This window comes from Drosophila arizonae, chromosome 2 (genome assembly GCF_054131065.1).
Source record: "Drosophila arizonae isolate 15081-1271.41 chromosome 2, UAZ_ARI_1.0, whole genome shotgun sequence".
NCBI lineage: Eukaryota > Metazoa > Arthropoda > Insecta > Diptera > Drosophilidae > Drosophila > Drosophila arizonae.
The window spans coordinates 31,607,789-31,734,443 of NC_142922.1; the positions used below are offsets into that span (position 1 = coordinate 31,607,789).

General features: G+C 37.7%; 12 protein-coding genes and 4 long non-coding RNA genes across 25 annotated transcripts; 6 read left to right on the forward strand and 10 right to left on the reverse strand.

The window, feature by feature from the left end:
- Positions 1-1,620: 1,620 nt before the first annotated feature.
- cry (circadian regulator cryptochrome) lies at positions 1,621-6,071 on the reverse strand. Of its 2 annotated transcripts, none has more exons than XM_018000904.2 (4): positions 5,756-6,071; positions 4,058-4,401; positions 3,079-3,998; positions 1,621-1,969 (listed from the first exon to the last, which is right to left on the reverse strand). In XM_018000904.2, the coding sequence occupies exons 1-4, from the start codon at positions 5,895-5,897 to the stop codon at positions 1,756-1,758; spliced, it is 1,620 nt and encodes a 539-aa protein (XP_017856393.1). In that variant the 5' UTR covers positions 5,898-6,071; the 3' UTR covers positions 1,621-1,755. The 2 variants fall into 2 exon arrangements, with proteins under 2 accessions (XP_017856393.1, XP_089318961.1); XM_089462835.1 differs by lacking the exon at positions 5,756-6,071 and adding an exon at positions 4,772-4,924.
- Positions 6,072-20,004: 13,933 nt separating this feature from the next.
- Positions 20,005-21,456, reverse strand: LOC149270900 (uncharacterized). Its single transcript, XR_016271676.1, has 2 exons — positions 21,369-21,456; positions 20,005-20,625 (listed from the first exon to the last, which is right to left on the reverse strand). It is a non-coding gene; the product is annotated as an uncharacterized LOC149270900 (long non-coding RNA).
- A 922-nt stretch (positions 21,457-22,378) lies between these two features.
- On the forward strand, positions 22,379-22,770 carry LOC108608727 (uncharacterized). Its single transcript, XM_018000251.2, has one exon. It carries the CDS (start codon positions 22,439-22,441, stop codon positions 22,691-22,693), a length of 255 nt encoding a protein of 84 aa, XP_017855740.1. The 5' UTR covers positions 22,379-22,438; the 3' UTR covers positions 22,694-22,770.
- Positions 22,771-24,856: 2,086 nt separating this feature from the next.
- Positions 24,857-47,688, reverse strand: myd (stromal cell derived factor mayday). Of its 3 annotated transcripts, none has more exons than XM_089466201.1 (4): positions 47,524-47,688; positions 33,939-35,074; positions 25,425-26,109; positions 24,857-25,364 (listed from the first exon to the last, which is right to left on the reverse strand). In XM_089466201.1, exons 2-4 carry the CDS (start codon positions 34,493-34,495, stop codon positions 25,290-25,292), a joined length of 1,317 nt encoding a protein of 438 aa, XP_089322327.1. In that variant the 5' UTR covers positions 34,496-35,074; positions 47,524-47,688; the 3' UTR covers positions 24,857-25,289. The 3 variants fall into 3 exon arrangements, with proteins under 3 accessions (XP_089322327.1, XP_089322333.1, XP_089322336.1); XM_089466207.1 differs by having other exon boundaries at positions 47,447-47,688; XM_089466210.1 differs by lacking the exon at positions 47,524-47,688 and adding an exon at positions 37,411-37,534.
- Positions 47,689-48,073: 385 nt separating this feature from the next.
- Positions 48,074-50,648, forward strand: LOC108608724 (BRCA1-associated protein). Its single transcript, XM_018000246.2, has 5 exons — positions 48,074-48,360; positions 48,447-48,798; positions 48,863-49,033; positions 49,097-49,888; positions 49,949-50,648. Exons 1-5 carry the CDS (start codon positions 48,300-48,302, stop codon positions 50,241-50,243), a joined length of 1,671 nt encoding a protein of 556 aa, XP_017855735.1. The 5' UTR covers positions 48,074-48,299; the 3' UTR covers positions 50,244-50,648.
- A 115-nt stretch (positions 50,649-50,763) lies between these two features.
- Positions 50,764-52,087, reverse strand: LOC108608726 (uncharacterized). 2 transcript variants are annotated; one of them, XM_089469634.1, is made up of 2 exons: positions 51,014-52,087; positions 50,764-50,954 (listed from the first exon to the last, which is right to left on the reverse strand). In XM_089469634.1, the coding sequence occupies exons 1-2, from the start codon at positions 51,907-51,909 to the stop codon at positions 50,939-50,941; spliced, it is 912 nt and encodes a 303-aa protein (XP_089325760.1). In that variant the 5' UTR covers positions 51,910-52,087; the 3' UTR covers positions 50,764-50,938. The 2 variants fall into 2 exon arrangements, with proteins under 2 accessions (XP_089325760.1, XP_017855738.1); XM_018000249.2 differs by having other exon boundaries at positions 50,764-52,086.
- A 9,787-nt stretch (positions 52,088-61,874) lies between these two features.
- sqz (squeeze) lies at positions 61,875-70,490 on the reverse strand. Of its 2 annotated transcripts, XM_089463062.1 has the most exons (5): positions 70,324-70,490; positions 70,146-70,252; positions 69,290-69,510; positions 64,866-65,498; positions 61,875-63,951 (listed from the first exon to the last, which is right to left on the reverse strand). In XM_089463062.1, the coding sequence occupies exons 4-5, from the start codon at positions 65,292-65,294 to the stop codon at positions 62,695-62,697; spliced, it is 1,686 nt and encodes a 561-aa protein (XP_089319188.1). In that variant the 5' UTR covers positions 65,295-65,498; positions 69,290-69,510; positions 70,146-70,252; positions 70,324-70,490; the 3' UTR covers positions 61,875-62,694. The 2 variants fall into 2 exon arrangements, with proteins under 2 accessions (XP_089319188.1, XP_017855733.2); XM_018000244.2 differs by lacking the exons at positions 70,146-70,252; positions 70,324-70,490 and having other exon boundaries at positions 69,290-69,990.
- Positions 70,491-70,630: 140 nt separating this feature from the next.
- pug (pug C-1-tetrahydrofolate synthase, cytoplasmic) lies at positions 70,631-81,159 on the forward strand. 3 transcript variants are annotated; one of them, XM_089463059.1, is made up of 7 exons: positions 71,115-71,410; positions 72,370-73,711; positions 75,787-75,849; positions 75,925-76,135; positions 77,349-77,820; positions 78,901-80,738; positions 80,797-81,159. In XM_089463059.1, the coding sequence occupies exons 2-7, from the start codon at positions 72,594-72,596 to the stop codon at positions 81,037-81,039; spliced, it is 3,945 nt and encodes a 1,314-aa protein (XP_089319185.1). In that variant the 5' UTR covers positions 71,115-71,410; positions 72,370-72,593; the 3' UTR covers positions 81,040-81,159. The 3 variants fall into 3 exon arrangements, with proteins under 3 accessions (XP_017855642.2, XP_089319185.1, XP_089319187.1); XM_018000153.2 differs by lacking the exons at positions 71,115-71,410; positions 72,370-73,711 and adding an exon at positions 70,631-70,808; XM_089463061.1 differs by lacking the exon at positions 72,370-73,711 and having other exon boundaries at positions 71,128-71,410.
- A 766-nt stretch (positions 81,160-81,925) lies between these two features.
- LOC108609202 (uncharacterized) lies at positions 81,926-82,583 on the forward strand. The gene has a single exon (XM_018000934.2). The coding sequence runs from the start codon at positions 82,093-82,095 to the stop codon at positions 82,513-82,515; it is 423 nt and encodes a 140-aa protein (XP_017856423.1). The 5' UTR covers positions 81,926-82,092; the 3' UTR covers positions 82,516-82,583.
- Positions 82,544-83,611, reverse strand: LOC108609200 (peptide deformylase, mitochondrial). 2 transcript variants are annotated; one of them, XM_089463063.1, is made up of 3 exons: positions 83,485-83,611; positions 82,980-83,402; positions 82,544-82,913 (listed from the first exon to the last, which is right to left on the reverse strand). In XM_089463063.1, exons 2-3 carry the CDS (start codon positions 83,370-83,372, stop codon positions 82,602-82,604), a joined length of 705 nt encoding a protein of 234 aa, XP_089319189.1. In that variant the 5' UTR covers positions 83,373-83,402; positions 83,485-83,611; the 3' UTR covers positions 82,544-82,601. The 2 variants fall into 2 exon arrangements, with proteins under 2 accessions (XP_089319189.1, XP_017856421.1); XM_018000932.2 differs by having other exon boundaries at positions 82,980-83,559.
- On the reverse strand, positions 83,540-84,477 carry LOC108609201 (peptide deformylase, mitochondrial). Its single transcript, XM_018000933.2, has 2 exons — positions 84,093-84,477; positions 83,540-84,041 (listed from the first exon to the last, which is right to left on the reverse strand). The coding sequence occupies exons 1-2, from the start codon at positions 84,390-84,392 to the stop codon at positions 83,730-83,732; spliced, it is 612 nt and encodes a 203-aa protein (XP_017856422.1). The 5' UTR covers positions 84,393-84,477; the 3' UTR covers positions 83,540-83,729.
- Positions 84,478-85,716: 1,239 nt separating this feature from the next.
- On the reverse strand, positions 85,717-87,570 carry LOC108609331 (protein phosphatase 1 regulatory subunit 36). The gene has a single exon (XM_018001101.2). It carries the CDS (start codon positions 87,309-87,311, stop codon positions 85,836-85,838), a length of 1,476 nt encoding a protein of 491 aa, XP_017856590.1. The 5' UTR covers positions 87,312-87,570; the 3' UTR covers positions 85,717-85,835.
- A 5,277-nt stretch (positions 87,571-92,847) lies between these two features.
- On the reverse strand, positions 92,848-93,750 carry LOC108609859 (uncharacterized). 2 transcript variants are annotated; one of them, XR_016271688.1, is made up of 3 exons: positions 93,736-93,750; positions 93,078-93,281; positions 92,848-93,011 (listed from the first exon to the last, which is right to left on the reverse strand). It is a non-coding gene; the product is annotated as an uncharacterized LOC108609859 (long non-coding RNA). The 2 variants fall into 2 exon arrangements; XR_001915603.2 differs by lacking the exon at positions 93,736-93,750 and having other exon boundaries at positions 93,078-93,578.
- A 9,118-nt stretch (positions 93,751-102,868) lies between these two features.
- Positions 102,869-103,876, forward strand: LOC108621200 (uncharacterized). Its single transcript, XM_018018422.2, has 2 exons — positions 102,869-102,987; positions 103,093-103,876. The coding sequence occupies exon 2, from the start codon at positions 103,103-103,105 to the stop codon at positions 103,853-103,855; it is 753 nt and encodes a 250-aa protein (XP_017873911.1). The 5' UTR covers positions 102,869-102,987; positions 103,093-103,102; the 3' UTR covers positions 103,856-103,876.
- A 4,616-nt stretch (positions 103,877-108,492) lies between these two features.
- LOC149270901 (uncharacterized) lies at positions 108,493-111,576 on the forward strand. Its single transcript, XR_016268498.1, has 3 exons — positions 108,493-108,513; positions 111,264-111,350; positions 111,417-111,576. It is a non-coding gene; the product is annotated as an uncharacterized LOC149270901 (long non-coding RNA).
- Positions 111,577-112,184: 608 nt separating this feature from the next.
- On the reverse strand, positions 112,185-112,910 carry LOC149270902 (uncharacterized). Its single transcript, XR_016268499.1, has 3 exons — positions 112,709-112,910; positions 112,533-112,646; positions 112,185-112,475 (listed from the first exon to the last, which is right to left on the reverse strand). It is a non-coding gene; the product is annotated as an uncharacterized LOC149270902 (long non-coding RNA).
- Between the last annotated feature and the right edge of the window lie 13,745 nt (positions 112,911-126,655).

The window sequence follows — 126,655 nt, forward strand, 5'->3', positions numbered from 1 at the left end:
ATATTATATATACTGCCAGAACTATATGTAATGTTAAAAAACGCGATTTAAAGCACACACTCATACATACTTAAGGCACCTCTTGACAACTCCGAATTGCGCTCTAGTCACACCGAATACTTCAAGTACTTGCCGCTACTTTCTGCTCAAAGTCCTAACATTATCTATATATAAAACGTCCATTTTAAAGTACACCTTCTAACGGCTTTTAACATAACTCTAGAATATCAGTCTAAAATGAAAAAACTAGAGGCACTCTAGATTCCAGAGCGCGCACCCTTGATAGAGTATGTATACCAAACATGCTGTATAAAGTATATTTAAAGAAAAGTGAAATTAATGGAACCTCATAAGCTTAAACTGCGTGGATAGCAACCGGAAAAAATATATTAAATTAATTATACTGGAAGTATTGCATATTTTATGGGGCTGCGTTTTTTCATAGGCGAAAGTGACTCGAAACGTAAACACTCACACACAGCGCCACACACACACATGCATACAAGTGGCCTAGCGTATGTATGCGTGTGAATGTACATAACACACTACACACACATTAGCGAAATAATAAATTACTTGAATATATGTTGAAGTGAAATGCGTTATGAGATGATATTCAACAAATAGTATTTGTATTTGTATTTGTATAAAGTGAAAAATTGTTATTTGTATGTGAGTTGCCGTTCAATTTCGTTGGATCGTTGGCTGAATAATACATTCAGCCGATTTTACCCATACACACATATATATATAGCTTATGTATAATACGTACAGATATACGATATACGCAATACATTTTTTCCAAAATGCGCTCTAAATGTTTCTTCGAATTTATTTGTATCTCAATCGGAAAAATTAAAGAAGGAAAAATTATACAAACACACTTATCTATGAGAGATGTATTCTTATAGGTAATATAATTTGTCAAGCGTTTCAATATTTGTGTATTTCACTCTTGATTGACTCTTTGTGAAGAATTTACTTGCTTCGGCATTGTCGAAGTTAGCTGCTCTTTCCCTTTGGTTTTTAGGTCTTGATTCGCAGCAACTGTCGAGGGACTCAAGTTTCAACAATAAATCCTTTTAGGTCCCACTATCCATAAGGCCAATACTACTCATGATATTGGCATGGGTAACCAAAAATTATTGCACACTTTCTACAACAAAATGCAAAAATTAGATTCCAAAAACAATTTAGGCATTCAAATGAAATATACACGACAAATTTAGAAAATATAAAAAGCTAAGAAGTAGGAAATAAATACGAAAATGACTTTTCCATATTTTCGAAGCCAACAACAAAGAATCTTTACAAATAAATTTAAATATTTTAAACGTTAATTCACGTTCAAATTTTCTTATATAAAGTCAAGTAAAAGTAATTCGTTTTTCTTAAAATAAACGTTAGTTGCATATGATTTAAAAATGTAATACGAATGATAATAATAATTATATATACATAATTAAACAAGTAAATATTTATACATAATAAATCACTTTAAATTAAGATGCATAAATATAATATGTACGAGTAAAAAGTTATAAGCTGTTAAACCATTGAAAAATACAAATTGTATTGTAGCAAATATTTTAATTAAAAAATTAAAAACAAAATAAAGCATTATTAATGATATACAAGCGACATTTTATTTTACATACACGATATATATAGATATGCATCATTATATTTTGTTGTTGTTGATATAGGAAATTAAAACACAGATACACTTGAAAGTATTATTGGCTTTGGAGCTCCTCAGTCGGCCAGCCAAAAGAATTGACGCACCTCCTCCTCATTAGAGGGCCGGCAATGGGGCGGCGGCTCTATCAGGGAATTGCGTAGTGCCTTCATTGCCAGCATATTCCGCTTCGAGGCCAGCGACAGATCAATAATGCGATCTGGATAATGGACTCCAATCAAGCACTCGTAGCGCTTCTGCTCCTCAGCTGACATCAGCCAAGGCTCGTGGCTAGAAATGAAAGAAAATTTATGAAATGGGTCAATAGTTAAAAAAGCAACAGAAACACTATGATTTATGAAATATTCATTACATTAAATATATGCAAACATGTCGTATCGGCATGATGTAAGAAACTAATTACACAGGGGCGTATAAACTGCAGCATGGCGTGTAGTAATGATGTGATATCAAGATGTTGTGTTAGTAATTGCTTACTGCAACGTTATTAGAGAGAAACCGAAAACTCGTACTATCCATTACTGATATATAGAGCATATACTTTTCCCAAGGGAGAAACAACTATAACCGTTGTAAGCTGTGGTCGGGAGTGTTGCTGAGTTCATCTGAGAGGGCTACTTATGTACTTCGCATATAGTCGGTATGATTTGACAAACGAGAGGAATGCGAACACATGTAGAAAGACTGACAGAAGTCTGAAGTAAACAAGTACTGTCATACGGACAGACGGACGAAGGGACAGACGGACAGGGCCAAATCGTACTCAGCTCGTCGCCCTGATCAAGAATATATATACTTTGTGGGGTCTGCCACGCCTCCTTCTACCAATTACATACATTTTAAGAAAACCATTATACCCTGATTTCCCATTTTCAAGGCGGTAATACAAAGACCGCTGCTACAAGCTATAATGGAAGTCTGGGATACCAATAAAGTTAAGATATATATTTTCGATATATGTACCATTATTTATATATGTATTATGGGATGTATACAATATACCATAATAATATTATAAGAATAATAAATATATATAATAAAGAATAGTAGAAATAAAGGTGATCTAAGTGGTGATATTTAAAATTGAATTTTGAGTATATTCTAAAAGCCCAAAGAGCATATTCAAAAACTCGAAGAATTTCTTCTCTTTTTTACTTTTTGGACCAAATTTTAAAGATTATTTGTGATCTCAAGTATTTACAACTTAGATTTCAGCTGGCATCTAGACACTTTTAAGGCATTAACTGATATAGCTGAAACATGCTTCATTTGATAATACTGCCGATTCTTAAGGACATTACATTTCCAGGATACTATCATTCAATGGCCTAGTTGCCTCTCTGAATGAGAGGCAATTTGTATAGCAAAACACAACTCACATGTACTCCTTGGGCACGTGCTGTAGCTCTGGCACGTACTGCTTGATGTACTGGCCGTTGGGGTCGAGGCGCTTGGCCAGCGCCACGGGACAGGTGACGAGGGAGGAGTCGAGAAGTCGCTCGAATGCCGAGCTGGATACCCACATCCAGTTGCCCGCGCAGACCGACCAATCGGCGTCCAGCAGATACTTGAGGAAGTGCTGCAGGCCGAACTCCCAGTTCTGCCAGAGGCCGCCACGTGTGAGGAAGGTGGCCACCGTGTTGCGGAGCGTGTGGTGCAGCCAGCCCTCGGCCAGCAGCTGCCGCATGGCGCTGTCGATCAGCGGGAAGCCCGTCTGGCCCAAGCGCCAGCGCTGCAGCTGCTCGGCATCGGGCTTCGCCCAGGGTATGCTGAGGCAGATCTCGTTGCCCTCCATGCGGTCGTACTGTGGGTTGTTCACCGACATCGTGTAGAAATACTCACGCCATATCAGCTGCCCGGTAATGTGGGCGCCGCCCGACATTTGGACGCCCCGGACGCAGGCGCGCAGCTGCACGTTCTTGAAGAGGTCGTGCATGCACCAGTAGAACCTGCGCACGGACAGGCAGCCAAAGCGCAAGTGGGCGCTCATCGACTTGGGCGTATCCAGAATGTTGGGCATGGCCTGGTTGGGCAGATAGTAGCCTCGCTCGAAGGCGTGCTGCTCCACCTTGAGCCGCTCCCCCAGCAGCAGCAGCGCCTGCGTCTCGCCGCCGACCCAGTTGATTTTGGCCAGGTAGCCCATGTTGTCGCTGTATACATTGAAGTGCTCCGGCGTGGGGGTCATCTCAAAGCAGCCGATGTCATGGCGCAGCTCCGGAGACAGCTGCACAAACTTGACGCCCTCAAAGTTCGGATCGCGCACCGGCCTTGGCGGCAGGCCAATAATCTGCACCGTGTGCTGCAGGTCGAGCAGTGATTAGCCGGTCAACAGTTGCTAGTGAAGCTGCAGTTACTTACTAGGAACATCTGATAGGTCAGTGGTGCGATGCCGCCGTTCGTATCGATCACCGTGCGTGGATCCCACAGCGTGTGCGACACCTTCTCCACGTACTCGATGCTCAGTTCGCGGCAGAGGCTTTTGACTGCTTCGTCCCGCTCGTTCCAGATGGGCTCGCAGTCCTGCTCCACGCAGATCTTGTGCAGGCCCACGTGCTCATGCAGACGCCGAAAGATGCGCACAGGCTGGCCCTCGCAAATGAGCAGACCACCGCGCCCTTCCGTCGCCTCCTGCAACTGCCGGTCGATGTCCTGCAGTGAGTCCAGCAAGAAGCGCATGCGATTGTAGCCGACATTTTTGGTGCCTAGAATATGAATGTCAAATAAATTAGTAATTACTCCAATGCAATGCATTAACTTATATGACAATATGGACAATATTTTAAGTAATAGAAATATTAATAAATATTTTAAAGTAATGGATATGTATCCTTCTATACTAGCTATGGAAGAAAAGTAGCAAGTGAGACTAAGTGAAAGTGAGAAATGAATTAAAATTGTTTAAAATCGGTTCCTAAATCCTAAAAATAAATGTTCAATTGTATGTTAAAATGTTACTAAAAATAAAATTATTTTAAAATAAAAGATGGATAAAATAAAAAGAAAATTAAAAAAAAAAAAATAATATTTACATATGAGTACAAAATTTGAAATACAAAATATTTTTATAAATACCTTAACATAAACGTTATTATTACAGTCGGGTCCCCATAATTTTAAATGGCAAGGGGATCAGTTCTATTCTTCTCTTTACGCGGAAATTCAAATTATCGAGAATTATCGCGAGCGAATTTGATCAAGGGGATGGAATTTTTTCGATTTAGCGCGGTTCTCGACTGTATTAATTAAATCGATACAAAAAATAACAAATATTAATAGTTAAAAAATTTAACAAAAAATTAAATTTTTTAAAATAAATTTTCTAACTATTTCTTTAATTTTATAATACATTAATTTTTTTTATGTTTTTTTTTTTTTTTTTTTTTTTTTATATGAACAGTGAAAAAAATAATAAGTGTCAAAGATGTAAAAGTAAAAAAGTGCAAGTAATAAAAACAAATAATTTAATTATATATTCTACATAAAAATCAGAGCTAAATAAAAATGAGTTTCTAAGTTAAATTTTTCAATAAGAAGCCCTGTTTTAGGCCCAACTGTACATATTCAATTTAAAAATATTTCTTATATCCCATTTACATTTGTTTGGCGATACACGCGCTGCATATATACAAATATATATGTGTGTGTGCATATGTTATATATAAATATATATATTACTATCAAAGTCTCTCTGAGAAGCTAATTGCCTGCAATTGCAATGGTTTCTCGCTTCTGCCTCTACATAGCTCTCTGCCTAGCTCTCCCTCTCTCTCTCTCTCTCTCTTTCTCTCTCTTTCTCGCCTATTAGAACGCATTGTTTTGTTTGGGTTGATTGTACCTAAGCACGAGTAGAGTCGCCTTGTGTCTCCCTCTTTGGCCATGGAAACATGATGTGCTTGCAACGCTCGCTCGAGCGATCCACTAAATATTTGGTAATACAAAGTCGCTGAGTCGCACTATTATCTCATAGTAGACATAGAGAGCCGGCGAACGTAATCGTAGAACTCAGTCCAATCAGATGGACGACAGCGTTAACTGCAACTAGCTGACTTGACTTACCCGCGCTCTCGCCATCGAATATGAAAATGGGTATCAGGGCGACGTCTTGATCTTTGTTGGACAGGGCGGCCAGCATCGCTGGATTGTCGTGGAGCCGGAGGCCATGGCGAAACCAAATCACATTCGCGCCGCACCGTGCCATGCTGCAGATCTCTGAGTGCGCTTCAGTCTCGACTGTTTATCAGTTTTCCAATTAGTTGCTGGCTTGCTCCGTCGACGAGATGCGCTCGCGTTGACGTTCGATTTGCGAATGGAGCAACTGCGACGACGTGGACAGCGTTTACGACTGACTGCAAGTTCAGTTGCTTAGGGGACCCGGCCGCCGCACTGAAGCTTTAGCTTTGACATTTCTCATCGCCGTCGAGTGCGTCAATACAAAGCTGAGCGCGTGTGCCCGTCTCTCTCTCAAGTGTGCGAATGCTTACAGACTGCATGTGTGTGTGAGTGTGTGTGTGTGTGTGTGTATTTGTGAGTGGCAATAGCAGCGGGAAGCACTTAACACACGGCTCGTTGCATTTTGAGCACTGCACTACGCTCAGCTAACCAGAGTCGCCCCCGCACACCCGCCGCAACGAGCGTCGACGTCCGACTACAACCCCAAAGCTCAACTGTTGCTGCTTATTACGTCGCTAGCGATTTTGTTATGACCTCAGCTAGGGTATAGCGACTATGTCATTGGGCTTGCTTGAATGATATATTCCTAGCGTACACTTAAGTAAACTAGAGAGATATGTAAGAGGGTTGGAAAAACTAAGCAAATACAAAGAAAGAAAAACTTGTTAAGATTAAGCTAAGCAACTAAAAGTAATTTATATAAATCTGATATATGTGGCAATATATTATAATCGAGCTATAACTGAAATCATAATAACAAAGGGATACATGTCATTAATCATTGTGAAAAATAGAGTTTACATCTTGTGTGGGTCATCTTTCCATAAAATATAGGAATTCAATTCAATTTTTATTAACAATATATTGTCAAACCAGTGACACGAAAAAAGATGGCCTATTTAATTAACATTGTTTCTCACAAAAAAAAAAAAAAAAAAAAAAAAAAAAAATGGCGTTTTGTCATTATCCATTCTAAAAGTGTTTTTATCCTACTGTTGAAGTACCCCTAATTAAAACTATTTTCTACAAAAAAGGATTTAAAAATTAGAGACTATGAGAAAACGCAATACATAATTATTTTCTTCAATTTGTAAAGGAGAATAATTTAAACGTAGCATACTTTTATGAAATTTATAGTTATAAAAATTATGAAAAAGCTAAATTCTTCTATATTCTTTTATTTTCGGCCTAACATGATATGATATAAAATCAAATCAACATGAAGAGTAATAAGATAGACCTAAACACCATTTTTCTTTAATTAAAACGATACTCAAAGGACCGTCGTTATAACCGCACAACTTTGCCTCGTATAACCCGATTCTACTTTAATTTAAAAAAAAAAAATTTAATTATTCATTATTGTTTCCAATTTTGTAGTATTGCTCAAGACACCTAAAAACAAGTGCTAATAAAGCAGAGCGATGAACTAGATTAATAGCGTTAAAGTCAAAAATGTAATATCTGTACGACAATTAATACATAAATTGTTTTCAATGTAATGTAATTTAATTTATTCAATTGTAGTTTTGCTAAAATTCAGTTCCTACTCATAGTAAAATTTACTTATGCTGCGAAAGGGTATTTTCCTGTCGCTTGGTAAGCAGCCTTCAATTTTTGCTTGTTTGTGGTTTTCAAATTGACAGTACAATGGTACGTCAATTCTAAACCTAAGCCCTCAGCTGGCTTACTACCTCGTCTGCTCCGCAAATGTTTTTGTGTTAGCTTCTGTGGCAGTGCATCGAAAACTGCAGCTTTGCATGTCACCCAAAAAGGGGGCAGAGAAGCGTTTGTCGCCCGCTTGGAGGGAGGAAAAGGCCATATTGGCGGTAACTATAATCTGGCACGCCCATTGCCAATACAATGGCCCCAGGCAGACCCACGCACGTGGCCCACGTGTCCGACGCAACATTTACTCTAACAACAACAACATCAACAACAGCCGACAAAGATTGCGACAACTAAGAACAAAGCTGTGCAATTTTAAGTTAATGAAGACGAGGGGCGAATGCAAGCAGACGTGCCACAGCGGATCTGATAAAAAATGAAAATCCGCACCATGGAGTAGTGGAAACCATATGAGACAAACTATGCGAGGAGCATTCACCTCGTTGCCATAGAGCCAGCCAAAAGCTAACTGCAAATCAACGCTGAGATTGCAACTAAAATTTGTTCAAATATGTGAAAAGAGAAATAATGAATGTATTGTAATAATTTATTGTAATATATTATTCGTTTATTGTAATATATATATATAAACATTATTTATATTAAAAAAATAATAATAATAAATTTATGAATAAATTCACATCAAGCACTTAAGCACTCATTTTATATTCTTTCTGATTTTTTTTTTAATTGGAGATTTGTAAAATAAAAACTTCACAGCAATTTTAAGCAGTGAAAAAAATCAAATTTCAGTATTTGTTGAAGTTTTTGAATCATTGATTAATGAATTCTCTTCTATTGATCATTATGCAGGAACAAAATATAGTATTATGTTTAAATAATTTTAAATAACCAGAAGCTTACATTATATATATTATATATAAATATGATATAGTATAAATTATATTTATAATAATAATAATAATTTCATCCTGAATTTATAATTTTTATATAAATTTTGTGAATGCAATATGTTCACTCAAAACACGTTTACAAAACTTTTTCTAAACATTTTTAGATTTATTTTTTTAGACTTAGGCTCTGCAGAACTTAAAAATGCAGATAATAATTTGCATTTGTCATTCGTTCCATCATTCATTATTTTATATTTTGAGTAGTTTATTGTGTTTGGCGACCACTGTTCGCCGTTGTTACGTTGGCCTACGTTCAGGTGCGCTGCTTTGAGTCCTTTGCGTTGTTTCCTTGGCTCAGCTGTCCTTGGTGCCCAGGCAGTTGCTTGTTTTTCTTTTGCTCAACACGTCACTAAGGAGTTGACGGGCTTGATGCCTTTGTGCAATCAGTACACACACACACACACATACACACATGTGAACACACATGGTCACACACACACACATAAAGAGGAAGGAAGAGAGAGAGAGAGAGAGAGAGAGAAAACAAAAGGATGCCGCCTTGTATGGCATCTCCTGGCAGCTGTTGCTGCTGTTCCTGTTGACGGTTCGTTACTTTACATCATGGCAAGTCCACGCTCATGACATTGCAACGGAATGCGAATGCGAATGCAGCTCGTTGCAGAGCTGATTGTTAAATAAATTTTATATAATTTTCAGTGTGTATTGTACTAGATTGTTTATTGTGAATGGCCAGTTATGTGTGCCCCAACTGCCATTTGATAACTGTGCGGAAGATGTTATGGCAGCACTCCCGAGGACTGCTCCTGCTGCTGCTGCTCCTGCTGCTGCTCCTGCTGCTTAGCGCTCTGGCAGTCCAGAAACAATTCCTTACGGAAATTCCTTCGAGCCACAGTGAAATGCTCAGACCATAAATCAAAGCAGCTGCAGCAAGCATTGAGCGTTGAGCGTTGAGTGGAAATAAGCACTTACACACGAATTGGAATTGGAATTTGATTGCTTGAAGGCCTGCTCCTGACAGAGAGCTTCAATTTTTTATTGCTTTATTTCGCGTAACTGCAACTTTCCATTGACGTCAGTCGCTGCAGACACTTGTGAGAGTTGACGCTAAAAATAAGTATATGTTTGCGGAAATAAACTCCAAAGGCTTGGAAAATTGCACGTGTATTAAGCGATTTTTATACCCATTGAGATTAGACATGCCTTCTGCAGGGTATAATGTTTTTGTGCATGCAGGTGAACTTTATATTAGTTTATTATATGTAATCTATAAACTATTCTGAATCATGATGACGACCAGAGTCCAAATGAACGCAGCCAAAAAATACAAAATCTTGAGCACAGGCAGGACCAGTTTATTACTTTCCATAACTATGCGCAGTTGGCAAAAACTACAAATTTACTCATGGCATAAAGGAAAACAGACAGGAGGAGCTTATCAGGTTGCATAGCTATGCGTAGCTAATGCATACTTTCCGTCAATAAAATCTAATGAATAATATATATATATATCAATAATATAATAATATAATATAATTCAGTCCAAAATGCAGACTAAACGTGGAATTCCTATGCACTAAAAAGTATTAAACACAAACACATGCATAAACATGAATACAATGAATGAAACAGCAGCTCAGCTTTCTGTACGGATATCTGCATTCTAGTCAGGCACTCCCGCCTAGAGAAGTCTTCTTTGTTTTTGCTACACAAATATGAATCTTGAATTGACGTCAATGGGGTTTCAAAAAGGACTTGAAATAAATTTATGCACATGGGAAAATACGAAACTGGCACATGATTTTGCATCGGATAAGGGATAAGGGAGAGCTACAAGCATTAGCCATAACATAAATATTTATTAACTATTTTTCAATCTCTCGCCAAAAACAAATTGATTTTCTGTGGGGTTTTTGTTAACTAAAGTTATCTATCATGAAATACAATTACTTTCTTTGATATATATTTTCTATTGTTGCGGCTGCTGTGGTCGACGAAATGCAAACTCATTTATGTTGTGGTTAGCTTTAAGCGTCAGCTTTGTAATATTTTTCGGCTCATTTCCAACAACAGGCATTGCAAACAGAAGGAATCATTCGAATCTCAATTTGTGTTTAGCTGGACCACAATCATTTCTGTTTGCAATGGCTGCTTCGGTATGCAACGTAAGACGATTATAACGAAGACAATAAACCAAAATAGCCATTTCCACATAGCAGCGGAGCAATCAAGCTAAGCCAGTAAGTTGCAAAAATGCCAAATCCTGTGACCTAATCGCCTCGGAGCTTTATTTATGTGTGCAAGCAGCTCATGAAAGTCCTAACTGCACGTACTCATATCGTGCACATACAGATTCAACTTTTCCTTTGCGTGTGTGTGTGTGTGTGTGTGTGTGTGTGTGTGTGTGTGAACCCAGAGGACCACTGTTGATTCAACAAATACAAGTCGAACAAGGAAACATGCATGCGTAGCATACGCATGCACAAATCAAGCATACGCACGTTTAAACTCTTGTTTGTGACATATTATTGTAAGCTAGTTACATCCTTTTCCCCTTTGCCTTTCACACACTCGCAGCTCGCATCACAAATTAATTACCCAGATGTATAACAATTAATTCGCCGACTCGTTATCATGGATTCGCCCACACAGCCGGCCTGCCCACAGAGACTTTCAATTCCCAGATGTCCATATTTGTCGGGAGTTAATTGAGTCTGCTTTTAATTATGAACTCTCATTGAAATTTCCGCAAGGTATTTCAATAATAATATTATTTCTACCAAAATATGTGAAGCTGTGCAGCAGACATAATTGCCAAGCAAAAGTATTTATGACCCAAATATTGAAAATAATAATTTTTCAAAAAATGTGTATAAAAATTGTGCCTTATGCATTCAGCTTTAATTAGCTAGCTCGCTTTGCAATGGGCAAACAAATCGGAATTTATTTGAGCAAACAGTTGTTAAATAATATTTGCAGTTGTGCTGTTGATGTTTACATTCGGCTTTCAATTCGAACAGATTGGCTAAGCGATTTATTGGAGCCCACAAATCATTGCATGCCACACCCACCCACATACACACATACACAAATACACTCATACGCATTGCGCATCCTTTGGGTTATTTAGATTTCATCTTATCTATGCCCGGATGCCACATTAGTTATTTTAGAGCCCATGTTATTCTTTGCTGCCGACTGTTGTTTATTTTAAGTCAAATGCCAGACTCGCAGGCGTCCACTCAACCATAATTGACAGCAGTGTGTGGTTGAGTGAGCGTCTGTTTGTGTTGGCCTGTCAGCGCCAGGCACCGCAGGACCTTGCCTCCAGGCATATGAGCCCAACATGCCTCTGGATAGACGCACTGCAGTCAGCTATTGTTGGGGCTGCCTGCAGGCCCATTGATGCGTCCGCTCAACAGACTGGGCTCTGGCCACTGGGCGCTGGGTACAGTGAGGACTGCTCGCATCGGCCGGCTGTTAACGTGCAGTTCATTCTCAACTTGTAAATATTGTTTTATGTGTGATTGATCGGGCCAGCTCTCGTTGCTATGCGTAGGCATGCGTGCCAACAAATTAACTCCCATAAATAATTATGTAAAGCAGCAGCTGTCCTTTGAAGTCGCATCAGCACACACACAGGCACACAGGCACGCAGACACAGGTGCCCACAGGACATGGTCCAGTCGACGCCTGGCAAGCGCAGGTAGTTCAGCCAGGTCTGAAAGTAGGTCGCCAAACCGTCCTGCGGCCCAGCTGCGAGAGCGTGGAGCATGGCGCATGGAGCGCGGACCGTGGCATATTATTGAATGGCTGCAGTGCCAGCTGTAAGCCAATTAGACTCTGATTGAATGCGCCAGCTGAAAGTCAATGAGGAGTGGGAGCAGTCGTGGGAGTAGTCGTGGGAGAGTGCTGTGTGTTACTTGGTTAATTGCTTGGGGACTGCGCGCCAATCGACGTGATAAGAACTTATTTGCCGCATATATTGACTGATTGGCGGACGGACTCGGCAGCTGACTGCTTGGGTGAAACGAAGCCGTAATAGAGAATTTCCAGATTGACTGACTCAGTGATTTATTGATGTGAATAATAATACACAATCAATAGCTCGATGCTGAAATGTCAGCATGCACAATTGATGAAATGACAGATTGACAGACTATTGGGCAATGAGAAAACGTTTTGAAACTAATAGGTTCCTTGACGGACAGGTGAATGATTGAAATATGAGGGCTTGAGTTATCCCACTAACATTTGTGAGATACAAATATAAATTCAATCTAATTAATGATGCCAACCGACCAGTACCATCAATATACAATTTAATAAATAATTGATTCAGTGTAAGCAATGAAAATGATCATTATATACGTAAATGAATCATTTTTTTTTAAATTTTTTTCATTTATAAGATTGCATTTTTAAGTTATTTCATAGACATTTGTGTATACATTATTGGATTAAGAATAAGCTGCTTCAAGCTCTTTAGGTAGCACAATAATTAATAAAGTTGATTTACCCTGGAAATGGGAATTCAGAAGCGGGCGCGGCAGAACCCATAAAATATATATATTCTTAACCAGGATAATAAGTTGAGTTTGTGAAACCCTGCACGATTTTTGTTTGCTTGCTTGTTTGTCCGTTCGTACTTCCGTACGTCCTCTAGATATATTCTCTAAATATTTTACCTCTACGTATCTCCTCAACGTCTTTACTCTACGTGATTTCTCTACGTATTTGCTTTACGTAATTCCGCAATATTTCCACCAAATCTTTTATACATTGCTGAACGATCACATACTTCACTTTACTACACTGCACGACCGGCCCCACTATGTCAGGGATGCTGACTGAAGAAATGCTGCAGCTGCTGCCTTTTATATAGGGCGACTCTCAATCTGACACTTAGTCGCTCTCAAATGTTGATCCCGCCAGGTAGACATCGTCAAGCTTTAAGTGTGGACACTCTCTGGAGCTCTCTCGACTAGGAGATACCCTGAACCCTCCAAGCTGACATTCTAATCATTCTGGACAACTTTTATGCACACATACATACACATGCACTTATAAGCACGCGTTCTGCTGACTACGCAGTTAGCAGCGACTGCGCTCTTATAGCTTTTGAGATCCTTTTGCTCATACGGACGGACGGACGGACAGACGGACAGGGCTATATCAACTCAGCTCCTCATCCTGATCAAGAATATATATACTTTATGGGGTCTGCGATGATTCCTTCTGCCTGTTACATACTTTTCACAAAACCATTATACCCTGATTTCCCATTTTCAATGGGTTCAGGGTATAAAAAAAACCCCAATGAGCACTTTATTGACTACTTTTCACTTTCTTTTCATTCTCTTTCATACTCAAGAAAATTCATTTGACTATTTGCTTATTAAACTCATACTCGAAGATTTCCACAAGATAAATGATTGACTAATGCTCGCTATTCGTCAGCAATTTTTTAAGTTCTGCGTCATCGTAATTATTATGCGATAGGGGCTATTCATATCGTGCGTAAGTGCAAGTCATCTATAAGAAAATAATTCGACTTAGGCTACTCATAGAGAAGCATCTGCCATGGGGGCATGTGTCGCCAAGACGAATGGGCCAAATTGTGTTTGATTTGATTATAGCCAGAGCCAGAGCCAGAACCAGAGCCAGAGCCAGAGCCAGAGCCAAAGCCATTCAAGCTCTCTATGAATGCGTATTTGTGCGTATGCGTATGAATCGCTTATGCGATATTTCCCTCAGCCATTTCGGCTGGGACTCTGCTGGCATTATTTCATTTATTTTCGTCCTCTTTATGTGGCCAATTTTGCTAATAGCTTTGATGTCAAGTACTCGTGCCTTTGTATTTGTATTTACTCATCTGGAAATGAGAGCCGAGACGAAAGTGGAACACCAAAAATTATCATTACTTGGCCCAGACCAAATTATAGATCTGCGACACGTTGCGGACCTATGAAATGCATAATAGGAAAATGGCTCCCGATTTATGGAGGTTGGAGGCTGCCTAAATTTAGAGTGGCTGGAAATGGGATCACAATCAACGCGTGGTATAAATAAAATGTAAAGAGTAATTTCGTCGGAATAGTTGAAAAGTTTTTCAAATAGCTTACCTATGGACAGAGCGCGACATAATAACGTTGCCATGAAATTCGAACTTTAGTCTGTGTGTTTGTGTCGTACAGAACATATACACATTATATATAATATACTCTAGTTAAGTTTTCTTCACGAAGAAACTGCGGCATAAACTTTGTTGCCCCAAGTTTCTTTTGTTATTTGTCAAGAAGTTCTGGCTGCCAAAATTCAATTGAACGAAGAAAAAGTTAAGGGCTTTCCAAAAAAGGATAGTAATGAACAACTTTTCAGCAATAAAAGGAGCATTTAGTACTCGTATCGCTGTTTGTATTTATGCTCTGGCTCTGTTTGTGCAACGAATTTTGTCGCATTGTGTGCCCCATGCTGGGCCCGTCCATTATTCAGGCTGTCGCTTATGGTTTTTGGTCAAACATTTGGCTTACATTTAATATTTGATCGGCTTATTTTCGACGTGTGTGCTGAGCCCAATTTGTTGTGGTTCTGCAACATCGCAGTCCTTCAAGCTTACTTAGTTAGGTGTGCGTGTGTGTGCGCATTGAGCGACAGCCATTAGAGCCAACACATATGAAACAAGAGAAGCTTTTCCAGACAGCTTATACTGCAAGGGGCTCAATAAGAAAATGTCAGCTTCTGGCAGCTTGAGCAGTATATAAGAATATTAATCACTCGAGGCAATGAGATAAGAACTTGTGGAACAGATTTGCGAGCCCGATGGCCATTTTAATAAATGCGACAGGAAAAATAGCAGCAGCAGCAGCAGCAGCAGCAAGAGCAACAACAAACAAAAATTAATCACTCTTAATGAATTTGATACCAGGCGTGAATATTATCATCCAGCTTTTCGCTATGAGCGCTGACAGGCAGCTCAGGTACTCCGCTGATTAAAAATGCCTGCAGACAAATAAAGTATATATATTTGTGTGCATGTAAATAAATAATATAAATACCCGAATCGAGCTAGCAGACATTTGATTTTCCCTGGGCATTCATAAAAATAATTTATATGAAGCTGAACTTTTGTTTTAGCAAAAGCGAAAAATACTCGAAAAAGTTGAGTTTTCATTATTCAAATTTCATTTTCATCAAACGTCGAGCTTCATTTCCGTTTTCCCCCTGAGTGCCCATGCAATACAAAGTTCACATAATTGTTTTGAGCCGACACACAAGCTGAACTAATTTTCTTTTGAGTAACGTAGAAATTTTATTTTTTTCTTTATTTTCTTTGCATTCAGTAAATCTTTGTAGTAATCGCCCGTTCGTTCTGCACTTTTTTACCTTTCCCAGTGACAGGTCAAAACTGTGGGCACTATATTTTTACGGAAAGCGGCATTAGCTGTGAAGGAAATGAAATCAATAGAGAAGCTAATTCAATTACTTTCTTATTTTATTTAATTTACTGCGGATCTTTGGGTTGAATTATTATATACAAATTTAAAGTTCTTCTCCCTTTCAATTTATAGCATTTTAATTTATTTTGTATATGGGTAATTTGACTTAAAGGTTTGACACTATTATGAATATATATATAAAATGTGTATATAGTGAGAGTCTCAATCTCAATTATACATTTTAGTTTGATAATGTTTTTTTTTTTCAGTTGTACCAAATTGTTTTATTCCTAAAAATTATTAGGTTTCGATCAATTTAAGGTTTAAATAGACTTTAGACATTCCATTATTTCTCGAGAATAAATTACAATACAGTAAAAGTTAGGTATTTAAGCTTGAAGCACAAAGATGAATCTCACTTTTGTATAATTTTAAATATCTGTGCATCACAATTTAATATTTCTGTGGATTACTCAAAGTACAAAAACAGATTTCTTATTGTCATTACGAAATTATGAAATTTCTGTAACTTAATTATGCTGAAGCCTTAAGTTTAATATTTCAGAGCTCAGTCTCTCCCATTTTATTCGATTTGGATGCTCCCATTTATAAAAAACTCAAAATTTTTGTTAAACGTTTTTAATTCCTCTTAGATGTTTCAAGTAAATGCTTACCTACACATATGTATAATATGCAGGTGTTTCTCTCTTGACAGCTCCTGTGGGCCACAGCAATTGGCGGCACGTCGGCAAAGAGCTGGAGCCCCGGCTTCAGGCGACTTAAAGACAACTTAATCTTAACGCTCGGATCTGGATTGAAAAATGGCTTGATGTGGCGTTAAAAAGATTTGGACGCATTAAATGCTACCGTTTATCTCGCAAAAAGCCAACACACACACTCACACACACTCACACACACTCGCACACACTTGAGTCGACGCGTCGACTGCTAGGTATTTGGGGGCACATACACATATACACATACACACACGTGTGCTGCATGCGGCTACAAAGGGCGCCGTTGTTGCCTGTGGCAGTGTTTGCTTAATACGCTTCAACTTCTTTACCCATAAGCCAAAACGCAGGATCATTCACGCACAGGGGCTTTATAGAGGCCACGTGGGCATGTCAAAGGCACGTGCAATGCAGTATAAACAATATCAGACACACACACACATACACTCACACGCACACAGCAACACACACATCTGTTTTATGTATGGATGCTGGACTAGCCGGCGGCATTTCATTTTCCACACACACATTGTTCTGCCCATTGGCCCTGCTGCCTGCCAGTGCAAAATATTTTCCTATTTTCCTCTCTCTCTCTCTCTCTCTCTCTCTCGCCTCTCTCTTTCTGCGTTGTCGTTTTTTTGTCTTGCCAAACGCCGTCACAAGCGGCACCACTAATGCACACATAAGCGCACACCACACGACCACCACGAGGCGTATACACAATGTCAAAAACTATCGATGGCGAATTTACGCCTTGTTGTTGGCATCGATTCTCGTTTCAAGTTTCTTGTTGTTCCTGTTGCTGTTGTTTGTCTTGTTGTTGGCGCATTAGTTCTTGCACTCACGCCCTGGCTTATTGGTTGTAAATATACCCTGTAATGGAGCACGAGATCTGCTTGGCAATCATAAACTAAACTAATATTGATTAGCTTTTGCTTTTTATTCACTGTATGAAGTATGAATATGAATCAGTCAGATAGAATTATATAGAACAAATATTTTTATAATCTAAATATTAGAATAAACAAGAAGTGATTAGAGGGAACAGCTATGTACATCTAACGATACTTATACATATTTTATTGGCTAAGAGCCTGTCGATAGTTGGCGGGCTTGCGATGATCGTGTATATCTTAAGCAGGAGAAGAAGATCGAGACAATAATTTTAAGTAGAAAGCGATGAAGTTCAGAAGCAGAACTACACAATTTTAAAATATCCAGAGTCTTATCTTGTAAGTCGTAAAAGTAAAATAAATAGATTTCACAATATAAAAACAAATAGAGGAAATAAAATAATTTTGAAAGCTGGTTAAAATTTTTCATGTATTATGAGAAAATATTTAAATTGATATGATAAAAAAAAAAAAAAAAAAAAAAAAAAAACATGATATAATATGATTCGTATTATATTGTTTACGTATGTATATCGTAAATTCCTAATACCTCAAAAGTTATTCATAAACCTAGTCAAATATATATTGATGTTGCATATTTACCCACCCACCTAGTATACCCATTTTTATATGGAGGGCAAATTTGAGGTCGTGTATATGTAACATATTTGTGCTTACATATTTTTTCGTTGGCCCCTTCTATCGCATATTTCACTACATTTTCATTTTAGCGCGTACTAAATACATATATACTCGAGCACACACACACACAGTCGCATTCGGAAACACACACGTGCATGCGAGAGCACGCACACAATGGCGCATTTCCTGTTTCCGCTTGTTGCAGAGTCGCAATCGCCATCGCCGTTCTCGTCGCATGAGCCATGGGTCAGGGGCAGTTCGGGGAAATTTGCATAAATTTTACGTACTTTTCGCACAGAAGGCAAATTGCATTTTCAGCACAACACGTACTCCATTCAACTTACAGACACACACACATACATCCACACTCTCCCATACAAACACACCCACATACATAATCGTAGTTTTTGCTACTCCAACAAAGGTAGGCCGCGTGTCGTCGCTTGCTTTTCCCTGTCTCCCACGGCTGCTCTCTATGTACATATAAATATACCCACATATACATACATATATACATCTATATATGTATATATTTATGTGTGTGCGTGTTGGTTTAAGGCATGCAAATGTTACGAAAATTGCTTTTTACTTTCCATGTATGTGAATGAGTTTACCCACACCCACGCACACACACTCATACACACTCATACACACACATACTTATGGACAAAGTTCGAGGACTGGCCCCCATAGCATAAATCGAGCCGGAGTACCTGGACAGAGACACACACAAACACACATGCACACACAAACACATAAAGCTAGTTAAGTGTTTACCTTCAAGTTGTTACTACCGAATTACCTTTTATTGTCATTTTGTTGCCCACTCCTTTCCACACACAATGGCAAACAACTTGACAAAACGAAATCAAATTTTGAATAAATAAATAAATCATATTCTAAAACTTTTGGATTTGTACGCGCAAAAGTCATAATTTATTGCTTTATGGGCTATTATTGATTTTATTATTTATTTTTTGTGTCCCACTTTGGGATTTGAATTTTTCAATTAAACTGCGAAAAATGTAAAATAAAAATATAATAAAATATGTGTAAAATGTCCACGGAAACCCCATGAAAATCCAATGAAATATTTGTAGTTAAACTTCGGCAAATTCGATCGAATTTAAATGAAAATCCGTAGATTTGGAAAATTAAAAACAAAATATATATGTAAATATTTATATTTTTAATTTAATGTTTTTGTATGGCACTTGATATTAATATGTTGCTTATATTAAATATATAGAACAATAAATGAGTAACATATATATTATTAAACATATTAATATTATATTATTATTCATTATATTATTAATATGTTATATATTTTATTAAATATATGTATATTTTAAATAAATAAGAAGAGAAGAAGAAATTTGAAAAGCAAAAACTGAATAATTGATCCGATGGATTTCTGATCTGAAGAAAGCTATTGTTTGCTAGTGAGCCAAAATATCGCAAGTCACGTTCATAGTGACTGATAAAAAGAGGTCATATGGAGTAGAAATGAATAGATCATTTCAATTGTGGTATTATAAGATTCAATTAAATCTGTTTGTTCCAGAAAAAAAAAGATAATAATAATAATACCAATAATATTTATTTTGTTTGAATAGTCCAATCTAATCCAGAAAATTTAAACTTAGTTTTATTTTATATAGTTTAATGAATTTAAACACATTAATATATATTACACTGCACAAAATTATGTCAGATGGTATTTAACGACGATTTTAAATCATAAAAACTGGAATTTTGTATCAGCTCTAGATTGAAAAATATACCACATGTGAAAAACTGCATCACATTTAATTATTATTTATTTTTATACATTTTATACATTTTTATACATTTTTTTTTTTAGACAAAGGGTTAGAGTTGAACTAATTTTAAATCATTTAATTTTAATTATATCATATGATATTTCAGTACGTTATTAAATAAGAAAAAAGTCTCAATTATTACAGTTATAAATTGTGACGAAGAATAGTCACAACATTCTCCTAAGACGCATCTTGTTCATTTGCTATTGATATATACATATGTATGTATATGTCGCAAGAAGCAGTTGACTTGTGTTCTTTGGTTATTCTTATAAGCCGCAAACATTTCAATTGCTGCCACTGTAGCTAATCTTACACGCGTTCGCCCGTTTGCCCGCCTCACGCCTGCTTCTTGATGTGCTGGCAGCCTGTTAAATGATGTGTTGTTAGCCAATTTGGGGGAAATCCTTTTTTGTTAGACTTGTGAAACAACACGAGTTTAAATGATTTATTTTATTACAACCTTAAAGCGTTTAATTACTCCAAAGCAGAGTCTGAGCGCTGAGACACCAGTCGAGAGTCGAGACTCGAGAGTTGAGCCAACTGCTGGCAGTTTATTTTTAAGTGTTTTTTCTTCATTCTCGTTTTTGGTTTTTGGGCATGTGTCCTGGCTGGCTTCTCTGTTATGCATGCAAAATGTTAAATGCAATGTCAGGCGCCAAAAACGTGCTCAAATAATATTCTGCATATACCGAAAATAAAAACAAAGTGCTCTAATGGCTGAATTTTAAAATGTATGAGCCTCGCCCCCCTCTTGCCATCCTCCTGCCTCTCCTTGTATGTATGTGTGTGTGTGTGTGTTTGCATTTGATCCAGTACATTTATATTTGTGTTTTCGTTTCTATTTTGTGGGCTGCTGAAGTTCGTTTCTCTGAGATTTTAATATGTATGAGTTAGAAGATGAAACAGTTATGGCAAACACACACACACACGCACACAGGCAGAGTCACAGATAGTCATATATGTGTATGTGTGTAGCATATTCATGCAGAGCGCTTCGAGCTCGCATTCGTTTTTCTTTACTTTTTGGCCAGAGCCCTTCAATAATTTCCTTGACTTACCCAGCTTTGGCCAGGGTGTCTGTCGCGTTGTCGTATCGTTTGGCGTGCTCTGCAAATTCGTAAGGACTCTGCCAGGGACCAGTTTGACTAATGTAACTTACGTGTAGAACATATTCAACTACCAAGCTCGGCGACGCGTGCCCGTTGGCCCGGCTTGTCTCCTAATAATGCAAAACATTTGTATGGCAAAAATGTTGCGAGCACCAGACAGGGACTTCATTTTATATAGCACTCACACACACACACAGAGAGTGAGAGAGAGAGAGACAGGGCAGAAAGAGAAAGAGATGCTGTGCTATCAAATGTAGCATCTTTTTTGCGGCTCGTTGAGTTGGCTCGCTGCCATTTGTTTTATGTAGCTTACTCAATTTATGAATACCCCGATCCACACTCAAAACTTGTGGCTGCATTTAATGAGTGACTCCAAATTTAAAGACAACAAATTTTATAAAAATTTGAACAAGTGACATTTCCGGCTAATGCTGAATGCATAGCTCACACTCTAATGTGAAATTTATAGTGTCACGATTTTAAGTGTGCCCACAGTCTTGGCCATATACGTAGCTTATCCGTAAATCAATTAAGTGTATATTAATATTCAAATTGTCAATCATAGAAACTAGCCCTTTTAATTACACGTAAAATCATCTCTGACTATTTATATGTAAATAAATAAACATAAATCATATATGGAAAAATCTTTACGAATTATATAATTTATATATTTTTGCTTATATAGCATAGCCTTCATTTTATGACCACTTCGAATACTGTAAATCAGTGCAGAGTTATTCAGCTACTAACCCAAAATATTGGTACTCAAGTGTATGGCAGTGTTTAAACGTCAGGGTTTTATTTATTCATAACAATTTATTTATTTATAGACTAGTATAAGGGTCTATCAACGATTTGTAAAAAACTCGAGCAGCAAAGCCATTTGACTAAGAGAATACAAATATTCCTTATTTATGTCTTGAATATTGGCAAATTGCCACTAGATTATGTATAGGCATATGTATATGGAGATATTTACGTTTAATGTGAAACCTTCAAACCCGCTTTACAATCGCTCATTTTATGCGCAAGGCTAATGAGAGACGTCAACAATGCCAAACTTTAAGCCGGTTGATTATTATTTCCTGATGACTGAATGAAAAATGAGAATCTATGCGATCTGCTGCCGGTCCGCCATTTAAGCCACAGCCGACAATTGACATCCGCATCGCTGGAGCATTGCTGAGCAGAGATTGAAAACATTGCCATTGTGTTCTAATTTCGACGGGTGTCTGTTTGTTCTGGCACTTAAGCCGCAAACGGGTTGACGCCCGTGCTATAAAAGCCCGGCGTTGATTGCCAAACAGCAACAGTCGCTCACAAGCGGACAAGTCAACAAACACCAGCGAGAAGCCCAAACAAAAAACAAATCAAATCAATATGAAATTCCTCATCTGTTTGGCTCTGTGCATCGCCAGCGCCCAGGCTGGCTTACTGGCCGCACCCGTGACCAGATATGCGGCCGTGGCTCCCATCGCCACCTACTCGGCTGTGGCTCCCATTGCCACCTACTCGGCTGTGGCGCCCATTCGATTCTCCACCTATGCTGCCGTCGCGCCTCTCTACAGGACACCTGTGACCACCTACGGCGTCGCACCTGCCGCAGTCTATGCCAGTCCGCTCTGGAAAAAGTAGTCACTGCTTGATGGTAATATACGGCCTGATCCTTGGATTACTTGAGAAATAAAATACATAAATAAAAATACCATAAATCGTGTCTTGGTCCTTGCTTTCGAGCATTTGGGTTAGCGTGTCTATTCCCGCTTCTTAACTCAATTGATGCTAGCTTACTGTAGTTGAGCTCTACTGAGAATATTTACAAAGTGGTATATTAGCTTTTTGCTCTCCAATCGACCTCAATTTGAAATAATATTAATCGGGATTTCCGTTATGGAAATTGAATGCTCCATAATTCTAATAAAATTTAGTATTTTTTCATAGATTTTCGATAATAATTAGAAGCGTTTCTGGTATAGTATTGTAATATATTAATACTTGGAAAATTTATATAATAAAAATTTTTTAAGATTCAGGAAGAATTTAGGATATTTTCTAGTCGAGAATTCCTGACAGATACGCTCTTGCGCTTATATTCTCTATGTATCCTAACGTTTCTCTTGTTGTTTCCGTTTCCGTACATAAGTTAACAACCCTACACACACACACTCACACTCACACACGTGGACACAGACAAACACACATGCACGTGGATGCCTTAATAACTGTGTGGGATATACCAGCCATGTTATTCCTTGCGTTTTACGTGCTCATTATCTGCGCTTCCGAATAATTAGATTCAATTACCCACTCGACTGTCTTTGTCTTTCATTGTCAGCAAAGGCAGCCACGCCTCCTCGTTCCTTGGCAGTAAAATATGTTCGCCTCGTCAGAGCCTTATGCACACGTATTCGACGTTAGCCATTTAATGCACTAATCTATCAATTTAGCTGGCATCTCTTTAAAGAAGAAGAAGACCTCAGAGAGCTCACCTGCGGAGTTTAGGGGTATTAGCACCATCAGTAAGTCAATTGGCTGTTAAATTTCTGAAGGATATTCATCAGGCTTTGGCAGGCTTTTAGCTATTCACGTTGCCATAGATATTCAGGCTTCGCCAGGGTCTGCTTTACCATTTGCTTGCCCATTCGTCCATTCGTCCATTCGTCCGAGTGCCACTTATTTATCATTTGTGCCCTCCTATTCATCTTGGCACAGCCACTTGAGCATGGGGTTATGTTTAATGATGCCGAATTTGTCTGCTCTCTAGAAAAACAGCAGAACTTAAGCTGCTTAAAGACACAGCAATCTTCATTTCCACCTAACGCAGCGTAGCATTTAATAGATTCAATGTCTAATTAAATTTCAGATTAACAGAAAAGAAACTTTTTTTGCTCGAAATGATTTTATTTGTATATGATTTTAATGTAATGTTTAATGTAAATATGGATATTATTAATTCGGGCTAAGGGGCTAGCGACTTGAATGCATTTTTGTACGTGCAGAAATTTTACTTTTAATAACCAATGAAATCAATTAATAATTAATAAGAATAAACAGCAAATTTCACTTTTTCAATAAAATCTCTTACGCTTCTGTGTCTGGGGTCAGCTCATCGGAATTTCGTTAGCTGGTTTATATTATTTTGGATTTCACTTACATATTTACTGTCAACTTAATCAAGTTTTTTAATTTTAAGTTCAGGTACAAGTATAGTGCACATAAACATTCCCAATGATTCCTTAAAAATACATTTATTTTCGTTAACTCATAATATAATATAATATAAATTATAAAATTATATTGGCACTTATAAATTTAAATTTTGCAAAAATAAGTTGCAATCTCAGTTACACTAACTTTAGCTTTACGTTTCAATACAAAACCTGGTGAATTTTGTATTTCTTTATAATTTATTTGTCCAAGTCAAATTTCAAGATCTTTTCGACCACGAGAAAAAAAAAATATTTCCAAATAATTTGTAAGCTATAAGAAATAACTATTTTTATGATTTTCTGTTGATTCGAATTTGTGTGAACCTAGTTAAATGAGAATGTCAATACATGTATATTAATAGGCCAAGAATGACATTTCGATAATAATAATATTGAATTCCGTTATAAAAGATGAATGGTCAGTTGTGCCTATCTTTCCCAGCTCTTCAAGTCATTTGCCAAGAAATGAATTTTCAGCCAGATGCAGTTATACAGAGCTCTGCAAGTTTTGCTTTAAACTAAAATTAATAATTGAGCGGGGTTTGTTTCATATGTATATCCTATCCCAGTAAGCATAAATAAAACAAGATTTCTGTATATATGTTATTAAGTACTTTCGTAAAATTACGTATATTTATTTTGTATATATATCTTGGATTATTGTGTTTAAATCTGCTTCGCATTCTTAAGTAAAATTGTTATTTAAAATCACACATCAAATGAATTGCCTCTTGCTCTTAAGGATTACGTAGTACAAAGTTCTAACAAAATTAATCCTAAATATTATTTATTTATATTTGTGAGTATGTATGTGTGTGTGTGTGTTTGTGTAAGCATAGCGATGCGTGTACTATACGATCTATTTATTATATTTGTATTAAACATTATGTGCAACAACTTACAAATTAATATCACTATAAATGCACAAAGATTATAAAGTTCCTCCCATTTCCGAATAGACAGAGATAGTTAGCTGGGCCTAGACGGTTCGAATAAAAGATGGAAAGAGTGCGATAGTGTGATTAAAATTCAGTGTGGAAACTGTTAGCCGTATCGATCATCTTAGATTGCAAAAATATCTCAGCGTTATCAGTCATCTGTAAAAAGGGGAAGAGTCTTTAAGAACGGTAGTCAGACATTTATTGAACCATTCATACCTCCTTAAGTGTTAAGAGTTCGTCCTTGTTCTCATCGCAAAGGCTGAATAGTGTGGCCGCTTCCTGGAGGGCATAGCGTGGCGTCTTTGGGTTCACATAGTTGAGTAGCTCGCCACGATCGGCTTTGCCATCGTGATTCCTGTCGATAATGCGCTTGAATTCCTCGCGGCGCTCCACGAGGGTTTTCGATATGAGAGACTTGCGCAGCAGATCTTCGTCGTCATCGACATTCAGGTCGGAGAACTCTTCCAACGTTAGCTGATCATCGCCGTCCTGATCGAACTGCCGCAAGAGATCGTCCACCAGCTCCAGCAGATTGGACACGCTCGATTCCGGATGCCTGAAGCTCAGATACTCATCGATAGTCAGCGTAAAGAGATCTGTGCGTGCCGCCTCCGACCAGCGCGCCTTATCGCGCATCATATCCTCCCTTGCCTTGCGGTTCAGCGTGGTGTGCCTGATCTCGTCGTGCTCGTCGATATCCGCCTCGGTCATGCCATGCTCCCGCAGAAAGAAACGATGGTACTCCTCCCAGGTGATCAGCCCGTCCGCCGGCGCAATGTCCACGCGTCGAAACTCTCTGGCATTGTTCATAATGGCAATGTCTATGTGCTCGACAATCCGCTTATTGATGTACTGTCCCAGCTCCTGAATGGACAGACGACCATCATGATTACGATCCGCTCTGCAAAGCGAAGAATATATCTCTCAGTCTAATATAATTTTGCATGATATACATATATATAAAGTTATGAAACAACCTTTAACCATATCAATCATGCATTTTCGTGAACAGCGTAATGCGCTAATCCGATTTAACTATGTTCTTATGTCTGTCTGTATATCTGTCTCGCTGTCTCTATCACAGTCTGTCTCTTTCTCTGTTTATTAGCCTTTCAAGATCAATGGACGAAGAATTACAGAATATGCCGTGTCGTGTAGTGCAGTAAAGTAAAGTGAAGTGTGTGTACGTCCAGTGGACCATTAAAAACGTGGAGGAGATTCGAAGAGGAGAAGATACCTAGAGGAAATATGTAGGAGAATATACGTATAAGGAAGGAAGAATACATAAAGGAAAACTGAGAGGATGTACGTAGAGGATATACTTGGAGGATTATATAGGGAATACGTATAGGAACATGTAATAGGTAATACTTAGAAGTAACGAAAGTAGAACAAAAATTAAAACTATAAAATTACATAGGTGACATAATTTAATAACTAATTTTCCATAAGGCTTTCAACAAATAATAACAATAACAAAGTAATGAGTGTAGTTATCGATTTAAGAAACAAACTCGATATTCTCTACACAGATCTACACAAAAATTCCAAGTCTCCAGTTCTTTTATTTTCTAAGATCGACACGTTCAAGACGGACAGACGGGCTAAATCGACTTGGCGTATAAAAATAATTCAAATTTAAATGCATAACAAAAATCATATGATTCAAATATTTAACAAGTAAGAAAGCTCCAGTCGAGACTGCTCGACTAGGAGATACCCTGAACCCTCCAAGCTGATATTCTAATCATTCTGCACACATACATACACATGCATCCACACGCACGCATAAGCCTGCGCTCTGCTAACTGCGCAGTAAGCAGCGACTGCGCTTGGGCTGCGCTGCAGTGTGGGCAATATTATGAGAATTTATTTGTTGAATAATTTCTTTCGTAGACATACGATCTTAATGAAACTTTTAGAGCGTAATCATATAGTGAATATGTGTTTACATTCCAAAGCCCAAGTCTCTAGTACTTGAAATGCGTTTTTTATAAATTGGGGGAGAAGGGGGCGTGGTATCCAAAATCTGTAAATTACAAAATCTTTGTATCGATTAACTTTATATACAACACAAATTTGAAGACTCCATCTCTAAAAATGTTCAAATTAGGCTAAAAAAACAAAATCAATTTTTCGATTATTCTCGATAAAAAAGTTATCGGACGATTTATCGAAAAAATAAAGCAAACTCGTACTGCGTATGGTACTCACGAGTATGCATGCCAAATTTCAGCTCTCTAGCTCTTATAACTTCTGAGATCGACGCACTCATACGGACGGACGGACGGACAGACGGACAGGGCTATATCGACTCAGCTCGTCGCGCTGATCAAGAATATATATACTTTGTGGGGTCTGCCACGCCTCCTTCTGCCCGTTACATACTTTTTCACAAAACCATTATACCCTGATTTCCCATTTTCAATGGGTTCAGGGTATAAAAATAAAATAAACATTTCCAAAGTTGCATCTCATTGAGCATAAATGATATTCATTAATATGTACTTATGTGTTACCTACATATAAGGTTTGTGTATGGGACGCTTCATACAAATGTTGCGGACAAAGTTAACCGAAAAGTCCTCGAATGCCAGGGGAGTAAAAATAGTTAATTTGTAGTCAAATAACTCAAACATAATGAATATAATGAATCAGATTTATGAGAGCGCTTGTCGGCCACACATTAAACTGCAATTAAGCAGCCCCAAAAATGTTGTGATAATTGCGTGTGTGAAACTGATAGCCCTCATTTGCGGCTTATGCATTTAAATTCCCCTTTAATGCTGTGGCGCAGCCCACGCACCCGTCCGGAGAGAATTGGTCCCGGCAATCCGACAATTCGACAATTCGGCGAGTGGCAATTAAATTGTAGCTGCAACTGACACGGTCTATTGTTATAAATTTTAATTGTGTCGCTGCTTGTGTCGGTCTGTCGGTATATCAGTCTGACTATTTGTCACTGACAATTCAGTAGCCCACTCCGGGCCGAGTCGCTGTTATCAACACACACGCAGCTCGTTAATGTCCTTCGGGTGAGCATTCCAATTAGGACACCGCGGCCGGCAGCCGGCAGCCTGCAGTCGCATTCTGCAGCCGGCAGCCAGCAGCCTCCTGCTGCCTGTACATTGATTTAGCACTGCTGCTGACCCACCGTGAAGAATGCCACAAACTAGCGCACAAGTTGCATGCAGCACGCAGAGAAGCCTCGCTCGCATTCGCAAGTTCAACAGCATGGAAAAGTTATACGACTCTAAATAGCAGTGCAAACGGCGCACAGGCCAGATAACTTTTCAAAACTTATAGCCGGGCAAAACTATATCCTTTAAACGCGAGTTGACTCTTGATACTCGCATTCGTGAATTGCGAGGATAAAAGTTCATTTAATTTATGCAAAAAGGGAAACTCCAGTCTCCCTCTCTATCTATCCTCCTCTATCTTTCATTCTCTTTCATTATGGCCAAAAGTCAGCTTTGCACTTCTTTACGGGTATCGTTAAATATTTCTCATTAGTTGTTTTCTCCTACACTCTCTAATCAACCCTTATATTTCGTTATATCATTCCATACTCGAAACTTAACCGAAAACTTTAATTTTGGTCTTTTTTCCCCCTCTACGCCTTTTAGTTTCTGTTTTTGATCTCTATCGCTCCGTTCTTCACTTTAGTCTTCCTGACATTCAGCTCGTCACAGTTACTACTCCTGTTGAGCAACTACTCAAACACATCACATGTATCAGATATATCCCAGTATTTCTGCATTCCGTTTGCCAACACTATAGAGTTTCATTCTTGTATTTCTCTGTCGCATTCCACTTGATTTTATTGCACAAACACAGTAGAACGGTTTGCAAGAATTTTTTGCAGTCACAACGTTGACACAAGCCGAACACGAGCCAAAGATCCCATTTCGCAAAATCTTTGCTGTCGCATAAAAAACGGAATAAAAAGGAAAACTATCCAACACTGGCAATTGGCAAAGGAAAAGCCACAGGCTTATGCAAAATGCATTTTCGCCTGGCAACTAATCCCATGTCCTGCTGCTCGTCAAAGGGCATGCTGTTTTGCAACTAAACAAACTGTCAGACTAATCGGATACCCTTTAAAGAAAACTCTCTTAGCTAGACAAACAAAAATACCGCGCAATTCCCATTGGAAATGAATACAGAATTAGGCAGAAAACTATGTTAAATATTTTATCCTAGCTTTTTAATTTCAAATATTAATCATAAATAACTAAAGTTAGAGTCTCACAACACATCTTCTCGTCGTCTTGTCCTTGTTAGCTATTTTATGACCACAGGGTATAGAAAGAAATGCAAAAATGTGAAAAACGCAGTCGAAATGAAAAACTTTTCATCCAAAGTATGCGTAGAAGAGATGCGAAAGGGCGGAAAGAAAAAAAAAAGTTTTTTTTTTTTACTATGTTTTTCGGCTTGTTTGTTTTTTATTTCTCGTGAATTTGTGCACCCGGTGCCCTTCCTCCCGCACTCCCTCTGGGCTACCGAAACTCCGAACTGGCAAAGACCGCAACGCACACATACATTACGGAATGGAGGAGGCGTCGGAGAATGGGGGCGGAGCGAACAACAAAAGTTTTGCGGAAGGAAACTAGCTGGAAATCGCTTTAGTTGCCGGTTTATTTATTTAAGTTCTAATGCCTTAAATATATGCTAATGAAACCACTGTGCGGTGCAGCCACTGCCATCGCACTCGCCTCTCTATTCGCTCTCGCATTCCAATCCCCAAGCGCATTTCAGCACAAACAGAATAAGAATGTTTCATTCGGGCCTCACCGGTTCTATAATACTCGTTTACGGTACGAATGCAAATACATTTATTTAAAAATTGATATCAAACGAGTCAGTTTATACTCCTGTTTCTGTTCATAGTTCTCTTGCTCTAAAAAAAAGTCCTTACTTTCGAGTCATTTTCGGTAAATAGCCCGCCTTAAGCAGCGACATAAATTGATAATGTTTTTCTTTTCTATCATTTAGACCCTTGTCTAATTGTTTAATTTTTATCATATCTAACCTATAGAACAATATTTCCTTTAATATCTTTAAGTTATCTTTATCTTATCTCATTTTCAGCTAGTCTGAAAGGATTTGCCAGTGGACTGGTAGACCCTAGCAGACTTGGGAACAAACAGTAATATATTGCAAATTGAACAGTCTCTATATGCTCACTTCACTTTGTGAACGAGTATCAAACGACAAACACAACGGCCAACAATAATCCCTGGGATACGCATTGACACTCCCCTGGCAGCCATTTCGCGATTATTTCGCCGGTTAGTTTGAGTGCATCTCGAGCATAGCCCCATCCAGTGAATGCTTTAATAACTGACACTTGTTTTGGGCAATCGCATTCGTGCGAACAGCCGGCAGGAGCCCGAGGCGAGGCTCATATTATTCACACATTCTCGCACCTCTGCTCGAGCTTAAGGCTCTTAAATACAAGTTGCCTGAGGTGAACTGGCACCACTACGCCACTCGCAAGTGCTTGCCTCTTTAGATTATGAAATTCAAATGCAGTCTGCCACTCAAAAGATTTATATGTTTGCTGATAGCTATAAAACTGTATATAAATGACTAAACTATATGAAAACTGATAGTGGGATTATAAAAATGCCAGCTATATTTATTGTGTATCGGCTACTAAGACAGATTTTCATTAGTTATGCGACTTGAGCTAACTTAATTACGAATTGTCTTTAAATTTATGATAAATGAACAACAAATAGAAATGTTTAAGGATAAAGAATTTTTAAAATTGAAAATAAAGCATTTTTTTAAAGCAAGTTTAAATACGAAACAATAACTGTAATATTAACCTTTTATAATAAAGGGTATAAATAATGAAAAATTGCAACAGTATATTTTAAATGATTAGCAAAAATGTTTTGATATCGAATTAAATTTGAAAACAAAAGTCTACTAAGCTTGCTTAAACTGCATGAAAATAGTCTGAAAAGGACAGACGTGGACCTAAGGGCCGGTGGCTCAATATTTATTTGGCTGAATAAACATAATTGCTCCCAAAAGTACGGCCTTAAATGAATAGCAAGAAGTTGTAATTACTTCGGCTGCGGAAATTCGGGTAATTAGTCTTACATGTAATATAAATGTATTGCAGATATACATAAATACATATATATATATACGTATAAAGTTCAATTGATTGCAAAGTTTAAATTGCTGTGCCGTCGAGTGGAAAAAATGCTGTAAATCGTAAAATCGAACTCTTGACCAACTTAAAGTAATTTGCGAAATGCTTAGTTGGAGATAGCAATCAAACTCGAAACGGAATGCAAAGCAAAAATGTTAAATAAAAGTGTGTGAGAGAGAGAGAGAGAGAGAGAGAGAGAGGGAGAAAGAAAATAATAAGTAAATAAAGTTTGGCAGCTGCGGAAAAATGTGAATGCAGCCGAGTCTCAAATTTATTTGCTCGCAACTTGCGAAAGAGTTTTAGGGAGCGACGCAAGGGGGGAGACTCAAATAGAAACATTTTTGCGAGCTACGGAAATATTTGTGTGTAAACGGGTTCTATATTCAATAAATATTCAAATCGAATTTCCCATTTTCGCTCTGATTGCAGCTGCGCCCGCCAGCGGCGCCATCAATATGGCATTTATATTGAAGGCCCTTTGGTGGCGATGTGCCCGAGCACGATGGCATTAACCTAATCAGAATTAATGATAGTTTAATCCGATTAAATGCCCAATGATACATGGAAACGGGGCGTGGAGCACAGCCGACACGGGGCACTTGTGTGCGTATTAATATTTGATTGTGAATTAAATATTAAACACAAATCGGGGACAAAGACACATTTAACAGACAAGGACACTGCAGTTATTCGGGCATAGTTCCCAGAAATTAAGACATTTTCAGAAGACAGCTCGCACGAAAAAGCAGTGTACATTTAAAGAGACACTTTAAAGAGACTTTTACTGATTTAAATTGAAAGTTTGGCACTTAATTTAAGCTGTTGTCAATAAAGACTAATGAAATGTATCATCAATTATGGCACCTTTAAATGAAAGACTTGCACTGCATATTTGTTGTTAAAGTAAAACATTTAAATAATACAAGGACATATACATGGGGTGTATTCAATTTTCAGCTCAATGGCAAAATCAATGCAAAGGAAAACACACAAAAACTCCCACAATACCCATGACTGACAAAATGTATGTTCAAAAGTTTTCGGCTTTGTTGCTCATACGCCACGTCGTCCACAGGCTGGGCTTTTTGATTTCCCACTAACCCGCAAAGGTTCTGCTTTTGTTGCAAATGTTGAATTTGTTGCTATTTGAGGCAAAACCCAATTCACAAAATTGATTGAAAGGTTGAATGTCAACACACCCGATAATAATAATATTCTAGCAGTATAGTTTATTTCCCAGCGTAAATATTTGTTTTTTATTCATTTTTGTTCATTGATTTTTGTTTTTTGATTTGATTTAAAATATTTTTTTCTTTTCTTTTTTGTTATTCTGATATATTCCTATATCTTTTAGATCCTTGTTTAATTGTTTAATTTTTATCATATCTAACTTATACAAGAATATTATATCTATATGTTATTTTTATCATTATATAATTTTCAGCTAGTCTGACAAAGTTTTGAGCTTTAGGCTCGTAAAAGTTTAATTAAACTAAATTGAATGTAATATTTGATGCATCATGGACTATAAAAGAGTTTATCAAGCATCATGTCAGATTGAAATATCAATTATTATTGTTATTATATATCTGACAAAGTTACCCCAAATATAGAACACAAAATGAAACTTTCGATAGAAAAAAAGACAAGACCAGATAGAATTGGTTGTTAAATTACAAGACATCATTTTGGTTGGGCCACCAAAAGTCTATAGACTGCCCTCGCATTTAATTCATCATCAAATATAATAGTCTGTCTAGCATAATCCTTTTCCCTCCAGGCTCCCGCGCATAAAAGTTAGCCGCACGCATTTGAGCAGCTAAACCTAAACGTCGTCAATCATACGCCATGATAGCCCCATCGCCCGTTATTAACTGCTTTCATAATCCTTGTGGCTCATTGGCAATAAATAAGCTGTACAGAATGCTAAGCCGACTTTCCAAGATTTATGCTCGTTAAATGAAAAACTAGCAAAATAGTTCAACTGCAAGAAGCAGTAAAGTTTCAAATTTTCAAACTTATATTTTCTATTCTGTGGCACTGTCGACACATGCACAGCACAGCTTCCGCTCAAATCAATAATTATGATTGCCTTTCCTTGGCCGCCTGTCCTTAATCCGATTATCCGGCGCCCAATCAAAATCATTCAAAGTAACAAATCGCATTTGGGGTCCCCGAAGCACCTTTGCGCCCAGTTCCGAATAGAACATCTATCAACTGCTGCTGCTGCTGCTGCTGCTGCTGCTTCTCCCTAACCCATCGCTCACTTGCTGCTGCTGCCATAAATTTCACAATTTGTCGTACACACAATTCTAGCACGCACTGTGCTGGCGTCCAGTCTGTGGTGTTCTTTGGCTCTCTTACCTCCCGCATTGACGCTATCTATTTACCGCTGTCCCTCCAACGGCGCAGCGTGAACAATAGCCGCCGGCAACAGAGGCTACAGAAGCAACAACAATGGAGCTTCCTCCAAACTAGCATCAAATTATCAGCCAAACAAGCCACCACCCCCACCCCCACGCTCACTTCTCGTCAGTGGGCAATGCGAAGGCGTAACTTACCGCTTGAAAGCTTTTGCAAGTATTTGCTTCTCGTTCACATTGCTGTCCGTTAATATAACTGTTTCGGGCTGTGGTTGCGACGTCTTGCTGCTTGCAATGCCACCATCTTCCCTTCCTTTCGTCCCTCCTGCTCCTGCTCCTGCTACTGCTGCAACTGCCTCTCCTCTATTAGCAGCTATCGGCTGCAGTTTGCGTCGCTGCTCCTCCTTCGTCTGGCCGTTGCCCAACACTAAATTGCTCTTCGCCAGCTGCGACTGCGACTCTAGTTTTTGCTTTTCTTCTTCCTGCTGCTGCTGTTGATGTTGCAGCGGTTGCTGATGCTGTTGCTGTTGCTGTTGTTGCTGTTGTTGTTCGCGGCTATTAGGGCGCTCATTGAGCATTGACTTGGCCTCAGCCAGGCTCTGCTGCTGCTGCTGCTGCTGCTGCTGTTGCTGCTGCAGCTTGTGGCTGGTGCTGTGCAATATGAGGCCAATGAAAAACATATAAAACAAAATGGCGCACAGTGTCGAGCAGCGCAGCCAGCGGAAGCTTTTGCTCAGCTTGTTAAGGAAAGTCATTTTGCGGCCGCCACCGGACGTTCGCCTCGCCCGTGGACTGCGAGTCGCCCACTCGAGTCCTGCCTCAACCGCAGCCTCAGTCTCCGCCTCACGTTGCGTGTAATTTGCAGAAATTTTTGTTGCCTGCCGCTTCCGTTGCTTATCCGGTGTTGTGTGTGTGTGTGTGTGTGTACGCGGGCGTGGGCGGCTGAGGGGAGTGGCTTCAGGCACTCTTCAGGCCTCTGCTGCTTGTCGCCACGCTCGCTGATTCACAGGCGCTCGCCGTAATTGTTGTTGCAGCTGTACATTAATTGACTTTTATGTTGCACTGGCAGCGATGCTGTGCGCTGCTGTCAGCAAATTGGCCACGCCCATGCGCTCAAGATGTTACAGTTGCTACTAGCCAAGTTAACCTCTAATGCCGCTTTGATGTCCTGTTCCCGTTCCCGTTCCTATTCCTGCTGCTGTTCCTATTCCTGCTTCCCGTTCTTTCTACGTGCTCCATTGGCCAGACATGAGTTTTCAAGCCAATTTTACATGATTGTTTCCAGAATGTTTCCAAGCATTTCCACTTTGCATGCCACGGCGCCTCGCCTCCAGCTGTGGTTGGAGTAAGAAATAAACAGTTAAAGTGATTTTATGATCACATTATCTCCACTTAACTAGTTATGTGCTAATGCGATTTGTATAGCGATTTGTGAAAGGAGAAAATAAGTGCAAATTATTTTAAAATCATTCCGAGAGTTCCATGCAGAATAATTGCCAATGGTAGCAGATATTACTAATTCCATTTATGTATTTAGTTTATAGTCTTTAGTTAACCTATATTATATACTAAATCGATAAGCTTTATGTTCAGAGAGTTTTCTGAAAATAAGAATAAATTTTGCATAATATATTATTATACCCTGAACCCATTGAAAATGGGAAATCAGGGTATAATGGTTTTGTTAAAAGTATGTAACAGGCAGAAGGAGGCGTGGCAGACCACACAAAGTATATATATTCTTGATCAGGGCGACGAGCTGAGTTGATTTGGCCCTGTCCGTCTGTCTGTCCGTCCGTCCGTCCGTCCGTCCGTATGTATGAACGCGTCGATTTCAGAAGATATAAGAGCTAGAGACTTCAAATTTTTTTTAAATGTCCGTAATTACAGCGCGCATATCAAGTTTATCATTAAAAATCGATAACTCATCCCGATCTTTTTTTTATCGATAAAAAACCTTATCGAAAACCAGTTATAAAATTATATCTTCTACACCCTTATTGCTAGAGTCTCCAAATTTTTAATGTATGCTTATATGCAATTTATACAATTTCGGTTTTTGTTAAAATTTTCCCTCCACCCTTAAATTCACCCCCTCACCCTCACTTTTGTAAAAAGCGTATTTCAAATACTAGAGACTTGGGCTTTGGAATATACACACATATTCACCATATGATTACGCTCTAAAAGTTTCATTAAGATCGTATGTCTACAAAAGAAATTATTTAACAAATAAATTCTCATAATATTGCCCACACTGCAGCGCAGCCCAAGCGCAGTCGCTGCTTACTGCGCAGTTAGCAGAGCGCAGGCTTATGCGTGCGTGTGGATGCATGTGTATGTATGTGTGCATAAAAGAAGTGCAGAATGTTTAGAATATCAGCTTGGAGGGTTCAGGGTATCTCCTAGTCGAGCAGTCTCGACTGGAGCTTTCTTACTTGTTATATTTTTAGAATAATATCATCACATCCCTTACCCTTACTATATTGTTTCCGATTCAATGCAACTACTTAAACTATTGCATAAGCTCTAGAATATTTTAATATTATTGTCAATTTTAGTCGTTAAGAGGTTTTAAAGAAAATTAAACCAAAATTATTTGAGTTAAACTCTTATCGACAAGCTTTAATGAGCTTTAAATCTTTAAATTAAGATTATTTTCCCCAATATTTAGTTACCTTTAAAGTAACTCATTGATTTATTTAAATACAACTATAATCCTTTATGGTCACAGCTTGATTTAATTTAACAAAAGCTTCCTGAAGCTTTTGTCGAAAATGGCTTACTGCTTAAGACTTTGCATAAAGGAAACTCGACCATGTTTTTGTTAAGATATTGACGACGTTTTAGTTTTAAACAAGATTTTAAGAATGGACTCTTCAGTTCATATATGTTAAGCTTCTATTGAAATCATCAATATAGATTCCGAGTATTAGATAAAATGCTATTAATTTTTACGCCAAGTTTTAAAATCACTCGCTAATCCATTATGTAAACTTTAAAGTTACTTATATAAGGTCTACCTTTAACTTTCGAAATGTTTAACCTAATAAGGACTCATTCAAGTCTCTATTCGGTTGCACTTGGCAGGCTTTTAATCTTAAAAGTCATTCATTTATTTAACAACTTCCTATCTTTTATTGTCCATTAGAGCTTGCAATTATTTTTGCCTCTTTAACCTACTAATTGGACCCAACTGCCTGGGCCATTGTGTTGGACGGCCCATCCATTAGGCGACCAAGCAGCAAAAATCTTTGTAGATTTGTTTCGCCCAATGAATGAGCCAGGCGACAGTCATTAAACAGGGCCGCAATAATGACTCGCATTACGATGAGCACTAAAAATCAGCCGTAAAGCAGATAAGATGCGTCCTCCCGATCCTTGAGGGTATGCCATAAAACTGGCTGTCAATTTAATGAGGCTGCCTGTATACGTAAGTTTATTCAAAAAGGTTCTCATACCGAAAGGAATTGCATGTTTATATATGTACATATGTATATATGACTGCAGAAAACTATGATTCTTGTTAATATGAAACTAATCAATACGTTGAATTATATATTTAAAAAATATAACCGAAATACGACTGCACAAATATTTATAAATAAATATAAAATCATATCTAATATTACCCAACATAATATTATAAATTTTTTTTATTATTTCTTACTTGTTCAATTTACAATTAAATATCATATTTTATTATTTTTAAAATATATTATTCATGCATATTTATTTAAGTATTTCTATTTTACTCATTTCAAAAATATATATTTTTTGTTATTCTTTTTAGATAATATTATTCAACTTATTATTTCAAATTTTTATTTTATAGTATAAAATATGTTATATATAAAAATATATAAATATGAGCGAACTAGTATTAATATATTTTAAAATATTAGTTTAATTTTTTATTTTATTTATTTTATTTTATTTTGATTATTTTTATTTATTTGTTTATTTATTTATGTCATTTGAGTATTTCTTTTGCCTTTGGTGCTTTGATATTACATATATTTCCCTTTCTCCTCGCTCATTTTTGCCCTTATTAACCTATGCAGTATTTATTGCCATTAAAAGGCACCCTCTACCCACTTCATTAACGCTCCTCAACATGGCCTTAACACGTTTCGACTCAATCTTGAGTTGACTCAGTCACTAAGAGTCATATTATGCATTTGGAATGTGCGTAATTTGGTATTTTTGTATTTTATGTTGCTATTGCTTCCTATTTACAGTTATTGCTTTGTCTTTGTAGCTGTTGTTGTTGCTTGTTGTCGTTGTCGCTTTCGATGTTGTGTTGTCTCTTTTGAGGCTTTTGTTGCGCCATGGCTTACTTTTGTTTTCATTTCGTTTGGCTTCGCTGGTTGGCGTCGCTTTTGTTGTTGCTGTTGTCGTTTTTATTGGCTCGCCAAACCAGTTGAACATCTTGACGCACACACACGCATACACACACATTTACACATACAAATGGACGGCAGCAAAGAGTCACAGCTGTTTGCCATTTGTAGCTGTTTCAGTTATTGCGTTTTTCACTGTCTTTTATTAACTGTTCCTTTTGTTTTATGTCTTTGTGAACTTTCGTAGCTTATTAGCAGACGAGCAACAGCAGCAGCAGCAGCAGCAACAGCAACAGCAACAGCAGTTGGGTGCAGAGCTGAGTGCAATGTGATGGAGGCAAAAAGTTGGCCATAAATTTTTAATAACCATTTGTGCTCGACTGCAAACGCAAAGTGTTCAGCAGAAAAGAAAATACACTGAATGCTGCGCAGAGTAGAGCAGTGAGAGCGAATGCTTAATGAATTTACTTAATATCACAAAATCTAATCCAATTAGCAAGTTTATAAGCTCTCGCCCTGCAGGCCTGCCCAACTTTTTTATTTTATCTGCTCGAGTTGCTGCTCATTAAAAGTGTCTACGGCGAAATGGAACACTGATTCATTTCAGCAGGGCGCCAGCCCCTAGCCACGCCCATTTTGTCGTCCAGATAGTGTCAATTTCAATAAAAATTGATGATGAAGCAAAGTGCATGAAGTGAAAAAAAAAGAAAATGCGTTAAACTTTATTGCAAAGCCCTCGAGTGACAAGCGAACGGCAAGGGGTGGGGGGCAGGAAAAGTGCCGTTGAACAAGTGAAAAGTGGCGGGAAAAGAGAGAAGGGGAAGGAAACAGGCAGCATCGATAAGCACGCAGCTGGCACAAGTTTAAAGATTTGATTTACAAAGCACTCCTTCTCGCTCTCGATTTTTCTATCTCTGTCTCTCTGTGTCTCTGTCTGTCTGTCTGCTCGATGGCGCTTTATGGGAGTGGACATGAATGGATAAAGTTACTGCTAGTTAAGCCCAGCTCCATATCCGATTCATGGCGTTGATGATGAAATGTTAGCATTGCTCTTGATAAATCTATTGATGCAGCAGCCACTGAGCAAACAGACGATGAGCACAACTACTGAGCACACAATCGATTCTACGGATTATTGTTTTCACACTGCATTGCAAATGTGCGAAGACAATCTTAATTTACTTAGTAATACATGTTGGAGTAAGCCAATTTGTGGATAGGTTCTCTGTCTTATACGAGTTGACCTTACCTATGGCTTTGTTACCTAATATGAAAGAAGTATCTGTTCGAACTCGTTTCTTTCTTTGTCTATTCGATTCATTTAACTAAAAGCCCGAAACACCTTAGCATTTTTATTGAAGTTTAATGTAAAGTTTAGTACATATTTTTATCTTGTTTCTGGTTAGTAGTTTTTATATCTTAGCATACCTCGAAAACACGCTCTATGTAAAATTATAGGAGAATCTTTGTCATATAGATATTGGCAATACACTGAAACAACCCAATGCTGCGGCTTACTATCTCATCATATCTCAAATTGTTTGTACATATAAGATATATAGCAGTAGTATAAACCGATAGCGTTTATTTCATTATAACTCTAAATATTTAGCTGACCTCGTTATAATCATAATTACCATTTTAACGGGAATTCCCTTGCAGTGCGTAATGGAATTAGATAAACTATCGTTATGTAAGTTCTGCCAGTTGAACTACATTAATGTCACGCGTAAAAAAACATAAAATAGTTTCAGCCATTAATATTCCAACAAAAAGAATTAGCTTGGCAAAAAAGGCTATTTAAAATGGCTTAATCACAAACCACATTAGTTTTACGCAAAGCATCCTTATCTGCCAAACTGAATCGTGACAAACCAGCTGAATACCCTAACGTCGACAAGACCTCACTCTTGTGACTAAGAGAATGTTATCAAAGGAATATTCCCGTTGAAAACGAGTAAAAAATAAATGTATAAATATCTATCAAAATATCTAAAAATCTAATAGTCTAAATAACTAAATATCTTACCTTAGAAATATCTAAAAATCTAATTGTCTAAATATCTAAATATCTAAAGCTCTAAAATTTATTAGACTCGTTAAATGAAATTCTCGACAAACCCATATATATTTCAAAAATGCTTCTCTTGCCATACCGAACTGTCGGAATTCGACTATGTTTGTATAGCATGCCAAAATCCTATAATATATTGTATATACATATATACAGGACGCACCTCTGCATTTGCATAACTTATTTCACAGACTAGTAAATACTAAAAACATTCCGTAAACTATATACGCTCGAGAAAAATGATCAGAGTAACGCCCAAATCGAAATTAGGTTATCCCCTTTTGTGTGGCGAAGCTTGGCTGCATAATCATAATGTAAAATCAAATTGAGGCATTATTAAATTTGAAAATTTTAATTGAAAACGAAGCTGTGGCTAATAGAAGGATAAATAGCTCAAAGGCAAAGTGGGAGCCCAGCAAGCCAAATGTAAAATGTAAAATATAAAATTAAAATAATAAAATAAAAACATGTCAAATTTAATTAAAATTGTCTAGGAAAATATGAAAATTAATTTAAATTTATATTTCACATTCCACAAGAGTTTGACATTCCAGCCACAGCCTCCCAAGGGATTGATGGAGATACGGCTTATGAGCGGAGGATGCCGATGCCGATGCTGATGGCGATAATGATGACGAGGATGATGATGATAATGTGCATGAGTCTGACACTGATGGCGAATATTAAAGGCATACGTTGCTGATAATTTTAATTTAACTTTTTAATTGACTTGAAGTGGCTTAAACTGAACTTTTGCAAGAGAGCCCAAACAAAAAACAAAAAACAAAAACGAAAAACGAAACATGTTGGCAAAATAATTTCAATTAAACAAAATTTGTTCAAGCACTTTTTCGATGCTTTGCTTTCAATTTTATATTAAGTGCTCATATATATATACGCATATATATATATATATATATATATTTATTTCGGAATGTATGGAGCAGCAAAAATGGAGAATGTAATTGAATTTTACTTGAAGCGAGTATCCCTCAGCTTTTATGCATTTCGGTCGTAACCCTTTTTGCCATTCTATAATCAACTTTTCGGCCAACTCAAGCGGAGAGTTCAGTGAAAAAGTGCAAATAGCCCAACCAGCAAAGAGCCAACCAAAGCCTCATCAAAAAAGAGAGACTAGCAAATAAGTTGATTTGTTGGTTGTTTGCTTAGACAGAAAATTTCAAAAAGCGCAATGAAAATGCAAATACGGATTGAAATGTGAGACGGGAGAGGGCAGACGGGAGACGGGAGATGAGGCACGGCATACTGCATACGCGTACGTATTGCAGCTGACCCTGACAGCGAGAACAGAAACAAAGCTTGTTTGGAGAACGCAGCAGACACGACGTATGCGCAACATGACGTATACGCCGCGTAGCACGCGGCGCATTGCAACTGAAGTGCTAGCTAAATTACCATGGCAGCAGCAGGTGGGTGGAGACTGGACCAGCCACGATGCAGAATTGACAGATCACGCACACCCTTACACATCCAACTAAAACACACACACATGAACGTAAATTTCCTTGAAGTGGAGGGGGAGGGGAAAGCCACATGAAGCGGTGCTTAAAATAGAAGCGTGGCAAATGCACAACAAAAATTTGCGTGCACTTCAAATGCAAAGCATCATCAACACAAACACGCACATATATTCACACACATACACATATATATAGACACACAGGTAGAGCAACAATATGAGCATGATAAAGTGATTTGCTAGGTATTCAAATACCCTAGAAGACCCTTAAGGTAATATTATCAGTGTCAAGTATTTATGCTCATTCAAGAAACAGCAATGTCTAAATGAATAAAATATATAGGTTTTGTGAAATGTCCTTCCGGCTGTCCGTGTGAGTACAATTTTTTCACCGCTACATATTCACATATTCGTTCATATCGTCCATTTATATAATAACAAGATTTTCCTAATCCGTCTATTGGCGGCTTGGCAAATCGAGTAAAATGGTATCTTAAATAGTTTAAGAGTTACTGCTACGGTCATATAAAGATCGAAAAAAAAATGATATATCCAAACCCATTGTGGGAGTGATTTAAATTTATTATATATTTTAAGCACTATAAAAGCCAGAGGTTGAAATGGAATATACTCGGGCTGAAAACTCTAGACCGAAATAGCGCGGATGGATATGTCCAGTTTATATGTCCTAAAATATAAAATAGAGAAAATTAAAAATTGGAAAGTTTAGCTATGAGAGGCTTCCTCTATCAATTACCCATAAGGAGTTACCCATAAACAATAATACCCTGTAATTGACGCCTTTTTGAGCGTTATGATAATATTAATAATAATATTTAACTACATACTATATACAATATATTGTAATATGAAGGTATTTATTATTACAAAAATAATGTTTTTTTTTGTTTTTTTTTTGTCTTTTTTTAATTGTTATAGTTATGTTTATATCAATGTCTACATTTACCGTATTCAATGCTTACGATCTCAGAGACCCTGTGCAATGAATCTTCTTGCTCTTAAAGCCACGAGTCGAATAGGCCGCCTCGCATGCATAGTACTGGGTATTAATAAACACCTTCCCATTCGAGTTGCATGTAAATGCAACTGACTGCAAGAAATGCTGTAGGTTAGACATTTACACTTCCCATCCGCCCTCTAACACGCCATGGGTCCCCGCCTGCTGTCATGACGACGCGGCGTGGCAAAAACATCAGGTTGCCAGGCGCCCGCTACGCCCCGCCCGCCCCTAAGTAGACGCCTGCTGCGCTGCCATTCTTTATATCATTTACACGCCGAATGTCGTGTACATTGCAGTCGACACATTTCCATGCAGGAAAGCTGGAGCAGCAGCAGCTTCGCCAGAGACGCAGCTGGGCAAGGGCAAGAGATATTTTACGCGATGCAGCATTCAGTGTCAACCTCGTGTGCAAGATTGTAAGGCGAATTGCGAATTGAATTGCGAATGGAAATGTGCATGTGAATTGTTATGGCACAATCAGGAATAGAATCAAATAAAATTAAATTTAAATAATCTTTATGTGTTTCAATAATGCGCAGCTATAAATTCACCATAAATCAAATTTAGTCTGAGCTGTATTACAGTTCAGTTTTTCACAAAGGTTGAACTTAACTATACTTAAAGCATCAGCTGTTCGATGCAGTTCAACTGTAATATTACACAGCATAAACTTAAATTTGTAATAATTTAACTAAGATGTTAATATGTAACAATTTAACTTCTGATTAAAAACAAAAAAAGCAACCGCCAATTATTTTATTATATATATATATTATTTTATATTATATTTCACATGAGATGACATCTAAAGCCTCATTCAATTTATAAGGTAATAATATTAATAAAGCCCTTCTCCAGCTTTTCATTCTTAATACTGGATAAATTTTAAAAAACTTTCAATATTTATATTTAAAGACGGACTTGTCCATTCATTATGCTGCTCTAACTAAACAGCTATTTCTATTTCGGGCACCAATTCATCATCCATTCTGACATGTGGCCAAGTTTCAGCCACGGCTTTTTCTGCTAATTGAAGCTTAAGAATGGTAAAATATTTAATTACTTAAGCAATTCATAATGAAATTATGATTGATTTGATTTTACTTAAGGAATAGTAAAATATTTCATCACGTTTTATTTACTGTAAAGCTTTCTCTAGCATTTCACCTAAGAAGGGCTTTTCTTGCTAAAGTAATTAGCCTTCAGAGATTGTGCATTAATCTATGATTAATTATGATCAATATGCCGTGCTTCTCCGCCAAGTGCGCGCCACGCGGCGTATGCGTAACGTGGCGATGGAACAATTAGGCGTATGCTTAATATTGATCGCTGAGCAATCAGAAACACATTTTCATGCGCCTGCAGATAAAGCAATTAATTGTCGTGTGCTGCAATTAAAATATGAACAACAACAACCCGCTGTGGCTAGTGAGCCCAACGCAGCCTCTCCACCGCCCTCCGCCCCACTCTCACTCTCAGTCTCCCTCTCTTTTCCTTCCTTTCTCAACACTCCCCTCTCTCTCTCTCTCCCTCTCTCCATCTGTTGTCCTTTCATCTGCAGCTGAAACTGCGATTATGTTACTTGACCGCACACGGCTGTACTGTGGCCCACGACCTGTTTTATCTCTCTCTCTCTCTCTCCCTCTCTGCCTCTGTCTCTTTCCTTTCACACACACACACATACACAGAGAGTCTGTGCCTGTTGCTGGCAATCATGGCAATTGAATCATTTGGCTCAAACAGCGCATACATGATTTACGGCACACAAACAACAACAAACCGTGAGACTTAAAAACTCAAAACCTGGCCATGATTGTCGTTTTGCCAGTTTTTGTTTTTGTTTTTGTTTTATTCGTAACAAAATAAAAAAAAAAAAGTGAAAGTGCACACTTGGGGCTAACACAACAAACAGCTCTTATAGCACACACGCACATTTGCATATTTTTGTTTGTTCAACTCGGTGTGTGTGTGTGTGCGAGTGTGTGAGTGTGTGCCGGCATTTAAACGTAACAGATACTTGAGCTCTGACAGCTACCATGCAAAATGTCAGGCCGTGCGGGCAAGTCAAGCCCGTGTTATGCACAGCTATGCAGGCCTTCCATGAATGAATGAGTGAGTGAGTGAATACACACACTCACTCTCACTCTCACACACACACGCATACACATACGGATACTCATGTAAACGTGTGTGTTGCAGGCCAACAACAACAACAACAATGGAGCGAGCAGAAGTGCAACAAAATGCATGAATAAACAACAACTCAATTTGAATGGGGCAACAGCAACAACTCAACAACCAGAAATAGAAGAAGAAGAAGAGAGAGACATAGAGAGACAGAGAGGGAGCGGGCACAGCTTGCAAAAGTCGTTGCGGTATTTCATCAGGCATTTTGAAGCAGTTTTGAATAAATCCACAAAATCTACTACAATATATGTACATATATGTATATTTTCTCGCAGCGAAAACAAATGCAGTTTTTTTTTTTTTTTTTTTTTTTTTTTTTGCACCAATTTCAAATTAAGGCAAAACCAAAAACATTTATTTGTATAAACCAAAGCTCGCCCCGAAAAAGAGTGGAAAAACATGTGTTCTACATGCGATTGCAGTTAGCTAAATTTATGTGCGTGCTGCCTGAACAATGGGTTACAGTCTGAACGTGTGCAGTTCCAAAATAGTTGGATTGTTGAGTCTACAGAATTCATCTACGTATATGTATAAAATATAATTATATAAGTTGCAGCTCAAAATAGAAACAATAAAGTCACTAAAGCTGAAACATGCCATTCCAAATCTAGACTATAAAACAAAGAATTTTAAATTTTTCATTCATAAGTAATTCTAGGCATAGGTATAGTCTTATTAACACTTTTTAATCAAATAAAACCGGGAAACTATTTTTGTTATTTAAGCTCCAAGACATTTGCTAAACATAATTTATCTTAGCAAAAATTTAATCAAATCTAAATTCTAAATTTAAAAAAAATATATTTTGGGCTATACATTAAAATTAATTTATCTTAGCAAAATGGTAATAAAACCTGAATTCGAAATATTAAAAATATATATATACATAAATTTTTACAACTTTATTTAATTGAATATATGTACTACATAGCCACAAACAAATTGAAAAAATAATTTAGCTTAGCCAAAGAGGTCTATATCTTAAGCCACAGTGTCCTAGAGAAATAGATCGGGTTCGATATTATCGCTTGGGCTTCAATCAATTAGAAATTTTCATAAAGTTTTTATGCTTGCAATTTTTACGTAAATTATCGCAAACGTATTATTTTATAATGTAATTTATAGTATATATAAACTGAATATTTGCATATGCATTCATTTGTAACTCACATTTAATATGTAAATGTAATTCACAATTTAGAAATTAGGTGGACGTGACTTCAAAACCTATTGACCCCAACCCAATTGCGGTCCCTAGATATATGAATGAGCATTTCAATTTTATTTTATTAAAACATAAAATTAAATATAACAGCAAATTGCATAAATTTCCATAAAAATTTTTAGTGCTATTTTTATAGAAATTTAATGTAAAACAAGGAAAAGGAACAACTTATAAATAAATATTAAAAAAAAAAAAAAAAAAAAAAAAAAACCACTTGAATAAGATTGTTCTTAGTGGCTCAGAGATCAAAGTGTTTATGATCCAGATCAAGTATAAATACCTCCAATAATGCGAAAAGAGCGTATTCTGTAGCAAATTATGAGAGTTATTTTTATAGCCATATTGATATCTATTGAATATTTGACACGTCAATATATATTTTTCAATTCATTTTATCCAAATTATAGTTCGAAACAAAGGTCTCTCACACAGACAAGAAAGATTAAATAGATTTGAAATTGCATTACAACATAACACCCTGAGCACTCGGTTATATCAAGTTTGTCGTTTATTTCTATTCTATTCTATATATAAATATGCATGCTATATATAAAGTTTTCTTTTTTATGCTCTTATCAAATTGATTCGCTGAGTTTCGCTTATTTGCAGAACAGACAAATGCAAATGAAATTGCGAAAGCACTTTGCAAGCATAGAAGGAGGCGAACCATGAGAGAGAAGGGAAGAGGGAGGGGGAATAGCGTAAGAGTGCAGAATAGCGGACAAGAAGAACAATGAGTATATAGCTAGAGTAGTTAAACAAACTCAAAATTTACAAATACAAAGACGCGTCACACGCACACGCACACACACACCCACAGCACAGGCAGAAAGAGTTTGACTGAAGTGGAAGTGGGTAAGGCAGGCAGGGAGGGGAAAGGGGCCGCCACCTGACGGGGTTGCCCTTCGGTGGATTGCAACAGAAATGACAAACGTACTTTTGATAGACTTGTTGACGACAAGCTCTGGCACTTGGCAGCTGTCAGCTACAGCCAGAGCGAGCGACGTAAGTGTGTGTGTGTGTGTGTGTGAGTGTGTGTGAGTGTGTGTGTGTGCGTGCGCGTGTGTCTGTCGGCCTGTCTGTGTGTGCGTGCTGGCGCCTGCTTGTTAGCATGGCCAAGCGACTATGTGTGAGTGTGAGTGTATTTTGTACTACATGTGCGAGTAACGGACCAGCGAACCAAGACCTAAACTGAGCCACATTTTTGTAACATTTTTTTTTCATTTCTTTTTTTTTTTTTTTGCATTAATATATAATGGGCGAAAATCAATACAAATGATTGCTGGCCAATGCTGCAAACATGTTTTGCGGTTCAATTTTGGTGATTGCAATTAAATGTACATTGCAATTAAATCGTTGTGTTTATTATGCCCTACCACAACACCAACTACAGCAACAACAACAACTATTTAAGTTGCAAAAGCAACTGTAGCCTATCCATTATTGCACTCACTGGTTGGTTGGTTGGTTTGTTTTGTTTTTGTATATTTACGCGCGCGTAGGAGTGAGACGAGATGACGAATTTTTAACGTGTTTTTGTGCCTGGCCACTTGCGCGTCAAATTGCGACAGCACGACCAACTCGCAGTAGCGACTGTTACGTACTAACCTAACGTGTTCACTTACGTACCGCGCTTTGGCCAACTGAAGCCGAAGTGAGTTGTAGCCGATCCGAAAGCCGAAGGCGCTGAAAGCGAAACTATAGCGTATGGGAATTGAGAGAGGGGAAGAAGTAAAAACAGCTAACATAAGAAATAATGAAAATGAAAATAATTTATTTAAAATTATTTAAAAAGTGTATACAAATACGGTAATTTTATATATTAGATAATAAATATAATATAAAATAATAATAATATATAATAATATATAGTATATGAGTTTATGTAAATAATCGGAAAACTCAGCAATCCAGTCCATTTTAGAGTAAATCATAACACTTATTAAATTGCTGCTCTTCGAAAAGAAAAATACAATTTCAAAATCAAATGGATTTAAAGACCGGTACGTTACGTTTGTTAGTGTTGGGTAATACTGCACTCTGTTACTCAGCCATGCGATAGCACTATCGATAACAATGAGTATTATTTGTGGTATTTTTCAGTAGTTGTTTGCATAGTTCGCTTCTGTTGCGCGTTCCATTCAGTAGTGAAAATTGTGAAATTCCTTCATAAACTAAGAATTAATATGTTTTTTGGCATTTCGCCCTGACAAAAATTATGCCTGTGTAATGCTAGAAAATATTTCCTTGTGTGTCATTAAAATCGAAATCGATTTGGAAACCAACGCAGGTAAATGACCTAAATTGAACAACGAAAACAGAGACAAAGATTTTACGTTGTTGTTTTTGTTTCTTTTTTTTTTGTGTTTTTCGCAGACCTAGAAGGCGCTGTCTCAGCGGAGCACCCAACCAATCCGCGTGTGCAAAAGGAGCGTGAACGCGACCGCGGACTACGCCAGGCACACGAAATCATCATTGAAACATATACAAACCTACGTTGGATCAAAGAAACAAACGCAGCGAAGGAATTGAAGAAAATGAATTGGGCCGCTGCAGTGCAGCAGCATACCAACAGTCCAACGGCTGGCAGCTCTCGGGAGACGACGCCCCGTGGAGGCGGAGAGGAAACCCAAGGGACTGCCTCCAACTTTCCACAAGAGCTCGGCTACTTCTCTGGCAATCCCATTGTGGAGGTCACCAAAGGCATAATACATCTCTACAAGAAAAAGTACGTAGCAAGAAATGGTCCAAAAGCAATAACCAACTGCCATGTTTGTTTTTCCATTTGACAGCGAACGCAAAGCCATCAAGGAGGCGCCTTCAAATCAGCTGTGCCTGCTCGCCGTGCCTTCCACACTCAACTGCCACGATTTACTGAACTTCATAGCGCCCTGTCATGCGGAGATTAAACACGTGCGCATCGTGCGCGATGGCAGTCCAAATCAGTTTATGGTGCTGCTGGAGTAAGTTAATCAAATGGGATCACTTGTGTAAAGCCATTATGTAATATGTTTAATCTGCTTCAGGTTTCGCTCAAATGAATCTGCCTTAGAGTTCTACAATTCTTACAACGGCTTAGCCTACAACTCCCTGGAGCCTGATTCCATCTGTCACGCCGTTTGGGTGTCAGAGGTCGAGCGTGGAGAGCATGGTTTGCCACCCCTTGGTCATACTGAGCTGCCCACTTGTCCCGTTTGCTTGGAGCGCATGGACGAGAGCGTCGATGGCGTCTTAACGATTCTCTGTAATCATGCTTTCCACGCCAGCTGCCTGATGAAGTGGGGAGATTCCACCTGCCCGGTGTGCCGTCACGTGCAAACTCCGGAGCTCGTCGAGGACTCGGTTTGCATGGAGTGCGAGGGCACAGATTCGCTGTGGATATGCTTAATCTGTGGACATGTGGGCTGCGGTAGATATCAAGGCGGACATGCCGCAGCGCACTATCGGGCCACCAATCACACTTTCGCCATGCAGCTGGGCACATCGAGCGTTTGGGATTACGCCGGCGACAACTTCGTGCATCGCCTGTTCCAAAACAAATCGGACGGCAAGCTCGTTGCCTCGCAAACGGAGAAGGATGAGCGCGAAGAGAAGATCGACTCGATGCAAATGGAGTTCACTTATCTGCTGACCTCACAGCTTGACACGCAACGCAAGTACTACGAGGAGCGCATGGAACGCCTGGAGAAGGAGTGGGAGGACTTTCAGAGCAATGCCAACGCGGCCAGCTCAGAGATAAGCGAGCTGCAACAGATGCACCAGAGCTTGCTGAAGGAGAAACAGAGTCTGGAACGAAAACTTGCCCAACAGGCAAACAAGTAAGTCAATGTCAAACAGATACATCTCTCCCGAGACTCATAACTCTTCTCGGCTCACAGGCTCAAAGAGATGCAAAAGCAGCTGACTGAGGAACGTGAACTGTCCAAGGCTCTGCAGGACAATCAAACATCCTGGCACATGAAATACAAAAATCTGGAACTGCAATACAATGAATTTAAGCACAACCACGACAAGGAGGTCACAGATCTCAAGGAGCAGCTGCGCGATGTCATGTTCTTTCTGGACACTCAAGAGAAGATGGCCAACACCGAAATGTCGGGCGCCTCCATAACAGGTGTCACCGATAAGGAACCTGCCACCACTTCGCGGCGGGCCAATCGTCGCAAGAAGTAGAATTACGCAGAACTGGCGTTTAAGTTGAGCATTCAAAAAGTTCGAAGATTCAAATATAATAATAATAATAATAATAATAATATATTTTGAAATCGGCAAAACAGCATTGCAATGAAGAAAGCAAAGAATCAATAGAAATGTTTTCGAAACTAACGTTCATAATATATTTAATCAGAATCGAAACTGAAGCTTAAGTGTCGCCGAATACAAAAACAACTCTATATGTGATTTTCTAAGTGAAACAAAAAGCTAAAGAATAATATAGTATACATAAATATCTATATACATCTGTCTATCTGTATGCATAAAGGCTTATGTACTTAACATGCAAGACTATTCTACTTGTAGGGATTTTTATCATCTGAATGTGAGTTTATATTGAATAAAAATTACAAATTATGTTTATCAGACTTGTTTATAATAAACTGGTATGTTTAGCTAGGTGATTGTAACTTTTCAGATAATATTGTATTGATATACCTCTCCAGAATAATGTGGAAACTGCTTTAATTATCTATAGTAGAAATTTTAGGTCTTCATTTATTTTCTGTTTTCTTTATATGTTTTGATCGATTCAATTTATTACACATTCTTTTTGTTTCCGATTGAAGCCATTAAACTAGTAATTCTTTTTCCATAAAACTTCGGACAGGCTCTTTTATTATATATTTCGGTATTCGGTATTCTCTAAAGAATTAGTTATTAAGACAGCTATAAATGAGTCATTCAGTATTTCCGATTTGAACAAATTAATTTCAATTAAAATTTACTGCTTGGGGCACTCGTTGTCGCAGCGATAGGTGGGATCGGGAAGCTCCTTAACCTGGCACTCCTCATGGTCCTGGAAGAGATCGAGCTTTTCCTTCACCTCATGCTCGTTGCGCTCCACATTCATCAGGTAGCCTGCTATGAAGCCGTACATGTCCTGAGGCATGTGGATGTGCAGCTGAGCAAAGGCGCTCACCAAGGTCTTGCCCATCTTCTCCTTCAGCTCCTTGGCGGCGGCATCGACTGCCTCCATATTCTTGCCCTGCGGCAGCCAATCGTAGTCCTTGAGGCAGCAGCACTCGCAGTAGACATTCGGATCGGATTCCTTCAAGAGTTTAAAGAAAGGCTGCAGCTGAGTCTCGCAGTGCTTTAGGTTTGCCACCTCCTTCACGAACCGTTTGTGCATCTCGCAAACATCCCGCTCGCAGCGCAGCACAACCGCCCGGTCCTGCGACAAGGTGGCCGTGCGTTTTATGTAATCCACCGTGTTCTCGTGGAAGGCCTTGAACTTGCACTTCTCCTCGTTGTAGGCCTGCATACATTGCCTGGCATACATGATGATGTTGTCTCGGCGTTTGCGTATCTCCTCCGAGCGCTTGGAATAGAAATGCTTCACCTCATCCAGATTGATGAGCCGCTTGGTGAGCTCCGCTTGCTCCTCGTCAGGCTCACATAGTCGAGGCTTAACTGTTTTCTCCATCATCTTCTTCTTAACATCCTCGCACGTTGCATTTTCCTTCTCAATCTTTCGCAACTCCTCGTTCAGCTCGGTCTGCAAGTTCCTCAACTCCGTGTTCAAACGCTTCACATCCTGATCGCTGCAGATGAGCGTGTTCAACATCTCCCTCAAGCAATTCTTATGGGGATTGGGCAACTCATCGCCACAGCCGTCCAGCATTTTCTCTTCTCACTTATTTTTCTTAAATACTACATAAAATATATTTGATTTATTTCGTATTTAAAATATCAAATGATTTTCATCCGTGATTTGAATTGAAGTATTTTAAAAGTATGTGATATATGATGTATTGTGATATGAACTATGTGGTATATTAACTCTTAACTTTCAGAGTTGATTTATAAATGAAAGTCGACTTTAAATATAGAAAAAAAATCATCAAAATATCCCAAGATTTCTGTCAGAATCAGTTCGTTTCAAGCACTTGAAGAGATAGATCCATTGCAAATCGGTCATTTATAGAAAGAATAGAATATTTAGTAACAAAATAATAATTATACGTTATATAAATATATACGGTTTCATATTCATATTTTATTTAATATTCAAACTGGTTTGACCCGATATCGGCACTTATTTTTTATATAGTTAAATCAGTAAATATTTTGAAAGCAGAATACAAGTATAACCATCTAGCGAACACCTTTTTTAATAGCTTCAGTCCCCCTTCTTCTGGCTCCTCTGTCTCTTCTTCTAGCTGACATCAGCCGACATTCAATCAATCATTTATTTTATTTTATTATTATTTTCACTGCTCCTAACGTGGGTATCTTAGTTTGCTTATGAAGCATGTGAAAAAAACAAAACAGTCTATACATTCAAATATTAATAATGTAGATGATATGCACACCTAAACCATTTTTATATTAAAGCCATTCTGCGAGTAAAATCACCATAATACGAAATACCCTATCGTCATCATTTAATGACTTTCTCTTCCAGCCAGTCCATGTTTCAAAAATGATTTGCATGTAGGGGCATATCTTTTAAGAGCTGTCGTGTATTGGTGCTATATTTTACCTGACTTGCTGTCCAGTGATCTTTTCTCTCTCAGTCAGTTGGCCACTTAATTAAGTTAGTCTTTAAAATTTTCCTTTGCCTTGATCCTCTAAGTCGAACTATTTTACTATATAATTCCAAATAAATGCTATCCACAACCCATAAATTACAGATTTCTGATTAAATTTCGATTCTATTGCAATAAATTTTATGCAGAGTATATTATTTTCGGGTTTCTTTCTTACATTTTGTTTTTTTTTTTTTTTTTCTTATGCTAACATGATTTGAGCTGTCGATTGCTCATTTTGTTTACAAGCTCAACTTTATTTTTACCCATTGCAACGCTCTTCTCTCCGCCTGTCTTTGATCGCAAATGAACCCGTCAAAAATTAATTTTGGCACAAGTTAACCAGTTTTATGTGAGGTCAGTCAGATCTATTGGCAGCTATTAAGCCGGCTCTGTAATTAAGTAAATTAATTAATTTGAATTAGCAAAATGGTTTTTGATTCGCAAGTTTTGGCTATTTTTGCATTCTTATTATTAAATTGTTTATTCGCTTTTATTTTGCCAATTTTTTCGCATAATTTTGTATAATTTTTGCATAATTTATTTAACGTTTGCTAATTAATTTTATAGAATTTGATGTTTTTTTTTTTTTTTTTTTTTTGTATATATTGTTATCTCTGGATGTCACCGAGCTTGATTGATTTTGTGCGACGACTGTGGAATGTCTGCACATGCCTGAAAAAAGAGTATAAAAACAATTCGAAAGCGTTTGCAAAACCGTTAAATAATTTCTAAAAGATTATAGCAGGCTATAATTAATATCATTAAGCTGCCTTTTTAGCAAAAGTTACCAATCAGCAATTTTGAGTAAAAGAAAGATAAGAAGCCCAAATCAATGAAGACAATCTTAAATGATCTGCAAACAACTGTTAAGCTAAAGTGACTATCTATAGCCATGTCTGCTTCTCATAATTAAAAATTTTAAAACAATACGCGTGGGTCAAATCACAAATTTCGAACTGAGACGCTAAAACAATTAGATATTCAGTGGTGAGCGGTGTTATTCTATAAAGACTATTCGAAAAATGCAGAATATGAATTCAACAGAAGAAATGCGACGAGCTTTGATTGCAATTTTTGATAAACTTTCAATAGAAATATCTACACGTTATACAAATTTGAATAAGCTCCAAGAACTTTTTCGTTTCGTTTGTGACTTTGAAAAAATAAATCATACAAACATATCTTCTCAAAATATAATACAAGAAAAATGCCAAAAGCTTGCAGAATTTTATCCAGATGATTTTTTTCAACAATATTCAAGACGTCCTAATTTTACTAAACAGCGAAGAATAACGAATAGGAAATAGGATTCTCGCTAAAACAAAGGCTGTTATATATTTCGTCATTGGGACAAGAATCTTGCAGCTCATCAGCGACAGCTGATGTTGTTTCCTGTGAAAGATCATTCAGCAAACTCAAATGAATTAAGACTAACTTGAGATCAACCATAAGTCCAAGTAGATTAACAAATCTTTCAATTCTTGCAATTGAAAATGAAACTGCTGCAAACTGTTGCAGTTTTGCAGCAATAAAAGCAAGAACAGTGAACTTTTAAGTTTGTTGATTTGGATCGGTAAATTTCTGTCTGTCGTGAAGAATTTTAATATCAATATCAACAATAGGAAAATTTTTTTTTATTATGATCCGACAGCTTGATGCCTTAAGTTCCAGTTAACTCAATTCATATAGCTATATATTTACTTGGCAAGTTCGGGACGTGGAATATTTTTAAAAGCCGTCGGCTATTACTATTGTTGCCTAGTAAGAATAGAATATTACAATGGAACTGAACTTAATTTTTTTCGTATTTCATTTTTGACAAATTTAGTTACTTTTACATTAGCATTCAGCTTTTTATGTGTAGTGACAGCTTTAATCTAGGGTTACAATTATTATAATTTATTATTTAATTATAAATGTTTAATTTATTTACTTTTAATTTCAAAGTCTATTCTGATGCTAGCAATAATTTTTCAAAGATTCGATAGATTCTCAGCCGAAGTTAACAAACGGCAGCTGTTCTTCATTGGAAAGTTCAAAGAATGTCCTTTAGAAATAAATTAGAATAATTAGAATTATTGAACATGACTAATGAGCAAATATTGATTTAAAACTTTTACAAAGCGACACACAAGACGTCAGGAAGACCCGAATATGCAAAATAGATAGCAAATAGGAGACCCAAGATGTTGTCAAAAATAAAGAGGAGACTCAGATCTACACAGGGTAGATCCTTGCTTCCATTTGCATGACTTGTCTACCTACGAAAGCAAACAAAAGCCGAGCCTAGCAGAAATAGAGAGGAGGAGAGCGATCTACTAAGAACTTAAACTAATTATTTTTTGAAGGAAAACGATTCGATTAAGTTTATTAATGTACAAATCTGGCATGAACTGAACTCAGATTCAACTCGCTGCGCGTTAGGAACATTTTTGAATAATTTGCGTATTTTTCTATTTTTTTTTTTTTTTTTCTTTTTTATTTATAGTAGAAGAAATGAAAAATGATGCTGACCCTGGGCTGGGCCCGCACCCTTGATAAAAGGACTTGATCAAATATGCAAATGCGACGGATGGGCTGCACACAGATATCCTGTGCAAGGATCACGCGTTCAACCCTTTGTCCGATCCGCGAACGTGTTGTGCATAAATTAAGAGCGCTTTTTTTTATCCCTTTGTGCGTGTTCACCCTTTGCCGAGCTGCTTCTTAAGGAGTGCCATGGAAATGAGGCAAAAAAATCCGGATTCTTATTTTTTATACGAGCTGTCTTCCTTGTGCGCTCTTCTATTATCCTTGAGGCCTGTGGGTAGTCTCTTAGTAGAAAAAAAAAAAAAACAAAGTAAGCACAAAAAATCGTGAGAACATTTCTAGCGCCCAATATTCAAATGAGCCTGCATTGCATACTTTTTTGGATAGCTCTATGTTTTTTTCTTGTCCTCGCAACAAACAAAAAAAAATCATCAGCCTGCAAGCGCATCCTTGCTGCATGCGCGCCTTTTTATACAGCTCGTCAATTTTTTAACCCATTTTTTTAAGGCTGCATTTTTTATGCTTGACTATAGAAAAAGTCGTGTATAATTGGGTCTCGTTTTTTTACTTTTCATTTTATTTTTTTATGCTTGAGCAGGAGACCCTTCGAAAATATGTTAAAATGCTGTGTGACAAGTTTTTTTTGCTAGCACTTCCAATGAGTATTGTTAATTCGTTACTGTAAGGTTATAGCTTAACGGGTATTTTTTGTTCACTTTTTTTTACCTTTCTACAGTAAAAAAAATATTTTATTTTTTTATAATTTCAGCTTTTTTTGTAGCATGAAAATGGTAATTAAATTTACGTCAGTGCGTCATTTTGGTTTGCTTTCACGGAGGATAACAAACTGCGCAGTTTGTTAAACACGTGCGACTCAATGCGATTTATGTATATCCAAAAAATTGTTGTCGAAAAACCCGATGAGGATTTTTTCTTCCAGTTTTCCAAATATTTGTATAGTTGATGGTGAAATGCAAAAAAGAACGAATTGCGAGAAAATAACTTGAATAACTCTCAGATCAACAACAAACAATTAAAAACCTTTTACTCAAACCTTTGATGTCACAGGCATTGTATTTATTTTTCAACCAGAAAAAAATAAATTTCAATTAACAAAAAAAAATTTTTTTTAAATTGCTTAATGGAAAGATTTGTTACTTGTTTTCTTAAATGCAGAAGAATTAGGAAAACCAATTCAAAATGATATTAACAATATCACGACCGATTTAGTCCTCATTTACTTTTAATAATTGTAACTATCTGTATCTGTATCTGTATCTGTATCTGTATCTGTATCTGTATCTGTATCTGTATCTGTATCTGTATATGTATCTGTATCTGTATCTGTATCTGTATCTGTATCTGTATCTGTATCTGTATCTGTATTTCTGTGTATCTGAATACCTAATATTTAAAGATAAGAAATATTTCGTTTTTATAGATGATGACAAAGCTTTAGAGAATAATTCTCTTGCTCATCTGGCCTGGATATATTGCTCCGGGCAGTTCCATCCACAGATTTAGTTTCTGGGTATCCGTAACAATAAATTCAAGCTAAAGATTTGTTAACATTCTATATAGAATTATTTCGCTTTGTAGTCTTTAAATTTCAGTTTGCATTTGACTCTATTGGATATTCGTCTAAAATCATCGAGAACCTTTTCCAATCAATGCAAATCTCGATAAAACATCTTATTAAAAGTCCATAAATTTCGCAATCTGACATTGATAGACACCAATAACATATCAATCCGATTGCTAATCAGTGGCCCAATCACAATGAATACAAAGGAAACGCCATGCACACATCGCCATAGACCACAAAAAACCTCAGCAATTAAACCCATTGTATAAGGTGCAACCGGGGCAGACAGAAGTGTGCAAAAAATAGGGGTTCCAGATTTAATAATAGACAAAAATCGCATCAAATTTCACAATATCGCACCTTATTAGAATCCAACAATGAGTTGAATGGCAGAGATACAAATATGTTGGAGAACAAAGATGATAGCGAAACCAATATATGCAAAAAAAAAAAAAAGAACGAGAGTTGGTAGAGAATAGGAATACGAATCGGTGAATGGCAACAAAAAGGCGCACACAGCCAACAAGAAGTTATGGGAAAAACATACACACCTCTCCTCTTTTGCCTTTCTATTCGAACTGTCTGCAGCGCACCGAACTGGGCTAATCGCAGCACCCCACTCAATATATTGTGCGCATTGTGTAATAATTTCATAAATAGTTTATCCAAAGAATCGCTGAATGGCGACTAAATGCTAGGGTTACATTTTGCCCGCACAAGCCGGCTTCACACGCACAGACTCGAGCAGCGAGATCCTCGAGGTCCTTTTCTTATGCTAAACTCGACTCAATTCTGAGGGTTGTACGACCCCTGAGTACCCCCAGAGCAGAACCATTCCGTTACTCTGTGTAAGCAATTTCGTGTGTGTGTTTTGATTATGTCTGGAGTTTAGAAACCATAAATCTATTGATGGCATTGATGCCGCCTTTCTGCAGCATCAAATTATCTCTTGCCATTGAAATCACACACACACAATATTCAAATCGGAACAATTCACATTTGCATAATGCCTCTGGCTAAGGGGATACACTGCAATACATAAGGATCCCAGCTAGAGAATCTAAACTTGTAAAACGCACAGATCAAGAACGGATGGGAATAGTAATTTATTGGATTTCAGTGCATCTCCTTGCATTTTATTTTACAGTTATTTATAATTCGCCTATTAGCATTACTCAACTAGTTTTTCGAAATAAATTCTGCTATAATTTTTTGAAAGCTGTTCATATATAATAGTAGTTTTTTTTGGTTTTCTACTTTATTTATTTTAATACGTAAGAAAAGCGAGTAATAAGTAAAAATAGCGTTTTTTACAATTGTTTTGTTTAATGGTTAATAATTCTGATATCTCCTCCTATATTCAATCTATATTCTAATAAAAAAAATAAGTAAAATAATAACTTTTTAATCTTATTTTATCCCAACTAGCATATATGCAAAACATTGTTTATTGACTTACTTCAACATTTTATATTATATTACTAGTCTTTTTATATTTCATATCATATTTTAGATCTATTCAATATTCTATTTCAATAGATATCTACTCCGTTTAGTTTTCTAAGTAATGTACCTCCATTTTTTTCTGTATGCTGTCTTGGCAGATGCCACTCTTTTTTTATCAACTCATTTTTGACCTCAGGCATTGCATTCTAATTATCATATCGATCAAAGCCAAGCGGGACAGGCTAAAAAAAAGAATTGACAGTGAGCAGTGAAGAAATCCTGTGGCATCAGAGATCCTCAGCCAGCGTTTTTCTCATAGTTAACATAACAAAGGCCGTGATGATGCAGCCAAAAGGAAAAGCCTCGTGATGATTTCAGCACCCCAGAATCGGAAAGATCAGGCAAACAAAAGGCATTTGCTTGAGATATGGCAGATAGCAGATACAGAGCCCAACAATCCCTTGATCATTAGAGCATCTATAATAATGTATATTGATATGCTAATCAATGACTAGTCCCAAAGTTGAATGCTTCGTTGCGTTTATGATCGATGCGATCGCGAGTTGGCAAAAAAAAAAAAAAAACATACGACAAAATTTCAAATCATTTATCAATTAAATTATTGGCAAACATTGCGTAGCGCCCTCGATATAAAGAGATCGCACATCAGCCACACAGCTAGAGCGAGAAGGAGGGAGACAGAGAGAGAGAGAGAGTGTGAGCGAGAGACATATCGGGGTTGCACCAACAATTGGCAAATTTCCCTTTCTTCTTTTCAGCATTCGCACAATCTGCCAAATGATCGATTATAGATCGATGTATTGCCATTGTCAAGAGATCTTTGTTTCGGTTGCTTTTTCTCAATTTTTTCTTTTTTCTTTTCTTTTCTGTTTTGTGGTGTGTTGCCAATTCTGTCTCGTTCGCTCTTTTGGGTGCCGATCTCTGACGGGTTTAGCGATGATTTGTTGGTTTATTGTCGGCAATCCTCGCAGAAGGGCTGGCTTTTCCTATTCCGAAAAATATAAAACACAAAGTAAAGTATAAAGGATCACACTCGTGCCCAAATGCTTAACAAATATCCCTAAATGCGCTTTGTTTACGCCAAACAGACAATTGGCACAACCCTTTGATGGCCTCTCATTGACTTCTTGTGGGCGCACTCCATCCCTATCGCTATCTCTCTCTATCACGTTTCGCTATTTATCCGATTTCAACGAGCTCGCGAAAGACACTTATCTTTATGCGCCCATAAACATAGTTTATTTCATTTAATTTATTGCTTTTTTGTATTTATTTCTTGCTTTTATTTGCCTATGTTTACTTTTATTTTTATGTATATTCCACACCGTTTGAGTGAAACACCTGTTAAGTTCTAAAACTGGTTTTCGCATCTTTTCAATTTCTGCTGGTTTCTGAGCCTAGGCTTAAGCTTAGGCTCAAAAAATTTGTTATGAAATTGATTTAAGATGTACTCTTATTTTTTTTCATTTAGTTTCTATTTTTGTGCAAAGTTTTATATTTACATATATTATGTTTTCAACATGTTTTAATTTCATATCTACAATTTAAATGTATCATCTATGTAGTTAAAATGGACTTTATTTATTCCATTAAGTTGTTCATCAAACTGGTTTTTTATTTACATAAATAAATATCCAATTTGAGAATCGATACTTGAGGATTCGGTATGAAGCTTCAGGCTACCTTTCAAAATAGCTCTAGTTGCTTCAGATTTATTGCCTTTTTATTTGCTTACTTATCTTACATATGCACATATATAAAAATATGTATATACACGTAAATCAATAAAGCTAATTGAATTTTGGTTATGGTGTACATATATTCGTTATTATATCTGTGATGATAAAACCAATCATTCTCTATGAGCTTTTCGTTTACATATATGAAAACTAAATACTTTTTAGATACACCGTTTAGTTATCTTCCACAGTTTTACAGGCGTAAATGTCAAGATTTAATTTCTAATTTATTTGATTCCCTTACTTAACAAAGATTAAAGAAAGATTGGAAAAAAATTTTTGTTTTCATTAAGTGAAGAACTTGTTTTTATTTGTTTGAAGACTTTTACTCATTTATTTTGGATTTCATTTTAAGAAGAAACCAACAGTTCACAAAGATATAAAAAGAAAACTTTATATGTTCGATATTATAAAAGATGTGAGTGTAGCTGATGTGGCCTAGATGAAAGAATAGATATAAAATGAGACTATGACCTTTGAACTGCGGACGACTGCGAGAATTGCGCAAGAGAAGATGTTTTTTTTTTATGTCTGAATGTCGAGGGATGGAGAGTATCAAATGTGAGTAAGTATGCATCAGAATTCAGTACTTTAAAACACATATGAGGAGCTGGTGTTTTCTAATCTCTGTAGGAATGCACATTGATATTACATATATTTCGTTGTTATTGGATCAGGATTGGTATTATGCAGTCATCTCAATTTTCTCCTTGTTTTTAGATTTAACTTATGAAATATATATGTATATATAATAAAAGAAGAATAATGCATATCATACATTTGTTCTATCATTTCACACATTTCTCAAATATAGTTCCTTTCTTTTTTCTCCATAAGCACCAGCAATGCGAAATGAGCAAAATCATACAAATCTTTAAGCTACGTTAGGAGAACCTTCGATGTACTCGTTTTTCGAGTGAGCACTTGTAGCCATAAGTTGAAATTCGTGATGTGTTCGGTAGTTCCCTAAAAGCAGAATGTTGTTATTGGGGAAGAAAAAACCAGAATTGTAAGAAATTTATTAAGTCTTTTCATATTGAAAGCTGAATACACTCACAAATCCCATATACATATTTTCATACGATTTTTATTTTCTTATATATATATATACATATATGGATATATATTTGAATAGGAATGTAAATTGTATTTAGTAGCATCGAGCAAATTATCTTATAATACATATATGATATATAGGAATGTACATCACTTATAAAAGCAATAATACTTTTCCAAACTAATTTCAGATGTGAGGATTTAATAAAAACACTAAATTGTGGAACATAAAACAAAAAAACAAAATATCTGCAGTTCTGCTTAATTAAAGATTGGATGTATTGGCATTTCGCACATCCGTTTCAATGTTAGAGCCAATATTGTAATATCTAAATTTAGCTCAAAGCAGCGATTCAATGAATGCCCATATATTCAAATTTGAGCTCCGCTCGAGCAATGCTATCATTAATCTTCGAAATGCGACGTCAATCGGCGGTAGCAGCAGCTGTTTCTCAATTTCAATTTCTTTGCTGTTGAGGGTAATATGAAGATATGGAAGGACGCGAAATGCTAAACATCTGAGAACGTAAATCTCTTGTGAGATTTCTGCTCTCTTCTCCCGAAGCAACGTAAGCGGATTATGTGCATTTGCTTCTGCATCATTGCATCCTTTGATCCTCGCTGCGGTTGCCGGACCTTCAAATTACAATAAAATCGATGTAGACTCCATAAATTCATATGCTTTTATAAATATTTCTCAGTTTTTATTCATTAATCTTTTTACATCATTTGCTTTTAAAATCAAGTTCATTTTGCGCTTACATGTATGATTAAATATAAAATAGATCCTAGACGTAGTTTGGTTAACTCTAGATTTATACAGACAAATTGTTGATTGTATAACTCCGTTGATACGTTGACTTGTACAGCACATTATAATTAGTTATAATATGTACACTCGTGGATGTATAACTATCGCAGTACTTTGTACGGCACCTATGATCTACTCTATATATTATAGGTTGTTGTTGTACAGGCTTACGGACTATCTCTATCATGGACAAAAAACTGTTTGCAACTGGAAACAATAGAAATTTCGAGTTGAATAGAGTTTTGTGATCTCGTTTCCTCAATCTTGCTTGTAAATATTGCTTATAGTTCAATTATGTATATATAGTGTGTTCTAGAAGCTAAGTGAAAAACCTGAGTTTGCTTTAAAAATAACCTTCAAGTAGTTTCCTTGCGGTCTACAGCTGTCAAAGCCTGGTTTGCTGTATGCATCTGTCACATTGATAGGTATATTTGTATTCTTGAGGCAGTGTGGAGTTACTAAATCTGTTTATGTCTACGATGGGGCAGCACAGTTGACGCCTGTATTTTTTTAGTCGTGCTGTGCAGCCTCATCAGAGACGCATAGAGGAAACCAGGCATCGACAGCTGTCCCTCCCTCTGAATCAGCCCAAGCTAAGCCTAACTTAACCCTAACTTAACTTAAGCTGCTTTCGCTGTCATCGTAGCTGCTGCTCTTTCGGCTGCCGTTTGTGGCCGGTCGCCCGATACTATTGGGCCTTTTCCTTGGCCACGGTGCTGAGACCCAGAGCCAAATGGTCGCTGGCCAAAATTCCGGTGCTCGGCTGATGCGCATAGTTTCGTATCTGATGCAGCGAGATTAGCTGCGTAGGAAAGGCGGCGGCGGCAGCAGCAGCGGCTGCGTTCTGCTGATACAGGTAGGCGGCAGTGGCTGCGGGCGGCGCTCGATGCTGCTGCAGATGCGAGGGCGGTGGTGCGACGGTGGCGCTCAGCGGCGTGAAGGCCGAGGTGCCTGGTCCAGGGGAATGAGCGTGCGTCGCATGTTGCTGCTGCTGCTGTGGATGCTGCTGCTGTTGCTGCTGTTGCATATGATGCTGAGGCGTGCTCTGGCGCAGCACCAGATCCTCGCCAGCCTCGTCATGCGGGCTTTGCGAGTGCCCTGGCGTATCCCCGCCGCTATTGGCCAGGCGTTGATGATGCTGCTGCAGCAGTTCCTGCTGCTGCTGCTGTTGTTGCTGCTGCTGATGCTGAAGTGTCGCAAAGTTGGCATACGAACTGCCATTGGCTTGCGGCAGCTGCTGCTGTATGGCCTCGGCCAGCGTGGCGGCGGCGCTATCAACGCCCATTTTGGCCCAATACGCGGCATTAGCGTCGTTCATCGCCTGCCTCTGCAGATTCAGCCCAATGCCGCCCGCTGGCACATGCTGCTGTAGATTGGCGGCCGGCGTCGTGTGCCGCTGCTGCTGCTTCTCGGCCTTCTCGGCGTGCTTTTGCAGATGCTTCTGCAGATAGGTCTCCTGCGTGTAGGACTTGCCGCACAGCTGGCAAATGTGCGTCTTCAGATGCTTCGAGTCCTTGTGCTTGGGTATGTGCTCGAGCAGCGTCACCTCGTCGCCGAAGCACTTGTAGCACGAGTTGCATTTGAACGGCTTGTCCGTCTGATGGCAGCGCGAATGCGACTGCAGATTCGAGAGCTGCGAGAAGGCCTTCGGGCAGCCAGTGTGCCGGCATTTGTACGGCTTGTCGCCCGTATGCGTGCGTATGTGCTGCTGCAGGTGCGACAGCTGCGTGAACTTGCGCTGGCAGATCTCGCAGCGGTAGGGCTTGATGCCCAGATGGATGCGCGTGTGCTGCGACAAATAGGATGAGTTGGCGAAGGATTTACTGCACGAGGCGCACTTGTACGGCTTCGTCTGCTCCCCGCCCTGGCGCTGATCCTCGGGCGATGAGCCGTTGCTGCCATTGCTGCCACCTTGCTGCCGAGAGGGCGGACGACTCGGATCGTACTGCAATTCGGGAAAAAGAAACAATTTTGTTTTATTGAATACTGTAGTGTCAATGAAAAATTTAAACAAATTTCACTCGTAGAGATGAATATTGATGACAAATATTTACATCATTTAAATGGTTTTTCAATATTTATACTTCCATAATCAAAATTGTAATAATGAAAATTTAGCAATCAACAATACCAAATCTAATCAATAAGTAATTATGAATAAAAGAAAAGGAAAATAATTCTGCATTAATTATAAACCATTAATAAGTTTGTAGACATTTAAAATGAAAAATGATTTTAACATATTATAAATAAATTATAAGTCTAAAAAAATTCAACATTTTTTTCCTTATTATAGATTCCTATTGACAAGATCCTATTAAATGCATAATTGAATTGGCTTTAAAGATTCCAACTTTTATAAATTTGACTAAAACAAACGATTTTTCCATCTCTTGAGAATACAGAACTGCAGTAATTAATAGAAAATTAAATATATTGCTTTAATTTATTTTGAAATTAATTGTTCATTGGAAATAATTCATTTAACGTAGTATTTTCCATTTTCAGTCAGTCAGACAAACGTCTTTCTTTCCTCACAGCTAAACATCGTTCATATTTCCTATAAGTATTATGCCCTAACTCTACTGAGTATCAATGCTCAAGTGGCTAACATAGTTAGTCGATGGTTGAATCCAATAGACTGAAAATACTCCATTTACATTGTAATTCGAAATCGCTATACGTCGATCTCTTTTGCAAAATCTATTATGAATTACTAGAGGCGAAAGATAATATTGAAATTATTGTCCCTACGGAAATCATGCAAAATATCGTTACTGTACATTACAGTTATAAATGTAATATTATTATATATTTGATCCCTAATACCAATATCAATATCAACTTGGCTTCACTCACCTTTTGCTCCTGGTGTTCGCTGAGCTTAGTAGGCGTTGCCGGCGAGCTTGGAGCACTGTAGTTGCCCTTTAGCTGCGGCTGATGGAGCAGCTGCTGCTGTTGTTGTTGCTGCTGCTGCTGCTGCTGCTGCTCGGAATCATGCTGATGCGATTGCTGATGCTGCTGTTGCTGTTGCTGTTGCTGTTGCTGCTGCTGCTGCTGCTGCTGCTGGTCAATCAATATTTGCTGCTGCTGCACCAGCCCGTTCTTGCGCGAGTAGTCCAAACGCTCAACGTTCTGGCGGAACTCGTTGATGTTGAAGGGCTTGTAGTCGTGGACCAGCTGCTGCTGGGTGAGGTGGCTGAGCGTGCGCAGCTGGTCGATGGATCGGTGCAGGTGATACTCGCTACCAGCGCCATTCGGCGTCGACGTTGGCAGTTCGGCAGCCATAAGCGGCTGCCCGCCTAGGTTCAGCGGTCGATAGGCGATCGTGCGAGCGTCCAGATTGTGGCCTTTGCAAAGCGAGCGCTTCAGCGGAGATTGGAGAGAAAGAGAGCGTAACCGAGCCGGGCAACGATTGCGACTAAACTGAAATCGAATCGCGGCTTACACAACTTCTTGGCTTATACTCTTTTTTGTCGTTCAGGTTTTATGCTGAAAATACAGAAATATTGTAATTGTTATTTAGGCTTCCGTCGCAAATTTCTGTAGAGTCAACAGAACTGTTAAACTACTTTTTCCATTTTTCCATTTGGCTTTCGCGTTGCTTCATTTTTTCTTTTACAAATAGTTGGCAATTTTTTTGAGACTTTTTGTACATAAATTTAACATAAATGTGCATGAATTAATTAATTGTTTATGAATTAAACGTGCAATAAATAAAACAAAACTTTGCAAGCCAAGCACTGAAAAAACAATGCCAAAAAAACACAAGATAAACAAAAAAGGCGCTTGTGCACAGCAAAAAATCCGATGTGACAACACAACATTTCATTTATATGAAAAATGCAAAAAGAACAAGTTGAAATATTATGGTCGGGCGTATCTGTCCACACAGTACCCGCTCAGGACTTAGACATTTCTTAAACAGAATTAATAAATGCTTGATTTCTTAGTAAATCTGTAAGAAAGATTGTTTTATATTACATCTATCATGGCTCCAGAACAAGTATCTCTTACAAGTTAACCAAGAATAGCAAAACTTATATACTCTTTTCTACAGTGAACGAGAGCAACGAAAATAAAATTCTCCATTTTTTGCACTCTTTGGGAAAGAGCCGGGAGGCCAGCTAAGAGTCAGGGGCGCCAGTGGAACGTGTCAATCACCTCGAGAACTGAAGAACACAGAGCAAAACTCTTTGCGAAAATGGGGCAATTCGTAATCTGCCACAAAGATGAGGCTCCCCAAAGCAGATGCTAAATAAAGAATAGACGAGAGGCACTTATCTGATTTGGAATACATTCAAGAATTGCAGAATAACAAAAGAAGACTAATTCAAATTATGCTAAAACAAAATAACTATGCAAGCTCTAGCCGGGAGCTATCGAATAAAAAAACACCCTGAAAAAGCATACATAGGTAAACTATAGGTCATGAAAATATACCATAAAACCCATTAGGTCATTTAACTAAGATTATAGATCAAAGATAATTACTATATAAGTGCAAAAATTTTAGTTTTTTCTCTTATTGATAGTAAAACATGAATACTGTATGCTGTCTTTAGAATTTTGACCGTTTATCAAAGATAAAGGAATAGGATATTTGATAATAAAATAATGGTGTATTATAATGGTGTATTAATTTATGTATCTGAATATCATATTTAATATTTTATAGCATGCAAGTTATAAATTATACCATTATTATTTTGCTTAAGAATTGTTAATGGGTAAAATCTAATAACTTAACTAACCAACAATGGTTGAGATTAAATAGACTGATTTCTCTTGCAGTAAAAATATTAAATCATATTATTATTATTAATGTGAGCTATTTAATATCACTAACTGCGTTCGATTTAAAGCTGGGTGTAAAAGAAATCAAATATAGTTTTTTACCATTTATATATTCTCTTCATTTGTAGTAAAACGAATATTGTATTATTTTAAAATTGAAATTCGAGAAGTAAAAACAATACCAAATTAAATAGCAATATTTTGGCAAAATACTATTTTTTACCATATAACTAGATATATAGAATATATGTACATATCAAAGAAATTGTAGGTTGAAATTGCTTTACCTTAATTTGAATTTAACGTAAAATGAATTTTTAAGGATACAAATATACATACATATGTAATATTTAAAAGAATTTTCGATTTATACGATCAGCTCACAAAATATAATATAGCACTAAAATTAAAAAATTTTAGTCCAAGCATTTATTTATACACATATGTATATAATTAATGCACATCGATTTTAAAACATTTGTTCTCAGAGTAATTAATCCATAAACTTTTTCGGTTGGAGCCTCTGTAAGAGCTTGATTGTCTTCCTTTTTATTGATATTGTATATTTTATTTTTCATTCACTAATGCTCAGATAATAGACGTATATTTGTGATATCAAAGAAAAGTCGTGGTGTCGGAAATATTACTTTTCTTTATTTACTATAAGTAAGAATTCAATTTAAGATGAACTTATTTACTAATTGCAAACAATGAAACAAAAGTAGGGAATACAACAAGAACAAGTTGAATATAAGACAAGTATTTGGTTACATACATAATTACATACATATATACATACATGTGTATTTAAATAGTTGTGCCTGTATTCATAAGCAAATTCAAAGCCAACGGAAGGGATAAATAAAATAAATAATAAAATAAAGTTATATCCATTTCAAATTACATTTTTAAATACTAATGCATTCATCAATATACATATAAACAAATTTATATGAGCTTCCTCTTTAATTAAACCACTCTGATTGACCCATAAAGCAACAACAAATAGCAAGAATTCGTAAACAAAAAGCTGTCACAGGTGTTTGTCCGCCGAATTTTACGTGTGTTTCCCTCATTTTTGTATTTTTTCTCCTTTTTTCATTATTTGTAGAAAAAAATCAATAAGAAAAACATCTGAATTGGCGCGCGCCGCATTGAAATAAAACAAATTGAGTTATTAAATCGGTCCGAGAGAGTAAAAGAAAGAGATGGAGCGGCTAAGCGCCGCACAAGAGTGGGAGAATGAGTGACACACATACAGGCAGACACACAGACGCAGTGCGTAGCTGTTTTGTTGTCGTTGCTGCCGCTGCTGCGCAGTTGACGTCAGAAGCAGATTTTTTGTGTTTCTTTTGGTTTTTTCTTAAAACATTTTTATAGCTGCCTGGTCAAAAAAACCGGTTGTTGTTGTAGCTGCTTTTTTTTCTGTTGATGTTGAGCAGAGGGCAAAGGCTTAAGGGAAAAGGCACACAGGATGCTTTAGTCGCTTGTTGACCCTGCAGTGGATGGATCAGTAGTACAACTTAAAACTCAAATTAGACTGCCGTAGATTATTACTACTCCGATTTGTTGAAAGTGGCTTCAGACAAATAAACATACACACATCAAACACCCATACAATGCAGCGACTACAGCTGAAGACGGAATCACTCAGACGGCCCCAAAGCACGCTAACGCCAACGTTGCTGTTCAGAAGCATACATATGTATGTATGTATGTACAAAAAAAAAATAGGTATACACAAAAAATTTAACGAACACACACAAAAAAACATTCAAGCAAACACGTACATATACACATATACACACGCACACACACAGTGTACAAAAAACGAATCAACGAAAATTAATTGAGCGCAAGCAGCGACCGCAGCTGAACAGCATAAGAGAGCAACAGAGAGAGTGAGAGCGCGCGAGCGAGTTAGCAACATAAACAAATGAAGAGCCGGACAGAAGCAAGCTGCAAAAAACGGAACAAAAGCTTGGACTGCTAAGCAAATAAACGAAAAAAGGCTACAACAGTTGGTGGGGGTGACATGTGCAAAAAAAAAGAAAGAAGAACGCGAGAGCAAAAACAGCAGAGATAAAAAAAGACGACACACAAACCGCCACCGAATGAATGGCACAAAAAGAAGTCAAACAATGACCAGGGCGGGTGGGTAAATATTGGCAGCCGTAGTTGCACAGTATTACAATTCCGTTTGCATTTGGCAAATGTTTTGATGACACATTTTTTGTTGAGCACTGCAAATTGTGAACTTGTTTTGCTTAGCGCATTTTTAATATTTTGAATAAATGCTTTCTAATCTCAAATTATCTTATATCTTTAGGCTATATTATTTGGATATATATTATTTGTGAGGATTTTAATTGATCAACATAGAAATTGTAATCATATAAGCACTGTAAACATAAAAACAGCTATTTTGCTCGGAAAAGTAACAAAAAAAAATAAAATAAAATAAAAAAACATTTGGAAGTACTTACCAACTGGAAATGGCAGTTGTTATTGTGTTCTCTCTTTTGCGCGCGTTTCTGTTGATGTTGTCGTATTAAAAGCACGTGTTCAGACTGACCTATTAGTGGGGGTGGGGAAAAATATTCGCGTTCCCTTCTGCTATCCTTTCACAACTTTTATGCGATTTTACGTTTTCACCTTTCGTGTTGCGTGCGTAGGGAGCAATAGTTTGGTTACGATGTTTGCCTATCTAGGTAAACAACCCGAAGATACTCATTAATTTTTCCTTTTTATTTATTATTATTAATTTTGTCTATTTGCACTTTTTACGTTTTCTCTTACGAATTTGGAGTACACTAAGCACACGCACACACATGCAGACTTGAGAGCTAAGGAAAAAAATGGCCGCGCACGCCAAAAATATATACACACACCAACACACACTTGAGCGTGTGTGTTTGCACTTGTGCTGCCCTCTTTTTTTTGCAAAATTTGGCGCGACTTAATTTTGGCGCCTTGATTAATTATAAATGATGAATGAGGGGAGATCGCACGATTTACAGCATGCAACATTCGTTTCGTTTATGGTTTGTGCTTCGTTTCGCTCCTCGTTATTTACATGCTGAGCGTACGCGAACAACAAGTCACTACGGAAAACGTAAAAAAGACGAGTCTGAATAAGAGGAACCATTCGGCTCGGTGGCAAAAACTCGACTGAAAAAACCACTCAACTTTTTTCATGACATTGCAATCGGAAAGCAGCTGTGAGCGTAAGTACCTGGGTGTGTGTGTGCTTATGTGTGCCTGTTGGTTCGTTCGCTCTCCCTCTTGCACGCGCATTGAAAAAATGCTTGTTTATGTTTTTTATGTGTGTTTTTTGCTCACCACTATTTCGCTCTTTGTCTTTCTGTTGTACTCTCTACGACTCTCTCTCTGTGTTTATTCCGGTTTTACTCTGATTGGTTGTTATTTCTATGAACATTTTGAGTACCCTGTATTTTGTATGAATACGCAGGGAAAGGTAATTCAAATTAACTTCAAAGTATTAAGTAAAGGACGTTACCATTATCGAGTAAGGACATGATTCACTACATTTATTTTAAATTTTAAATAAAAAATAATCACTTAAAATGTTATTTTTATCTAAACAGAGATGGCGAGCCCAAACCCTTTTAAAATAATAATAGAGAATTATTTCCCATCCTATTTAATTTATGTTTAGAGCTTTTACTAAAGGAGAGTTTGCTGAGTCTTAAAATTTCAGGTTTTGCCTGTTTAAATATTCGCTCCGTGCATCCATTCTATCGATATTTTATGTGTACGATAGTTTTAACGCTTTGCAACATTGTTGTGTAGTGGAGTAAAATGCCGTTTTTAGTGCTCTAAATGACCACATTGCTCAGCTGTTCTGCGCGTGCAATGTTTTTGTTTTGGCGGTAAAAAAATATTAACTTCTAGAAATTGTGTTACTCTAAGCATGTCTGCACCATATAAGAGATTTCTGAACGTACTAGAGAAGTGGCCAGCAGAAAAAACGAAAGTCGGCAGGTAAGAGAGCTTCCAGACACATACCGTAAAATGTTCGTTCAGCGGAGTCTTGCAATGGGCATTATCTAACCAGCTCACATTGAATTTGCTTATAAAACCAAATGTATGTTACTTGCCATGCTCATTCCATGTTTTTTAGGTCGAAATTAGTAAGGACAGCGCAGTTAATTTGTTGTCGCGTGGTATTAACGCTCTTCAATGTTGTTGCACATGGCAACATGTTCCATAGTGGAACGTAAGTTGTGTTCGGTGTATTATTGGACTTTCTTAAACTAGTTTTCATTCGGCTGTGGCACATGCCAACAGCTTCCATAATTTAAACTGGATTGTAAAGTTTATGGTCAGCTGACAGCAATTGTCTTTTGCCTATATCTTGGAATGCCACAATGGAAAAAAAATTATTGTGGAACGTATTTGGGTAGAACATTTGTCAATTTAACATAAGCAGCAGCTTCAGTGTCTTAGCGCTCTTTGTCGGGCTTGCTTGGCTTTTTTGTATGTGTGCCTTGGCCTAATTAAAAATCGTATTTCACAATGTCTTCTAAATACGCCTACCAATTAATACCTGAGAGTTTCCTTCTTGGCGCCCAGGAATTGACAATGTAAGTGTCTAAAAGCGAATTTATGAATATGAAGAAACAATTCGTTTCCCTTAAATAGATGCAAAACTGCTGAAAGTAATTTGAGCATCTTAACTTAATAAAAATAAAATCGTATGTTGGTCTCGGCGTAATAAAGTTAAAAATATATATTTAAAATATTTGTAGTCAAAAAAAAAAAAAAAAAAAAAAAAAAAAAAAAAAAAAAAAGAACGTAACAGTTTATTATAATACATTTATATAAAAGAATATGTATTTGTTTCAGCATATAAAAACAATATATTACCAACTTATCAGTTGATTGATTTTCTATGCATATTGGCATTATAATATTATGGAGGCGTTCCAAATCGGAAAACGTTGACTATATTATTTATCTATTGGAAGACTGTGAACGGGCATGGGATGTCGGTAAACGAATTTGCGGATTTACACAAATGTGCGGAAGACATTAGTTTGGCAGTGGCAAAACTTTTCGGTATAATAAATACTTGAATCCATTTGCCCAAAGTTTAGCTTTATCTCCACTCTGAATTTGAATTGAATTTCTTAAAATCCTAGTGATTTAATTCCATCGTTTTATTGCTTGTTGTCTTTTAGCTTCGGGTGGGCTTAGTTATTGTTGGGATTTTGTTTGGCTTTGTATAATAAATAGTTGTATTACTTTTTGCTTATCTCTACCTTTACTCTGTCATCGCTGAGCTTATATTGCTTACTTGAATTTCTTTAGCTGGAATTAATCAACAGGTATGTTGGATTTCATTACTCTATGATTGTGGAGTGCTAAAACCAGTTAAAACTCGACTAAGTCTTTGTTCATTTCTTGAGTCTACCATTTTGAGCTTAGTTTGGTATCGTTTCTTGTTGAACTATTGCCAAGTTTTCGCTGCAACGAAACATAAAACAATCACATAAAATTGTGAATTTGAAAACCAAACAACATTTTCTCTCCCATCTACAAGGGATCTGGGCGAGCAAATCCGTAAGCAAGCGGCCAGGCTAAAAGACGCCTCCAGTCAGAGCTCCGCAGCCACTGAGCAGCTGAACAGGCAGATCGACGCCTTGGAGAGGCTCTCGAATAACGTCTACGCGAAGAAGTATACGAGGCGGTTCGAGTCGACGGCAACGGGCTTAACTGCTGCCCAGTGTAACCAGGTGCTCAGCTCGGAGTTTCTGCAGTATCTGAATGATGGCAAACGCAATTAGAGCCCAGCAGCTGATGCAGCGATTCCTGACCAGACTAAGACTAACAGCAATACAGAATAGACCCTACACAGCTGCGGCTACGGCCTCAACTCCAGCTGAAGCAGCTCCGCACGTGCCGGTGCTCTGCGAGACGGCCATCGAGTACCTGCAGCCGAAGCCTGGTGGAAAGTACATCGATATGACCTTTGGCGCCGGCGGACATACAAGGAAGCTGTTAGACAGCTGCCCAGAGACCACAGTCTACGCCCTCGATCGAGATCCAGTGGCCCATCAACTGGCCCAGCGCATGAGTCAGGAGCAGAACTACGAAGGACGCGTAATCCCTATGCTTGGCAAATTCTCGGACCTCCCGCAGCTGCTGCAAGCCCTAGATGTGCCGCCTCGGAGCTTCGATGGCGTGCTGTTCGACTTTGGCTGCAGCTCCATGCAGTTCGATGAAGCTGCGCGCGGCTTCTCCATCGCCCACGACGGGCCGCTGGACATGCGCATGGATTGCGGACGAGGCGGGGTCAGCGCCGCCGATGTGCTGGCCCGCATCGAGGAGGCGGACCTGGCGCGCATTCTGCGCGTCTATGGCGAGGAGAAGGCGGCCAAGAAGATAGCGCGTGCCATTGTCGAGGCCCGGAACGCGCTGCAGCGCATTGAAACCACTCGCCAGCTGGCGGACCTGGTGGCCGCTGTGCTGGGCGAGGGACATCGCAGGGACAAGCTGCAGCGGCCATCGCATGTGGCCACCAAGACATTTCAGGCCCTGCGCATCTTTGTCAACAACGAGCTGAACGAGATCAACTACGGCATGGTGCTGGCCCAGGAGCTCCTGTTGCGCGCCCAGGGCCGGCTGGTGGCCATCACCTTCCACTCGCTGGAGGACACCATTGTCAAGCGGCATCTCAATGGAAATGTGATTGAGGGCGTGGCCAATCCGCTGCCGCTCAAATACAGCGGGCACGATCTTACCCATGATCCAGAGCTCATGGAGTCCTTCGTCCGGTCCAACTGGCGACAGCTGCATCGACACGTCATCCTGCCCGATGCCTCGGAGATCGCACGCAACAGTCGCAGTCGCTCGGCCAAGCTGCGCGCCGCAGTTAAAATAAAGTAAATAATAGATTAAAGACGAAAACTCTGGTCAGGAATAAAACAGAAGATACTGAAAACTCTCTCTACCCCTCTTTATCATTCTTCCTTACCTAACTTTCTCGCTCTCGCTCTTTTGTTTATATTTGGAATTTGCTAATTGATATGTCCACCGATTCTCATGTTATCTGCATAGCAATTGGCACCTTGCGATAAGGCACGATTTTTCTGTTTTGTTTCTACTCTTTTTATACCCTGAACCCATTGAAAATGGGAAATCAGGGTATAATGGTTTTGTGAAAAAGTATGTAATGGGCAGAAGGAGGCGTGGCAGACCCCACAAAGTGTATATATTCTTGATCAGCGCGACGAGCTGAGTCGATATAGCCCTGTTCGTCCGTCCGTCCGTCCGTCCGTCCGTCCGTCCGTCCGTATGAGTGCTTCGATCTCAGAAGTTATAAGAGCTAGAGAGCTGAAATTTTGCATGCATACTCGTGAGTACCATACGCAGTACGAGTTTGCTTTATTTTTTCGATAAATCGTCCGATAACTTTTTTATCGAGAATAATCGAAAAATTGATTTTGTTTTTTTTTTTTTTAGCCTAATTTGAACATTTTTAGAGATGGAGTCTTCAAATTTGCGTTGTAAATCGTTAATCGTTAATCGATACAAAGATTTTGTAATTTACAGATTTTGGATACCACGCCCCCTTCTCTCCCAATTTGTAAAAAACGCATTTCAAGTACTAGAGACTTATATTCACAATATGATTACGCTCTAAAAGTTTCATTAAGATCGTATGTCTACAAAAGAAGTTATTCAACAAATAAATTCTCATAATATTGTCCACACTGCAGCGCAGCCCAACCGCAGTCGCTGCTTACTGCGCAGTTAGCAGAGCGCAGGCTTATGCGTGCGTGTGGATGCATGTGTATGTATGTGTGCATAAAAGAAGTGCAGAATGATTAGAATATCAGCTTGGAGGGTTCAGGGTATCTCCTAGTCGAGCAGTCTCGACTGGAGCTTTCTTACTTGTTTACTTTTTTGATGGTTTCTGTTTGCATTTTGTGTTTTCTCGTGGAATTTGTTTGTTTCGCACCGAATTCAGGCATTAAATAGATTACGAAATCAGTATTATATATACGAAATAGAATTATTCCAAACGCACAGTGGTTCCAAAGCCGATTTTTTTTTTTTTTTAATAATGGGAAACTTTTGGAAAACAAAAATTGTTGCTAAAGTGTTATCTGATCGTTGCATTAATTTTAGTTCTATTTTTGATATACATACAATATTTTAAACTTTCATTTCTTTGTAAAAAATTAAAAAAAAAAATTTTTAATACTTGTTTAAGTTTTTTTTTTTTTTTTTATTTAGAAATATTTTTTTTTTTTTTTAGTCTATACTTGTTGCCCATTTGTAAAAATAAAAATATATGTATATTATAATGAAATAATGAGAAAATATTTAAAATTGTTTTTTATATAAATTTATATTATATATGAATGTATTTTAAAGTATTTATATTTGTTCCCATGGTTTTTCAAATGATTTTCATTATATTGCTTAAGTCTAAGATTGCTAGGGACTGTTAGAGGTTTTTCCTATCACTTAACATATTTTATATGATGGAACTCTTTTAACCAAACAACCAAAGCAAACAGTCGAAGCCGGCTCGCATGTCGCTTTGCGGTCACAGAGAGAAGGAGAGAGTAAGAGAGAGAGATAGAGAGAGATCTGATTGTATGGCCAATGGAAAAATCGTGTCTTGTCTTCTCTACTGCAGTCGCGTATTTGTTTACGAGTAGCTGTGACCCTACCGAAACCCAAAACCCAATAATCACAAACGTCAGATGATAAGCGAGCGCTGGAGAGGCGGGCGGAGCGAGATTAGCCTGAGATAGAGCGTAGACACACACACAGGCAAACCTATTGCCGGCCATAGATGTGCGGCTACGGCCATGGGTATAGATAGCACCGGCACGACCGATAGGAGCTCAGTTACATTGAGCGAGCGTTAGCTATCGTTGCTACCGTGTCTCGTCCACGGACCAAATATTGCACGTATACTTCAATCCTTTGTGCGTTTTTGCAGAGAGCCGAAAGCGAGAAAGATGACCGTGGAGGCGAAAGTCATATCCGGCACGGCGGTGGCCAAGTGAGTAGCCAGCTGAGTTGGCGCCTGTAATGCTGAATGCTAAATGCACCACGGTGCACCTGTTCCATCTGTCAGGAATATACGCGAGGAGCTGCGCCAGCAAGTGAATGCGCTGAGGGCTGAGGGCGCTCGATTTGTGCCCGGACTCAGAATCGTGCAAGTGGGCGGCCGGGAGGACTCCAATGTCTACATACGCATGAAGATAAAGGCGGCCACAGAGATCGGCATCAATGCCGTGCACGTCCAGCTGCCCAGATCCATCACCGAGTCGGAGCTGCTCGATAAGGTGAGTCGAAGTCAACGTCAAAGCCAATCAACGTGTTATGCAACAGCTGACAAAAGAAATACTAATCAAAAATTAATTATCTGCGAGCAGCCTGTCGGCTCGAGTTAAACGAAAGCATTAAAATAAAGTAGATATTATATATGTATATGTATGTAAATACTTACATATATGCTAGGTGTACTAGCTCCTAGTTGTTGTGTGTGCTAAAAGTTAAGGCTTCACATATAATTTTTTAAAGTTTCGAATTATACTACACTTGGTCATTATCGCATTTAATATAATCATCTTTAATCAAATATAAATTATATAAATATATTTATATATATAAATATTTTTACTGCATATTCCTAAAATAGGTGACCTGTGGCTCCTAATATAGTATTTGCTAATAAGATCAATAAGTGAATAAGTGAATTGAAGGTCGAATTTCCTAAATTATGTATTTTAATTTAAGCAAATCGTTTCTCTAAATCGTTTAAAAATATGTCAGAATCTTACTACCGACTCTCTCTACCGACTATAAAATATTCTTTCTCAGACCGAAATTCAATTGAGGCTAGTCTGTTTTGTTTAACTTTTTGCAAAGAGGAGATGAACTACAGCTCAGGCGGATAATTTTGTGACTAGTTGAAAAAATTTAAAAGATAAATTCTTTAGCACAATGCTTAGAATTATTCATTTTCTATTATATATATATATATATATATGTATATACGTGTACAGAATCTATATATTTTTAACGGGAGTAATACACGCGGGTGTGTATTTTAAATTTTACCAATTATATTCAGGTATTTATTCACATTACATTACGGATTTAACGAATAGGAATAGGGAAAATAGGGATTTTTTATGGGAAATAAAAATGTTGATGCAAAAAAAAAATAAATAAATAAATAAAAATAAATAAATAAATAAAATAAATACATATTTAATTTTTCCCGTATATTCGCAATACAAAAATAATTAAATAATGACATCTTAAATAAATCAGAGTGTGTGACAGATTCTGTTGATCAAAAGGTTTTGTTTTTGTTCAATTATGTTTAGTTTTTGTACAAACTATATAAGCAAACGAATGTTTACCTTCAATGTGTTACATATTTAATAAGAAAATGATCACACCCTACCCATAGAGCGCCTAATTGAATTGCTATCAAGTAATTAACACCTCGGCTGTTTCTAATCAATCGCGCGTCATGTGTTCCCACAGCTGAGCGACCTTAATGCCGATCCTCAGGTGCACGGCATTATTGTTCAGATGCCTTTGGACTGCGAGACGGCCATCGATGCGCACCGGATTACAGACGCCGTCTCCCCAGCCAAGGATGTGGATGGACTGCACACAGTGAATGAGGGTCGCCTCGCCGTGGGCGATCTCAATGGCTTTCTGCCCTGCACGCCGTGGGGCTGCCTCGAGCTAATCCGCAGCACCGGAGTGGAGATCGCCGGCGCTCGAGCCGTTGTCCTCGGTCGCAGCAAGATCGTGGGCACGCCAGCTGCCGAGCTGCTCAAGTGGGCGAATGCGACGGTCACCGTTTGCCACTCGAAAACACGCAACCTGGAGGAGATCACGCGTAGCGCTGATATTCTGCTGGTGGGCATCGGAGTGCCCGAGATGGTCAAAGGCAGCTGGATAAAGCCCGGCGCAGTGGTCATCGATTGTGGCATCAATGTGAAGCCAGGTGAGCTGACAGGGCGAACCATACATTTTTTGACTTAACTGAAAATGGGAGAAAGAGAAATTGCTAAAGCCTATACTCTTAATTAAGATGGGATCATTAAGAATATATATGCTATATTAAGGCGGGAATTTTACCAGTCCGCATTGACATGTCAGTCTATCCTGCCTGTAATAGACTTAATTACTGCCTTTTGGATCTCGTAGCCTACAATATGTAGGTACTATAACAATATATGTATTATTACAAATTGAATGAGTTTCGGCAGACGCTTAAAGTTGATGTCTACCTATGTATCGAGTCATGTCCGTCAGCTCTGCGTAAGCTCAGGTCTCATTCATTAGTTGTGGCTAGGGGTATTTCATAGTTCATATTTCATGGTTGAGCTATAATGAAATTTACTTAATGTAGATCAAAATCATAAGTAGGACGTACATGCATAAGCATGACTTCACTATTTCGCGCACATTCTGATTAATATTATTTTTGGAAATGCTGATTGGCCTCTACCGGCTGGAACATCTTTTATTCATAATTAAATAAGGCCAATCTAAATCTGGAATAGGATTTTGAAAACTGATAAAACATGTTTTGATTTTTTGATTTTTTCTGTGAAATGGGTTTTCAAAGGAGTTCAAGATATCTCCTCTCTAGAAGTGGGCTCTCTCGGCTAGAAATTACTTTGAATAGGATTTGGAAGACTATTAATATGTGAAGAATCCGACATGTGAGGTAAAGACCTATTTTGAAAATTCTTCTCTTTGGGTAAGTTCTTCAAATGAGTGTATAGGGTATCTTCTAGTCGGTAAGGAGTACTCTTATTTGCCGTGTTCAATCTCTCGCTGAGTTTCAAGTGCTTCCCTTGGTTATCGCCCCGTTTGATCTCAGCTGCGACCCTGATAAGCAGCTCGGCTGGTGGTTTTCCACGCTCTGAATTTTTTTTTAAGGCTTAGTAAACAGATTTCTCTGGGCTGCGGCAGTCAAGCAACAACTGCTGTAAGTCTGACGTAGGCAGCATAGATATAGGCGCAGGCATAGGCATTGGAAATTAAATTGAAATATCCGCATCCTTGTTGCTTGCAGACGCATCCAAAGCGAGTGGCAGCCGTTTGGTGGGCGACGTTGACTACGAGCAGGCGAAGCTGGTGGCGGGTTATCTGACACCTGTGCCGGGAGGCGTGGGGCCCATGACCGTGGCCATGCTCATGAAGAACACCGTGGTGTCGGCCACCAGGGCAGCGGCTAGTGCCAGGCGCAGCCAGTGGCCGCTGCAGGTGCTGCCGCTGCGACCCGCCAGGCCCGTGCCGTCTGACATCGTAATCGCGCGTGCGCAGCGACCCAAGCACATCGGGAAGCTGGCCGAGGAGATCGGACTGCTGCCGAGTGAGGTGTCGATGTATGGCAGCCGCAAGGCCAAGATCTCGCTGGGCGTGATTCAGCGCCTAAAGGACCAACCGGTGGGCAAGTATGTCGTTGTGGCGGGCATCACGCCCACGCCCCTGGGCGAGGGCAAGACGACCACGCTGATGGGCCTGGTGCAGGCGCTGGGCGCGCACAAGCAGCGGAATGTGGTCGCTGCACTGCGCCAGCCCTCGCAGGGACCCACCTTCGGCATCAAGGGCGGAGCAGCGGGCGGTGGCTATGCCCAGGTGATACCCATGGAGGAGTTCAACTTGCACCTCACGGGCGACATTCACGCTGTGGCAGCGGCCAACAATTTAGTGGCTGCCCAACTGGACACGCGCATCTTCCACGAGGCGACGCAATCGGACACGGCTCTGTACAACCGGCTGGTGCCGAGGATCAAGGGGCAGCGCAAGTTCTCCCCGATTCAGCTGCGGCGCCTGAAGCGTTTGGGCATTGATAAAACGGATCCCGATCAGCTGACCCCAGAGGAAGCCGCGGCCTTTTCGCGACTCAATATCGATGTGGACACCATCATGTGGGAGCGCGTGGTGGACATCAACGACAGATATCTGCGCGAGATCACGATTGGCCAGTCGCCCAGCGAGAAGGGCATGTGCCGCAAGACGCGCTTCTCCATTGCGGTGGCCAGTGAGATTATGGCGGTGCTTGCGCTCTCCTCCAGCTTGGCGGACATGAAGTGCCGGCTGGGCGAGATGGTCGTGGCTTTCAACAAGGACGGCGTGCCCGTGACTACCGACGATCTGGGCGTAACGGGCGCCCTGGCTGTGCTGCTGAAGGATGCCCTGGAACCAAACCTGATGCAATCCCTGGAGGGCACCCCAGTGCTGGTGCACGCGGGTCCCTTCGCCAACATCGCTCACGGCTGCAACTCGATCATCGCCGATGAGATCGGCCTCAAGCTGGTGGGCAGCGAGGGCTTCGTGTGCACCGAGGCGGGCTTCGGCTCGGACATTGGCATGGAGAAGTTCTGCAACATCAAGTGCCGCAACTCGGGCAGGAAGCCCGACGCCATGGTGCTGGTGACCACGGTCAGAGCTATTAAAATGCATGGCGGCGGAGCTCCAGTTACGCCAGGTGCCCCTCTCAATAAACAGTACACAGAGGAGAACCTGGAGCTGCTGGAGAAGGGCCTACCCAATCTTCTGCAGCACATCTCCAATGGATGCTCGTTCGGCATGCCCGTTGTGGTGAGCATCAATGCCCACGTGGCTGACACTCCGGCTGAGCATGAGCTCTTGAGGAAGGCCGCCTTGCAGGCGGGCGCCTTTGCTGCCGTGGTTTCCACCCACTGGGCAGACGGTGGTGCCGGCGCCGTTCCTCTGGCCGAGGCTGTTATCGAGGCCTGCCAGCTGGACAACAAATTCAAGTTGCTCTACGAACCAAGCCTGCCTCTGGCGGATAAGATGACCAAGATTGCGCAGACCATGTACGGAGCGGGCCAAGTGGAACTTAGCCAGGAAGCCAAGGATCAGATCAAGCGCCTGACCGACGCAGTAAGTCATTCATATTCATGTCCCTGTGGAGTTGGCTTAAAGGTTTTTGCTTTTGCAGGGCTTTGGTTCCCTTCCAATCTGCATGTCGAAGACCTCCGGCTCCGTTACTGGCGATCCCGACATTAAAGGTGCACCCAAGGGCTTCACCCTCAAGGTGCAGAGTGTTTATGTATCCGCCGGAGCTGGATTTGTGGTTGCCATGTGTGGCGATATAACCAAAATGCCCGGACTGTCCACTCGTCCAGCCATCTATGACATCGATCTGAACACCGAGACGGGACAGATCGAAGGATTGTTTTAAGAGTCGATAGATTGATTTATGACACTGATTATGACACCCGTTAATCTAAGTTTTAAAAATCGATGTAAATAACTATTCTGTCTAAAAATTATATATAAAAACAAGAGTGCTCTAACAAAATCTTTGTATCTGTGTGGATCTACATAGATATACACAGCAAACCTGAAACTTCCAGCTCTAACAGTTTTCAAATTGCCCTTGGATTTTCTGGATCTATTGTTCATACGGATAACAAACATATGCATATATACTTCTTGAGGTCTATCAATTCCAATGAAAGTCGATAAGATTAAATCGTGAATAGTAATAATTGAATTACTTTAATATACCACTAACCCTATATGTACATATGCGCGGTATTGTGCATATTTCAAGACCCATATAAGTCTTTTAGTACAATGTAGACAAAGATATATCGCCTCAGAAAAGAAAAACTAAAATACGTATAACTAGAGCTGCTGTCCCATTACATTTTTTTTTTTTTGGTTTTTATACGAACTATAGGTTATAAGGTTTTCTTTTTAGATTAATACATTTCCTCTTAATTCATTTACTTTTAAGACATTGCAGAGCTCTTTAAAGGTTCGTTTTTATCTAGTTTGATTACCCGTAATTATCTCATACTTTTCCCCTTTTAATGTATATGTCTACATTTTCTAGTGAGGTAAGTTGCTTGGGTCTTATACAATATTAAAAATAACTTACAGTAGTGGCTACTGAAGCCGTAGGCATAGCTTTGAGCTTATCACAATTTTCTATATTCATACGCCCTAAATGGAGAACTTCCTTCTGAATACATGAATTATAACAAGAGAGGAGAAAGGCACGAGCACGGTTGGAAATCTGTTCTTCAACTTATAGCCCCAACAGATACTATTCAACTTGAAGTATACAAACGAAACATCTGACTATGTATGATCGATATAGTTATCAAAATTATTCCACATAGAATATTATCCATAGGGATTTATTTATTTAAGCAGCCGGGTCTGTAGTAACGACATTCAATGTAACTTGACATTAGGAATCAGAGAGTTGAGCAACTGTTTGAGGATGTTCCGAGTGCGTGTGCGCAACGTTGCCCATCCAGGTATACGGCAGTTTATCCTGCGGACTGCCGTTCTCAACTATTTGGGCAAGTTGTTGCAGCTACAGTGGGACGACTGGCAGAACCAGCGCATGCACTTGCGTACACTGCAGCACGAGGGGCCCAAGACAACAGACTCGCCTGCCTTGGACGAGCCCACGGCAGAAGCCGTTTTTGATGCTGCCCGCGAAAATTTGGCCCAAGCAATCGACGAACTGCGCAGAAAGGTCGCCGGCACCCATAAGCTGCTACAGCGTGAATACAATGAACTCTTTACGTACATGATGGACAAGCGTGACCTGTGGGACAGTCCCGAGTACTTCAAAGCCAAGACTGCCCTCGGCACGGCCAATCACAATCTGAGAATGTATATGAGCGCAGAGAAATGAACAGAGAAACAGTTGCCAACAAACACAGTTCCGTTTCAATGAATAAATTTTTAGCAACAATAACTAGAGGGAACAGCGTGTAGATATTATTTGTAAAAGGGGATTTCCACACGGCCAGACTTCGTATTCACCGTTTCCCAGCAGGTGCACGTGAATGTGGAACGGTCCATGTGATCCGTATACAGTTTGCCATCCAAATGATCCATTTCATGCTGGGCAATGCGCGCGTTCCAGCCACTAAGTTCCAACGAGAGGTTTTCTCCTTGTCTGTCCAGCCCGGACAGTTTCACGGCTTCATAACGCTCCACTTCCGCTGAGAATCCGCGAACGCTCATGCAACCCTCCGGATGCTTGTGTTTGGTATAGTTCGTGACACTCAGTCTTGGATTGATGAATACCTGGGCGAACAGCCGAGAATGATTAGTTAATATTATATATGTATGCATATTATTACTTCAAGTTACAGTCAGTGGCAGCTCGGACATTTGTCGCGCCCTGTACATCGCTTCGGGAAGCTCCTTTTTAATGCCACGCCTAAACTCCATGGCAATTATTCGCAGGGAGACGCCAATTTGAGGTGCAGCAATGCCCACACAGTCATACTTGCGTAGCACGTGCACCATGCGGTCCACTATCGCACGAATCTCTTTGCTGTCCACACATTCCACTGGGACTTCTGCCGCTCTGTCCCGCAACACGGGATCTCCGATCTGTGTGAAGTGGCTGTAGGGCGGTAAATTTGTGCGCTCGGTAGTCCACAGCTGTTGGTACCACTTCCTGAAGGATTGAGAGACTGCAGGGCTGGTGCTGAGTTGCCTCGCGTGCAGTCGACAAAACTTATGTAGCTGTTCCAGCATTTTTGGCCACTTGCCGGCGTACGCGTAACACTGCAATAAAAAGTCAAGTCTACTTGCTTATACCCTTACAAAGAGATTTCTTAATATCTCGCTACTTTAAAATTAGCTTGACCTTTTATTCATTAGCTAAAATAAATACTTTAATAATAACAAAACAACTATAATAGTTACGATTCTGCCTTTATTTATTTATTTGTAACGAAAGTTAAGAATACGAAAGTACATTTCAGACAGGGCTGCCATACATTAATCGATAGTTAACAGTGCCATTCTTGCGATAGTTTGTAATCAGCATCTGCTCGGAATTTAGGCGCGAAGCAACAGTTGAATTCAAATGCAGAAATTGGTTCAAAGTAATTACTTATCAAACGTTATGACGTCACGTCCACCATTTGAATTAATCCGTGCCCATGTGTTGCATGTAAAGCTCGAAACGTCCATTCGGTCAATGTAAATTATGCCATTTAAATGATCCATTTCATGTTGCGCTATGCGCGCGCTCCATCCAACAAGTTCCAGTTCGTCAGGTGTTCCAAGCATTCCAATGCCGGTGACTCGTACGCGATCGTATCGAGCCACTCGGGCGGAGAAGCCGCGAACGCTCATACAGCCTTCGGGCTGAGTGTGCTGCATATCGCCAATTATCTCTATTTTTGGATTGATAAAAACCTTAAAAGATAAATTATTATTTATTAATACATGTGTGGGGTTTTAACTTACGCTGAGTGGTAAAGTAGACATCTTTCGTTGCAGGTACACTTCGGGCGTAAACTGTTCACGCTTTTCCTCACGGAACTCCATTGCAATAATTCGCAGTGGAACACCCAATTGGGGTGCTGCAACGCCCACGCAGTCATAGTGCCGGAGCACTTTTACCATCTGATCCACAATGCCATGGATTTCCTTGCTGTCTAGCCGTTCAGGTGAAACTTCATCCGAACGAATCCGTAGAACAGGGTCACCAATTTGCGTGAAGTGATTATACGGCGGAGCCGTTCGAGGCTCGAGATCTACAGACATTGAGATTAGCCAACTTACTAAGCTGTTTTCGTACTTATTAAGTACCTGATAACAGCCGCACGATTGAGCAATGCTAGGTAATGCCACTAACCAGAGTGGTAATGCAAAGTGGTCTGTTAAGTTAACAGTTTGACGTCCATATTGTACCCTATTTTACCCCGAGCCCTCCAAGCTGATTTTCTAATCATTAGGCACTTCTTTTCTTTTTGTAAACGAGAATTTATTTGTTGTTGCTATCTCGTGCTCATAATAATCAAATGTATGTCCATTCGATTATTGTCGATAAAAATGAAATTGGATGAGTTATAGAAGAAATATGATAAACTCTTACTGCGTATGGTATACACGAGTTTCAGCTCTAGGCGTTCATACGTACGGACAGGGCTATAACTACTCAGCTCGTCGGCCTGATCAAGAATATATGTATATACTGTATGAGGTCTGCAAGGGTTCCTTCTGCCCGTTTCATACCCTTCACAAAACCATTATACACTGATCTCCCATTTTCAATGGGTTCAGGGTATAACGAGCAGACCAATTACAAGCTCTATATAGATTCATAAATCGGAGTATACAATTACTTTACTATTAATACTAGAACTAATGATAAGTTTTAGATTTTGTAATTAATAACCATTTTATTTTATTCGACCGGATGGATTTTGGCCACATAATTGCTGCTAAGGCTATTATATCTACTAAGTTTTTTTTTTTTTTTTTTTTTTTAAATTAGTGATTAGTTTAAGTTTTTTAATATGTACTTAATTATGGTTGTTTAGGACTGCTTTTCAGATCTCTACTTAAGTGCCCACCAAACGGATAGCAGAGCTGAAACTGAAAATTGTCAAACTGTGACATCACAAAAGTTAACATTGAAAGTAATGCAACTGCCCTGCACAACCTACTGAATCTTTCAACAGCTGTTTCTGTTACTCGAGTGAACTAGAACTACTTAATTTTTACCACTGACCAGTGTTTTTACACTGCTTAGCGAACGATATCGATATGCAAGTGATATGCAGTTCATCCTTTTAAAATTGGGTACTGAACTAGTTTCATGAACTATAAATATAGTTTATGGTTTGAAAATAAGTGATTGGAGTTATACAGGACACGGTATTGTCACTTCATACATATATCTACAATGCTAATATAGCATGACAGCATTGAGTGCTCTACGATCATCCTAAAAAAATAAAAACAACCACTTTATTATACATACATACATATAATGTGATGTGATTAGTTATAGGAATGTGTTGATTAGAAATTGGAATAGAATTCATAATTCAATTCGCGCAATAATTGATAAACTCTGGTTGAATTGATTTTGGTATGTTCGTTTTTATTTGATACGTATAGATAGCATCGCTTGCTTAGAATGTAATGTTATTAATATGACTTTCAAATTGAACATGAAGATGTTGCATTAGCAAAAACACTTTATTCCTCAAAGAAACGATCGTCCTGTGTTGCCTTTTTGCGTTCCTTTTGCATGCTCAGAATCGATAGATTAGCTATACTGGATCGATTATCACTGATAACGTACGCGTTCTTGCGATGCCTTGCAATAAGCTTGAAGTATTTGGCAATAATGGTATTCACTGGGGGGCCATATCCTTTCTGGTTTAAATCCTTTGTGCAGCGCAGATAAATGTCCTGCAAGACGCCTCCAGTACGATAAAAGTTGATCAATCGATCACGTCGAACCCACTTTGCGAGCATTTGTAGGCTGAATGGCTCATAGATGCGAAAGACTTTGAAGAACTGATCGTAGTGTGAGGACATCTTGCGCATCTTGTCCTCGTTAATGTTGGGCAGTTGCAGACACGGCTGCCGCACGATCTGATACGGATCGTACTCAGTGGAGAAGTTGGCAAATCGTACCGCCGGCCAATTCAAGTTCAGCATAGTATCGTACAGAATCTTTGGATGCCCCAGTATCCCGTGTGTCACATCGATCATAAACAACTGCGGCCCCGGCACAATATACTCCAGTTCAATCTGAACAATACGCGTGTCTGTGCCCCGATACTTTCGTTCACCTATCCATAGGATAGGCAAATCTTCCTCAGGTATACGCTGAAGCTCCTGAATAAGTGGGGATACCTGGCTACGATAGTTGACAAGGCGATTGTTGCGTCCATATAGCAGACTGACTTCCAATGGAGTGAATTTCAGATACTCCGGTTTATTTACGATGAAATGCTCTGAGCGAAATAGCCTATTCATCTCCATTTCAATCACATAGTAGGCACGTCTGTGCAGGGTAATCCATACGATCTGTATGGCCACGGCCAGGAATTGCTCGTGAAAGTACTTATCCTTAATGGTGGCGGAAATATTAACAATCTCTTTCATGTGATAGAACTGCGCCATATCCCCCTCGCCTTTGAGGATCGCACTATAGTTGCGAGCCACTAGCATCCGGTACTGACTCAAGTAGATCGAGAATATGCGCTTCATATCGTTCGTTTGCTCACTCTGTATCTGGGCCATGTTGCCGGCCAGTTCATCTCGTCGAATTAGTACGAATTCGACCATCCGCAAGAAATACTCGAAGTAGATTATCAAAGCATGCAGCAACCTGTGTACAGCGGGCTTGTGAATAAACTCGATAAATTTGACAGACAGAAATTCGCTGGGCGACAAGAAGAGCACCAGGTCACGCACATCGTTGATTACCACTGTGTCAGTATCGAAAGTGTTATCCCCGCGCACGAATTCCTGTCGAAATATTACCTCCTCCTCCTGATTAATCGTCCGCAGGAATTTATAGCCATTTGTTTCGATATAGCGCTCCCTCTTATCGGCCAAATCGTGGTGCTGCTCAAAGCGCAGACTGTCGGATTTGTTGTCCCACGACCATTTTCCACTAAGGTACTTCGGCACATAAGTATCGGCATAAATGCGCTTCATATCTTTTTATTTATTTATTATTATTTTTATTTTAATTTATAATTTTGTTTATTTTTATTTTTTTTCTAATTTTGTGTTTTATTGTGTTATATGTTAGGTGTGTGAATAGCTGTGTGTGTGGGTATGTGTTCAATAGAAACTTATCAGATCAAATAACCAAATTACAATTTGAAAGCTAAACCGAAGCATATAATACTTTTTTAGCATTGTTATTATATATTAGTGCTGCCAACTTTCGTTGAGTGAAAAAAACTGTTTTTAGTGGGAAGATATTTTAAAAAAAGCTGAATTTTTTTGAAAAAAATCGGACAAAAATGCTGATGTTTTATGCTTTGATTTGATTGACAGTTAAATATATTTTTAGTAACTGAAAGTCATGGCAGCATTTCTTTAACCATGGCAAGCCGTATCTATTATGTTTTACAATATGTATGTTTTACCTGACGCTTAAAATTGAGTAAGCATATCACATATCACAATGTTGACCTGACTAAAACTTCTTTCCACTTGCGCGTTCGACTATGGCAAGGAAAGTCATTCCAAAAGTGGCCAAGTCCTTACATTTATTATTTTCTCCCGAATACTTATAAGCACACCTCGCACACTATGTAGAGTCTTAAGAATTTCCCCACTGAATTGGGTGAATATTCTTATATTGGTGTTCAATATTTTCAATGTTCTTTGAATACAAAAGGTCTAGTGTTGGAACGATACTGTTTTGTTTACTCGCAAAATATATACATATGCAAGAAAACGAATCAACATTTTACACTATTAGAAAATTTGCTAGCAAACTATTAATTAATCCATATTTAATTAACACATAAATTTTTTTTACTACATGCTTTCAAATCATTTTCTTTAATTGCTTTATAAGCTCTGTTAGAAAATGTTAACGTTTTTTTTTTTTTTTATAAAGAATCAAAAATTTCGATATTATAAGTTATATTGATAATATAATATAAATCATATTCTAGTTTAGTTAGTTCCACTCTATTGATTTGTTCATTGAAAATTGAACTACCAAACTATTTAGTTTTAATTCAACTACAAGGACAAACATTTCATTCTACATACGATTAATCGCTACAAACTATGATAAATTGGTCAGTAAGGAAACAAGCAAGAAAGCTCTAGTCGAGACTGCTCGACTACGAGATCCCCTGAACCTTTCGAGCAATAGCTATTTCAATCATTTTTCGCGTCTTTCTGCTTACACAAGACACACACACACACGCATACACACACACACACACATACACACACACACGCATACAAGCACACAAGCACCCACGCCTAAACACGTATGGGCTGCCGTGTGCGCGTACTATGAGAACTTCATTGTTTAATAACTTCATGAAACTTTCATATTATGATCATAACATAGATATACATGTACTTGCCAAAGCACAAGTCTCTAGTATTTGAATTATGCCTTTTAATTAGTGGTGAGGGGGTGGGGGGTAGACTTTAACAAAAACCGAAATTGTATAAAATGTACACTTACCAGAAAAACTATGCGCACAGGCCTAAATCGCGACTTATAAATAATAAATATGATAAATAATAGTATTGTTATCAATATTATATTTTTTAGTGAGAAACTATTTAATAACACACATTTATCAACAATTTAAAAAAAAAAAATATTAAACAGTTTTTTTTTTTTAAATATGTATTTAAAATAAGAAAAAAACAACGAAAATTCACTTAGAAAAAGTATGCGTACAAACTAAAAACCCACTTTTCTTAATCGTCGTGTGAAGCTTTTAGTACCGTTAAATATCATATTACGCCAAATTTTGTCATTAAGTTGATAGATTTCGTCATGGGCAGGAAAACTAAAGAGATTGATCCCGATTTGAGGAAACTCGTCGTGAAATTAAGCGATGAAGGGAAATCTTTTAGGGAAATTGGCGAAATTGTTGGCAGAACGCATTCCTCTGTCCAAAGAGTAGTTAATAACTTTAATTTGACTGGCTCAGTAAAGTCAAAGCCACGTTCTGGGAGGCCCTCAAAGCTGACCGAGAGAGAGAAGAGGGAATTGCTGAAGACGGTGCGGCTAAGCCTCGTATTAACTGCAGCTAAGATTAATCAGGAAGTTAAAGAGAAATACAAACAAGTAAGAAGGCTCCAGTCGAGACTGCTCGACTAGGAGATACCCTAAACCCTCTAAGCTGATATTCTAATCATTCTGTACTTCCTTTATGCACACATACATATACACTGCGCAGCTAGCAGCGGCTGCGCTTGGGCTGCGCTGCAATGTGGAACATTGAAATTTATTTGTTGAATACCTTCTTTTGTAGATATACAGTCTTAATAGACACCAGCTTCATTCGCCTCCCCAGTCGGCCGACCTTAATCCCATACAAAATTTATGGGATTTTTTGGAGCGCAGGATCAGAGAGCGAATAATTACTTCAAAGGACACGCTCAAAGGACACGCTCTGATGGAGGAGTGTCTCGAAATTCCGGCTGATTTCACCCGGAAATTGGTGGCATCGATGCCAAAACGGTTGGAAGAGGCCAAGAAGCGAATACCCCTGTATCCAACCTCATTATTAATTTTCAAATTTTTCATTGAAAAATGTTATTTTTTAGTTTGTACGCATACTTTTTCTAAGTGAATTTTTTGTTGTTTTTTTCTTATTTTAAATATTAAAAAAAAAAAAAAAAAAAAAACTGTTTAATATTATTTTAAAAAAATTGTTGATAAAGGTGTGTTATTGTTATTATATAATAATACTATTATTTGTCATATTTATTCTCTATTAAAGTCGCACATTAGGCCTGTACGCATAGTCTTTCTAGCAAGTGTATATAAGTATACATTTAAAATCTTAAAGATGTAAAAGATATAATTTTATAACTGATTATCGGTAACGTTTTTATCGATAAAAATAACGTGATGAGTTATCGATTTTTGATGATAAACTCGATATTCGCGCTGTATATACGGACATTTAAAAAAATTGAAATCTCTTCTTATATCTTCGGACAGACAGACGGTCAAGGCCAAATCGACCCAGTTCGTGCCCCTGATCAAGAATATATTAATGGGAAATCAGGATGGGAGATCAGGAATGGGAAATCAGGCGTGGCAGACCCCACAAAGTACATATATTCTTGATCAAGGCGACGAGCTGAGTCGATTTATCCCTGTCCGTTTGTGTGTCCGTTCGTCTGTCCGTATGTTTGAACGCGCCGGTCTCAGAAGATATAAATTTTTTTCCTAGGTCTGTGTATACCACGCGGATATCGAGTTTTGCTTTAAAAATTGATAATTTGCCCCGTAATTTTGGTATCAATTAAAAGCATAATTGAAAACCAGTAATAAATTTATATCTCCTACATCTTTAAAGCTAGAGTCACCAAATTTTTAATGTAGATTTATGGAATTTGGTACTTTATGGAATTTTGATTTTTGTCAAAATTTACGCCCCGCCCCTAATTCATCCCCTCACCCACATATTTGTAAAATGAGTATTTCAAATACTAGAGACTTGTGCTTTGGCAAATACATGCATATCTATAATATATTTATAATCTGAAGATAGTCCATCCACAAGAAAAGTTATTAAACAATTAAGTTTCCATAGTAAGCCCACACTGTAGTTCATGCGTGTTTATGCGTGCATGTTTCTTGTGTATGCAGAAAGGCGCGAATAATTATTGAAATATCAGTTCTTAGAAGAGTTCAGGGGATTTCGTGCTCGAGCAGTCTCGACTAGAGTTTTCTCACTTGGTTTTGGTTGATCAAACGATCAGAGGCACAGGATTAGTAAACTTTAAGATGGTATGAGATTTAAGATCAAAATTTCTGCTTGGCCACTCCCATATTAGAGTTCATATACATATGTATGTATGTATATCATGAAATAGAGTAATATATTAACATTAGATTATATGTATCGACAGTCGCATCATTTGTTGGGCATCATTTCGACATAAATAATTGTAATGGTATAACAGAATAATTGATACTAAAAATTTTTTCTTTTGAAAGCTTGTTTCTATCTATTGAAAAAATGAAAGTCGTGTTTCTGTATACTGTTAATACGGATTACAAAAAAAAAATTGTATACTTCTTGGGGTGTATAAGTCGGGAAATGCTTAATCTTCTACAGTTTTACAATTAATGAATCAATGAAAATTTATAATTGTATTTTGCTTTGCTTAAAATATAATTTATTAGCGGAGTTTGCATATATGCTACTATAAGAAGTACAAGACTGTATTTTCTATTAGTCCGTGAAGTGATACATTGATATAGTCAAGGATATTCCGAACATATTAGAATTAGCAAAAATAAATCAATAATTTTGTTTAACTAATATATAATAAATTTTGTTTGGATCATGATTGCAAACATATAAATATATCCACTTATGACGTTCGCCTTCAGTTTACTGCTCTTGACGGGAGACCGAAGTGAGTCTGAGGATCAGATTGCTAGTATATCATTCCTATCGATGCTTGGTAACGGCTTTAAAATATTTTTCGAAAATGTTCACGTCCACATATGCGAAAATGAGGCGGTCGATGCGATGAAGACCTAGGAGGTGTTCATAGAGCTCGGACATTTTTCGTACTTTCAACTCGTTAATGTTGGGTACTTCCAGATGGGGCTGTCGCAATATGTGATACGAATCATTCTCGAGTTGAGGTTGAGGACTATGTTGCAGAGTTTCTTTGGGTACCCTATCATTGCGCGAGCTACGTCAACCAGATGCGCTGTTGATTGGACATGATATACTACAGCTCAAGTTTGGCAATGCGTAGATCTGTGCTGCGATATTTGCGCTCGCCTATCCATAGTATGGAGCGATCCTCGACACTTGTAAGAGACAGTTAACAATCTTTTTCCGGCGCCCGTAAAGCATGCTTTTCTCTGCTGGCGTGAACTTCAAGAGCAAAGCAAGCGATTCATCTCTATGTCAATCACGTGGTATGCCCGTCTATGCATTCATATCCAAACGATCCGCGTGGCCAGGGCTATAAACTGGTCCTGAGTGAGTTTATAGGTTAACGTTATATTGTTGTACTTATTTGAGTGATGGATTTGATCGTCTTAGTAGCGCCCAAGAGGATCTCGCTATGCGATATTGACTTAGATGGATCGAAAAAATACGTTTCATTTCGACTGTCTGTTCGCCCTGAACAGTGCCCACGTTGTCATGGCGATCATCCCTGCGCATCAATATGAACTCCACCAAACGAAGAAAATATTTAGAGTATATAAGTAGGCTCTTGGTGCTTTGTGCACCACTGATAGATTCATAAATGCGAGAAACTACCGGTTTAGAAACTCTTTGGGCATCAAGAATGCGACCAGATCTCGTGCATCGGTGATGATCACTGTATCGTAATCGTATAACGTATATCGCTCGATGGTCTTTTGATTTGATATTTTTTATCTCTGTTGGTTCGATCTGTAGGTACACTGGCCAATAGTCTATATTTCTTAACAATTTTTGAACGCCTTGTGGCTTGGTTTTAGTATCCAAAATAAAAATCTTGACCAGATCAAAACTTATTTCTGCATTATGATTTGTATATTTGAATATACATTTTTATTTCAAAAACCAGTTCCAGCTTTTATTGTTCTGGTTCTGGTGGATAAGACTTATTATCAGGGCCAGCAGCAACAGCATAGCAGCCCGATGCCAAGACAGCTAGTACAGCAGTGAGCAGAATCTATGAGTAAAAGACACCAAAATAAGATTGTAACTTCTGAGTGGGCAAGCAAATTCGCTTTTTTACCAGTTTCATGTTGATTGTAGCTTCCTTTAAAACGAAGATATCAATTGGACTTGGGCCTTCCATTTTATACCCTTTTTGAAAGCGTGATTGCAACGAATTAAAATAGATATGCTTATCCGTAATGTATCGATTTCACAAAATAAATTTGCTTGACATCTTGTCGGACACGGCCGGAACGTATCAGATTAGTTATTTGCACTAGAACTAAACCATTACATTTGAGTCAGAAGACTCTTTTTGTTAATTTGAATGTGTGTAGGGGAAAAAACGCGAGGAGTATCTAAATATTAAATTATTTTCTAAAACAGATCTCTAATTTATTTCTAGCACATCTCATAATTGTATGTTAACTTGTGTATTGATTTTTGCTATATATCAGATACCGACTCCAATGTTGCTAAGTTCTCAAAATTGAAGGTTAGCTTAAAATATAGCATTATTATGAATGAGTGTGCAATTATTTATAATTGGTAAACAAACATGGCAAGCTCTGCTGAGCATTTTAAATAATTTTTTCTTTACATTCGAACATGCATGCATTTTCTATGCATATTCTAATAATCACAATTGCAATGCAAATATGCATCAATTTTCTGTTAGCAACTGTGTCAGTATCGAAAGTGCTATCCCCGCACATGAATTCCTGTCGAAATATCACCTCCTCCTCCTGGAAATCAGGATATAATGGTTTTGTTAAAAGTATGTAACAGGCAGAAGGAGGCGTGGTAGATTCTTGATCAGGGTGACGAGCTGAGTTGATCGCGTTGATCTCAGAATATATAAGAGCTAGAGACTAGAATTTTTTTTTCTAGGTTTGAGTATACCACGTGCATATCGACCGTTCTTTTGGTATCGATTAAAAACATTATCGACAATTAGTAATAAATTTATATCTGCTACATCTTTAAGGCTAGATTCACAACCTTTTTATTGTAGATTCATATGAACTTTATAGAATCTCGTTTTTTGTCAAAACTTACCCCTTCCCCTATATTCATCTCCTCACCCTTAAGTTTGTAAAAGACGTATTTCAAATATGCTTCGGCAAAAACATGCACATCTACATATGTTATATTTATAATCTGAGAGTTTCATGAAGATAGTCCACCCACAAGAAAAGTTATTAATCAATTAAGCCAATGCGTGTTTTTGGGTGCGTGCGTATGTCTGTGTGTGTGTTCAGGTGCTCGAAGGTCTCAGAGGATCTCGTAGTCGGGCAGTCTCGACTAGAGACTAGCCATCAGTTGTACTTTCTCCTGGAGTTTCTGCTATCAAAGAAGCTGATACATCGGACCTTATGACAGAACATGTTCCTTAAATAAACATACATCTTTGCCTTTACGTTTTTTTAAACACGAAAATAGACATATGTATGTGCTTTTTGCTTTAGGCCATAGTTTACTCTGATATCGGCAAGAACACGTGTCTACTAATTGGGCAATTATGTTTAGACACTTGCAAACATTTAATGCGCTTAGCCGGTGGCAGTGCATTGTTTATCTGATTTGTTGACTTTGTATCAAGTGCGCCACTGTTAAGGACTTTTTGTTGTTGTTTAATAAAAATTTATGTAGATTTACAGCTTTGCAGCCGTAGGGCAAATAAACAACAACAAGTACAGGCGATAATCCGTAAGGCAAACAAGCAACAACAAGTACAGGCCATAATCCTGCGGCCATTATCCTGCCACGAATTTACTGGGCTACTTATCTCATTATAAATTTACGCCTCTGTCGCGTTAACGTTTGCCACTCATAATGCCGAACGGGCATAATTTATGAGTATCTTGAAATGAATTTATGTGTGAAAGAAGCCATCGAAGCCAATCGAGAGTGACGCACTATGAGATACCATTGCCGACATTTATAAACTTGTGTGGTATACATATGTGAGCAGAGATATCCTAATATAACTTAGGTCCCAGATGCACACATTTGTACATATAAATATGTTCAATGTTCCTTGTACATGCGAATCTATTAGATACCTGATTTGGATTTAATTGTGAAAAAAAAAAACCGAAATTAAAGTTCACATTTTAAGCTATTCACTTTCAATTTGCAATTTTTATTCTGATTTGAGAAATACATTTTGTTATACCTTGAACCCATTGAAACTGAGAAATCATGTAACGTGGTAGATTACATAAAGTAAATACACTTGGCTGAGCTGAGACGGACGCATTTATCGTCAATTCGAGATGCATTTGAATACTGTCAATGCTCACATCCAGCCTTTAGATTTATGTATCCAATAAATACAAAACTCATCAAATTTGAAAAAAAATAATAATACTAGAGTAATACTATCAGGTTCTTTAATGCCCATAAGATGTCATGCCATGTCATGTCAATAGCTATTATAGAATGAAAGATAGCAGGATGAAAAGAGCTAAATCTATTGGTGTGCGTATCTGTATCATGAATGTATATAATTTAGGGTGTCAGCATAATATCACTAGTACATAAAACTCTGCGTTAAATTTACTCAACAGTTACCTATTAATGGGTATTCCCCCTGGTCACACAGACGGTCTGCACACGATGTATTTACCAGCACATTAGGGTGGACCAAAAGAGCTCAATCTCGTGGTAGATATATATATTTGTAAATACATTTTTTGTATCTGTTTCGCTTGTTTTTCCACTTTGTATTATTGTCGGTGGTAAGGCACAGTTGTTGGAGTCTACTCTTTACTTTTCCAGTTCCACCAAATGTGTATATTAAATATCTTTATTGCTTTAACGCGAAGCTATGTACCATTAGCCGGAAGCATAATAAATCTATTGAACAACTTACTAATAGAAACTGAATAGACTATCGACTAGCTCGGTGATCTGATTAAGAACATATATTTTTGTACATTTGACAAAAATTAATTAACAGCAGAGCTGTTAAAGTAATTAATTTTAGATATTCGAGTATTTTTTGTAAAATATTCATATTTATGAATATAATATTTTGTTTGGATCTACATTTCATTTATTAAAACTTTTAGAAGAACTTTCAAGTGTAAAATTATTTTAAATTTGATTTTTATAAAATAAATCTAAACAGGTAAAACATTATTCATACAAGTAATAATTTAGTCCAACTGAATTGCCATATGAATCGCAAGTGGAATGTCTTAAAATTTAAATTTTCTGAAAGGCTTTATTATTCCTTACACAAGAGCTCTTAAGAGTAATGCAATTGCAATTACTGGTACGAGCTGTTCCTCCCACATGACGAGCTTTCTTGTTAAGCAAACCGATTGCTCATATCAATAAAAAGTAATCTGATTTTTAAGTATTCACGGCAAGTTCCATTTGGCTTGGCGCAAAATTAATTTTATATACAGCTACAACGAGGGTGGTAAAAATCAGCTGAAGTTGTGCGTGATATAACTACATAATTTAAACCGTCTTGAAACGGGATGGGGTGTGGCACAATAAAGTTCAGTAATATTATATAGAAGCGGCTATTCAACAGGAATTTAATACAGCTTTGAACATTAAACATTGATATTAAAAATGTATCTATATATTTACTTATGTATATTATATTATAATTATATATAATATAATTCGTAAATACAAATCAAATTATTTGATTTGAAGACTTTTTTTTTTTTTTTATCCGGGTCTTAACTGACACTGATGTAAAGAAGTAAGAAGGCTCCAGTCGAGACTGCTCGACTAGGAGATACCCTGAACCCTCTAAGCTGATATTGTAATCATTCTGTACTTCATTTATGCACACATACATACACATGTAGGCTTATGCGTGCGTGTGGATGCATGTGTATGTATGTGTGCATAAAAGAAGTGCAGAATGATTAGAATATCAGTTTAGGGTATCTTCTAGTCGAGCAGTCTCGACTGGAGCCTTTTTACTTGTTAGACTCATTCACGAAAGTGAAATGAGTATATTGGTTTTGTGCAATGTCCGTCTTGCTGTCCGTCCGTCTGTCCGTCTGTCCGTATGAACGCAATCTATTTCGGCGCTATTGAAGCTAGAGACTTGAAATTTGGAACACATACTCGTGTATATCTCCGATTTATAAAGTGTTAAAATTTTCCCGATCCGCCCACTAGGGGCGTGACAAATCGGAAAATGCATTTTCCGATATACCAGAAATCATGTTTGTTGAAGAGCTAGAAAGCTGAAATTTGGTATGTAGGTCCGCGCCAACCACCCAAGATCACAAGCTATGGCGGATATATCTCCGCCCATTAGGGGCGTGGCAAATCGGACAAAACTGTATCTCCTAAAGTTATAAACCTAGAATGCTGAAATTTTGCACGTAAGCTAATGTTTTAATTCTATGAAGATGGGTGAAAAAATTATATATCTACGTCCCTTAGGGGCGTGGCAAATCGGACCTGAAGATATAGTGATTTTTCGAATTCTGCTATATTTTAGGCACTAGAGATCTGAAATTTGGTATATATACGCGGGTTGATCACCCAAGTCCAACGAGCTATGGTAGATATATGTCCGCCCATAGGGGGCGTGGCAAACCGCAAAAGTTTATATCTCCTACAATTTAAGAGCTAGAAGCTTCAAATTTGGATAGTTAAGTTACTGGTAGCCCCCTCTATCGATGCCCCAAAAATAATTTTTAAGCCTCTTTAGGGGCGTGGCATATCGAAAAATACCCTGTAATTTTCACATTTTTTGAGCGTAAGAATTCAAATTTTGCATTTAGGTAACCGGTTACTCGTTCTAAGAACTGGCTAAAATTGAGGAGTCGACGGCCACTAGGGGCGTGGCAATCGGCATTTACAGTGCCCGTATCGCGACATTTATATGCGTCAGCCATCTATTTATGCATTTGTACATATAAATAAGCTTAATAGATATTCATAATACAAAAGGAAACATTTTTATGAATTTAAAAAAATTTAAAAGAAGCTAAAATAACAAAAATTTGCAATTTACAAAAAAGTGTTTTCCGCGGGATTTGAACTCGCACCCAACCCAAACAGCATGTTTGTCAAAATAGCTAAAATAATGGTCGTCGGCGCTTCAGCCTACAGCACCACCGCGTCGTTTCGATCAATAGAAGTTAAAACGAAATCACATTATTGTTATGACGCCACATAGCAAAGAAAAGCCAGAGTGGTGGCTGGAAATTCAAAAACAATGCAAAGACAAATCAATCGCAACGAGATTCTTAGAATATGCTAGAGTACGCATTTATGTGTGCATACATACACACATACAAATGAGCGCGTGTATAAGGCTGGAATGCTTGATGCTATGCGTGCAGACTTACATATATACATATGTATGTATTTGCATATATGTATTTGAGGGCTATTTAAGAAGAAACAAATTTAAACTTATAAAATTATTCGACTAAGAAAATGAAAAGTATTAAGTGCCATTCAGTCAAGCTCGCACCTTCCCAATAAAATATCTATTTTATAAAAAACGAAAAATGTATGAAAAAAAAAAAAAAAAACATAGTAGAGGTTCGAACCTCCCTACTCTAACGTTACTTGCGTCGCCCTTAGCACCCGCGCCATTGCTTTGCTCGAGCACTCAGCTGCTAAAATAGAATAGCTTAATAAGAGAGCGTCATCAGACAAAACTACAGTAACGGCTAGAAAGTCCAGAAATCAATCGAAATTCTAAGAATGTGAGAAAAGGCGCGCTTCTGTCTGTACGCATAGAATAGACGATGAGTGTGTGCACATGTATAGTAAAATCGCGCTGATCTGCTGCTAGCTTGAAGCCGGTATCCAATATATGGATATAAATACATGTATATTATTAAAAGTCAAAATTGTATAAATTATATACATATGCATGTAATTTGAATGCAATTATGCAATGATCATAGCAATAGCTATCGATGATTTTCCCATTTTAAATGGGATCATGCCCTGTTTTTTGTTGCGCACTAGACTTGAAAATTGCACTATATACTCTGGTTGACAGCGTTTGGGCTGTGAATGAGTCTTCTGCAATCGGTATCGCCCGACTGCAACGTTCTTACTTGTTTTCTTTGACATGTTGTCAACAAGTAGCAGCAGCTATTAATTCTATTCTTTTCTTCAGTTTACTGAGGTCAACAGGACGATGATATCTAGAATGAAGTCCACTGGAAATCTTGGGCGCTCCACCTTTAGTTTTAATATTTAATATTTACCTTTGGCTGTGGTCTCGCATTTATTTTCTCAGAGTGTGTCTATTGTTTTTCGTTGCCCAGCATGATATTACTTGGGAAGGACAACAAAGGAACGCCCTTTTGTGTTGGTTGCGGTAAAAAGGTGGGGGCCATGCATCGACCCATCCCTCCAAATGCAACAGCATGCAAACTGCTTTGTCATTCGTCTACGGGTGAAAAACTTTTGAAGCACAATTAAGAAACGCACGCAACGAAAAACAGAACTACAATGCGAGCCGTAAAAGAAAAGAAAAATCATTCTCGTTATATATAGCTCTGCAATTAAATTGAGAACAAGGGTAGCGAAGACAAAAAGCATTTTAAGGACCGGCCCACCAGGGTACGGAAGATGGAAAAACATATATAAGTTTGTTTCTAGATTTCAAAATGCGAGCGAGTATAGCATAAAGTGACCCCAGAATAAGTAAAGATATAACCACAAATTTTAATTTGATTGAAAAACTGTTGAGAACAGAATTTTGATCCAAGAAATAATTTAACTTGAACGAGCTTTAAATATTCGGTAACTACCGACACTTTGTCATATTCCAATCATTTTTAAATTTCTATCTATTTCTACTCCTTACGATTTCCTTTCGTCATTGATTCCATTTGAGTTAATATGAATATGCAAGAACATCAAAGTACAAGCTTCAGCTAGGATTTAATAGAAAGTTGATGCAGGTATAGCATATAGTAGTAATTATTCGAATAAAGACGAAGTTGAATATGTAGACCTGCACACACTCACAATTAGAAAACAATTACAGTATTTAGATGATTTGGCAATGTTTGAATAGAAATAGTAGCTGTTGGCACTTACACTCTACATGAGCCGAAGGATTATTATTATTGTTTGAGTAGGTTTGTTATTTAGAACACAAATGTAATATACATTTACATTTTATATATAACAGTGAGTTGGAAATATTTTTCATTGCATTACCACTGAATCTACGTTAATTGATAATAATTGATGAAAACACGACAGAGGCAGGAGGACCAGCTGCATGATGTAGTCTTTAATAATAAAATTCAATATATTAAAACGAAAATAGAAACGACAAGGAAAGCGAAAACGGCAAGCCAATTTAAACAGTCCCCACGGTGAAGAGCGGAAAAAATCACGCATACGCCTGGAAAATAACACGTATACGCCGCGTGGTGCACAACGCATTCAATTGAAAGACCGGAAGTGTCGCGTGGATTCTTGTGTGCGTGTGCTTGCCTGTATAAGCACATGCTCCCTAGGTCTGTGCCGAATCAACCTTTCAGCCAACTCCTCTTCGCTCTGTGTCCCATTCCGTGCTCTGGTCTCTCTAGATCTGTCTCCCTTTCCCTCCAAGCTTTCAGTGGGCTCCTTTTGACTGCCTGTTAACTTGCGCTTTCTTAATGGCTCGCTGGCATTAATGTTTATTGCGAGCGTTGTTCGCATTCGGGCGGTTTTTGAGGTGCTGCAAAAATTTATTAGCTCCCTGATTTATTCGTTCAATCGCATGTCACGTGGCTGCAGAGACAGATGATTGGTGGTGGTTATCGCTGCGTATACGTGACGGCTAACGGTTTCAGCTGTGCCGTTCCCGAAGCCAAAATTAAATTCTTATGCATTTTAAAGCACTCATAGCTAAATATACAACAGCCATAAAGCCGAGGCAACGCACATCTGTTAGCTGTCAGTTCGCCATTGATAGCAATTTCCAAATATTATGTGAAATACATTTTGACTTTCACACTCACCCAAGGGAAATGGGCAACACAATCAAGTCTTTTATATTTGAGTATGCACAATTGATCAAATCGACTTGAGTGTTGAGTGCGTATTTATCTAAATTACTTACTATGGCAAGTTGCCATAATACTTACTCACATCTGTCATTGAATGTGTGTGTGAATGTGAACGGCGGGAAAAAATGTACATACGTGCATATAATAACGAAATTTAAATAAGTAAACAATAAAATATGAAAAAAAATTTAATGTGTGTATAAATATGTCTTTTTTAGTTTTTATATTGTTTATAAAAAGTCAAATCGGATATTAAAGGAAACAGAATAAAATTAATTATCTAAATATTTAATAAGGTTTTTAAATTTAATTTCAAAGAAGAAAGAGCATAAAAACCTCTAAAATCTGGCAATTTTTTGTAAAAATCGTGACAAAGGCAATGTTCAATTTGTATTTAAATATATTTTAATTATCCTTTGTCTCGGCGTTCTATTCAATTACTTTCATTTGGCTTTCAGCTGTGTTTGCAGCATATTTGCATTATTAATTCTTTATTATTGCTTATTTTGGTAATAATATGTCGAAAATAAATTGACTCTACTATTTTCGCATTGATAAATGCGAATTTACAATTTAATTACGAAACTCTGCTAAATTTGCATTGATTCAAATGAAATTAATAACCGTTCGATATTCTGGCTATGGCCTTTGTGACAGTACAACTTTTCATACCGAAATTGTTAAGCGTTCCCATCTCAAATCACAGATTTTCGCGAGCCTTGCTATTGCTCTCATCTTATTTCGTTGTAAATTAAAGAAAGTTGTTGCACACGTGCTTTGCTTCTGATTGCATTAAAGGGAGGCTTTGAATGCATGTCCTAATATGATATTAAGTCTCCCTTGGATAAATAATAATATTGAGAGTACTACCTGATCTAATCACGAAAGTCATATTTATAATGGCCGTTGTATGATAGATAGACTGAGGTGCTTATTTAAGACCAACAATTATTTATTTTAAGTGCATACGAAAACTTCCTCAACAGCCTGAACAAATAATTAAGTCGTCTAGAGTAATAATAGAATAATAATTTATGCAAGCAATAGCAAGGAATAAATTTTTAAAAATATACGTTTCTTACCAAATGTTAATTTCGATTGAGCTTAATCACCTCAAACTGGCTATGTCAGGTGCTTTCACTTCTGACATTTCGCCATTTGTGTCTGGTCATGTTTGTTTGAATGAATTTTTAACTTTCAGGCGCGAAGTCATCCGTTTGGGCCTTTTGACATGCCGCGCGTTGTTTTCTGACGTTTGTTTGTCTTACCGCTAATGCCAATTAAAATGCAGCCCAACTGCCGCGCGCTTGTTGGCCAAAGCCGACAGAAAGAAATAGAAGGTGGCCAGAGGGCGTGTGTAAACATGGCCGAGTGTCAGGACAGACCACATTGAAAGCCAGCACGTTTCATTGATTAGCGTGTGCTCCTCAGCAGCTGAATGGTGAATGGTAAGCACTGTCTGCAGAAAGGTGAATTTACAGGGCTAATATACCATATGAATGTATGTAAAATTATAATATATAGAATAGTATATAGTATATAAGGATTAAAACATAAGATACAAATATTTGTAGGCTAGATTTATACTACGTATTGGTGGTTTATGAGTTGTTTGTTGTGTCTGAGCAGAGTATCCATGTCTGTCTTCCAGTTTCAGTGGTCTAACATGTGACCGGGGTGGAGTGCTTGTGCATATGAATTGACACTTCTGCTTGGCAAATGTATACGCGTGTTCAGGCATGAACATTCATAATATATACAGATGTGCAGACAGAGATAAAGATAAGGGCCACTTATGCCAAATCTAAATAGGCAGACTACTGCTGACCCTTTCAGTCTCAGAATATATAAGAAGGCGGCGCTAAGCCTTCAACGAGTTGAATTTATGCATAAGTACAAAACTGATGAGAGAAGCATATTCAAATTTCAAGTCGCTAGCAATATCTAATACTAGGTTCACAAATTCAGGTACTAAGGGACGATCCAAGAACTCTTTTCAGTTCATGACACATTTATTATATATTTTCGTACACATTGCTTTCAAGATTAATAAATTTTCATAATTTACCAAAGAAAAACCAAAATGGATGCCGTCGAAATTCTTTCAATAAAATCAGTAAAGGTGAAGAGCGATCTATCATTGAGATTAACGAGGAGGGATAAGAAGCGAATGGAGAAGATCTATTTGGTGGCATTGCTCTTCGTAGCCATCGGCTTGAGCCAGATGGCAATAGCGAGGACTACGAGGTTCGATTTGCGCGGCACGGTGCCGATGCCGTGCCTAATGTGGCTGGTCACAGGCCTGGTGTGTATCATCCTCATGGTATATACCGAGCTGCACGACACGTTTCCCATCAACTGGACCTTGGGCTTCGTGACCGTCGAGAGTATGACCCTTTGTGTCATATGCTACGACTGGACCTCGATGAGTTCGTGGTTGGCCTCCGCGGTTGTATTGGCGGTTTTGGTGCTCAACGTGATTCTGTACGGCATTGCCTCAAGCTGTCCGCTGTGCTGCATACCCACCTATCGCGCAATGTTGATAGCAACAATTGTCTATACCATCGTCTATATACTAACAGTGATTGTTGTGTTTTCGGTCCATAAAGGATACCTGGTGCTCGCCGATGGATGGACTTTCCTATACGTGACTTTAATGACGTTCTATAGTGCCAGCCTAGTACATAATCGCCACCTAGATGTATACCGATCTGAAGAATATATGCTCTCCGCTACATTAATATCATCAATGTTTTTGTATATGATCCATCTGGTTCTTTCCGTGTTGGGTTATAGCTTCGCCTTACATGCAAAATATACGAAAGAACGTTACTGAACAGTAAAACAATATTAATAACTTTTTTGTAATATAGTGTAAAACAATTGTGGTTTATGCGGAATAGAAACTCGTCCATTCAAAGGGTGCAACAATTCACAGCTGGAATTGATGAAATTAGCATAAAGAGAATACACACTCTGAAATATTTGAAGCGGGTATAGTGAAGTGTGCAAATGTAGCCAAACATATTCCTCTAAGGGGATAACAAAAGTGGCAAAAAGAAATGCGAAATATTTTGTAAATATATACGTTATAATATTTGGCTGCGGGCTCTATTTCTGTGCGAGAGTTTGCACTGAGTGCGCTGTGTATTCAGCCAGAAGCGAGTTGATAAAAAGTCCCAACACCCAAAAAGGACCAACAATTTTATGCCAAAAATAGCCACATAATTCCTGCAAATAAAATGTGTTCGACGGACACGGATATGAAACTTTCGCCCAACAGTTTCGATTCACACAAATCAGCATGCGTCATCGAGCGCTTTGTTTCGGAGAGAAGTTGACCTCTAAAGGCGGTCTGAATAGAGTAAGACTACTCAATAATAGGCAGGCATAAGTCCGGTGGTAAACTATATTTACTCTAGGTAAGGTGCTCAAATATGAACTTTCATTTTCAATGTTTGCTAAATTTTGAATCTGAATAGTGTTAGAGCACAAATAAGTTTGACTTTTAAATTTTACGGAAAATGTGGGTAGGATTAGGTGTAGCTGTTGTCTTACTACCGAAACTTTGCAAAGGCAAAAAATTTAATTTCGCCAGAAATTTCTCTAGGGGCTCTAAAATCAATTGAAAACATATAAAGAATCATACACGAGTAGGAAAATGTTTTCATTTGTCTGTTTTATACTTAAACCAAAGCAGCCAATCTTGCTTAACCATTTTTAAAGAGTTCGGGCTTTTATTGCTATTGCACACAAACCATTTAGACTGCCCATTGAGAGTAAAATCAAGCCTCTGACTAACAAGGACAAAATTAAGTTACACCACCGAAGTCCTGAGCATCCTTTTTTCATTCGATTGGTCAGCCAATAAAATTACATTGACAGATAGCTGCTCGCCTTTGGCTTGTGTAATAAGTTATGGAAAACTGGGCTAAGCAAATGAGGGATAAAGAAATACTGGTATTGCTCGTGTAACTTTATAAATATCACTATTATATACCTTTAAGTATAGTATTGTGCATCAAAAATTTCGGCTTTAAGTTTGAAAAGCATTCATAACAAAATAGCCTTACAAAATTATATTTGCGAAAAAAATTAACATATTTTAAATTGTTAGCGAGTCGGTGAAACAATCATATTTATTCAATTATGCCATACAATCAATGTGGACAGACTGCCAAAAGGCAAGCACCTCAGACATAAGAAATTAAATGAGTCGTGACATCGAATTAAGACTCAACGTATTTGATTGACAATCGAAATTAAGAGATACATCGATGGGAAGACTAATTGGCAAAAATCACCAACAATTTGCTGAACAAATGCTCAGATTAATCATTCAAAGTTTTTGTTGGCCTGTCAACGCGACAAATTTGTTGGGACTCCATACCTAGCAGAGCGACTGAGAACTTGCCCCTAATCCTTGGAGACAGAATAAGCTGCTTGCCGGTACACTCGGTTGTCTTGCTCCAATTCGTCATGTGGAAAGTCGCCAACTATTTGATAAATGCGAAGCTGAATTTCCGATGAGTGCCAAGTAGGCAGACGTCAAGGGGCGAGGCCTCGAAGGACGCTGAGTTGCGATTGATTAAATGCCTCACCTGGCATTGTTTTGGAGTTAAGTGGGAAGCTATTTCAGTTTGTTTATTTCACATGAATGTGAGTTACTATCTAATATAAGGCAACATAACGAACTCAGCCTGGCAAAAATATTTATTTTGCTATACAAAATTTAAGCATGTAAGCACGGGAAATTTAGCAAATTATATTCATTACCTTTCCCAAAAATATAAATATATTTCTTACAATAATTCGAATGGCTTAGCACTAAGTCCTTCATAACGATATAAATACATTGCGTACAAATATCCGAAAGACATTCATTATATCATATCATTATAATATCAGAAAAACAGAAAGCAAACAAAGTTCAGCTTTTATCATATGCAATTAAAGTTTTAATGATTATTGTATATGTCTCTTTTATTTGACGTGTGTATAACTTCTCAAATTTAATGTTTATTGTTGCTGTCATGCCCCAACAATAGCCTCAATTTTCTGCAACATTCAAGTCATGCCGACTGTTCCCTGTGTGAGCAACTGCATGCTTTAAGCCGCAACTTTAAGCAGTGGCAGCTTGTTGGCTGGCTTGAAAGTCACTTCTGATAAATGGGCTTAATCAGCTGTTGCCAAGGGTGAGCATCCTCCAACAGCTAGCAGCAGATCCAGGAGAGAGTTGACAAATGAAAATGTCGCCTGTCCTCTGACTTAAAAGCCCTTGCGTGTCGAAGTCTCTTCTCGCCTACCTGTAGTTATACAGATGCGTTAGTAATATAAATGGGAGAGTAGAACAACAGGAGTAGAGCTCGTGGCGTTCTTTCACGCTATTCACACAGACGCGAAGTGGGGACTTAATCCTGTAAGTATTCGACCAAAGTGTGTCATTTCTCTTTGGGAGATAATGCGTTGCCTGCTTCGACGCCTCTTCAGTGTTCTAGCAGGGATTATCAGATGTTGGCTGTACAGCTACTTCTTAATTGATATTTACGGTGCTCCAAATGATTATCAATGTAATTTTTCGCAAGAGGGTTCAACACTGAATGCTTAAAGTATCCCCTTAAACTGTTTAATTTATATTATTATACAATATAATTGTTTAAAATGTTATTTTTATTTATTAAAGAATAAAATATTCAGTATTTAATATGAAACACTGAAATTAATTATATTTTTTTGTAAATTTACTTTATACTATAACACTCCGTATTTAATTATTATATAAATTAAAATATTATATAAATTATTGGTATACAAAGATCTGCGATACCATGTGCTTGATATGGACGTATCAATATGGGATATAAATTCTTTTAGTTTGTGATGTCTAATATTCAACTAATTTTCGCTGTTTATCATTGTCGACTAGTGCCCTTAACGGCATTTGAGAGAAATTGAAAGTTTCAAGTCGCTTTAAGTCTATTGTCTCTAGTTATACAAACTATTGCAGACGTAGCTGTTAAGGCCTTTGTCATCATAAATAGATGCAGAAAGTTTAGCAAGAAGTAAACTGAGCTCCGTTTAATATACACACACGTAAGTATATGCATATACAAACAGCAATAAGTAGGAACCAACTATACTGCAGCTATTTTATGAAGAATCCCACAGGAAGGGACGACAGCAGCTTGCAAATATAGCTGGAAATAGCTGCCTATATTATAGTGTAGAAGTTATTTTCATCCTGCCAGACAAGTTGAGCAGGAAGCCAGAGTTAAACATTAATTTGACAGGCGCTTAAACGGCTAGAGTGAAATAAACTTGTTTTTGCGGGGCATTTAATTAAGCATTGCCAGCTGTCAGTGGATAGATATATGTATATATACATAGAGTTATGTATATGTGTGTGTGTGTGTGGGTGGCCAATGGTTTGCCTAATGACCCCGTTGACATTTCGAAATATTTGGGTATGTTGGTCGTTTTTGTACCCAGTCGAAAGTCGCCTGAAGGTCGGCAACGTCTTTTCCATACTCTTAAATAACATATTTGCTAGTCATTTTGATTATTGGCTTCGGAGTGGCTGCTGGCTTTACGGGGAATGTGTGCAAGGGTTGCGACTCCTGCGGGTGGTCGCACGTTTCTTTTGTTTATGTACGGGCACCAATAGGGCCCGAAAAGTGCTCGTAATTGCCCCAATTTAGGGCTCATAATTGTCTATAAATATACAAGTTAATTTTCTGAACGCTTCTCTCAACTATTTATAGTCCTCACAATCATGTGTGCACCAGCAATCATTCATATGCTCAACATTCTCGTTTATATGCTCAACACACAAAACTTTGCACTCAAGCAAACAAGCGCTTAGCGAAAATATTGCTGGACTGAGGAAAAAGCTTTAGATTAATTGTTTGCTTCGGTTGTTAAAATTCCTAAGTAAAGTACAAAGTCTCAAGTATATTTCTTCATTCAAAGAATGATCACTTTGAAGAAAGTCTAAAGTCACAAAGAGTAATACGCATTTTATAGATTTATACACATTTATTTAATTAAATGTTATTCCTGCGATATATTACACATAATAATCGCTCATGGCAAAGTCGTTCGGAAGGCTCCACAAATTTTCGTTGTCTGAAATTGGGGTCTTAGCCCACATGCATCAGATCATTCTTTGTTTATAATTTTAAGTTCGATAAGAATGAAAATTTTAAATAAAGTTGTTCTTCATCTCAAACATTCTTGGCAATTATTTTAAAGGCATCTTAAGTTTTTTATTCAATGATAAGGATTCAATCGCAGCCCACTCTTCTCAATTGAAGTGTCTCAAAAGAAATATTATTGACAGGTCATGAGTGAAACTAATGCAAACTTTCCTCAGCTGTCAGTGACAACTTCTCAGTGAGCGAGGAAAAATGTGTGATTTAGATAATTGAAAGGTTAGCTAAAGGAATATTTCTGATGAAATACAGCGTGAACAAATAATAAATAATAGGGATGATGGTAAGGATTAAATTATAGTAAATTTCGCATATTCGTCACTCAGCTCTTCCTCTCTCTCTGTCTCTCTCTCTCTCTCTGTCTCTCTCTCTCTCTCTCTCTCTCTCTCTCTCTCTCTCTCTCTCTCTCTCTCTCTACTGCCTCTGCGCTCTACATGACATATAGCATAGCTCCTTTAATATGGAGCCTGAGATTTTGACCATATTCAAATCGCAGTGGACAGCTATCAGAGGCATTTGACATTTTTTTCTAGCATATTTCATCAAATGTTGAGGCATGCTGCACAGCAACATATAATTGAGCTATGCCCGGTAGGGCATCCATTTTATCAGTATCAAAACAAAGGAAATGTCTGCGCTTAAATGTACAAAAGAATTTGAGGACAACTGGAATCCCAAAAGGAACTGAAATAAATCAGTTAAGCAAGCAAGAAAATGGCATCGACTCAAACTCTGAAATTAATATAATATTTTTGTTGTCTCTTTTATCTGTCTCTCTCTCTCCCTCTCTCTCTCTATCTCTCCATCTCTCTCTTTCTATTGTGCATTATGCGCTTGTTTAACCAGCTTACACGCTTCGCTGCAGATTGCCTCGACAATTGCTGCACTGTTGCCTTTGTTTCCTGAGAGAAGAGAATAATAATAATTTTGCCCCTTTGGGTCTGCCCTTTGGGTTGCCGTTCGCTGTTTTCAGTTTGTTGGGCATCTCATGCTTCTGGAGACGCATTCAGATTAATTGGTCCAAACCATGACAAAGGGGAGTGCATTCAATCTTTTCATCAGTGCATTAAATCTTTGCATCAACTAGCAGCAGGCGCAGCACAGTAGCACAGATGGGTTTCTTATATCACTTGAGTGGATTCTCCTTTTCTAATATTAAAGATAAACAATAGGTGGGAAATTCAACAAAATTTAGAGTGCTCACGTCTTTCCTTGAACAAACTGTATGAACATCAGTCCATGATATGCTCACCCAACGAACTTTGTAACTAAAATATTCAAGGAGATTCAAGTGTGCAGAGTGCAAGTATACATGTCTCTAATAATAAATTCAATTGGTTATTCATTTTGGTCCGCTTAAGCTTGCAACTTTTTTAGCGTCATGTCAGCAAAGTTAAGAAAAAACTCAAGTTAAGAAAAAGCTCTAATGGAAATTGCATGACTAGGAGATACCCTGAACCCTCCCAGTTGATATTCGAATCATTCTGCACTTCTTTTATGCACACATACATACACACGCATCCACGCGTACAAGTGTCTAGCTCTTATAACTTCTGAGACCTAGGCGTTCATACGGACGGAAGGAAGGACAGGGCTATATCAACTCGGCTCATCGCCCTTATCAAGGATATATATACAGTCGACTCTCGTTATTTCGAAATTCAAGGGACTCTTAAAATATTTCGAACTGTCGAATGTTTAAACATATGAGTAGGAATTACCGCATCTGAGCAATGATTTTTAGTTCGAATTACTGAGCGATATTTTTGAATTAATGAGAGGTTCGCAATAACGCAGGTTTGAAAAACCAAGAGTCGACTGTACTTTATGGGGTCTGCGATGATTGATTTCGCATTTCAATTGATTCAGGGTATAACAAGTAAGAAAGCTCTAGTCGAGACTGCTCGACAACGAGATCCCCTGAACCCTTCGAGCAATATCTACGCACACACCCACACCAAACACACACATACACGCACACAAGCACCCACGCCTAAGCACACATGGGCTGCAGTGTGCGCTTACTATGAGAACTTAATTGCTTAATAACTTTTCTTGTGGACATACGATCTTCATGAAACTTTCAGATTATAATTACACTTATTCATTTATTTTCCAAAGCACAAGTCTCTAGTATTTCAAATACGCCTTTTACAAAGGTGTGGGCGAGGGGGTGGATATAGAGGTGTGGGGGGTGGTTGTAAATTTTAACAAAAACCGAAATTGTATAAAATGCATAAAAATCTACATTACAAATTTGGAGACTTAGCTTAAAAGTTGTAGGAGATATAATTTTAAAAATATTTTCGATAAGTTTTTTAAACGATAAAAAAATAATAAATAAAATAATAAATAAATAATAAGAAAATATAAGCTTGCACAATAAGATAATCTAATTTAGATGTGTGTAGTAGTATCTAGTATTTGGAATTGACTCTTGTACAAAGTCTTTGCATTCAAACAGCTATAGCAGTATTCAAATTATGTTTCAGAGACGAAGTCAAATGGTCGATTTTCGATTTTAACGATAAAACAGAAATGAATTGAAATGAATTATTTTTATAGTTATAAGAAAAAAAGAAGCTAGCTTGACTTAACGGATTTTAATAAAATATACTGCATATGAACTACTTATTCAATTGAATGTTTGCGAATTTAGCAAAATGAAAACGTATTCATTTATCAGCTTTATTTGCAGCTGGCCTTCAATTTTAAAAATTAAGTAACAATTGGTATATAAAATATAACAAAAATTAGGAGATGTGTTATAGATATGTTTAAAGTACATATATTCCAAATATAATTTAGAATTCGCATACCCCTCCCCTGTTTTCATATGTAAATTAACAAAAAAAGACTTCTAATTCATATGAATATTTTAATTACTATCTGGAAGTACAGTAAATGTGATGTGATGTGACATGATTTGGTTCTAGTGTAAAATACTAACACAATACCTATCGGCCGTGTCAGACTAGATGTCCATAAAATCGATACATTACAGATACGCATATCTATTTCAATTCGTTGCAGTCACGCTTTCAAAAAGGGTATAAAATGGAAGGCCCAAGTCCGATTGATATCTTCGTTTTAAAGGAAGCTACAATCAACATGAAACTGGTAAGAAAGCAAATTTGTTTGCCTACTCAAAAGTAACAATCTGATTTTTGTGTCTTTTACTGACAGATTCTGCTCACTGCTGTGCTAGCTGTCTTGACATCGGGCTGCTATGCTGTTGCTGCTGTCGGACCACAATGGGCAGACCCACCAGAATCAAAAAAATAAATGCTGGTTCTGGTTTCTAAAATAAAATGTATATTCAAATATACCAATCATAATGCAGAAATTTTGAGCTGGTCAAATTATTTATTGTGGCTATTCAAACTGGGTCAACAAATTGGTTTTGAATTTGTCCAGTTTGAACCCTTAAGACTTTTTTTTTTAGGAATTGGCCCATCAGGACTGGTCAAAATATGATTTGATTCACATCTTGTCTGACACGGCCGAAAGGTATTGTATTAGTCTTTTACACTAGAACTAAATCATGTCACATCACATCACATTTACTGTACTCCCAGATAGTAATTAAAATATTCACATGAGTTAGAAGTCTCTTTTTGTTAATTTAAATATGAAAACATGGGAGGGATATGCGAATTCTAAATTATATTTAGAATATATACGTACATATATACGAATATATAAGTACAGATCTATAACACATCTCATAACTACCTGAACCCATTTAAAATGGGAAATCAGGGTATAATGGTTTTGTTGAAATATATGTAACAGGCAGATGGAGGCGTAGCAGACCCCACAAAATATATGATGGCGCTGCAGTAGTGAATCTATTTCAGTTTTTCCATCAGACGTTCGAAAAGTTAAGTGACGTTGTTACTAGCAGCGGGACGCTCGATCGAGACGTCTCAGGTTCGACTCCAGAGCACGCGATTTATGTTTATTTTATTTGTTCCAAAATATATAATTTTCCCAATTGCAAATAATAAAATATCGAGCACTCTCGTCTAGAGTTTTCTGACTTGTTTTCTAATTATTTACTACTATTTGGCTTTATTTACGGCTACTACTGGTTAATGGAGCCAATTTTGGCCCACTCTTCCTGGATCCAAGTATTTAGGACTGACACCAACCACGACTGATTTTGTGAACTTTCTGCTTACGGTCCTGGAATAGCTGAAATATCATATTTTTAGCCGATTGTTTCCAATTGATTAATTAATTCTGAAATTGATTAATTAGTACTCTTAATTCATAATGTATAATATAATGTAGATGTACCTGTTTCTTACCGAATACAAAAAATTCAACATCAAAAAATTGTGTTTATCTTTGATTTAAAAGAACAAAACATGGGTCAGTCGAATATAGATAACCCTGTATAGGTCGTAAAAACTAAGAAGACATGCAGGAAGGGAATAAAGCAAGTAGGTAAAACGCTGAATAACAGTACGCACCAAAATATTCAAACCACTTGCGCTGCGACACATATATATTTTAATTTTAAATTATATTTTGTTTATATATAAACTATAATTGAAAATTAGATACTCCATTGTATAGGATGACATATAAGAAGAATATTCTTTCATACCATGATTTCGCAATTTCAATTAACAAATAAAAATGATTTTGTTTTTGAATTTAAATACACATACAAATGAATATTTAATGGGAGCGCTCAAAAATAATTTAAGACAAAGAGAGCGATACAACAATAAATCTTGCATGACCGAATCGAAATTGCGTGGCTTGCGAAACAAATTTGAGAAGTGCAAATACACATGTACAGGTAAGGGGAAGCACCTGCTAATGAGCACGTGCCGTTGGTTAGCTCAAGTGTCGCACAGCACTGCTCACAGGACGTGCTTGCCAATTGTCGAGGGTAGCCGTAAAATATTACACAAATCAAGTGAATAAACAAGTTTGACCGATATGACGCACTGGCATAGACACTTTCTGTTGCTTGTCGACTCCCTTTTTCCAGTCGATTTGTTTTTAAGAGCGGTCTCCCATCGCATTACTTATTTATGACTTGTCGGTCATGTGATTGGCTCACTTGAGGTGAGCCTGTCACAATTGACTTACACTTTCATCTTGCTCAAGTTGTTGTTAAAATTAATCATATTCTGTCAGCATTTTTGGCATAGTGCAAAGAACGACTAGGCTGCACAAAAACTCAAGTGCCATTTATAGCCTCGCCATTGTGGGAACCCATTAGCCGCTGGCAATGTTCACATAAGTGGATGACCAAAGGGAAGCATGAAAATTGCTGGAAAGACAATTGGAAGAAAAGCTAGGGCTAACTACACACCGAAGATTTTATATACTTGCCAATATAAGGTTTATTTAATAGTTGTGTAAAATAGATTAGTTCGGTTTAGATAAAGTAGTAAGTGACTTGACACTATAATTCTATATTGAATAAGCTATAATTATATTGATTTTATAATTCAAGAAATCAAAAGTAACAAATTACAATTCATGCAATAGACTGACTAACCACTGATCTAGACTCTAGAAGTTAGGGCTCTTTTTGATTAACAGTACATAATATATATATATTTATTAAGCTATGCTGATTCCACAGATATTTCTCTGCATTGCACATATTCAATCAAAATTGAAATGCCCTCAACTTGAGCATTCAACACGCCTGTGCAATCGTTCTTCGGCGAGTGCAATTTATCATGCCAAGCGTATGATTTACTGTGCGTATGACGTATACGCACTGATGTCCGTCAGTTGAAGTGGAAATGCGGCAATGCAAGTTAAAAATGGCTTTACAAACGAGAAAAATGAGTTTGGTTTAATAGCTTTAAAGGTCAGGCCAAAATATGAATTATTAATTTGTATATAAGAATTTGAATTTGTGTCATTTCATTAGTTTATTTTCTTTTGTTTTACCGAACTTAGTTGGTTTCCATTAATATATACATATAATAATATAAATATTTTTAAATATTTATATTTATAAAAAATGTACAGGTTGAGTACAGGCACACATTTTATTCTAATTTTTTTTTAGCATCTGTCAATGCCCCGACCCCTAAGTTCTGCTTTTGATGTTTGAGGCTTCGATTGACATTTGCTATGGCACCTGCCTAAAATACTTGGCTTTGATTTAGCCAACGAGACTTTGGCGGGACGTCAGCTAAACGCGCAATTGGAAACATGCCACAAAAAGGGCGAGATTCAGAGATTGTTGTCAAACGAGATGAGAAGCATTTTCTATTCTATTTACGGTAGGTACGTGCAAGCCATATATGCGGCAATGCTGGAGGCGTAGCTGGGCCTGGTTAGCTGTCAAATCGACGTGCAGCATTAAGTAAATAGGAATTTCTTAGATGCCTTCTACTTCTGCCCGCCTTTTAACCCACCCACGCTTGTTTAACTAACTGTGCAAATGCTGAGAGTATCTATAGAATCTCAATTAGGAAATTACGCTTGACACGTAGCACCATTGCGTAAATGGGTGGGTTTCACTCTTTTAACTTTTTCCTAATTAAATCATACTTCCAAGGAGCAGCATCAACAGCAGCAGCATCCACAGCAGAAACTCTAATGTGCTACGAAATATATACAATTGCATAAATATTCGTAATATTTTTTCTTTCACAAAAATATGCAAATTGTTTTCCGTGTTCCATTTATGCAAATTTGTAAACGAGGAATTCAGTAAAAATTCACAGAAATGATATTGCATTTATTTATGGAGAAATCTCTCTGCACAAGGGAATAATTTCAAAATGCAATATTCTTGAATCCATGAACATTAAATTTTATTGTGAAGCTCAGGTAATATTTCTGCCCTAATTGGCTTAGCCTAAATATTGCATATTTTCATATATACCTCATTAAGAGCATTTGAAATTTTGTTCAAAATTACTTCTCAGCTGTCATTTCAATAAGCAAATCATTACGTAGCTCGGCTTAAATGCGTAGGTAGCTCCTCAGTTTTGTGTCTTCGCTATTAGAACCTAAAAATACATCAAAGCGGGACTAAACATGTAAATAATTTATATATAGTCACTGCGTTTAACGTAAATAAAAAGATAATTTAGTCTTGTTTACAGCTGCCAGAAACAAGAAAAATAAACTGAAATACTGAGAAGCTTAACTCAAGCTAAGAAGAGCATATAAATTTAAATTTGATATATTATCACAGACTATCAAAATAATGATAATAGATGTTATCGTAATTTTTCTTTTAATTCAGTTTTAGACAAATTTAACTTGTATAAATTGTAAATTATCTATAGAGAGTTCTCTTCTTTCATTTTATTGGTTGTTATGTAGTTCACAGTTCGAGTTCCTTCTAATTTATGTATAGAAGTTAAATACTTTACCCTTCACAGACTGGTTAAGCATGCAACTAACTTAAGTATTAATTAACTACCGCTACATGAGTCTTGACGTCTTGACGCCCTGCGGTAGTTGTTGGCCAACAGCCATTGGGTTGCTGCCGAACTTGGCCAACTTAGCCAGCTTAATCCAATCTACTGCAGTCCATAAGTACGGCCTCACGCTCATTTATCTTTCGTTTATGCTGTGCAGCACATTACCTCCGTGGCAGTAAATGTTAAGCGTTTTCAGTTGATGGGAAAGTACTTTTAGTCCGTTTGGTCGTCCATTTAACGGTTTCTTCAATTTATGCGCATCAGCGATATAGATCTGCCAATTTCTTCAAAGTGTTATTAGACTTTTTCTCTACCCAAGTATATCTGTTGAGCGCATCAATGATTCGCCAATGACCAAATCTCTGTTCGGCTTTAAGTTTGAAGCAGTTGACAGCTATGATTAAAGTACAGTGGAAATTATATTGATAGAAAATTTGGCCAGAAGAAGAGAAAATTTGAGAAATTTGGCCAGAAGAATAACAGATAAAAATAGATATTTTTAAAATACATTTTTAGTTTAAATTAAAAGTAAATAATGTGAGTTTAATAGTCTCATTTTTAATTAATTATGTAAGTTTATAATATTCTTATGCATATGTCATACTCGCTTCGTAGCTCTGACCGCATGACGCATGAAATCATAGTCATCTCTGTATATATTAGATATCTGATATTTGGAATAGTGCAAATCTTCAATGATGCTTCTTGTTGAGGAAGGCATTTGTATATTTAAGTATGGGGTAATAAAAAAAGAAATTGATAAAGAAGGCAATAACAAAAAACCTCGGAAGATGCTACACTGTTTCGCTTTCAGTTCTTTGTATTTGGTCTCCCTTGACAATGTCAAGAGGAAACAGTTGCACTTTATTAATACCAGCTGCTGATATATAGATATCAAAAATTGTACACCGTTTGCAAAAACTCAGATATGGACAACTATGCATAATGACAGCGTAACAATCCCGAAAAGTAGATTGGAAGGTCGGGAGAGATTAGATTAGGATTGGCTGTTTGAGCAAATATTTTGCAGTTATCTATTATCTATCAGAAATTACTTCAGCTATTTATACCCTGAACACATTGAAAATGGGCAATCAGGCTATAATAGTTTCGTCAAGTGTATGTAACAGGTAGAGGAAGGTACAGAAGCTATACAAGCTAGAAAGAAGAAATTTATTTGTAAAGCCGTATATACAGTACACACACAAAATCGATAACTACCTCCGCTATTTTGCTATCGATTAAAAGCCTTATACAAAATCAGCTATAAAATTATATCTCCTATATCTTTAGAACCAGAGCTAAAAAATTTGAATAAAAATGATTTTGATCTATTTTATAGAATATTTCCCCTACGTATTTCCTTCAAGTATTCAGCCTGAGCTACTGAAGACTTTTACTCAAAGAACAAGTACCGCTCAGCGGCTGAGCCCGACGCCAGGTAGGAGTCGTTGCAGTCCAGCATCAATTGACCAAGGGGAACACTCTCTGCTGCTTTAAGCAATACTGATGCATACATATAGACAACATAAATGATCTTCTGTAGTTCTTCTTCGGCCATTGCTTTTGCTTGGCAGACACAGACGGAGAGATAGACAGCGAGACAGATAAGGTGGCTGACAGAGAGCCAGGTATACATGCAGACATACGAACTGATAGATAGGTAAATAAAGAATATTTTGCTTGTTAAATAGCTTATTACATTAATTTTTATAGTCATTATTTTTTCTGTACACAGCAGAGTCTTCTGTGCTATAGTTCTCTTTAGAACTGGGACTTCTGCATAGTGTGCCTCAATTTCTGGTTATTCCATCCGATACGCGCGTATGCGTGAGTGTGTGTGTGTGAGTATGTGCATGTGTTTTTATACCCTGAACCCATTTTCAATGGGAAATCAGGGTATAATGGTTTTGTTGAAATGTATGTAACAGGCAGAAGGAGGCGTGGCAGACCCCACAAAGTATATATATATTCTTGATCAGGGCGACGAGCTGAGTTGATTTGGCCCTGTCCGTCTGTCTGTCCGTCTGTCCGTCCGTCCGTCTGTCCGTCTGTCCGTATGTTTGAACGCGTCGATTTCCGAAGATATAAGAGCTAGAGACTTCAAATTTTTTGTAAAATGTTCGTAATTACAGCGCGGATATCGAGTTTATCATTAAAATTCGATAACTCATCCCGATCTTTTTTATCGATAAAAAACCTTATCGAAAACCAGTTATAAAATTATATCTTCTACACCTTTATTGCTAGAGTCTCCAAATTTTTAATGTATGCTTATATGCAATTTATACAATTTCGGTTTTTGTTAAAATTTACCCCTCACCCTTAAATTCACCCCCTCACCATAACTTTTGTAAAAAGCGTATTTCAAATACTAGAGACTTGTGCTTTAGCAATTACATGCATATCCATGTTATAATCATAATCTGAAAGTTTCATGAAGATCGTACTTCCACAAAAAAAGTTATTAAGCAATTAAGTTCTCATAGTAAGCGCTCACTGCCGCCCATGCGTGTTTATGCTTGTGTGTGTATATGTATGTAATTGTTTGTGTATGTGTGTGTGTGTATGTGTGTGTATGTATGTGTGTGTATGTATGCCTGTGTGTGCGTGCGTGCGTGCGTGTGTGTGTGTGTGTGTGTGTGTGTGTGTGTGTGTGTGTGTGTGAATTATTGAAATAGCTATTACTCCAAGGGTTCAGGAGATCTCGTAGTCGAGTAGTCTCGACTAGAGCTTTCTTACTTGTTTCTTATGTAAATAGAAAAGAAGCAAGGAAATTATGAAAAATCAGTCCCTGAAGGTTTCAGATATCTTATAGTCGAGCAGTCTTGACTTCATTTCAATGTAGGGATATTTTGACATTGTGGCTTTTTTGCTTTGACTAATTTCAGTTGAGAGGCTCTCGTTTGGCAACATTATTCTTGTTGTACTACACCGAGCCAGCTGTCAGAAATAACTGAAGGGCTTAGTCCAGAGCTATTCGAAGTCTTTAGACTAATTGGACAGCCAACAAAAGCTTTGTGATTTTAAACCTAGTTTTTTGTGAAATTTTAAGTTTTAAGTTTATGTGGCTGTAGCCACATGCAAAATGCGAATTCAGGGTATATTGTTTTCGCAAAAACGTCAGAGGCTATGTGAATCATGATATCCGAATAAATGTATTCCTGTCCGTCTGTCTTTACGTCGATTTTAGAAACATTAATTCATTGACTTCACTGTCAAACCAACAAACAAATTGTATTCTCTTTAAAGTAAAGTATGATTTTCAGGTACTCCATATACTCAATTGAATGTGTTGACACTGTACTGCATCATAAAAATCCTCCTCTATTGAAATCCGATAAGTGCTACGATACTTCTAGGAAGTGTTTATTGAAACGTTTGGCGTAACCATATGCCAATTAACGCCAAGGACTCGCATTTTTGCTTTCTATTTTATATATATTATTAATAGTAGAGTAGTTGAGTTCGGTGGGATTTATGCAGAAGGTAAATATCCTTTTTTTCCACAAAAATTGGAATTGGATAGCAAATAGCTTCTCGACTTTACAATATATGAGTACAAACTCAGGTCACCCGAAGTTTAGGGTATATGCTAGTCGTCACCCCCAAATAGAGTTTTATTACATGTTTATTTTTAAGCTGAAAGGCAGTTTGATAAAAACAAATGAATCACTTATCGATTTCATTACAATTTATACTAATATAGTTAATCACCTAATTAATGTTCAGAGCTTCGATAAGCTATCGAATTTTAAGAATTCATAATAGAAAATTCCTTTACCGTGCTTCTTCTACACACCAAGTTGCCGTCAAATCAATATCTTTAATCACCTTGGACGTTGAGTAGACTTGATGATGCTGCAGCAAAATTACCAAATCAACAGTTCAAGTTTCAGGCAATTTAATACCTTCATGCTTCGTTTTTTCTTGACTGTTTTTATGGCTCATCACACCTTGGCAGTGGGAGGAATTTCCGCTCTCATTCCTTACTGTGCACTAATAAAATGTGTAAGTCGAGAAATTTAACTCAAGCATCATACATATATTAAAGGCACCATTCAAGTACATATGAATTGAAGTACTTGCGCTTTAAGTTGACCTGATGTAAGCGTTAAATAAATTAAAATTTAATCGAAATATTTCAAATATTTAGCACACGTGATGAGTACAATAGCCCAGTTGAACAAGTTATCCCAGAAATGCTCGCAACACAAGCATTTTAAAAATATTTTCACATACATGTCGTATACTTGATTTTCATTTCAGTATAATTTCCTACCTTGTTTTATAATCAATTTGTACTTTCACTCGGGAACAGCATTCCGAGTGCGTGACAAATTTTTATCTCTACCCAAAATGTGTTGGCACGTTTTCTACCAAATGCGGTTAGTCGTCCCCGATCAAGTTCTCTTATGTAATAGGATACCCTGTTAAAAAAATTGATATGAAAATGATATTAAATAAACTAAGTTAGTTATTATTATAAAATTAATAATAATAAATTTATATATATAAATTTATAAATATATATTTGATGTACTTTTTTTATATTTATTTTCAAACTATATTTATATTAATTATCCTTTCAAATGCATGTACTTCCACCATATGCATTTACTCTTAAACATATATTGCTCTTAAATATATATTGATGGAGCCACAATCAATTGAATGGAGCCCTGGACTGCAATTAACACTGCTGCTCAGAGCTAAGAGGTTGACAGCAGACGAGCTTACAATTTTTGCTCTGTAGCACATTTTTCAGCACATGTCAAAATATCTGTGCCTGGGGATGTGAATATTTTCTTCGGTTGCGATTTTATTTGATGAAAGACACTCGATTCTGATTCATATCGTGCTTTTTACGAGGCGGCCATCAAAAGGCGCGCAATTAAGCCGCTTATGTGGCAAAGGATAATGGCATGAGTTCCATCAGACGTGCCGTCTGTTGGGCAGGCAGGCGAACAGTGTAAACGTGCCTGGTTGTATTAACGCATGATGATACCCAACCTCAAGCAAGTACAGGGTATATAGTTACGGTTCTGTGAGAGTTGCATTCAGGTTTGTTTTAGTTTGTGATATAGCTATAGAAACAAAAATTAGTTTATTTTTTGTTTATAGTGAAAGTACTTGAATGCCCTTTAGATTCTCATATTCCTAAAAGATCAATACTAAATAAATCTTATTTGAGCATTAAAATACTTTATAATCAGATCTAGTGCTACTTAAGCTTTAAGTCAAGATATTGAGCTTGTATATGAATAAAGCTTGTGGATCGTGAGATTATTTTTCATTATAATTTGATTATTTTGCTTTATATTATTTGTAATGTAATGATTTTTTTTAGTTTACAGCGTATCCATTCATGCCGGGTATACGGCAGTCGAGTTTAAGGCTTTTACTCTGCTTGGATGCGATACATGCTTCTCTTTGATTAAGCTCGAACTTCGGCTGCCAGGCTAGCAATTTGTCAAAGAAAGTTTACGACTGTGTTGGCTCAAGCATTTAAATTAACGAAAAAATGGAACACAAATTGCGTGCCAAAGAAAACCCCTACCCTTTTGACGCCGAAGTCAACTCGCGGCGCTAATGTCGACGTGAAAGTTCTCCAGTTTCATTGTAAAGCATTTTAAATGCTTAATTTCTGCTGACTGATGTCAGTATAAATCGACGAATATGTTCAGAGGCAGGCGAGCAGCCAGGCAGGCAGTGCAAATTAAATGATGTCGACTTTACAAGCGATTTGATGGTCTCTCCGAGCACTCAACTGGGTCAATACATGGAAGGAACAGCTGTGTGGCTTCTGTACATGCACACTCTCGCACTCTTTTTTAATAATTTTCAGCGCTGTGGTAGGGCTGCTTTTGTGTAGACTGCGAGGCGGAGCGGGCGTTCGGGGTAAAGTTGTAAACTTTGCGCATTTATTAAAATTGATATTGAGCGACAGGCGTGGCCAATACAACGAAGACACTTAAAGCAAGATGTCGGCCTCGTAAAGTGATAGAAAAATTGAAAATAATAATTTAAATGAATTTCAATTAAATGCCATTGAGGCTGCTAGACTGACACAGATACGGTTGAATGCGGCTTAAGAAATCTGTGGAATAATTGCAATGGATTATATAATCAGCAGCAATTGTAATTAGGGCGACATTTGAGTTTGGCTGTCCCTGTGTCCGCTGTAAAGATGAGTGAATGATAAATAAATAATAAATTAAATTGAAACCGAAGCCGAGCAATTGTATTGAGACCTTATCACCGGACAGTTTCTAAGAATTGTTTAATGAAGATGAAGCTACTATCTATATTCGTGTGCAGAATACCAAAAATTTTGCAGTTGAATTTTTGAAATATTTCAAATGACCCACTTTCAGGGATCATCTAAGCATAGACATAAATCCCATCAAGCATTTTATTTTATTTAAAATCATAACTATAAAATAATAATAAAAATAATACTAATAATAATAATAATAATAATATAAAGTTTTCATGTTAAAACATAAAGTATTTAGATATAAATAAAGGTATTATGTAATCATAATTAAACTAATATGTAGAGCTTTCGAAAAATTTTTCGTATCGATGATATTTTAAGTTTCGAAAAAATATCAATATATTTGATGTGCAACTTTAAGAAAATCGATTTATCAATATTTTTCGATTTTAAAAAAATTTTGTTCCCACAATAAATTTATAATCCGTCCCAAAAATCAAGAATAATAAAAAAAAGATTTAAAAATATGCGTTCTGTGATATGATTATCCGTCATACGACTTCATGAGTCGCTGACACCACATTTTATTGCCGAAGCAAGTCGCTCCGAAGGCACTGAGCTACCAGGGGTGGATATGCATCGTATTGCTATCTACGATACTCCTGGCATATCCGCCTTATGAGAAATCGAAAGACAAAATTTGGATTACTTTCCCTAGAAGGCAAGCTACGGCACATCTCAAGCTCCCTCATTTCCTCATACTGCACAGTGCTTGTGCTTGTTTTTCATATGCCACACCATATTTTGTGTGTTATTATTATTTTATTAATTTCGCTGTTCCATTTTTAAAGTCCAGATAATTCGTTTTTACCATATTCAATTTTTTTTTTTTTACTTTTGCGCTTGGTTCACTTACCACAAGAGTCACTAACTCATTTGGCCAAAAATAAATATGCCAATATGAATATAATTTTTAAACAAAAATATCGGTGTTTTGATATTTCGATATATTTTTGAAAGTTGTCATTGTACAATTACAGTCTCTTTATAGAATAATAAGGTTCAAAGTCAAATGGTAAAATGCCCGCTGAGTTGCTTCTCTTGTTTCTTTTCTTCAAATATAATTCCATGAAACGTGACTAAATCTCTCGGTTAATTTACGCACTCAGCTACATACATAGGTGACTGAGTGGCACGTTTCTGACATAAATTTGCATACAGTCTGACAACTATCTGCACTTGAGTTGAGAGACGCAGCTGACTCTAATACGAAAGCTCGTTGACTGTCTCTGACCTAGACATAAACACTTTAAAAGCTGTCCTGGCTGCTGTCTTAGCCGTCGTCGTCGTACTTTGGCCTAATTGCCATCCCCAACTAGCTGGCGCAAAGTTAACGTGACGCAGATGAGACTGGCAGCTAAAGAGCATTGTTAATGGATGGGCCACCTCATACATAAGTATGTCAGCAAAGAGTTTAAAGCGTTTACACGGAGTAAACATAAGCATTATGCCAAGTCGACTTACCTTCATACTTTGCATTTGTGAAAACGAAATGATATGACATACAATGTATATTCATGAGCAGGATGATGGATTGAGTCGATCGATATAAAAGAAGTCAGAAAACTCTAGTCGAAAGGGCTCGACTAGTTCTACCCTGAAAAATTTAAAATTCGATATGCCTCAAAATTTAAATGAAATAAAAAACTCATTAACTTATACAATGTAAAATATTGCTATGTACTAAAATATTTTAATTTAACTAAAGTTAAATATATTAAATTCCTTGTCCTGAATACCCACTAAAATACCATATCACTTGATATTTTGCATGCATTTTCTACTTCGTATTTGCTCGGCTTGACAAAATCAGTGCGATGTGAGCCCTCAAACTTACAGATCACATTTTCATTCTTCTATGCTCGAGATCTTTTCGAGACAACCATGCACACGCACGAACAGTCCCGTGATACATGTATGATAATTTTTGCTCGGCTGAATATTCGAGAGATTCACTTAGCCCGTCATCGGCTTAGCATCTATGTCACTCAACATAAATACATACATATGTACAGTGACGAACTAAATTATTGGCACAGCAAGTTTTTTAAACTTTAAAGCAATTTTTCAAACATTTTAAAACGTTTTTTTAATGAAACAAAAATGAACCAAATAGAATAGGAAAATTTTGAAATTATACAAAAAAAAAACAAGTAAGAAAGCTCTAGTCGAGACTGCTCGACTACGAGATCCCCTGAACCCTTGGAGTGCTAGCTATTTTAATAATTTTTCGCGTCTTTCAGCTTACACAAGAAACACACACACATACACAAACACATACACACACAAGCACCCACGCATAAACACGCATGGGCTGTAGTGTGCGCTTACTATGAGAACTTAATTGTTTAATAACTTTTTTTGTGGACGTACGATCTTCATGAAACTTTCAGATTATGATTATAACATGAATACGCATGTAATTGCCAAAGCACAAGTCTCTAGTATTTGAAATACGCTTTTTACAAAAGTGAGGGTGAGGGGGTGAATTTAGAGGTGGGGGTGAATTTTAACAAAAACCGAAATTGTATAAATTGCATATAAGCATATATAAAAAATTTGGAGACTCTAGCAATAAAGGTGTAGAAGATATAATTTTATAACAGGTTTTCGATAAGGTTTTTCATCGATAAAAAAAGATCGGGATGAGTTATCGAATTTTAATGATAAACTCGATATCCGCGCGTAATTACATTACGAACATTTTACAAAAAATTTGAAGTCTCTAGCTCTTATATCTTCGGAAATCGACGCGTTCAAACATACGGACAGACGGACAGACAGACAGACGGACAGGGCCAAATCAACTCAGCTCGTCACCCTGATCAAGAATATATATACTTTGTGGGGTCTGCCACGCCTCCTTCTGCCTGTTACATACATTTCAACAAAACCATTATACCCTGATTTCCCATTTTCAATGGGTTCAGGGTATAAAAATCCGAAAAACTTCATCGCACATTAAAAAAAAATTAAATAACCAAAAAAAAAAAGACCCAAAATCGAAGTTTATTTTTGGTTATTCAATATTTTAAAAAAGAACATTGATGTTTTTCGCAATATTTTTACTGTATAATTAAAAAAAACCCCAATTCTATTTAGAAAATATTTTGTGGCCTTACTATGGGAACTTAATTGTTTAATAACTTTTCTTGTCGATAAACTATCTTCATTAAACTTTCAGATTATGATAATAACATGGATGTATGCATTTGCCAAAGTATAAAATGCATATATGTAAGTATAAATTTTAAATTTGGAGACTAGCTTTAAAGATGTAGGAGACATATTTTTAAAACTGATTTTCGATACGGGTTTTATCGATAAAAATATCGGGATGAGTTATCGATTGTTGGTGATAAGCTCGATAGCCGCGCTATATATACGGACATTAAAAAAAAATTTGAAGTCTCAAACTCTATCTTCTGAAATCGACGCGTTCATATAAACGGAAAGACGGACAGGACCAAATCGACTCAGCTCATCGGCCTGATCAAAAATATATATACTTTATGGGGTCTGCCACGCCTCCTTCTGCCTGTTACATACATTTCAACAAAACCATTATGCCCTGATTTCCCATATTATAAAAATGTATGTTTAAAAGGAGCCTGTTAGGATGCACCAAACATATAAATAGCAAAGCCAACATTGTTTAATGAACTAACTAATATATAAAGGAAATAAAGTATTGTATTTAATAAATATGTCTACAGTATATTTACATACATATTTCATTCGCATCAGCATTAAGTGGCATTAAGCATATGAATGGCACTAACAGAGTAGAAAAGTTATTCAGAAATCAAGTTCTCATACTACTCCTTAAATGCTTAAGCAAAGTGACTTTATATCGTGAGCCTGGATTGGTGATTTTGTATGGGTTGTTTCCTATAGGGTATACCCTAGTCAGGTAGTGCCGACTAGACTACTCCTACTTGTTTTGTGATAAGTTTTGACAATATTTGGTTTGTTAAATTCCCAAATCGTTTCAAATATGTTCGTATACCCGTAGCAGTAGCGCCCCTTCTTCTTTCTCTCTCTCTCTACACAGCGAATAGTTTAGCAAAGTTTCGAGATAAAAAGTTGGATCTAGCAGCCGCACAAAGTGAAAACCGTTTGAACACCGTTTGAAACTGTGTTTGCGACCAGTTTGTGGTTACTTAACTGTTTGCCCGCAGGTTCGCTTAATTTACATAAATGCTCTACCGATTCCACTGGGCTTTGAATATTTGCGCTCTGAAACTATCTTTCCATCCACGCTTTGACTAGGCATTGGGCACATTGTGCGAATTTCTACGCAAGTATTCGCATCGCATTCCAGTCGACGAAAGCCACTCGAAAGTACTGATTGCTATATGGCATTTCCATTTCAATTTCTCATTCATTTTTGACAACAGTCAGCGGAGAGTACACAAGGACAAAGCCAACCACTAAAAATGTCTCTGAAATGTTGAAAAACTATACTACATATAATATTTTGTATAATGGAAAATTCCCAATTATAAGAAATTTAAATTAAATTGAATTAAAATATTTACTGCTGAAGACTTTTGTTACTGGAAACTGTTATTATTGAGAGTCAAATATTATCAGTGCTACAAGATTAAGATTTATCTCCAAAGTTGAAAAAAATTCGAATTTATCACGCTCGCGATAGGAGCCAAAAGTTACGTGGGTCACATATGTACAAAGTTTGGAAGCTCACGCTTTAAAATTAGCTA

Bases quoted from the DNA above. Each gene is read 5' to 3' on its own strand.
- cry (XM_018000904.2), bottom strand. From the start codon at position 5,897: ATGGCACGGTGCGGCGCGAATGTGATTTGGTTTCGCCATGGCCTCCGG. The intron at 4,402-5,755 runs GTAAGTCAAGTC...TTCATATTCTAG, and splicing joins ATTCGATGGCGAGAGCGCGG to GCACCAAAAATGTCGGCTAC. The intron at 1,970-3,078 runs GTGAGTTGTGTT...TTTCATTTCTAG, and splicing joins CACGTGCCCAAGGAGTACAT to CCACGAGCCTTGGCTGATGT.
- LOC108608727 (XM_018000251.2), top strand. From the start codon at position 22,439: ATGAAATTCCTCATCTGTTTGGCTCTGTGCATCGCCAGCGCCCAGGCT.
- myd (XM_089466201.1), bottom strand. From the start codon at position 34,495: ATGACTTTCCTTAACAAGCTGAGCAAAAGCTTCCGCTGGCTGCGCTGC. The intron at 26,110-33,938 runs GTAAGTTACGCC...TTCGCTTTGCAG, and splicing joins CTTGCAAAAGCTTTCAAGCG to AGCGGATCGTAATCATGATG. The intron at 25,365-25,424 runs GTATGAATGGTT...CCCTTTTTACAG, and splicing joins AACTCTTAACACTTAAGGAG to ATGACTGATAACGCTGAGAT.
- LOC108608724 (XM_018000246.2), top strand. From the start codon at position 48,300: ATGCTAGAAAATATTTCCTTGTGTGTCATTAAAATCGAAATCGATTTG. The intron at 48,361-48,446 runs GTAAATGACCTA...TGTTTTTCGCAG, and splicing joins CGATTTGGAAACCAACGCAG to ACCTAGAAGGCGCTGTCTCA. The intron at 49,034-49,096 runs GTAAGTTAATCA...AATCTGCTTCAG, and splicing joins CAGTTTATGGTGCTGCTGGA to GTTTCGCTCAAATGAATCTG.
- LOC108608726 (XM_089469634.1), bottom strand. From the start codon at position 51,909: ATGCTGGACGGCTGTGGCGATGAGTTGCCCAATCCCCATAAGAATTGC.
- sqz (XM_089463062.1), bottom strand. From the start codon at position 65,294: ATGGCTGCCGAACTGCCAACGTCGACGCCGAATGGCGCTGGTAGCGAG. The intron at 63,952-64,865 runs GTGAGTGAAGCC...CCCGAATTGCAG, and splicing joins GCGAACACCAGGAGCAAAAG to TACGATCCGAGTCGTCCGCC.
- pug (XM_089463059.1), top strand. From the start codon at position 72,594: ATGATGGCAAACGCAATTAGAGCCCAGCAGCTGATGCAGCGATTCCTG. The intron at 77,821-78,900 runs GTGAGCTGACAG...TGTTGCTTGCAG, and splicing joins TGGCATCAATGTGAAGCCAG to ACGCATCCAAAGCGAGTGGC. The intron at 80,739-80,796 runs GTAAGTCATTCA...TTGCTTTTGCAG, and splicing joins TCAAGCGCCTGACCGACGCA to GGCTTTGGTTCCCTTCCAAT.
- LOC108609202 (XM_018000934.2), top strand. From the start codon at position 82,093: ATGTTCCGAGTGCGTGTGCGCAACGTTGCCCATCCAGGTATACGGCAG.
- LOC108609200 (XM_089463063.1), bottom strand. From the start codon at position 83,372: ATGCTGGAACAGCTACATAAGTTTTGTCGACTGCACGCGAGGCAACTC. The intron at 82,914-82,979 runs GTAACTTGAAGT...CTGTTCGCCCAG, and splicing joins TGTCCGAGCTGCCACTGACT to GTATTCATCAATCCAAGACT.
- LOC108609201 (XM_018000933.2), bottom strand. From the start codon at position 84,392: ATGTCTGTAGATCTCGAGCCTCGAACGGCTCCGCCGTATAATCACTTC. The intron at 84,042-84,092 runs GTAAGTTAAAAC...TTATCTTTTAAG, and splicing joins TGTCTACTTTACCACTCAGC to GTTTTTATCAATCCAAAAAT.
- LOC108609331 (XM_018001101.2), bottom strand. From the start codon at position 87,311: ATGAAGCGCATTTATGCCGATACTTATGTGCCGAAGTACCTTAGTGGA.
- LOC108621200 (XM_018018422.2), top strand. From the start codon at position 103,103: ATGGATGCCGTCGAAATTCTTTCAATAAAATCAGTAAAGGTGAAGAGC.